This window comes from Carcharodon carcharias, chromosome 20, assembly GCF_017639515.1.
Source record: "Carcharodon carcharias isolate sCarCar2 chromosome 20, sCarCar2.pri, whole genome shotgun sequence".
Taxonomy (NCBI): Eukaryota; Metazoa; Chordata; class Chondrichthyes; order Lamniformes; family Lamnidae; genus Carcharodon; species Carcharodon carcharias.
Window position 1 is genome coordinate 11,283,373 of NC_054486.1, and position 144,179 is coordinate 11,427,551.

At 44.6% G+C, this 144,179-nt stretch overlaps 1 protein-coding gene across 1 annotated transcript; it reads left to right on the top strand.

The window, feature by feature from the left end:
• Positions 1 to 109,778: 109,778 nt before the first annotated feature.
• On the top strand, positions 109,779 to 110,180 carry LOC121292763 (probable peroxisomal membrane protein PEX13). Its single transcript, XM_041215120.1, has one exon. It carries the CDS (start codon positions 109,779 to 109,781, stop codon positions 110,178 to 110,180), a length of 402 nt encoding a protein of 133 aa, XP_041071054.1.
• The last annotated feature ends 33,999 nt before the right edge of the window (positions 110,181 to 144,179 follow it).

Here is a 144,179-nt window from a genome sequence, read left to right on the forward strand (position 1 = left end):
GATACACAAAACTGCCTCCTGATCTGTCTCCTGGAGACACACTGGTGGCAATGGATTAAGTAAAACAACTACACATCACACCAATGAGTACCTTTTGGCTCTTTTCCTTAATGTCTGTCCATAGGCACAATTCAAGAGTCTGATGGAATACTCTCCACTTGCCTGGATGAATCCAGCTCCAACACAACCCAGGACAAAGAAGCCCACTTGATTGGCACCCCATCCACAAACATTCATTCCCCCCACCACCGACATATAGTGGCAGCATCTGTACCAACTATATGATGCACTGCACCAAGCCTCTTTAGACAGCACCCTTCAAACCCATGACCACTACCATCTACAAGGACAAGGGCAGCAAACACATGCAGACACCACTACCTGGAAGTTCCCCTCCAAGCCACTCATCATCCTGACTTGGAAATAGATCGCTGTTCCTTCACTGTCACTGGGTCAAAATCCTCGAACTCCCCTCCCTAACAGCACTGTGGGTGTACCTACACCACATTGACTGCAGCAGTTCAAGAAGGCAGCTCACCACCACCTTCTCAAGGACAATTAGGGATGGGCATTAAATGCTGGCCCTGTCAGTGAAGCCCACATCCCATGAATGAATGGAAAACAAAATCTGAACTTTGGATGATCGTGTAAAATGAACATATACACATTAGCCATCCATTATACACCACACTTGATTTTGCAACCCATTAAATTCAACTGAAGGGAAAATCAGACAGGGACATGATAGACGGCCAATTTCCGATCACTCATTTTATTCTATCGCCCAAAGTTTAAATTAATCCCACAGTGTTTTGCCATCACTCATGCATTTTAGCAGACATGAAACAAAATCCAGCATGTCTGAACGTGCTCTGCTTCTGGTAAATGCTGCAAACATATTTGTTCAGCAATCTATTGCACCACTGGAACATGTCAAAAGAACGCCAAATAAAAATAAGCCATTACAAATGTCATCGCAAAAGTGATAAATTGTCACATCATTCCAAGAAATCCAGGTCACAATTTTCCAACCTCAGGCTCCACCTTCAATGGTTCAAGAGACACACAGAATGTATACACAACCAGAGAATTTGCAATCCACAAGCAGCCTTTCCCAGATTCGGAACAAAAATATTATCAAACCACTGACCTTCACACTGATGGTACATCCTCCTAATGCTCCCATTAATTCACTAACGCTTTTTCAGATTTATCAAGCAGGAGGAAGTCTTAAATAATGTTAACAAATGTTTTAAAACGTTTCTGCCAATTCTACTTCCATCTATCCAGTTCAGAGAACCTTTTCACATTTCTTTGTAAATTCACTGTGGGACGTTTTTTTAATTCTTCAAAAAGGGGCTCAATATTGTATCCATCAAGAAGGAGGGTAGGAGCCCTTGAAAGGAGTGAAACAAATTTTCTGATTTCCTTGCCGTCTGTTAGTGTTAAACATCCCTAAGTCAGGTACAATGTGGTGAAACTTGGAATAAAACTTTCTCCAAGTTGGTTCAACAGTACGCTTAAAATTGTGGCAGGCAAATCATAATGTATAGGCACTGAATGTGTTCACATGTAATCTTTCAGGCTATTAACAAAAAAATAATAATCTAGACTGACACTGCAATGCAGTGGTGAGGGGATGTTACATTGTTTTTTTACATTAAGACACCAAACTGAGGCCCCATCTTTCCTGTAATGTAAACGGAAATGCCCCAATTCAAAGGAGGGCAAGGAAATTCTCCTGCTGCTTTGGCCAACAGCTGGAAATTTCCAGCCCTGTTGGCATTGGACATCATGGCGGGGGGGTGGGGTGGTGGTGGTGGTTGGTGCGGGGAATATGGCGAGGAGGTGAAAAATCGGTTTGACGTTGTCCTGAAACCAGTTTGTGATTGTCTGCTCCACTCCTCAATGGCGGGTCACGTCGGGAACCTAATTTCAACACTTCGGCATCTCATTATAAGCCCTGCTTGCCGGAAGCATTGTCCTGCATCAAATTTACCATCCATGTTGGCGTGACTTCAGACTGGCGCACTTCATGACTGCGTTTAAGAGGCGTGCAGCTGACGAGCTGAACTTCGAGGGGAACCGGGAGGTAAGTGCACACAACCTTGTGCAGCGCTCGCGAGCATCACCCATAGGACATCAAGGGGCACATTCGCAGGGTGGGGGCACAAGCAATTCGCTCCTTTTCGGCTGACTTTCGGTGCGGTGTCGGGGCAAGGGCTCCAGTGTGGGTCAGGCCGGGGGTGGGGGTGGGAGGCAAGGCAGCACAGACTGAAGGAAGTACACAAGCATATGCTGCGGGGGGGGGGGGGGTACGGGGGGGGGTGAGTGACAAGAGGGGGTTGAGGGAAGCGACAAAGCACCTAGAAAAGCTTGTCAAAAGTGAGCATTCTTCCACAGCTGAGACCATTCAGCTGCAGCCTCATTGACTTGCTGGGAGTCAGGCCTCTGAAACGCTTCTGCCCACTCGGGCAGTGCAAAAGCATGAAAGTGCCACCAAATGCTCCAAAACCTTTCACCCTCAGGTGCAGACGGCAAATTAATGTGTGTTTTAGGGGGCAGCAGAACAATAGGCCGAATGGGCAGGTTGTAGAATCCCCTTGTGAAAGGGGCCATGGTTCAGTCACTGGTGGAGGTGCTCACAGCCCCTTGCAATGTCTTCATTCAGGTTTGGACCATTGTCCATTATGGTTCAAGCTAACAGCGCAGCCTTGCAGTGAGGGTTAGGAGATGCCTGTGCCTGAGCTGAGAGCACAGCCTGCATTCCAGTGGCCGAAGCTGCCGCCAATCAGTCGGGTGCAGTGGAGCGGAGGTGGGTGGGGTTTCGGACAGCCAATGAGCACACGGCACACTGGCCATCCAAGTGGCCAGTGAAGGGGCCTTCAGACTTAACCAAGAGAGATCCTTAAGAAAAATATGGTAACCCACACATTTCTGTCTTTGATCCTGCAGGAGGGGAACATCAGGATCATGGAGCCTGGTGATTTAGCGGGATGCCTCATGACTTACAGAGACCAGAGAAGAAGAAGAAGAGAGTGGCAGAGGCACCTGACTTGGCAAAGGGAGGAGCACCTACCTCAAGATGAAGGGGCAGCAGGGCCTGCTGTGTACGCAGCTGAAGATTGACAAGGAGCCGTCTCTGGTCAGTGCTTCGCTAGACCCGGAGTCTATAGACAGTGCTTGTCATTCCTACAGAGGACTGAGAACCAGTGTCGCTGCAGACTGCGCATGTCCAGGGAATTGGACAGTCACATATGCTGCTGAAGGATTTGGTGCCACGAGGTCATAGAGGGCATCCACTACCAGTTCAATTTTTATGCCAGTGGCTCCCTCCAGGTCTCCAACAGGTGACCTGTGCAGGATCTCACAAGTCTCCATGCACAGGTATATCCAGGAGGTCACAAATGCCATCTTTATGAAGGCACAGAACTTTGTGCATTTCACCTGGGATCAGAAAAGCTCAGGAGCAACAGTGCTGGGATTTGCACAGATCTCAGGTTTTCCACAGGTGCAGGATGCCATCAACTGCACTCACGCAACGCTTAGATCTCCATGGCAACAAGCAGTCAACTACATCAACCACAAGGGCTTCCACTCACTGAATATTCAGCTGGTGTGCAACCACCACAAACACATCCTACAGGTCTAGGCACAATTCCCAGGGAGCATCCATGACTCCTACATCCTTAGCAATTATCAGCTCCCTGACATCTTCCAGGGTCCTTAGCAGCTGCAGGGTTGACTCCTTGGGTGCAAGGGCTACCCACAGAGGATGTTGCTGATGACGCCTGTGTGGCGGCCTCAAACTGCAGTAGAGCGACTGTACAACAAGGCTCATGGCGCGACCCAGACTTTAATGGAGCAAACGATAGGCATTTTGTAAATGTTGTTCTGGTGCCTCAACAGATCTGGTGGAGAACTGCAATACGGTCCCCAGAGGGTGTCATGCATCATTGTTGCTTCCTGCGCACTCCACAACCTGACACTGCTACAGGGGGAGGACCTGGTCAAGAAGGAGATGCAGGAGATGCATGTCTCCTCCAATGAGGAGGACATCGAAGGGGATGACAATGATGAGGTCCTCGAAGGTGAGAATGCCGGCGATGAGGCTATCATTCTGGCCAGAAGAGGCAGGAGCACTCATGAGGCCCTTGTAGCAGCAAGATTCGTGGAGAATGATGACAAGATGCAGCGAGGGCAGTCCTGACATCCTCACCTTGCATCTGTGAACGTTTGACTCCTGTATGGCTGATGGCAGCGCATCTACCCTCAGTGCTCCGGCTCATGTCATGGAGACACAGCGGAGGCCCTAATAGTTGCTAGGTTCCAGGATGATGACGACATGCAGTAAGGTCACTCCATAGATCTTCACATAGCCCCTGTGAATACCTGACTCCTGTCTGGCTGATGGAAGCTTGCTTGTGCTCTGTGATTTGGGTCATATCATTGACATGCAGCCGTGAAACTTTAAATGCACCTGATCCTTTGTCAGCCTTCAGCACATCTTCCCTTCAGGAGCTGGAGCACAGCGTCACTGGTCACAGAGGTTGAAGAGATGGGAGGCCAGCCCCACTGTAAAGGTGCTGAGAGCACACAGAGAGAATGATGGAACACTGTGACACCTGCCCACGACACTCTGGCAGCAATGACCAGCTCCATTGAAGTGCAGGCATCAGTAATGTGTCCAGTGAGTGTGAAACCGGACCATCACTTTGCTCTGAAGGTTACACACTGCACAGGGAAGAGGCCCTGGACTGAGACACCTGCCCTTATCTTGTGCAGGAGTCAGGGTTTCACATCTGAGTGACATGAACACTGCTCATCAGAACAAGGAGCCATAGGCAGGGAGACATTCTTGGCAATTTATTGACAGTAGTGAACATTATGTACAAGCAATTTACACCCATGCCAGGCTGTGCAACTACATCTTCTTAACCTTCCTAACCCTGATGCTATGTCTTAGCGCTCCCCCAACAACCACAAGGGAGGTGGAGGCAGCCTGCTGACTGCTACAGCCTGTCTGTGATGACCTTGACTGGCGTCCTCTGGAGGTCAGAGACCTGGAGGACCCCAGCATGCATTCAGGGTCCTGCTGTGTGGCAGTGGCACCCTCCTCGGCCTGTGGAGCTGGAGCTGCTGAGGTCACGGAAAGAGGAGATTCGGATGGGCCAGGCACTCCCAGAGCCACCTGGTTGGATGGCCCTGGGGTGCACACCTGCTGATCCTCTTCCAAGTGGGTGCCCCTGGCTGACTCCTTGAGGAGAAGGGGAAACCGGAATGGGATTGAGCTGCCCTGTACCCCTCTTGCATCAACACTATTGGAGGCTAACTCCAGCGCCAGTGATGGAGTTCAGCCCGCACAGCAGAGTAGGACTGACGTCCTGGACCGAGGGGCAGAAGTTTCACCTTGGCGGGTGGGCGCACGCCCGACCTACTTGATGCGGAATGACGCACGTTGACGTCGGGCGAGGGTCCTGACGTCAATGCCCAGTCACGCGATCGTTTAGTTGGTGGGGCCGCGCGCAAGAATCAGCAGCGACCCTGCTGACAATTAAACGGGCCTGTAAGGCCATGAAAGGATCAATTAGCTTAAATTTTTTGCTGCCATCTAACCTTATGATTGGCGGGGCAGGTGAAAAGGCCAAGCGGCCTTTGCTCTTTTTTTTGGAAACATCATCTCCGGGCGGGATGAGGTTTCCAACATCAAATAAAAGTGAAATAAATTTCACTTATAACATATCCCTGCTCATGTGACAGAGTCACATGAAGGGACATGTTTTATAACATTCTTCTAATTTTTTTTTTTGAAAGCTCTTGCACGAAGCTTGCACTCGCCCCATTGGCCCTCCTCACTGCCAGCACAGGTGGCGCCGAGCACTGCCGCTCGCCTCTCATGCTGGGCAGGCCTTAATGGTCACGTTCTGGCCTCGATCGTGGGCGGCGGTCAGCTTCCTGATCGCCCCCACCCACTGAGCCTGCCCAACAAGGGCTAAATTATGCCCAAGGTGCAGAATTTCTGTCCATGGCAGCCGCCATCCTGCCAGTGTTGACCTCAGTGCGTTGGCATGCCGGTGCTATCACCTCAGACTGAAGGCAAGCAGCTTCCTCCATCGTACCTCGTAATCTGAGGAATGCAGCGGACATCATTTCCTGATGCTCCCGAGCTTGCCTTTGCAGCTCCAGCAACCGAGGTATGACCGAGTCCAGAGGCTCATCATCTCACTCGGGCTCAGCAGATTTGTGGCCTTCCGAGTGCCGGAAACCTGGGAAGTCCCTGCCTCCGCCTGCTGTGGGTCAGACAGTGTGGTGTGCTCACCAGATTGTGACCCTGAGGCTACTCCAGAACTGGGTCCCACCGAGGCGTGTGTCTCTGCACTGGTGGAGGGTGTGGGTGAGCGCTGTGACGGGACTTCAATGAGGATGTCATCACATTCTTCTTCCGTGGTGTCATCGGGTCTTTACTCGAAAACCTGGGTCGTGGACCCCCCTTGGCTGCTTCCCAGATGTGCCTGCGAAAGCAAGGGGAGATAATTAGTGCATGACAGGGGATTGCGGAACAGGGGTACTGACTCACAGCATGGTTGTCTGGTGGATGTTGCACTGCTGGATCTTCAGTTGGTAGAGCAGCGCTGACCTCACCGTCAGAATAGGAACGGTCCAGATCATCGCCGATCAGCTGGATGATTCCATTTTCAAAGTTTGAGAGGACATTGGTTTTGGGTATTCCTCCACCAGTCTGTGACTGCTCCCTTTTGTTGTGTGCCAGCTTGTCCTACATGAATACAGATGGAGAGAGTGTAAGCAGGATGACTGCCAGGCCAGATGAGAAGGATGCCTGGCATGTGTGGGTGGTGAGTGGTGCCATGGACAGGGTGAGGGCACGATCCACAGGGCAGATGACGGTGTGTGTGAGACAGTGAATGGCAAAGTCCCTTGAACTGGCGGTGAGTGAGGTCTCTGAGGATGTTCGATGGGTTTGTGAGTGTGTGATGAGATAAGTGATTTACCCTGGCGAAGCGAAGGAGATCATTCATCCTCTTTGGGCACTGAGTGACTGTCCTCTTTTGCAGGGCGTTGGCGCTGACCAGCGCTGCCACCACCTCCCATGCTGGATTTGTCACCTTGCTTGTGGGTCTTCGCACAGAGCTGGGGTAGAGGACTTCACAGTGGACCCCCTCTGCATCCAGTAGGCACCCGAGGGAGGTGTCACTAAATTTGGAGGCAGCAAGTTTCCTCCCTTTAGCAGCCGTGACTTTGTAGCAGCTTCTGATCCGGTAGAGAGTGCTAGCTCTGTGCAGGGCCGCCCTTTAAATACGGCACCTGGATTACTAAAGGCCTAAGGTGATGGCATGGCGGGTGAATCAGAGGCTGCCGCAAGAGTGACCTGGCGTATTTCCCATGAATGCATTATTAATGAGCTGAGCCGTGCCGGGAATGGGACAACACGGCGTGAAAACCTGCATTGCGGCTGGCGGGTAAAATGTCTTTTTTCCCACCCGCTACCGCACTTAGTGCAAATCTGGGACGACCCCGCCCAACATTTATCCCTCAGCCAACAGCACCAAACATCGATTATTTGGTACTTTTGCTCACTGCTGTTTATGGGACTTTGCTCTGAGCAAATTGGCTGCTTTATTTACCTACCTGACAGTAACCGCTCTTCAAATGTAATTAATTGGCTGGGAAATGTTTTGGAATATGCTGACTGCTGTATGTACATCCAAGTTCTTTATTTATTTATTTTTTAACAGACCTACCAACTAGCTGGGATTAACCTTTTAATTACTGCTTATATAATGAATGTTGGTCAGCTGAGTGAAAGATATCGACTTATCGAGTACCATGCATTTTAAATTCCAACTGGAGGTAATTCTTTTGCTCATAAATATAGCCCAAGACAAGGATAAAATCAGAACATCAAAGGAAAGCTTTGGGCAATTTCAGGGATTAGTAGATAATATTTGTACATGTAATCAGCCTAAAGAAGAAAAGTTCTCTGTAGATATATTTTTTTTAATTGTTGCATTCAAATGTGAGCATTGAAGATCAATGTTGTGTGATTTTCAATGTAATTGGATAGCTTAACAGACAGAGAGATCATTCAGAAATTTATTTCAGTTCCACATTGAACCAAAGAAAATAAAAAGATGAGTTCATTGCTTTCCATTGTACCAATGACCCTGATTTTCAGAATAGATTAGGGCGAGTGCTGTTGAAACATATATTTTGTTCTTGATGAGCGAAAAATGTATTTGTGATAAACGTATAAGACTCTCATGATAGCACTTCCACTTTTATGACTTTTGCTTTGAAAAGCAAATTTAAAACCGCTGCATTTCCACACAAATATGTGCACGTTCAAAAGCATCTGGAAGACACTTAGAACCAGAGACTCTGATGGGCTCCTGCAAATACATTCTTAAGTCTGGCTTCATTAGAGTGGGTTAATACTCCACAGACAGTGCAGTAGCAAATGGTGTGGAAAATGATAGTGGATTTGTATGTTAGCTCCACTTAACCAGATGTCTTCCTGGAAAACCTATTTCTTCCAAACTCCTCTGAAATCTCAAACTGTATCAAAACTCAGTATTGACCAGAATAAACCTCAAACAGATTTGCAATGCTCTAAGGGGATAAATAAGTTTCATTTCCCCTCTGGGTTCCTCTTTCTTCTCTGACATCTCTAGTCGTGCACACCTAGGAACATTAATGCAGTTTTTGCTGGCATTCCCCCCCACCCCCCTCTCTCAGCTACACAGCAATTTCCCCCTAAGATAAAAACAAAATACTGCTGATGCTGGAAATCTGAAATAAAAACAGAAAATGCTGGAAAAATCTGTCAGCATCAGAGCTCAGAAGAAGTCATACAAACTCGAAATGTTAACGCTGTTTCTCTCTCCACAGAAACTGCCAGACCTGTTGAGTTTTACCAGCATTTTCTGTTTTTACATCAGCAATTTTACCCCTTGCCTACTATGACCAGTGTAAGGTGAAAGACGAGAAAAAAGTACAGCAATTTCATAATCTCAGTGGAAAACTTAATAGCTGTTTTGGCTCACACCAAACTACTGGTGTACTTTGTTCAGCGATGAGACATCCATATGCCATAGATAAAAGCAAAAAACTGCGGAAGCTGGAAATCCAAAACCAAAATAAAATTACCTGGAAAAACTCAGCAAGTCTGACAGCATCTGCGGAGAGGAGCACATTTAACGTTTCGAGTCCGTATGACTCTTCAACAGAACTAAGGAAAAATAGAAAAGAGGTGAAATATAAGCTGGTTTATGTGGGAGAGGGTAGAGCTGGATAGAGGGCCAGTGATAGGTGGAGACAGCCAAAAGATGTCACAGACAAAAGGACAAAGAGGTGTTGAAGGTGGTGATATTATCTAAGGAACGTGCTAATTAAGGGTAGAAAGCAGGACGAGTAAGGTACAGATAGCCCTAGTGGGGGTGGGGTGGGGGGAAGGGATCGAAATAGGCTAAAAGGTAGAGATAAAACAATGGATGGAAATACATTTAAAAATAATGGAATAGGTGGGGAAAGAAAAAATCTATATAAATTATTGGAAAAATGGGAGATCGGAAAGGGGGTGGGGATGGAGGAGAGAGTTCATGATCTAAAATTGTTGAACTCAGTATTCAGTCCGTATTCCATGTTTGATTGATCCATGAATCATTCTCTCTAGCAATACAGGAGACTATTTTTCTCTGATAAGGATTTCCTTAGGAAAGCCTTGTAGGCACACAATGGAATTGCGTAATAACTTAGATAGATTCTAACCAGTTGGTTTCTATGGTGCTGGTTGTGGTGAGGGTGAGGCTGGGGGTGGATTTGAACTTGCATTTAGATTTGGAACATTTGCATTCCAGGTAGACTGTATTCTATTGTGGCATTTATCCGAATACCAATAATACTGTGGGTCTCCAAATCTTTGGGGCTTCTTGACAAGGAAAAGATACAAAGCTTTAAAGAAGCGGAACCAAAGGCAGTGTTCCCAAAAATCATTTGAATCTTCGGTTGTCATATGTACCACAAAGCAAGAATTAGCAAACTAAGGGAACTAAAGTCAGGGAAGGTTTCATTCTTCTCTATACAGACTGGTTGAAGTGACCCAGAAGGGCTCCTATAACTCACTGTTCCGTAAATAAATGCTGCCAGCTCCTTCAGAGCAATCAGAAGTGATTCGCTGCTACTAGTCCAGGAACATAAACACTATGTTACCCTACCCCACAACTGTCTCTGCTCACACCCTTGTGGTTCATACCTAACATAAAATGATTCAGCCCAGAATCAGCAGACAACAACTGAAATGTAAGATCCATAAAGCCCTTGTCGATGGACCTTGTGTAAGAAAGTGTTAGCTTAAAAACATATTGTTGGCATTTATAACCCAGAAACATATTGAATATTGCTAAAAGGAGAGGCATGTTGCCAAAGCTAAAACAGAATTACCTGGAAAAACTCAGCAGGTCTGGCAGCATCCCCACCCTCTTTCTGTTTCTTCCCCCTTCCTTTTGTTGTTTCCAATAATTTATATAGATTTTTCTTTTCCCACCTATTTCCATTATTTTTAAATCTTTTATGCCCCCCACCCCCACCAGAGCTATACCTTGAGTGCCCTACCATCCATTCTTAATTAGCACATTCTTTTAGATAATATCACCAACTTCAACACCTCTGTGTTCTTTTGTTCTTTTGTCTGTGACATCTTTTGATTATCTGCTCCTATCACTGCTTGCTTGTCCCTACAACCACACCACCCCCCTCCACTTCTCTCCCCCCACCCAACTGCCCTCCCCCCACCTTAAACCAGCTTATATTTCACCCCTCTCCTTAGATTCACCTAGTTCTGTTGAAGGGTCATGAGGACTCGAAACGTCAACTCTTTTCTTCTCCGCCTATGCTGCCAGACCTGCTGAGTTTTTCCAGGTAATTCTGTTTTTGTTTTGGATTTCCAGCATCCACAGTTTTTTGCTTTTATCTATGTTGCCAAAGCTCTTCATCTTGTGCTTGTCAGGACAAATACAAGAAAGCCAAATTTCAAAAGATTACAGCAATTTATATTACAGAAGAAAAGAGTGCTAATTGGTTGGCAGGTCAACTCTGATTGGCCAAGGCGTTGCCATAGAGAAACCTTCAGAGGATTATAGGCTCTCTAAGTCTTTCAAGTCTTTCGGTAATTCAAGAAAGGTGGAAGATTGGGCATATTCCTTTTATTTGCAGAGATCGGATCCCTGCATATGAATGTATCCTACTTCTAGCAGGTGTAAATGAGCCATGTTACAAGCTTGACTGATTATCTTAAATTGGTTGTTAGTGTAGCTCTTAGTGCACTCAGGATTGTTCAGAAAGTGCTGCCCAATTGTAGAATCAAATCCAACAGTAGACATTGTGTTTTAGGCTTTGCAAAAGCAGGCTGGTTGAGTAGAGTCTAAAGTCTGCCTATTATGTACAGCCGAAGGAACATGTTGTTTGCTTCATTCAATGTAGGACATATGGCCTACATACCTGGCATCACACCAGCACTGAAACTCATACACGTCGTTGCTCAATTGTATAGTAGGCAGAACATCTTTTTAATTAACATCTGCAAGAACTAATATATTGAACAACTATTGAACAGCAAGTGAGTAAACCGTGTCCTGTAACTGGAGGCAGAATGAATCCCAGCTACACAGTTGGCAAGATAGGACACACGGTCAGGAATCTGATTGTTGCAAGCATGTATGCACAGCTGTGTGATTGAAAACAAGGAAAGCGAGTGCAGTATGTGCTGTTGGATTAGGCTGTATCTGGTTCCATCTTCTGATGTGTAAAGGACAGGTACTCAGGCTGTTTAGTGTAAAAGATTCAGAGATGTGCGGAGGATGGGAACAGGCTACATAATATCACGAAGCACACTTTTATCCAGAGCGGAGCAGTTGATATATTTTCTGTTTGATTTTACGAACTATCACTTGTGCACTGTAACGTGTTAAATTTCACGAGGCTTAAATAAGGTATCATTGTATCCAGTTGGAGCTGAGTCAAATTCCCTGAGTCTGACCGATAAACTAAGTTTTTCAAACAGGGCATTAAAGTTTTCCCTTGGGTAAAAGTATATTTGGGAGTACATCAAGTCACTGAAGTGGTTGGGGTGAACTCGTGGCATATTAAAAAAAATAGTTCTATTTATTACATTGAAACAACATGGCAAACCAGTTTCTTCTTCCTACATTACATCACCCCAGCTACTGCATAATGCCGCAGGAGATTCCAGCAAGGATTGTTAGAATGCCTGAAGAAACCTGATCACATCCTGAATAGCTTCTGAATAACAGTGACAAGGGAAGATTGCAGCACTATTCAGCCACCTGCCACACAACTAGAAGTCAGGCAAAGAGTTATGGTGATGGCCTGGACAAATTGGCCACACAATTTTGTCACGGTTACGAATGTCATAAAACAAAAACTTGATTGATTTAGGGCTAGAGTGTCTGAAGTCTTAATCCCTCAGAGGAAAAGACTGAGTGGCTTAGGAATTTTTGCAAAGGAAGTTCTATGTCTGTAAGATTGAAGTTTGTACTGTTCTGCACCATGTGACAGACTAAAAACCCATACCTTAGTCTTTTTTTAAAGAAGACTAAATAAATACAGGAAAACAAGTGTCTGATATCAACTTCATGTACACAGAGGTTGTTATGACTGCAATGTTTTATAAGATTGATATGCTTTAAACTGTCTCTTTAATTTAAGGTAAAATGGAGGAGTGAAGAGAGTCATGTGATCTCTCTTCTCTCTTTTCACTCTCTTCTCCCCTTCCTCCTTTCTTTCCTCTCTCTTCGCTTCCTTTTCTCTCCTATGCCCCTTTTCTTTCTTCCCAGCCTTCTCTCATTTCCCTCTCTTCTCTCCCTTCTCCCTCTCCCTCTTCATGTGGTCTGTTTAAGGTCTGCCTGACACAAGCCTGGGTGACTTGGTTACTTATGGGGTCAGGGAGGCCCAGATTGAGACTTTCTAGATGCAAGGTGTAAAATGTCCATACCAGAAAACAAAGGAAAGAGCTGTTGTGTTAAGTGTGAATAGACTTTCAGTCTCTAAGTTTTTAGGCAGAAAAGAGAGAGAGAGAGGGCGGTCTCACAGAAAGACAAATGGTGGCAATTAGTGCATTCAGAAGCTGCAAGTTCTCTGTGAGCTACTGAAGTAGGATTCAGGAGCGAAGACGGTCTCTCCTTGAAGAGATACATCCTGTGGCAATCTAAGGAATCCATGTGATTTGATCTGGGTGTGCTGGGGAGGGGGGCTTGGGAGAAGAATTGCCAGGATTGGTTTTCAGTTAAGAAGTTCTCTGAAAACTGAGGGAAGCACCTTTTGACAGTCAGTCAATGTGATGAGCCAACGAAATGGGAAGAAGTGAATCTGCTGGAAGCTGGGATTGATGTTGGACTTGTCCTTGTGCAAACTGTTATTCAGCTGAGAGCGGGATGTAAAGAATAACTGTGCTCTATGGTTTTTGGTCATGTTAAAAGTTAAAGGGGTAATATCTTTCCTGTAGTTTAGTATATTAGTTGCCTACTAAAGAGTGTTTAGTGATATCATGTTATTACATTTCTACCTCTCTTCAACTCTGAAGAAGAGTCATACAGACTCAAAATGTTAACTCTGTTTCTCTTTCCACAGATGCTGCCAGACCTGCTGAGTTTTTCCAGCACTTCATGTTTTTGTTTCAGGTTTCCAGCATCAGCAGTATTTTGTTTTTATTTTAGTGTTTAGTCAATGTTGTTTTTAGCTTGTTTGTTATAGTAAAAGTCTTAAAACTTGAAATCTTGTTATGTGAGCCTCTGTGTCAGACACTGGGAATTTAAATCTCTTGCTTCAAGTTACCAGTCTCAATGGGGATTATAACAAGATAAAGTGGAGACTAGGTGAATGTAAACAAAGAAATGGTGGGACACATTTTCAGTTTTATATTAACATTACATTGATGCACGTCTCTGGAGTGAAAATCGGAGGAAGTACACATGGCAATTTTTTAAAAAATTTGGCAGCAGCTCAGTAAGACTGGAGCAGAATCAGACTTTCTTTCTCCGATAAAAGCCCAGAAAATGTTGGAAAAAAAACTCAGCAGGTCTAGCGGAATCTGCGGAGAGAGAAGCAGAGTTAATGTTTTGAGTCCGTGTGACCCCTCTTCAGGGCTTCTTTCTTTCTCCAACGTGCTTTCAGCTTTTCAGGAAAGAAATAAAATGGTGGCTTTTTTTTTTCTCCATGGTTTTCATGGAATTTTAATAACTTATAGTTGCAGCTAAGATAAAAAAAACACAACGCTGCTAACTCTGTCTGATCGAGGTAGCCACCAAAAGACCCGTAAGGATCCGTGCGTATTGAACATACATAATGTTCAACACCTAACAAAAGTAAACACATTGGCATCTTCAATTGATCATCAGTGGATTATCCACTGGGGAGGCTGAAATGCCAGCTGCAGATGATATCAGGCGAGTAATCTAACAGAGCTGCATATTCCATACAAAAAAAGCCAGCATGAATAAATTCGATCACCTAAAAGGGTGGGAGAGAAATTTCCAGTTTTGTTTCCCTCATTCATTTTGGTTTTTTAACAGGTTTTTTTGTTTTTTGCTTGTCTTGGAGATCACATGGTTACTGGGGGGATATTGAGTGTATAACACTTCAAGCATCATCACTGGGGTCCTTCCCTGTCTATCACTTCCTCGTGTTTGTATGACTTGTGTGAAAACTGCTTTTAAAAGTAACGATAGTTATGTGGAATTTAGAAAGCTTAGGCTGCCCACCCCGCCCCGCACCCCCCGGATTTTGGCCACGATGGCGAGGCTCTCCGTCGTGGCGAAAGTCCCGGAAGTGGCCAAAATTTCTGAGACCCGTCCCCGAAGCTGCCATTTCCCACCTTCACAGGGGTGGGACTGGAGTCTGCCCGGAGGGTTTGCGTGTGCGCGATAGGCAGAGGCAGCTGGCTGTTTAAATCGCCAGCTGCTTCCTCTGAAATAGGGATTCGGAAGGCCAGAAGTGTGAAATCCGAAGTGTGCAGATTAGACCTGGTGAGTGAAGGTGTGAACTTGGTGGATTTGTTTGGGTAGCCAGGGAGAGGTAAGGTACCTCTTTGGATATGGTCCCAGGGCCCCTTTGGGAGAGATATGGCATTGTTTGGGATTGTTAAAAGTGAACACAATTGTGCGCTTCTTATGCACAAACTCAATGGAACTGTCCAGCTGTCAAAGAGCTGCCCAGGAGATGTCCAGCTGTCAAAGAGCTGCCCAGGAGATGTCCAGCTGTCAAAGAGCTGCCCAGGAAATGTCCAGCTGTCAAAGCTGTCAAGGAAATGTCCAGCTGTCAAAGAGCTGCCCAGGAAATGTCCAGCTGTCAAAGCTGTCAAGGAAATTTCCAGCTGTCAAAGCTGTCAAGGAAATGTCCAGCTGTCAAAGCTGTCAAGGAAATGTTCAAGGAGACCAGGTGATTTGGCATGGAGGTGGGGTAATGGCAAAGGGTGGTGGGTGAGCAGGCATCGGTCAGCATGAGTTGGCATTAAGTTGGCACAAGGAATGAAGGGGCTATGGGGGGATGGGTAGAGGGGCATGGGCTGGCATAGATTGGCCTAGATGGGTCATAGGGAGTGTGGAGGATGAGGGTAGGGGGCTGTTGGGCTGTTTCTTGTATTATTGCTATTTTTTATTTATTTAAACACAGTGCCAGAGCACAGAGACAGACCTTGCACCCAGCCCAGCAGGCACCCTCCACACTTATTCCGGTGTCGCCTGCCCCAACTCCTATTTCAGCCCACACAGCCCCCCACAACCCCCTTGACCCCAAAACCCCGACCAAAAATCTGACCTGAAGTTGGGTTCACCAAGCTGGGAAATTGCTCTACTCTGTGTATCCGACCTGGGAGTGAAAATCTGGGTCTTAATGCAATTAAGTTATTACCTTTAATAGTCTACAGAGCCATCATCAAAGCAGATAGCACCAGCAGTTCAAACTAATCCTTTTGTCTCCTTAGACCATATTGACACTACAACATAGCTTTCGCATTTTATTGCTGTTTGTCGGTAGAATAAATCTGATCTGGCATCAGGATCTAGTCATGGAACCAAATAGCATGTGATTAGCTGGAGAAGACAGCTACACACAGTTTGAGTATAGCACCTCACAGAGTGTAACTTGGATGTTTTAAAACATTTTACACTTACCTGAATCAACTTAAATGACCTGACAGGGAAGGTACTGCTGCCTACATTCCCGTAACATATAAATTTCAGCAACCAGGAGGGAGTTCTATGTATGAGTATAGCTCATGCACATTGACATTCCAGACTGACAACGTAAATGGCTTATTGCCTGTTTGGACTGATGCCACAGGCACTATCAGAGCTTGGTAACAACAATTTAAATACAGCATTACATAAACTGTTACACTAATCAAGTACTGTTGCACAGAACACCATTATCTTTGCAAGATGTATAACATGTAGCATAGAAACATGCAACTACATCCAATATGGTCAGCAAGCATTAACATTTACTAATCCCTGCGAATTTAGCTTCTGATCATCAAGATTAAAAAGCATTCAATAAACAAGTGTTTGGGGAGTAGGTTATGTGTGTGGTACTTTTCAAAATGGAGAGCAGGCTGGATGACTGATGGACCTGACCTCCAATTTTGCTTGGCAGGAGAAGAATCCTACTTAAATGAAGATTGAATGTACTGAGGAGTGTTCAAAAAAAATGACATTTTAATGAAAAATGTAAAGAAAATCTACCTTATCCTGTTTCAATAGCAACAAAAGAGTTCTAAGGTTTGCAGGCTAAAGATAATGAAATTCTGTCTGTTTCCATTTCCTTTCTGCACATTGAGGCCACAAGTGCATGCTGAGTGTCAAGCATATTTGACAAGCAATCACCTCTGACACAGAACTAATTATGTCCCTGAACTTCCCTAACAGAGGACCTCCTGACAGTAACAAGACTTCTTCAAACCAGTTAATGTGAAATGGCAACTTCCAAAGGCTTTCTCCAGAAGATTTGTGGAATTCAAGATGCTGTAAGACACTAATGTCATTATTATTATCAAAGAAAACATTTTAAAATAGTTGCATGTTATATACACAATGAGATGAAGGCACAGAGACATTATACTTGATCGTTAAGAGCTTGCGGCTGGATCTACTCCCAAGAGAAGTGGTAAGAGTCCCCATCACTCTTAATTCTCACAAGTGAGCTGTGTTCTTGGTTTCTTTGTGCCATGACATTGAGCCTAAGTTCACACCATAAAGAAGCTGGTACCCGGCACAAAGTAATACCCTTTTTAAAACATAAAAGTAGGTCATATTATTGGGAATCTGGCAGGGGTGTTGCTTGGCATTGCTGAGAATATACGTTGTATCTGGCACTCTTAGAAAAGTCACCATTTTTTAAAAAAAGTTGTGAAAAGAAGATTCTCAACGTGAATGAGATTTACTACATACTTAATGAATGACTATTTCCAAATAAGCCCTGTATATATATCCAGCCTCTGGAAGAAACACATCGGGCGGAATTTTCCGAGCTCGCTGGTGGTGGGCGTGATAGGCGGAGTGCGCGGAAAATATGGCGGGACCCACCTCACAATGGCGTGAAGGCAGGTCGTGACCTTCTGCTTAGCCTGCCGACGGTGGGCCGCATTTCTCGCCATCGGTCAGCGGGGAGCTGATTATAATACATTAGCATATAATTAAAAGGCCACCCCCGCCAGGCTATTGGAATCCCACTGGATCGTCCGTCCACGTTGACAAGAAAGCAGGCCAGTATGTTTCACAGCAACATGCAGGTGACGTGCACTTGGCGGCCTTCAGTTTGGGGGATCTGAGGTGAGTGAGCAGCAGCGTCCTCCACAGCTCGCCCGTTGTTTACAGGCCTCAGGGGCACCGGGTGTCAGGGGAAACTGATGCCCGGCCCCACAGGTGACTGCTGAGGGGTCGGGGGTGTCTGGGGGCAAGTGCTGACCAGCTTCGGAGGTGACTGATGAGGAGGGTGGGATCAAGTGCTGCCCTGGTGCTGCTCCCTGCGCACATGTTGGGGGGCAGGGTAAGCGAGGGAGGTGCCCATGCATTAGGGACACCTGTAAAAACTGACCAGGCCTCAGCAACTAAGACAGATCAGGCGCAGCCACAGTGATGTGATTGGGGTCGGGCTCCTAGCCTGCCCGCCCATGCAAGCAACACATAGGCACCAAAGGGCCACCAAGCTCTCCATATCTTACCCCCCCCCCCCAACCCCCACCCCCCCTTGCTCCCCCACCTCCACCCACCCCAGCACAGACATCGAGTTCATCACTACTTTATTGGACTGCAGAGCAGTTGGATTGCACACGTTGTACAATGCTGGCCATGTAGCAGTCACTGTTGGAGGTGCTCACAGCCCCTTGCAATCTCAGCATCCTGGTTTGGACCAGTGTTCCCCATGTCACAGGCTGACAGGGCAGCCATGCAGTGCACTCATATCTGGCCATCCGAGGGGTGACCAGTACTCTCCGGGAAGTGTTAAGGGGCAGTCACACAGGCCAGGAAAGGAGCTAAGTACAGCTATGATAACCACATTTTTCTCTCTTTCATGCTGCAGGAGGACCACGTCAGGATCATGGATCCTGGTGACCTAGCTGTATGCCTCATGGCCTACAGGGACTTTAGAAGATGGAGGAGAGAGAGAGTGAGGGACCTGGCTGCACAAAGGCAGGAGCAGCAACTTCAGGAAGAAGCTCCCGCACACGCTAACCAGGAGTGACAGCGAGCCAAAGCTGGTTGGCGACTAGCGACACCCAGGGTCTATAGACGCCGCCTATCATTCCTGCAGATGACTGAGAACCAGAGTCACTGACAACTGCACATCTCTAGGAACCTGGTGGCTCACATCTGCCACTTACTGCAGGACTTGGCGCCAAGGGGACATGGAGGGCATCCACTGCCAGTGGCTGTGAAAGTGACAGCGATGCTCAATTTCTATGCCAGTGGCTCTTTTCAGGGCTCCACAGGTGACCTCTGTGGGTTATCACAATCTGCCACCCACAAATGTATCTATGAGGTCATGGATGCCATTTTCTCCATGGCACACAACTTTGTGCATTTCACCCAGGACCAGGACAGCCAGGATGCAAGTGCCATTAGATTCGCCCTGATCTTGGGATTCCCACAGGTGTGGGGTGCGATTGGCTGCACTCATCTGATGCTCAGGACTCCATCGCTACACTCAGTGGACTTCAAAAAATGCAAGGGATTCCACTCACTGAATGTGCAGCTGGTGTGCGACCACCAGAAACGCATCTGCAGGTATGCGCACAGTTTCCAGGGAGTGTGCACGACTCCTACATCCTCAGTCCGTCATAGATCCCTGCAGCCTTCCAGGCTCCACAGAGGCTAAAAGTTTGGCTCCTTGGGGACAAGAGCTACCCACAGATGCATCAGTGATGGAATTGAGCCCACGCAGCAGCGCAGGAGCGAAGTCCTGGACCAAGGTCTCCATGGTGGCCACCATCCTACCAGTGTTGGCCTTGGTGCGTTGGCATGCTGGCGCTATCACCTCAGCCTGAAGATAGATGGACTCCTCCATCGTGCCTTGCAATCTGAGCAGTGCAGCGGACATCCCTTCCTGATGTTCCCTGGTTTGCCTTTGCAGCTCCAGCAACTGAGATGTTACCAAGTCCAGAGGCTCCTCATCTGACTCAGACTCAGCAACGTTCTGGCCTCCAGCCGTCCTCTGAGTGCCGGGCACCTGAGAAGTCCCTGCCTCAGCCTGACGTGGATCAGAAAGTGCGATGTGCTCATCAGATTGTGATCCCGAGGCTACTCTAAAGCTGGGTCCCACCGAGGTGTGTGTCTCTGTGCTGGTGGAGGGTGTGGGTGAGGCTGTGACAGGACTTCAGGGAGGGTGCCTTCAGATTCCTCTTCAGAGGTTTCTTCAGAACTTGCTTGGAGGCTCTGGGTCATGGACTCTGTCGGCTGTTTGGCAGATGTGTCTGCAGAAGCAAGGGGAGAGAATTAGTCCATGGCAGTGGCCTGTGAAAGAGGACACATCACTCACGGCATGGTTGTCTGATGGATGTTGCACTTCTGCATCCTCACTTGGTAGAGCAGCGCTGACCTCACCGTCAGCACAGGAATGGTCCAGATCATCATGGATGGCTCTGTTTTCAAATTCTGTGAGAAATTTGAATTTTGGCATCCCTCCACCTGCATGCGACCTTTCCCTCCCGTTGCGAGCCAGCTTGTCCTGCATGGATAGAGATGGGGAGAGTGTATCAGGACGCCTGCCGGGCCAGATGATAAGTATGCCTGGCCTGTGTGGGTGGTGAGTGGTCCCATGGATGGGATGAGGACAACGACGGCGTGTGTGAGAGAGTGAGTGGTGATGTCCCTTGCACTGGCAGTGAGTGAGGGCCCTGTGGATGTGTGATGGGTTTGTGAGTGTGTGAGTTGGGAGTGATGAAATGTGTGACTTACCCCGGAGGAGATCATTCATCCTTTTGTGACACTGGGTGCCTGTCCTCCTCTACAGGGCGTTCGCACTGACCACCACTGCCATCGCCTCCCGAGCCGGGTGGGTGACTTTACTGCCCATCCTGCGGCCAGAGCGGGGGGTACAGCACATCCCGCTGGGCCACCACAGCATCCAGCAGTCGCTCGAGGGACCCGACGGTGAAGCGGGGAGGCTGCAGTCTCTTTTCCTTTGCTGGCCGTGTCTCCCGGGCAGCGGTGGCGATGAGCGCTTTGCTGGCGGCCGCCTTTTAAAGATGGCGGCCGGCGTGATGCAATAGCGGGACGAAGGCGAGCAGGCGAACGGGAGCCTGCCTGCCATGGAAACGGCGTGTTTCACGGGAATGAGTAAATAATGAGGGGGGGGCTCGGGAAGATCTGGTGTGAAAACCCACCATTTTCACCGGCGGGTTGGTCTCTATTTTACCCGCCCACTACCGCACACAGTGCAATTCTGGGAAAATTCAGGCCATCATCTTTCATAGAGAAGTAATTTTTACTTTGAATGTCACGCTCAAAGAATTTTGTGGCTTTCAAAAAGCAAACTTTTGCAAGATTTCTTTGCTCAATTTATGCAGGGAAAAGCTTTGGTGAACGTGTATTGGCACTGAGCCATTGTACTTAGCAATCATGTTGATATGCCTGCTAATTCATTGAATTTGTCAACACATATAAGAAATTATAAAGCCATTACACATGAACCTCTAATTTCAAAAATGTATTCCACATGCAGCCAGTGTATGCCCAATACTCAGTAAGACCAGGAGTGGTGCAGATGCTTTAAATTTCCATGTAAAGCCATTTAACACAGGCAACAAGCAACATGATTCGTTTGTGGCATACGTCACAATTTGCATGAAAATTGATGATTCATTTGACAGAATTGAGCCCTTCATAACTTCTCCACCACAGCCATCCACACTGGAGGTTCTGATGTGGCTCAGTGCATCAAAACAATCTTCTATAAATGAGCTACAAATTAAAAAAGGCATGGTGCCCTTTTCCATTTCGTGCATTTCTCAGAACTAAAATCAGATCACAAGAAAATAAAGGTTTCCAACTGTTTTGTTGGGCTTAATTTGTTCAATAATTAATAACTTTGACCCTTCTGGTCTGTAAAACACAGTTTGATCAAACATTGCTTCATTATGCACTGATTCACAGCTTCATCACGGTCACTTGTATGTATTGCTTTACCGCACTTTGCATTGCTGTAGTGGTGATGAGACCAGTCGCATTTGGCCCCAAGGTCAGGTTAGAAAACTTTCCTGTTCCTATCCCCCTAAGGAGGTTATCACAGTGCAAACACTAAAATAGGCTAATACTGCCATTTGGATACAGAAGTTAAAAAATCGATCCTGGCAACAAACTGAATGCAAAAATCAAGTGCACCTCTATAAATAAAGCACATAATCAATTTTGAATTTCCACTTAACATGTACAAATTTTCTGGAATCGTTTTCCGACCATGAACTTTCCTGTTTCACCGCCATTTTTCAAATGTGCTCAACCACCAGCGTTATGTCAGTTCAGTTTTATTGCCGGTTTGGGCAACATAGCAGCAATGGGGCTCTTCACCAAAGGAGGAAAATAGAGCCATGGGCAGTTTTACTGGGAAATGCCACAAGGAGGTATAAATCAGCCTTGGGTAGTGCACAATGGCCACCAGCAAATTGGCAATTGGTTTTGCCCTCCCATCGATTCTCTTTCCCACCGCAGTCATTTTACCAGGTCAATCAACATTTACTGAGGATATAGGCACAGCCACATTTGAACACAAAGGGCCTGGTCGCAGCCATTCAGAAATCCATTGACTCCGGTGGGACCGGAAAATCCTGCTGGCGGGAGGGGCTGTAAAATTCTTCCCAAAAATCTATTGATAACAAAAATTCTGGAAACTGGTGTATTCAAATGAATTCAGGTTGGATGCAAGTGGCAATGAATTCTAGTCATCAATCTTTGACATCAGTACAGTTTGGAGTGCATTGTGCCATTGATCTATTCAATTTTATAATAGTATTTGTCAGAATTAAGGAATTAAAACCCCACCGACCCATATTACTGTACCAAGTATATTACTTAAACTGGTACAGTTGTCACTCCTGAATTAAATTAACAGTAATGTCATCTTATAATCTCTCAGGGTAAAGTTCTTGAAAATGTGGGTAAATTGTAACGCATACCATAATTACATATTGTTGCAATTTGCAGTGTGTGTGGTGGCTTTTTGCAGTCTGAATATTATGCTCCCTGCTCAGTTATGTGACAAAACATGCATCCGTGTGCAAAAAGCATTTGGGCCTATAACAACCAATTAAGAAATGAAAAGAAATAAAGAATTCACATTAGTAAGAGCACGTTTCACATCCTCAGGATATCGCAAAGTGCTTCACCTTGAATGCCAGTCAGTTAGTTAGTTACTTGCCTGTACCCATGGTCTCAGAAAAACACCAAAACTCAAACCTGGAATAAGGATTTCAGCCAATGCTATCAGCTGGGAAGAGAGAGCTGGGAAGAGGCTCCAACTACAGAAAACAGGAAAGCAAGTAAGCTAGAGGGGGAAATATTGAATGTACTTTTCACTGGAATTTGATTTAGACACAGTTATTATCAAGCACTTTGATTTTTAAACAAGTAAATCCACAACTTCAATTTGTCAGTAAAGTGAGAGATAAAGAGGTGATCTTAAACTCTTGCTCTAAAAGGATGTAATGTCAGTGATACATGCATGTTCCCCAACTGATGGATCCAGAACAGGGGCAGAATATAGTTGGCAAGCTACCCGTCCCTGAATTAGCACTAATAGGCAGCTCACTGAGCCAGAGACAGCAGACCCAGCATTTCCAATCCTACAAGCTCCACAATAATTGTGATAGGCTGTTTCTGGCATGGCCTTCAGAGGTCCCTTTAAGGGCAGCTGCTTAGGCTACTCGCCCTGGTGTGATTATTCTGCCTATTCGCACTTGAAAATTTCAAATAACTTCCCAAAATAAGCACAGGACCTGATTTTGTTCTCTATAATCAAGTAACCTTCTGCCTGCTGGGGCACTCTGCCTTGTGTGTTGGTATCATGATATAAAGGCACCAATCACTCATAAAGGATTGGATAAACATGTTATGGGTTCAGTTATTAAGACTAGGCACATGGGAACAGAGATACATGGATGGAGAGCTTGAAGTCATCAGAGCTGTGCTGTGTTCTGCTCACAGGCAAAAGTGAAACTAAGAATGGATTGCATGACACACTTCCCTTCTAGTGAGGTATTGCTGCTATCCCTTAAAGGCATATTACAACACGCCTGACAATGGCAATTTTGATGATGCAGCTGTGAGTGGGATCGACATTCTCCCATGGAAGGTCTTGTAATTTCTGAGGAGGTTTAATGACTTCATAGAGCCAAAAAAGGTAAATATGTTGCCTGGCACCTGATAGAAACAGTGTATTATTGGATTATTAAATACATAAGAATGTTCTGTATGTGGCTAACAGCTGGGATAGCAGTAGAGTCCGCCATCCTGCTCGACAACTTCAAATCAATGCAGGGCAGCTTGCAGAAATTGGCAACCACAAGAGCCTCTGCAACATTTCCTCCCAACATCCTGAAATTTCTAGGGAAGAAAATCAATTCAGTGTAGTAGCACTGACTGAAGAACTGCCCAGAGACCTGTGTTGACTAGATTGTATTCCATACAGGGCAGCACCTCAGAGAGACCAGCAGGTATGCGGTGGATTGTCTCACAGTTCCATTTACCAGCTGATGGGAGATGGTGGTGTCACTGGACTAGTAAACCAGAGGCCCAGGCTAATACCCTGGGAACATGGGTTCGAATCCCACCACGCAGTAGATGGAATTTAAGGTCAACTTGATTTACAATAAAACCTGGACTTGAAAGCTAGTCTCATTAATGGTGACCATGAAATTATCATCTCATTTTTGTAAAAACCCATTTGGTCCACTAATCCCCTTTAGGGAAGGAAATCTCTTATCCTTACTCAGTCTGGCCCACATCAATGTGATTGATTCTTAACTGCCCTCTGAAATGGCCTAAAAGCCACTCAGTTCAAAAACAATTAGGAATGGGCAACAAATACTGGCAGTGTCAGTGATGCCCACATCCCATAAAAATGATTTTTAAAAAATTCTCATCATTAATGGAGCAGCAGGTGTTCACGCTGTAGAGGTTATTTCCCCCTCACAGCAGAAGGCATCACCTCTGCAAGGCCAGGTTGCTAAGGCAACTAGACAAACTGACGGCCCATCCCATCATCCCATATTAATTCCAGAACCCGGGGGCCGAGAGAGAAAGGTCATTTTCATCCCATTTCATAAACTTCTCATAATGTTTTCAACCGCCTCCTACATCTGAACTACCATCCAGCATGTACAGGAGGTGTTAGAATAGCTACAAGGATAAAAACAAACAGACAATTAACACTTCTGTCATTACAAATACATTCTCTTGAAACGGCAGCTCCGGGATTGAGGCTGTGCCAGATTTTGCCAGGTTTCAGGTCGGACACTTTGGCCAATGGGCAGTTCGGGACAATCTGGGTCAGGTGGGGTTAAGGGTCACTTGGAGTGCGGGAGTAGACCAGCGCACAAGGGTTAAGGTAACAAGTCCAGCCTATGCAATGCCTAGCCAAATTCTCCATGTAAGTTAATATTAATTGAGTAAAGAAATGCCTGGCTCTTGACAACTCTAGTTTTTAGGTAGCAGATTTTCAGAGAGTGTACTTCTAGTTACAGCATATCACTGAAATATTTGATGTAAGGACTGCTCGGTATTTTGTTCTTGTGAATGACATTGGGAATAGGTAATATGCTCATTTTAAAGCTCAAGGTTAGGACGTGATGACTAAATGCGAAAGCCAGGGGAGTGGTGAGTACACTGGAGGAACATTTTTGATGAATAGTGACTTCCAAAAATGATTCTATGCATCTATTTGCAAGAATGCCATCACTGGTGCATTCTCCATGTCAATGCCTCTACCAATCAGGGTCCACTTGCAAGCCACTCAGCACTCTCTTCGCATACAGTATAAATTGTTGTTTTCCTCTTATATTGGTATTCTTATGAAATGTCCTGGCGAGTGCAAGATGAAAAGCTTCAACGTGTCTCTTTTTTCAGCAATACTCAAGTTCTGTACCATCAAATGACTGTTGTATATTTCATATATTTCAGAGCTATGCAGAGATGAAAGGTAGAAAATAATCCTACATGTGCACACAATCCTTGTGGGAAGTGTCAGTTGAAACAGTTACTCATCTGTGTTTTTGTTTTACCTTTGTTTTACCCTCCATTCATAAGAAGGAATTTAATTTTAATTTCAACAGAAGGTGATTCATTTAAAAAGGAATTGGGAGAAATCTACATTTCCAGGAGTTTCTAAGTGTGCAGCAGGTTTATTTATAGTGCTTTAAAATATCCCTGCAATCACAAAATGCCTGCACCCATGCCTACAGCTCAGCTTCTGGTAGATTCTAGTGTTTGTTTACTTTTCTCTGAGTCCATACCCAGACTTAACCAATCAAGCCCAGTGTGCATAGATCAGTTGCCTGACCCTCAATCAAACACAGAAAAATCAAACACTACAATAACATCAGTCCATTCTTGACTGTAAGTATAAGGAGAACAAAATGCTAGCACAATTCACAAAACAGATGGGTGCATGCTGCAAGTATCTAGGCACCCAGATGAGAAGGGGACAGGACAAGGGTGCATCATCATCACATAAAAGGCTACATGTCATTAAAGGAATGTGCAGACCCTTCAGTAAGAGTCAATGAGATTCTGGTTGCCAACGATCAGCAGGTAAATGGACCTCGTGAAAGTAATGAAGTCCCAAGAGACAGCCCATTGAATATCCTCTAGTCTCTCCGAATGCTGCCCTTATAGGTTGCAGTCTGTATAGTTAACATTGACTGATCTAGAAAGTCCCACAGATTTGCAGTCCCTTCATTTAATGCCACCACATTGAATTGACTTTCCCTTTCCTGGCTTGTTCAGTTTGTAACCTGGTCTTCAGTGTCATGCTCGTTTGTAGTACAGCCAGTCTTGTCAAATGGTGTCATAAGGCATGGCTGTAGAGGATATCCCTCATCACCAAGCAGCCACTCTGTACCTTTCTCCTACTGTTGAAATGGAGAATTTCTACAATGGAAGACATCACAGCCAAGTGCAATCTGGGACTATTAAGATCAGAAGCAGGAGTCCTAGCTGTCCCTCTTCCTTGGTAAATGGTCAGTTTTGCTGCTCTTATAGTGATGCCAATTGAGAGCTGCTATCTCAGCACAGGCCAGTGATCAAAGCAGACACTCCCGTAACCTAATTATACAACAGGTATTGCATTAACATACTAACCAACAACAACTTATATTCATATAGCACCTTTAATGTATTGAAATGTCCAAAGGTGCTTCACAGGGATATTATAAAGCAAAGTACATCGCCAAGTCACATAAGGAGATATTAAGTCAGATAACCAAAAGCTTGGTCAAAGAGTTAGATTTTAAGAAGCACTTTAAAGGAGGAAAGTGAGGTAAAGAGTCAGAGAGGTGCAGGGAGGAGCCTAGGGAACAGGAGGCACAACCATCAAGTGTGGATCAATTAAAATTGGGGATGCACAAGAGGCTAGAATCAGAAGAGTGCAGATATCTCAGAGGGTTGTGGTGCTGGAAGAGATGACAGAAATAGGGAGTGACAAGGCCAATGGAGGGATTTGAAGACAAGGATGGGAACTTTAAAATTGAGGTATTGCTTGAGACTGTGAGCCAATGCTGGTTAGAGAGCACAGGAGTGATAGGGGAATGGGGGTATGATTGCAGCTCATTGATTCAATATGTCCTCTATCCAAATATATAAAAGCTGGCTATCATTTCGAGAAGGATGTTTTTATGTCCTGCATGATTTTGAACAATGTTGTAAGAACATTGGAACATAAAAAATAGGAGCAGTAGTAGACTATAATGCCCTTGGAGCCTGCTCTGTCGTTTGGCTGATCTTCTACCTCAATTCTACTTTCTCGTCCTATCCCCATATCCCCCAATTCCCCTTCGTGTTTACTAAAGGAAAACTTGTATTTCTCTTTAACTGGATATAAAAGGTTTGCTATTCACAACCTAAACACATGCAACTTAAAAAGAAAAAAAAAATGAATACCATACATTGGCAAAGTTATGCTGTAAACTTGGTTTTAATTAGGTTGCTTTCCCTATTTCTTTTAATTATTGAAATGGGTTTTCTATGAACTCTTCAGAAAAAGAACATATTTTAATAGATCAATAGTCCCCCAAAGGGAATATTGAAAAGAGTAAAGGATGAGTTTTTGGAATACTTTGGCTCAGATTATGTTCCAGCATTGGCTAAATACCTGCAATTTTTACATTTCCTCTGAGGCAAGCTATTTTGAAAGCATTCTAAGTACTGAATGGTTGTATTCATTGTTGTGAGGTTATTAGAATTATTGGACAGAATAGGATTTATTGATGGTGTCATAAAGATGTGTTTTATGGCAAATAATCCATTGGCTGGAAACCTGAATTGAACTTCTAAAAACAGACTTTTGAAAAACACAGAGACTAAAATGAATTCAACTCACAGTCCAAGATGGCTAATCTCAATTGCATTACTATACGTTCCACTTTCCAGTTCATTGAGTCAGTCTGTCTGCAAAACCATCAAAGACAATGACTTCAGAGGAGTATGAAGGATTCACATCTTCATTCTCATTAGCAAGGCATCCAAGCCTGATTTATTCAACTGTTGGAGATGGGCCACAAAGACTAATTGCTTAGACCATGGGACCCTTTCTAGATTGGCTTCCAGACATGAGCTAGTCAAGTCACATTTGGAATACACGGAGAATGTCTTTTTTTAATTCTCCTGGCGGTTGGGGAAGGAAGATCCTACCCTTTGTCTGTTTTTAAGCACCTGTTTTCTCAACAGAACTGAGAACAAGCAGCTTGGGCAGAAGATCTTCTGCCTCCTTTTTCCAATCCTCCTGGTAAGCTTCGAGCCCTGATAGCTGACTGTGGTCATCCAGTGTCACTCTGCGGCCTATAGGGATTTCTTCAAACAATGCAACTCAGCACTACTATCTGCCAAAGAACAGCCAACTCAGCCATCAAAATCTTTAAGCCAGAAGCATCAAGAACATCAAATTCAGCCTGAAGCCAGTGGAGACATCAAACTACAGACTGTAAACTCTTTTACTTTTTTTATGGACTCTAGTTTGGCAAACCTATCCTCCTACACTCTGTAATCTTTATTTGTGTGTGTGTGTGTGTGTGTGTGTGTGTGTGAGGTTGTTTGTGTCTGTTTGTGTGCAAATGTCAGTGCATAGTTTATTATTTTCCTTAGATTGGTTTAAGTATAATAAATCTGACCTCTTTGTTAAACTCAAGGAAACCTTTTATGATCACAGCTGTAAACAGTTAAGTACTCACTGAACTGGCAAGTATATCCTTTTCAAACAAAAAAAAAACCTATTGTGATCAAGTGAGGAGAGGACAAAGAGTAGAGCCATTCAGCCCCTCCTCACCTGGTCACAACAATGGAAAATAAGTATATGCAGCATTATTCTTTTGGTCAATGTTGTGGTGCAAATGATATACAGCGAAGACTGAAATAAGCGCAGAAAATGCTGGAAAAACTCAGCAGCTCCGGCAGCATCTGTGGAGAAAGGAACAGAGTTAACATTTTGAACCATTAACTCTGTTTCTCTTTTATAGAGATGCTACCAGAACTGGTGAATTTTTCCAGCATTTTCTGCATTTATTTCAGGTTTCCAGCATCCACAGTACTTTGCTTTCATCTACAGTAAAGACTGGGTTGGAGATAGAACCAAGGAAATGTTAGACCAATTATCATATCATATTTGGGTTACATTTTGTTTTAAACATCAGGCAGCCATAAATCAGTAACGGTACCTGGACAAATTCATCCTAAAAGAATTTCTTACATTGAACAGAGCTTTCTTAATGGAATGAAACACTCCTCACCAAAGCCTTTTAAAATTTGCATACAGGGGAAGATGAGCCTGCCCACCCCTGCCCCCAGCCCCAAAGGAATTCTTCGGGATTTTCACATGAAGAGAGAGGGGTCTGTTCAGAAGGGTCATTCTTCCAATATCACATATGGTCAGTCAGCGCCTTTAGAATCGTGCATGGTGCTTAATGCTCTGCTTCTTCTTGGAGATATTTCTTTTGTTCCCTCCGCTAAAGCAAATACTTAGCTACCTGCTTGCCTTTGAACATTAATACAGAATTGCCTCCATCATATAGGGACCTGCATCTCCTCTGCTACCATCCCATTTCTTGTTGGCAAACTGCAGGCATCATGCTGCGCTGATGAAATATAACCTCTCTGTGTGGTGGCACTGAATCAGGCAGTACTGGATATTGATGTGAAGTCATTCTACCCAAACAGATTTTGACAGATTTGTGCTTGTGCCTTGCTATTGCTGCAAAGTGTTACTCTGGCAAATAATGATTTCCTAGAATGTAGAAATGTAGAACTTGGAATTTAGGTCTCAATATTTCCTGTGCTATGTCTGTGCTAATCAGACAAATGGGGCAGGGAAGAATACTCCTGTTCCTGTGCTAAACTATGCGCTTAAATAAAGTGATGCCTAGTTGCTAACCAAGTAACTTGTCCTTAACTTTCGCAGGAGTTTCAGAATTGGCTTTAGAAAATATTTACCAATTTTTTCCCTTTATAAGTTGCCAAGTACTGAGCATTCTCACCCAATCACATGACCCTACAGTGGGCCAATTTTTTCTAAACCAGTTTGTAATAAGCTAACATTTCCTTATTAATTGGTTTGAATGCCCCATTGCTGCCAGTTTGGGTGACGAGGAGCTATTTTTTCATTACTCCTGTTTATTTCCTCTTTTTGGCTGTAAACTTGGAGGAATAAAGTATTGGTAAGCATTTCTAACTCAAAACATTTTCAAAAAGTGAAAATAAAAACACTTAGAAAAAGTCCCTTTTGGGCACATGAAGAAAGTCTTTGCGGTGTTCAGGCCGCACTAATTTGTTGAATAATAAATACTGTTAACATCATTTAGGCCAAGTTTCTAAACATTGGGGTCGGAAGTGGCTTGGCCTGGTTCTTGGTCTATTTTGGTGATGGACATGACATTCGAAACCTAACCTCTGAATCAAAACCAACCTAATCAAGTGTCATCCACTTAGTGTAAAGTTTAAACAGGTTAACTGATGCGACCTAATCCATTCTTGGCACATTTTAAATCTCGAGGATCAGGGTGAGTGATGTTGTCCAGAGAACTAGCAGCGGATTAGATCTGGACCCATGGCCCACTGCCAATGAGTCAGAAAATGGGAACCACTGTAAAATCCCCTTTCTTCCTGAAAAATATGTTATTTTTTTTACATGGTTTGAGGGGAGAGATGAAGCAAAAGATCTACTGGTTCGGGCTGGAAACTTGGGTTGACATTTTCCATGCCCGCTGGCATCAAGCGTGTTCGGTGGCATGAGCAGGCAATATGGCATGGTCAGTTTCATGATGGTGTGAAACCCACCAATGGTGAGCTGTGTTTCCTGCCATTGGATGTCAGGAACCTCATTGTAATACATCAGTGTATCATTGTTAGGCCAGCCTGCTGGAATCATGTTCACCCCCCCCACCCCCCTACAGCCCCACTGCTCAGAGGACATTTAAGAGCCAACCATATTGCCATAAGGAGATTTCCTTCCCTAAAGGGTATTAGTGAACCAGACGGGTTCTTACAAACATTAGACTTTTAATTCCAGATTTTTACTGAATTCAAATTCCACTGTCCACAGGATTTGAACCTGTGTCCCCAAAGCATCACCCTGGGTCTCTGGAATATGGTTTAGCACCAATACCACTAAGCCATCACCTTGTGGGTGACTTGTGGGGCTGGGACAAGGGCCGCCTTGTGGATGAGGCGGTTTGTGGGTTTGGGGGTCTTGCAACTTGTTGAAGGCGGGGGGAGCAAGGCTGCCCTGCCATTGAATATAGCGCACAAGCATTCGGGGTGAGGGGATAGGATGGGCGAGGGAAGTGGCCACGCATTCGGGAAACCTGTATAAAGTGACCATTCCTCTGCAACTGAGACGCAGCCACATTGATATGATTGGAGTCGGGCTTCTAGCCTATCTGCACACTCATGCAATGCAGAGGCACCAAAGTGCCACCAAATGCTCCAAAGCTTCTCACCTCCCTCCCCCCAACTCCCGGCACAGACTGCAATGTCATGAGCATTTTAGTGGGCTGCAGAACAGTTGGATGACTGCACACATTGTGCAATCTCCTCGCTAAAGCTGGTTCTCACAGCCCCTTGCAATGTCATCATCCCGATTTGGACTAGTCTCCCCCATGGTTCAAGCTAACAGTGCAGCCTTGCAGTGCTAGTTAGGAGAATGCCTGTGCCTGAGCTGAGAGCACAGCCTGCAGTCCAATGGGCAAAGCTGCTGCCAATCGGTCAGGAGGATTGGGGCGGAGGAGGGTGGGGTTTCGAGCAGCCCATGCAGCGCACTAATCTCTGGCCATTATAGTGGTGTCCAGCGCTCTCTGGGAAGCATTCAGGGGCCTTCACACTTAACCAGGACAGGTTCTTAGTACGCCCATGCTAACCACGTGTCTCTTTCTTTCATTCTGCAGGAGGAGTACATCAGGATCATGGAACCTGGTGAACTAGCTGTATGCCTGATGACCTACAGAGTGCGAAGATGACAGAGGAGAGAGTGACTGAGGCTCCTGGCTGTGCAGAGGCAGGATCAGCAACCTCAGGAAGAAGTGGCAGCTGGGGCTCCCACATACGCCGCCCAAGATCCACTGTGAACCATCGCTTGATGGCACCCACGGTCTATAGACGCCGCCTTTCATTCGTACAGTTGACCGAGAACCAGTGTCACCAAAGACTGCGTATGCCTAGGAGACTGGTCAGTCATACCTGCCAGCTATTGCAGAATTTGGCGCCACGGGGACATGAAGGGCATCCACTGCCAATGGATGTGAAAGTGATTGCGGTGCTCAATTTCTATGCCGGGGCTACTTTCAGGGTTCCAGAGATGACCTCTGTGGGATCTCACAAGCCTCCTACCACAAATGCATCCTTGAGGTCACGGATGCCATCTTTGCGAGGGCACACAGCTTTGTGCATTACACCCAGTACTAGGACAGTCGGGATGCAAGAGCGATTGGATTTGCCCAGATCACGGGTTTCCCACAGGTTCAGGGTGCGATCAACTGCATTCATATGGCACTCAGATATTCATCACAACACTCAGTGGATTACATCAACCGCAAGGAGTTGCACACACTGAACATGCAGCTAATGTGCGACTACCAGGAACACATCCTGCAGGTATGCACATGGTTTCCAGGGAGTATGCACAATGCCTATATCCTGTTGGTCACAGATCCCTGCAGTCTTCCAGGGTCTACAGAGGCTGCAGGGTTGGCTCTTCAGGGACAAGGGCTACCCACAGAGGCCGTGGTTGATGACACTCACTGCAGCAGATCGAAGCTATAATGAGGCTCATGCAGCAGCTCGCAGCTTGGTGGAGCAGAGCATTGGGATGCTGAAGATGCGGTTCCAGTGCCTGGACCGGTCTGGTGGGGAGCCCTGCAATACAGTCCACAGAGGGTGTCACGCATCGTCGTTGTCTGCTGCGCCGTTTACAAACTGGTGCTGCAACAGGGAGACAAGCTGGCTGAGGAGGAGATGGAGGAGCTGGAGGTCTCCCCCGATGAGGAGGACGCCAATGAGGATGGAGGTGAGGAGGTCCTCGGAGACGACGATGACGGGGATTAGGCTCTCATACTGGCTGGATGAGGCAGTCGCTTGGGAGGCCCTCATAGCTGTTAAATTTATGGAGGATGATGATGACATGCAATGAGGTGACCCTATGGATCCTCAGATTGCACCTGTGAACTTTTGACTCCAGTCTGGCTTATGGCAGCGCCAATACCCTGTGTGAGAATGCTCCTGTCGTGGAGATGCAGTGGAGGGTCTAATAGTTGCTCGATTGCAGGAGGATGATGATGACATGTGTGAGGACACTCCGTAAATCTTCACGTGGTCTCTGAGAATGTCTGACTCCTGCCTGGCCGAGAGCAGTTCACCTGCGCTTCGTGATCAGGGCCAGCTCAGAGATGCATCTGATGCTTTGTCCGCCTTCAGCACCTGAATCCTTCAGGAGTGCAGCATCACTGTTCGCAGATGCTGGTGTGATGGGGACCAGCCCCACCTTAAAGGTGCTGAGAGCACACAGAGAGAATGGGAGAACTCTGTGGTGCCTGCTCACTACATTCTGGCAGCAATGACCAGCACCATCGACGTGCAGGCATCAGTAATGTTTCCAGGGAGTGTGAGGCTGGACCATCACTGTGGTCTGAAGGCTGCACAAAACACAGGGAAGAGGCCGTGGACTGAGACACCTGCCTTTGTCTTTTGCAGAAAGGTTTCACATCTGAGTGACAAGAACACTGCTCATCAGAACAAGGAGCCATAGGAAGGGAGTCATCTTGGGAGTTTATTGACAATAGTGAGCAGTATGTACAATTGATTAACACCCATGCGCAGGCTGTGTAACTAACTCTCCTTAACTTTCCTAACCCTGCTGCTATATCTTGGTGCTCCCCGGACATCCACAGTGGATATGGAGGCAGTCTGCTGAGCGCTACGCCCTGTCTGTGATGACCTTAACAGGCGTCCTCTGGTGGGCCGAAACCTTGAGGGCCCTGGTCTGCTTTCGGGGTCCTGCTGTGTGGTAGTGGCACCCTTCTCGGCCTGTGAAGCTGGAGCTGCAGAGCTGTCAGGAAAAGGGGATTCGGATGGGCTGGTCACTCTCGGAGTTACCTGGATGGATGGGCCCGGAGTGTGCACCTGCTGATCCTCCTCCCTACGGGTGCCCGTGGGCCCCTGGCTGACTCTTTGAGGAGAAGGCATAGCTGGAGTGAGATTGAGCTGCCTGGCACCCCTCTCATGTACACGTTATTGGAGGCCAGCTATGGCATCAGTGATGGAGTTCAGCCCACGTGCCAGTGCAGGAGCAAAGACCTGGACCAAGGTGTCCGTGCCGGCTACCACCCTGCCAGTGTTGACCTTGGTGCGTTGGCATGCCGGCACTATTACCTCAGAGTGAAGAAGGATGGACTCCTCCATTGTGTCTTGCAACCTGAGGAGTGCAGCGGACATCCCTTCCTGATGTCCTGATGCAACTCCAGCAACTGTGACATGACCGAGTCCAGAGGCTCGTCACCTGACTCGGACTCAGGACATTTCTGGCCTCAACCGAGTCCTCCGAGTGCTGGACAGCAGAGAAGTTCCTGCCACCACCTGCTGTGGAGCAGACAATGTGATGTGCTCACCAGATCGTGGTTCCGAGGCTATTCTAAAGCTAGGTCCCATTGAGGTGTGTGTCTCTGCGCTGGTGGAGGGTGTGGGTGAGGCTGTGACGGGACTTCAAGGAGGGACCTTCAGATTCCCCTTCAGAGGTTTCTTTGGGGTTTGATTGGAGGCCCTGGGTCATGGACTCAGTCGGCTGTTTCCCAAGCATTCCTGCCGAAGCAAGGGGGATAATTGGTGCACGGCAGTGGCCTGTGAAAGAGGACACATCACTCACGGCATGGTTGTCTGATGGATGTTGCACTGCTGGATCCTCACTTGCTAGAGCAGCGCCAACCTCACCGTCAGCACAGAAACGGACCAGATTCTGACTGGCCAGTTGGATGGCTCTGTTTTCAAAGTCCGTGAGGACCTTGATTTTGTGCATTCCTCCACTCCAAGCCCTGAAGAAACCTCTGAAGAGGAATCTGAGGGCACCCTCCTTGTGACCCCTCCCTCTTGTTGTGAGTCAGCTTGTCCTACATCAATAGAGATGGAGAGAGTGTAAGCAGGGCACCTGCCAGGCCAGATGGAAGATGTGCCTGGCCTGCGTGGGTGTTGAGGGGTCCCATGGACGGGATGAGGACAATGATGGTGTGTGTGAGAGAGTGAATGGTGATGTCCCTTGTACCGACAGTGTGTGAGGGCCCTGTGGATGTGTGATGGGTTTGTGAGTGTGTGAGTTGAGAGTGATGAGAAGAGTGACTTACCCTGGTGGAGCAGAGGAGATCGTTCATCCTCTTGTGGCTATGAGGGTCGCTGTCCTCGGTTGAAGGGTGTTGGCGCTGACCACCACTGCCACCACCTCCCAAGCCTGGTTAGTCACGCCACTGCCCATCCTGTGGCGTCCCAGTGATGGGTCACTGAATCAGGGGGGCTGCAGTCTTTTTGCCCTTCAGGGCCAGGTCTCCTGTGCAGCAGCTGTGGTCTGGAAGCACCGAGAGGCGTGCGCGCAGCTACACTTTAAATATGGCTCCCGGCTTGATGAAGCGACGAGGTGATGGTGTGGCAGGTGAATGAAAGCCCGCTCGCCATGGAAACGGCGTGTTTCCCAGGAATGCACAAATCATGGGCGAGACAGATGGTGGGAGCTAGTCAACTTGGGCCAGGGGAAGTTGGGGTAGCCGGAGGTTTGGGGCAGAGTTGGGTGGGGTAGTTCAAGGGGGTATTCTGGGGTCAGTGTGTGATGTGGGAATAAGTTATAAGTTACTCAAAAGTTAGACCAGCTTTTAATCTGTCTAACTTTTTCTGGGTAAGCATCCAGCTAAGTAAATCGGAACTGCCCAAAGTCTTTGACTCTAACACAGAGTTGGAGACTTTTTTGATATGTCTCGGGGAACTGGGCTATTGCTCATCAGAAGTTCAAATATCCCTGGCAATTCCCACAGGGTCCTTGCGTTAGAGCCTCCGAGTGGTCCCATGGCTCATCTTCCGGAGCATATCCGGTCTCCGACCATCTGGAGATCGGAAGATCTGGGCCAATATCTTTACAAGTTTGGCACAAGTGTGAACAAGTGATAAAAGAAGTTTTCCCATAAATTTTTTCATTAAAAAAGAAATACCCTGTTAATCAGACTTGTGTGGAAAAGAGTTTTGATCCCTGAAGTCTCTCAAATGAATAAACTTCACTTACATCCAGCAGAGAGCAGCCTGCACTGTGCCTGTGGCAACAACCCACCAGATCATAACCACAAACCAGCAAAACCCTGGCAGCTTGGGCTCTCAATCAAGCATGTGCTGGAACCTTTACGTGCAGTAAACCCACAGAACTGTATTAAGTTAGGTATAATTATGTGGATTAGGCGGATTTTTCACTCTATAACCATTAATGCCACTAATAACTGTGCAGAGAGCAGGATAAAAATTGTTTTCACATGAATCTCCATAGTACATTGTATTTTTATTAACAGATTCAAGCTAAGAATTTGTGATTTGTGATTCTCCTCACATGCCCACACGGGTCCACATCAACCACAGATCGCAGCCCTTGAAGAAAGCTTTTAGCAAAGGAATGGCAGGTCATTTTGACTGACTACCAGTGTAAAATGGGTGATAATGAGCCAGCAGCGTCTTCCATATCTCTCCCAATTTTTATTTACATTAACCAGCTTTCCTACCCTCTCATTCTCATAGAAATGTGGGTATGGCAGAGGATGCTCAGAATCAGCAGAATGGACAGAATGACTAAAGAGCATGTTAGATCAAGGATAGAAGTTCGGGAATCAAAAGGGCTGCTAAGCACAGTTGGAGACATAGCTGAGGATGGAGATACAAACATACGAATTAGGAGCAGGAGTAGGCTCTACAGCCCATTGAGCCTGCTCCGCCACTCAATAAGATAATGGCTGATCTGATTTTGGCCTGAACGCCACTCTCCTGACTACCCCTGATACTCTTAGACTCTTGAATAACAAGAGAGTCAATCTACCTCTGCTTTAAAAATATTCAATGATCCTGCCTCTGCAACTCTCTGGGGAAATGAGTTCCACCATCTCATGACCCTCTGACAGAGATTTTCCATCCGTTGGGCGCAGGGTAATCGGGAACACGACCACCGCCCGCGATCAGCCCCACACCGCCATTTTACATGGGCGGGCCAATTAAGGCCCTCCCGCATAATACGCGAGCAGTACCTTTGCAGATTGGGGGAGGAGGGAGAGTTGGGTCCAGCACTCTTTCGCGCACGCATGCCAAAGAGGCTTCAATCTCCCTGAGGCACGGAGCTGCCTCAGGGAGATTGTAGCGCTTCAGAAATAAATAAATAAATACAATAAAAATTTAATGAAACACGTCCCCCCATGTGACTGTGTCGCCTGAGATGGGACATGATTTTATTTTTCAGTAAAGGTTCTTAATGAATTTGTAAAAGCTTTAGGAAACCTCTTCCCGCTTGTGGGTGAGGTTTCCTAAAAATCGTAAAGGCCGCTTGGCCCTTTGGCCTGTCTGCCAACCATAAGGTTGGACAGACAGTGTTAAATTCAGGTTAAGTACCTGGTTAATGGCCTTAATAGGCCTCAATTGTTGGTGGACGTGCAGCCGACTCCGGTGCCCCCCACCACCCCCCCCACCCCCCCCCCCCCCCACCGAACGAAATATCACGCAGCTTGGCGCTGACCTCGTGACGCAGGCCCGATGCCGTCGCGCGTCATTTAACGCTCCAGCGTGTCGGGTGCATGCCGAGTGGAAAATTCAGCTCCTTATTTTTAAACTGTTTCCCCTAGTTCTAGTCTCTCCCGAAAAGGGGAAACAACCTCTCAGCATCCACCCTGTCAAGCCTGCTCAGGACCTTACGGGCAGAATTTTTAGGCCGTCTCGCGGGAGCGATCGGTGGGACCGGGAGCAGCCGGGGAATGGACCACCACCCGCAGTTGGGCCCCTGACCGCTATTTCACGCCGGTTGGCCAATTAAAAGCCCGCCAGCATGAAGGCCCGTGCTGAAATGCTCAGCGCTGCCGGGAGGAGGGCAGGCGGTGAGGTAAACGTAGGCGTGGGGCTGGGGGGGGTGGGGGGGTGGGGGATGGGAGCACGCTGAATAAAAGCTCCCTGAAGGCGGAGCGACGCCTCGGGGAGCTGAAGAATCGCAAACCAATAAATAAAGATTTTAAAATCAGAACAATAAGCGTCACAATCGGCCACCCGAAAATATACCTTATTAAAAATCTGCCCATAGATTTTTATTTTTGTTTTATTTAATACCGGAAGCCTCATCCCGCCCTTGGATGAGGTTTCATGAAAAATGCAAAGGCCGCCTGGCTGATTCACCCACCCGCCATCTGTAATGTTGGACAGGCAACGGAAATTCTCTGTTAATTGCACCATTAATAGGTTTAATTGCCCTTTTAATTGTCACGGGAGTGCTCCCGAGTTTAGCGCATGCCCGCCGACCAAAACATCTCGCGAGTGTGGAATGATGTCTGGATGCTCACCCGATGTCATCACACGCGGTTTGATGCTGGAGCAGGTCGGGCACGAACCTGCCCCCTCAGTGAAACATTTTGCCCCGCATGTTTCAATAAGATCACCTCTCATTCTCCCAAAATCCAACGGATACAGGCCCAACCTGTCCAACCTTTCCTCATGGAACATCCCCCTCATTCCAGAAGATAAACCCCTAATCCCAGAACTCTGGAAACGAAGACGTAACAGCCTTGTTCTGGCCACAGTTGATGGAGAAATTGAGGGTAAAAGCAGAAGAGGGGAAGAATTCAAAATCAGATGGGTGGGTGACATTGAGATGTGGACTAAGCAAGCCAGTGAGGAAACAAAACAATGGAAACAGCCCCCACTGAGACAATGGTGACAATGAACAGCAAAATCAAAATTAGCCAATGTCTCAATCATACAGATTTTAATAAATTGTTTCATTTCCTGACAGTCACTTTCCACCTCCTCCCTTTAATTACATTCCAAGTGTTGTAGACATCCAGCGAGGATTTTAATTTCTACCAAAAGTTGCTTATCTGAGAGAGTTAAGCCTATAAACAGTAACAGCGGAGATATCAACCTGGAATGTGGCTCCACTGCTAAGCTTATATCTCGGACATTCTGTTCCTGCTTCATCCTCCAACATATAGAGATTGACCTCGCAAAAGGAAATCTGACAACCTTCTTGACAAAGGGCTGACACCCGAGACATGAACTCTTCCCTCCGCAGCTGTTGGCTGACCTGCTGAGTGCTTTTAGAAATTTGCAGTTGTGAAACTGGGTTTGGAAGACCAAAGATGCACAATTGTTGGCCAGGTCGCCTCAGGCTGCTTCCAGTGTGGACCACACAATGTGCCCTGGCTGTGTCAGTGTGGGCGTGCAGTGCATGTGCTCAAAGCATGCAGAACGGGTGGACTGCCTATCAAATAGCCTCGAACGCTGATGTGGCACATGATCTGCCATTTTGGACTAAGCTGGTCCCATTAACCCCTTCCCTTAATCACAAGCGTTCAGAGGAGAGCCAGGCAAGAAATGTTTTGAATCTGAATTTACTGTTTCATGCATTCACAATATTAATAAAGTCATTATTATATGTAAAAGTCAATTATATGTAAAGTAAAAATGCAAAGGATAAGCTCAGGACCTTATGAGCACACAGTAGCAGGTAATACAACACTCGCTATATTATTTGTGGCTGTCTTCTGCAGGCAACCTCAAACACAGATCACATCGAACAAAACCGGCTGGATACTGATCAGTTCCTTCAACCTTTTTAATCTGTACCTTACAGTCACAACGTGCAAATTCAGTTTGTTCAATGTGCACTCAATGAGTCAGCTTTCCCTTCTCTCCTTACACTTCTGAAAGTCATAACTGTGTAGCTATTGTAAAGTTTAATCAGAAAAACACTTCTGATTTGATCTCATATAAGGATTAGACTCTGAACTATCAATAGGCGTGTGACTCCAGCTCACTCTATCAGGGTAACTGTTTTTCACTCCAGGTAGAAAGGTTCCATCTTTAACTGTTCTGAGTTGATTCATATGGGTAAGAGTCTCTGGCAGGAAACTCTCCACAGTTCAACAACTCGTCAGAAGCCTCACCGAGAATGGCCACCAGGTGAGTGGTGCCAAAACATGCTAAGTTTGCTGAGGTGTGCTGTTGGGGAAGGGGGTAAAGGACAGAGTGGAGCTTTATCCTCAACCTCCGGTTGTATTCGACAGGGGGAGTGAGTGAAACTGCTCCGCATGTGGGAAATGGAAACATATTCCATCTTGGGATACAGGCATTGTCATCTTTGGAAAGCACAGAAACAAACCCCATTGTAAAATGTAGTAAAATACCGAAGTGTTAATTTACTAAAATGTTGTTGAGCACGAGGCATTGATGACAAAATGGGTTTGATTCAAACCTACAGTCTGCTCTCCCTGATAGCTCTTTGGGGAATGCATGCTGTCAGACGAAGATCACTTTCAAATAAACACAAATCTAACAAGACTGCAAATTATAAATGGTGGAGACTGTCTTACTGTGCAAAAAAATGTCGCTACAAGTATATTTAATTGCCAAAAATAAATTCATCTTCCCTGATTCAATCCTTGCTCCCAGTACAGGCACGTATAAAAACACCGCAGTCTAGCATTTTCCAAATATGCAGTGTTTCATTTTCTGTCCTTTTTTGGTGTACATTTGGCCAAAATTTGCTGAGAAATTAATGGTGGGCAAATGATGCCTACCGTTATTAATGTGCAAAGCAGCCAGCAACTTACAACAACAACCTGCATTTATCTAGCATTCCAAGCATAGTATAACATTGCAAGGGGCACCACAGGAACATTAGCAAACAAAATTTGACTCCAAGCCTTATAAGAAATTATCAGTGCAGATAGGCAAAAGCATGGTCAAAGAGGTAGGTTTTATGGAGCATCTTAAATGAGGAAGGAGAGGTAAGGAGGTAGAGAGGTTTAGGGAGGGAATTCTAGAGCTACAATTTGCATTGCACTCTGCTGTAAGTTTCACAAAATGATATCTTGCCCTTAACTTCCCAGTGAGTTTCATGTAGTTGCTGCATTTGCACATTAATTGCTCATCAAACTCACCTCAGAACAATAAGTCTAGCAATTAATAGTCTTAAGTACTTTGCTGGCGATGTGAAAATTCTTAGTGACTCTCATCTTCCTCGCTACATAAATTTGAGCTCGAAACTCTGCTGCTCTTATCTGAGCTCACATCAAGTCCCGTTCAACCATCACCCCTGAGCTCCCTAACCTCCAATGGCACCCAGTTCAGCAATGCCTCAATTTTAAAGCTCTCGTTCTTGCTTCAAATCTGTCCACTGTTTCCCACACCCTCACCCCCACCCGCATCTCCTGTCACCTCCTCCAGCCCTACAAGACTTTGAGATCTCTGCATTTCTCCAATTCTGGCACCCTTCCCGATTCCTGGGGGTAGAGTTTTACATTTAGCATGCAGGCACGTGCCTGACACGCTGGAATGTAAAATAACACGAGACAACGTCGGGCGTGTGTCTTGACATCACCACAAAGTTGCGTAATATTTTGTTCGGTGGGCGTGCGGCAGAGTTGGCTATCCGCCTGCCGATAATTGAAAGGCCTATTAAGGCCATTAACCTGAATTTTACGCTGCCGGCCCAGCCTTACAGTAGGTGGGCAGGCAAAAAGGCCAAACGGCCTTTACATTTTTCAGGAAACCTCATCCAAGAGCAGGATGAGGTTTCCTGAAGCTATTACAAATGAAATAAAAACATTCATTTGAACTTAAAAAACATGCCCCATCTCATGTCACATGAGGGGACATGTTTCACTGAGTTTTTCTGCTCTTTATAAATTTTTTGAAAAGACGCTTCCATCGCCCTGAGCCAGCTCCGTGCCTCAGGGAGATTGAATCGCTCTTTCTCCAGCATGTGCAAACTGTGTGCTAGGCCCGGCTCCCCCTACTCCCCCCCCCGCCCGCACAGGGGGCGCTCAGCGCTACGGCTCATGACCCACGCAGGGCGGGCCTTAATTGGCCCACCCACGCGAAATCGCGGTGCGGAGCCAATCGCAGGCGACCAGTCGGCTTCCCGACCACCCCCTCCCACTCCTGCCGAGCCCGCCCGACAAGTGGGAAATCCTGGCCCTGATTTTACTCGCTCCACCATTGGTGGCCATGCCTTCGACTGCCTAGGCCCTAAGCTCTGGGCTGGGACTTTCCATACCCACCGTCATCGGGCATGTTCAATGGCGCAAGTGGACAACGTGGTGGGGTCGGTTTCAAAATGGCTTGAAACCATTTTGCGACCGTCTGCTCCACCCGCCAATGATGGATCGCATTTCCCACCAATAGATGTCGGGAACCTTATTGTAATACATCAACGTATCATTATTAGGCAAGCCTGCCAGACTCATTCTGCTCCCCCGCTGGATCGTCCATCCCACCAATGTGTTTGACAACAGCACATAAACAACATTCACCTGGCGGGCTGCACTTTGCTCGGGACTTCACGGTTTGTTTGCCAACCTTGTTCTAGTCAGCACTCTCAGTCATCAGCGCCAGGCTTCACAGACAGCACCACATCACTGTTAGGGGGGCTCACGGGCAGGTCTCTACCTACCAGACCAGCCGTATGTGGGTGGCTTTTCAATGGCTGTAGGGCAAGGCGTTGCTTGGGGAAGAGGCTGCAGGATGAGAGGCGTACTCGGGAAGGAGGGTATCCCAGGGTGTGTGTGGGGGCACAAGTTGATCTGTGCAAGTGGCCTTAAGATGGTGAGGGTTGAGGAGGCAGCCTCCAGAGGAGATGAGGCCAGATGGTGATGTGAGAGTAGGTGTGAGAGAACGGGTGGTGATGTCCCTTGAGCTGGCAGTGAGTGAAGTGCAGTGGGCTTGTGAGTGGGTGAGTTTAGAGTTGATGAGATGGTTGCCTTACCCTGGCTGCACGGATGAGATCATTCATCCTCTATCTGCACTGGATGGCCAACCTCCTCTGTGCAGCATTGGCACTGATCACCACTGCCACCGCCTGCCTTGCTGGATTCGTGATGCCGCCAGAGTGGTGATAGAGGACATCACAATGGGCCTCCACAGTGTCCAAATGGCATTCCAGTGACGCATCATTAGACCTGGGGGCTGCTGTCTTTTTGACTTTTGTGGACACCTTCCCTGCTGTAGTCGTGGGCTGGAAGCCCTGAGATGTGTGTGCACAGCTGGACTTTAAATATGGCGCCCGGCGTGGTGAAGCGGCGAGGTGATGGGGTGGCGGGAGAATGAGAGCGCACCCACCATGGAAAAGATGTGTTTCCCAGGAATATATAAGTAATGCGGTGGATTTGGGATGATACAGAGTGAAAATCTGCCATTGCCACCCACCCACTACCGGACTTAATGCAAATCTGAGATGGTTCTGACCCTGGACTTCCCTCCTTAAATCTCCCCACCTCTTTCTTCTACTTCACGACACATGATAAAGCCAACACCTTTGACCAAGCTTTTGGTCATCTGTCCCTTTGTGACTTGGTGCCAAATTTTGTTTGGTAATGTTCTTGTGAAGTGCCTTGGGATACTCTACTATTCTACTACGATAAAGCCATTATGTAATAAATGCAAGTTGATATTATTGTTCTTGACTGCCAATCAATCTCTCTTGCCTGGAAAAGTATGGAGTCTCACTTCTTCCATTACCACATTGTTGTTGGAGACGTTACAGAAGTCATTGCTTTTTGTTTCCTTTCTGTCTCTTTTTGTCTCTCTTAATCCAATTTTTCTTTCCTTCTCTTTTCTTCAATTTGATATTCGGTTCACCCACCTGCATTCAGCTTTCTTCTCAATCCTTCTCCAGTTTATTTCTCAATCCTTAAACCTCATTGGTTAAGGCAACAGACTGCTAGCCCCATTGACCAGTAAGGTCCCAGATCTCCCATTGCCCTCCTGCAACATTATCAACTGTGGGCAAAATGATTTTGAGCTGAAGGGCACAGGAATATACCTAACTAATTGGGTATGCCACAAGATGTCTCACTCCAGCAGATCTTGGCCCTATATTCTTGTTCATTCTAGGTGAAGGTGACTGTGTTCACCACCCTGTGGTGTTTGGTTGGGTTCCAGTGGGTATGTAGGTGTTTGCTAGGGCCAGTCTGTGCCCAGAAGGTTCTGCTCCAAATAGGACAGGAGGACAGGACACCACAGATGTGTAAGTTTTGGACAAGTTTCCCCTTCTTACATTTCTCTCTGCCTCTGATATGCGCTTGCTTTCCAAGGAGACCACACTGTTTTTTATCTTGTTGCACCAGGCACAATGATCCTGAGTGAGCTTCTCCCTGGACTCCAAGTTTACATCAAAACTTCTAAGTGTAGCCTTCAGCACTTCCATTGACCACCAATGATGGCACAGCTCAGACTCAAGGTCTTCATAGAAGATTCACTTTGGTAAGTGAGTGTCAGGCATTCTGGCCACCAGCCCAACTCAGTTGTGACTGTCTCAATATGCTGTGGATACTTGGCATGCCAGTTCAGGTGAGTACCGCAGTGTCTGTTATTTTGTCCTTCAGGAGCTTTCAAAGGTAGCTCAAGTAAAAGTGGTTGAGTTTCTTGGCATGACATTAGTGCACAGTCCAAGTCTCACATGTATACAGTGGAGTGGGCAGACTATTGCTCTATAGACCTTCAGTTTAGCAGCAGACTTACTCCTCTTCATTCCCAGTTCAAAGTCTGCCAAAGGCTTTGGCAATTCTTGTTTGTATCTCATCGTCAATACAGACAGCGCAAGGGACTTTGCTGCCAAGATAAGTGAACTTATCCATTGCTGGCAGATTCTGGTCATGGTCCTGTATTACAGTTTTATGTTTGGCCTTATCTCTTTTTTTAAATCTGATAGCTGGATATTATAATAGCAATGCTATCGCCATCCATATGTACCTCAGTAATGCAAAGTAGCTCCAGAGACTTTCCCCCACCAATTTATATGGAAGTCTTTACAATGTGTACCCTCATCCACCAGAAATCAGAAAATGCAATTTTTTCCCTATAATCCATTAATCAATTGCCCTTCTACTTTGGACCCATCTGCCCCCTGGTCTGATAAAATCCCACCGGAATAGTAGCAAGAGTTGGCTTCCAGTTTTCTGTTCTTCTCCTTATCAGCACAAGTGAGTGCTGTCCGAACCATGGCAGAATGCACTACTGCAGCACTGAGGACATCCAACTTTTATACACCAAATCCAGCTTACAGCTCTATCAAATTACATGGTTTAATTATTTGTACATTTATAAATATCAACTGCTTCAACAGAAACAGCTATCTCTGAACGCATCTAGAATGGTGTTCACCGACATTCATGGAACACTAGTCAAACTCTTATCTGAAGTCAAGTTAGATTATTTTCCACAGACACTTTTTGATTCATTAAATAAATATTTATGGCAGCTGTAATGCTGCAAACATTTTTTCCAAAAATAAAGAATTTGACAGGAAACGCAGTGCCAATCTATAGAAAGTCTGCCCTTGGGAAACTATAGCTAGTCTGTTGATTCATTCGAGTGCAAATTTGATCAATTTCCGTTAGAAATGTAAATATTCTGCATGAGTCATTTGAGAAATGACCTGTGGTGAGTGTAGCATGATTAACTGAATCAGATGACTTTGGTACTATAGTTCCCAAGGGTTTCCTTCACTGGGGACTTCTTTGTATCATTTCTGGGGCTTTTGTAGAGATTGTTAGAGATTCGTTGCAATGATTATTGCTATCATTGTTGTATCGAGCAGCTACCAGGATGTTAGAAGGTAAATTTAATGGACTTTGTCTCAGAATTCCTATGTTGCTCAGTTTCAAGGTGCTAACATACAGAAATATAACCGGTTTCCTTCACGGTAAAACTGACTGCTTCCATCACAAAGTTGTGTGGAAACTAACTCAGCTTTATCATTGCTGATGTTATAACTCGGACCAAACTGAAGGACAACTGAAATCCTGGAACTCACTCCCTAAAGGCACCGCACTTACACCACAGCCGTTCAAGTTGGCTCCCCATCACCTTCTCAAGGGCAATTAGGGATGGGCAATAAAAATACTGGCCTAGTCAGCAACGCCCACGTCCTGTTAAAGAGAGAAAAGAAAAATAAGGAAGTATGCTGCAAGGCCACACTACAGAAGGAATGTGGAAAAACCGCAAAAGAAGATGGTCAGGTCCATAAATACTCATCCTGTCCACAGGGCAATCTAGGGCGGCTGACACAAATACACATTAACGAATCAGCAGCTCATTTTGCACTCTGTCCTATTGGAATTTATACACCCTGATGTCTATGCACACCTCCGGTTTTTAAAACCTGGCTTTCTATTGTCACATTTTCTTTGGCTGTCATTTTACTTTTATGATTTCTTATACCCACAGTTAGTAGGAAGAAGTCAGCTAAACTCAAAGGGATGGGAATAGCTATGAGCATGAACTGCCAAGCAGTAACTGACATTTTAACGTGGGCCAATGCAAGGTAACTAAGTTAAAGAAAGGAAATAAAAAAGTGGGAATATAAAACCAAATGGTTCATTGATATACTGCACAATATAGGAGAGGGATTTGGGTGTTGTGGACAGCTCACTGAAAGCAACAGTGAAGTGTGCGACAGGAATAAGGAAAACTAATTGGATCTTGGAATGTATAGCCAGGGGAATGGTAGTACAAATCCCAGGGGTTGATAATGAATCTGCACAAAGCATTGGAAAAGCCAAACCTGCTGAATAGCTTACAATTCTGGTCACCATCATATAGCAAGAATTGAGGCACTAGATACAAACTCAACCGGGGTCAAAAGCTAAAGTTTAGAAGAGGGAAAAATGCACTGCAGGAATTCACCAAGGCTCCTTCGACAGCACCTTCCAAACCCATGACCCTTACCATCTAGAAGGATAAGGGCAGCAGACAGATGGAAGGACCCACCAAGCCACTCGCCATCCTTACTTGGAAATATATTTCCATTCCTTCACTGTCGCTGGGTCAAAATCCTGGAACTCCCTCCCTAACAGCACTGTGGGTGTACCTACACCGCGTGGACTGCAGCAGCTCAAGAAGGCAGCTCACCACCACCTTCTCAAGGGGCAGTTAGGGATGGGCCAATAAATGTTGGTCTAACCAGCAATGCCCACATCCCAGGAATGAAAGGAAACTGCAGAGACTATTCAGATTTAACTATTCTACATAGCAAGTGTTAAAACTGTGGGATGGGTTGTGAAGCAATGGAGGCATTTATTTCAAAAGCAGTTAGGGGAGATTTAGATAGATATTCCAGAAAGTGGATTAAGTTTTGGGAGTGAGTAGATGGATTTCACAGGATTTTCCTCAGGTTTCTATGGTCCAAAGGTGGGAGGGGGGAGGGGGGGGGAACAATAAAAGCAATGATATCACTCCATAACTATCCTGATTTGAATCAAGGCATCGTGCTTTTTAATTGAATGTTAATTTTGTCCTAACAGCAAAGTAGCATTGCTGAATTTTTAAACCCCTTCCACAAAGAAAAGGCAATTGTTGTAATTGTTGTGTGAGGGGTGGCTCGATAACACAAACTGTGCTGTTCTATTTTCCTTTGCTGACACCGTTTTTTTTTTATTCAAACAAATTCAGTGACACGCTTTCTCCCTATTCATATTTTTCGTGGTGGACCTCATCTGAATGCTCGCTGCAATCTCATCAGGAAATTAAGGTCACCAAGGGCACAAAGAAGTCAGAGAATCTTAACTGTTCAGACACGTAAACCAGAGTGCATGCAAACAGTTCAACTTTACTGAGTGGCTGCCAATTGAGTGGGTGGTGGGAAGTCTGAGTGAACTTCTTTCCGAGCGTGTTTGTGAAGAGAGCGTTTGTTCACTTGTGCATTCGATTTTGCTTTGGCTGGTAAACTGGATTTTGAAGGCAAAGCTTAAACTCACTTCTGTGACCCGAAATGCAAGTCCGCTCCGTGGCTCTGACTTTGGCATTTAGCCTGCAGGCGATCAATTCTAATCTCCTCTCCAAAATCCTCCGCTAAACCCTCTCTCACTGTGGAGGACAATAATTACCGGCCCATCGGATTTAACTAAAGGGACACAGTGACCCTGTAAGAAGGACAGATTCAATCCCAGTGATCCACTGTGAAAAATATGCAGGCATCGGCATCCCACCATGAAACGGATGCAGATGCCTGGGGCTGGATTTTCAGCATGGAGTCAGCAAACTGGCGCTGGATCTGTTTCTGTGTCAGAAACCTGCCTCTACTGGGCAAATAGCTGAAGTTCAAATTTTCATGGCAGAGAGTCCTTAATTGATACAGAGACATGTTTGCTGTTCAAATTGAGCCAGTGGGGCAGGCATAAGCAAAAGCATGAGTCTCTTACTCTCCTCCTCACCACAACCTCACCCTTGCACCTTTTTCCTTTCGGATACTCAAGGGGTGTACCCTGGCCAGGCAGTGAGGGGACGCCCCACAAGAGAGTGACGCTAAAGACTCTGCACCATAACCCGATTTCACACTCGCAGCCACCAGGTCAGATACTGACACTTTGTACATCCTAGAGGAGAGTTGAGAGGCAGGAGCTGCACTTGGTGGGACATTGCACTCGACTGTGATGCAGCCAGGGCAGGAGACCAGGACAGACACCAGCCCACTGGAGGGCACAGGTTCTGCTACAGAGAACTCAGATGAGCACAGGGGCAGTCCATAAAGCAAGCCTGCTAGCTATGCAGATCAGAAGGCTTGGCCCATTGGGAAATGTGGTAAAGTGGAGTGCTATGTACCTTTAAGAGAATGTAGTTAGTTGACCATGTGACTGTATTGACCAATTGCTACATAGCGCAGCTTCTTGGGTAACCGTAAGTCTAGAGCTGGAGGTGACTGGAGAAGCAAACATGGTGTTAGTGCCCTGTTCTTAGTTCCAATAAACTACCAGTGTTTGTTCAGTTAATCGGTCTTTGCCTATATTGTTTCAAGCACCAGCTAATGTGTTAAGATCAAGGCCGCAGCTCGCAGACACCGGACAAAGCGAACATGATAACCAAAAACATAAAAGGAAACCTGCCTGAAAACCAGCGTTTGACATTAAACAGAATGGAGGGTTCCAGCACAAACATGGCGCAGAGCTTGGAGTCCAACCTTTCCAGCCTGAAAGTGGTGGCCAACTCCCATTTGCATCCTTGTGAACAAACCATGAAGCGCTATCTGATGGCTGATATCACAATTTCATTACAGCACAAGCAGCAGCCTCCCAATATCTGAGTGCGGCAGTGGAAGATTGGACTGGCTATGGATTATGATGTTCAAAGGAGCTAACAGGGTATCAAAGTGGTCCGACAATCGGTCCTCCAACAGGTTCCACACCAGGGTTACGAGCCTTGTTGTCAGCAGATAGCCCCTGCCTCCCGGCAGCCAACCTCTGGATTGCCATGACGACTCACATGCAACTTGCACAGCGGACTGCTGCAGAATGAAGGCACTGTGACTGTTGGAATGACACTGCACATTGACCTGCAGGATTCATGGCGTATTGTCACACAAGCTGGATGTTGAGGAAGTGGAATCCTTTTCTGTTGCAGTACATCTCAGAGTTGACAGGCACTTCCTGCAAAGTGGCCATGCATGTAGTCAATGGCATTCTGCACCATGGTGTAGTGCTTGGTCCGCCTTCTGCTCCCTGCTGAGAGAGAATGAAATGTTCCTGGTGCTCTCCAACTGTACAACCTCAGTGGCCTCCCTTCTGCAACAGAACCTGGTGAACCAGGAAATGTTACAAATATTGCTTGTTCCGGTGGAAAGAGCCCACTGCATAAAAGTTCCTGGTCATGGTTATCTTCACCCTAATCCAAGGCTGCAGGTCTAGTTGCAAGAGGTTGCAGACTTCAGTGAGGATGTCCTCAGTCAAGCGCAAACATCTGACAACCTCTCCCTCGCAGAGAGTCATGTAGGAGAAGTGCTCCCTGAAAGCCCTGGGAGGACATGGCTTCCTGCTGAGATCTCTTCTCCTCCTCCCTCTTGTAGAAACATGTCTAGCTCTGTGCGGGCTCTGCTTATCCTCCAAGTATCCCTGCGGAATTCCTACTAGTGCACCCAAGTCTGGGAGATCATAAGATCATAAGAATTAGGAGCAGGAGTGGGCCACTCGGCCCATCCAGCCTGCTCCGCCATTCAATAAGATCATGGCTGTTATGACTGTGGCCTTAGCTCCACTTTTACGCCTGTCCCCCAATAACCCTAGACTGCCTTGTCAAACTCTGCCTAGGATATATTCAATGACCCAGCATCCACTGCTCCCTGGGGGAAAGAATTCCAAACACTAAAGGCCAAGAGAAGAAATTCCTCCTCATCTCCATCTTAAATGGGAAACTCTTTTTTTAAACTGTGTCCCCTAGTTCTAGATTCCCTGATGAGGGGAATCATCCTCTCAGCATCTACCCTGTCAATCCCTCTCAGAATCCTATAAGCTTCAATAAAGTCACCTTTCTTTCTTCTAAAAACCAATGGGTATAGACGCAACCTGTTCAACGTTTCCTTGTAATATAACCCCCTTCTTCCCAGGAATCAGCCTAGTGAACCTCTTCTGAACTGCACCCAATGCTTCCAAGAAATTGCAGGAGCCTTAGAGTCAGCACCTGCCACACCACATCCTGTTGATTTTGTTAAAAAAACAACAAAAGAATTGCAGCAACAGTCAAAAGAAATCACCCAGCCACTAACCTGTAAGTAGTTGATGCTCCCTTTAAATAGTATAGGTTAAGGAGCTGGGGTCTCCTTCCTTCTGCTCAATTCAGTTGTATAAGGTTAAGAGAGGGTGTTAACTAGAGCACTAAGTTTCAAAATGGCACCACTGACAAGTCAGATTGATGCTATGATCTTGCTGTACTGCTTACTTCCGGTACACATTAGCTGCCTGCACTAACACCCTCACCAAGATGGCGAGCTGCCTGCACTAATGCCCTCACCAAGGTGGCGAGCTGCATGCATTAACACCCTCACCAAGCTGGTATCCATCGCAAACTGTAGCAAAAGTTTGCACATCCACAATGAGCACTTTTTTGGCCCCTGAGTGGTACCCAGGCATTACCAAGCCCAACTTAACACCCATGTTTCACCATGTTTTTTGCTTTTACTTCATGGGATGTGGGATTCACTGGCTGGGCCAGCATTGTCCACCCATAGTTGCCCTTGAGAAGGTGGTGGTGAGCTGCCTTCTTGAGCCACTGCAGTTCCTGTGGTGTAGTTACACCCTGACTGCTGTTAGGGAGGGAGTTCCAGGATTTTGAACCAGCGACAGTGAAGGATCGGTGAAGGATGGTGAGTGACTTGGAGGGGAATTTGAATGTGGTGGTGTTCCCATGTGTCTGCTGCCCTTGTACTTCTAGATAACACTGGTCGTGTGTTTGGAAGGTGCTGTTGAAGGAGCCTTGATGAGTTCCTGCAATGCACCTTGTACACACTGCTGCCACTGTGCATCAATTGTGGAGGGGGTGAATGTTTGTGGATGTGGTGCCAATCAAACGGGCTGCTTTGTCTTGTGCTATACAAACACCCACTGGCTCAGCATGGAAGAGGCACATGCACCTAATAATGCAGCAATGGAAAAGACAGGGCAAAACATGGAGAGAGAAGATCGTTATGTAGTCAATGCCTGACATTCCCACAGTGGCAATGTTTAGCTGGAAGAGTTCTAAAAGTGTAACTTATTCTACTGGTTGTCACTTGCTACTAGTAATCCCTGATTTCTCCAAGAGCATTCAGTAGGAGGAAAACTGCTGTGTATTTTATTAAATATAAGGCATGACTTTATCACCAGCAACAACCAAATGAAGCCAAAAGTCTGCAGTCCAACTTGATTTTATTGCAACTGATGACTTTTACTAAACAATTCAACCAACGCAAGAAGAAAGAGAAGTTATTTTGAAAGTAGAATCTGAACAAAACAATTTAACTGAGCAGCTGACCAAGACGTTAGTATGTTTATCCAAAGCAGTTGGAATACCATATGTAAATGACAGCCAATTACATCAAATGCAATACTTTGGTGCGATATAAAGAGAACTCCCCATTCTGTCTTTGGATATGTGTCTTCAAGCTTCAGGATGAAAAGGGCATCCAAGGGCATCTTTCATTGCATTCAGACATTTTGAACCCTGGAAATCTGGAAGATCAGGAAGCAGACATCCACACTCTTCCTCACATTTGCCACTTTTCGAAACTTCTAACCAGGGCTGCGGTGGTCGGTAACGTTTTGAAAAATGTTAAGTAAGGTCTAAATACAGGAGAGAGAACAGCAGAAATATTTTTGGAGAGATGTTTTAAGGCCAGAATTTAACACTTCCGCACTGCCAGGTTTTTAGGCACAGAGCGTGAAATTGAAGGGATGTGATTTCCTCTGAGTTCCTGCCCACCCTGACCTCGCGGTCATTTTACGAGGTGGGCAAGGCCTCAGACGGTGTAATAAACCTAGGATGTAGGACTCATTTCTTGTAAGAAATAGAAAACTTTATTTACAGACTCCAGATGAGGCTACACGCTTGTTCTAAGACCAAGGCTAAAAAAAAACTCCACCCCTAAGATTCCCCGCACTTAGGGCTGATTCGTCAATACAGTCACATGATCCCTGTAACAGGAAGAAATGGTTTAGCTTACAATTATTACATGCTTCCCCCTCTTATTTACAAAAACATCTGAACCCATATTATATACAATTATATACAGTTCATGCCATTATAAATTTAGTCTTTGAGGAGGTTTTCGAATTTGGGTAGAGCAATGCAACTTTACAACTGGAGGTCCTTCCACTGGATTGACTTGCACAGGAACTGCAGCTTCAGGGACATCCTCAGACCATGGCAGTTCAGAATTATTTACTTCAACAGAGACATCCGAAATGTCCATTCTTTGTCGATCTGGAACCTCAGAGGTCAAAGTTCCGACTTCAATTTCAGGTGGTTTAACTGGTTGTTGGAGGGTTTCTCGACTTCTGAAATGATCCAAGTGTTCCCTAACAATCCTATTTTCCACCTTGACTTGATAAGATAAAGCTCCTGTTTCAGAGACAATTGTACCAGTGACTCACCTAGGTCCAGTTGCAAAATTTTGTACAAAAACTGTCTCCCACAGTAAACTCTTGACATTTACTGTCAACGTCATGATTTACTTTCTGACTACCCTGGTTTCTCTCCAACTTCCCCTCTAAATTAGAGAATACTAGATCCAACTTGTATGAAGCCAGCACTTTGTTAATAATTCTGAAGGTGTTAAACCAGTGGTCGTATGAGGAATTTTGCAATAGCTGAACAGGAATCTTGAAATTCATGTTTCTAACATTCCCTTTTAGTTTCTTCATCCCTGTTTTAAAGGTTTGTACTGCTTTTTCTGATAACCCATTGGACGAGGGATGATACGGTGCTGTTCTGACGTGTTTAATCCTGTTTAAGTTCATGAACCTTTGGAATTCAGTGCTAGTGAAAGTCATACCATTGTCTGACACAATAACTTCAGATAAATCATGAACACTGAAACTCTGGCGCAGTGTTTCAATGGTTGCAGACAAAGTAGGTGATCTCACTTCAAACACATCCATCCATTTGGAATGTACGTTGATAATCACAAGAAACATGGTACCTAAAAATAGACCTACATTGTCTATATGTAGTCCAGCCCGGGTGGACCAGACCACTCCCATGGATGCAATGGAGCTGAAACGGGCAACTCCTTCTGTTGCTGGCACTGGAGACAGTGTTTCACCATTTTTTCTATATCACTGTCAATACCTGGCCACCAGATATAACTCTGTGAGCATCTTCATTTTCAAAATACCAGGATGCATACTATGAAGTTCTTCCAATATTGGTTGTCTTCCTTGCACAGGGATAACGACTCTTGCTCCCCAGAACAAGACACCATCTTGACAACTCAGTTCAGATCTATGTACAAAGAATGGTTTTAATTCTTCAGGGAATTGTACATTTGACCATATTTGTAATACTTGTTCATGGACTCTTGCTAAAATTGGATCCCACTTTGTCCAATTCATTATCTGTCTCGTGCAGACTGATGAGGACTCCAGGAAATTCAATGCAAGTACTACCTCTTGAGGTACTGGAACATGTGTGATACTATATAGCAAAGGGCATCTGCATTTGCTATATGCACACCCGGACGGTGCATAATAGGGTACTCGTATGCCGACAAAATTAAAGCCCATGTTTTTCAACTTGCGCGTATCCTTTCTCGGGGGTTCTGGATACATATCCTATCGGCTTTTCAGATTTGGTTCCTGTTTTTTCTTCTTGCGTTTGCCACAGAGTTTTGTCTCATCCTTCATTCTGATTTCACAGTTGGCCAAATTTCTCTCTGGTGAAATCTTAACTTGCTTCAGTTCGGGGGTTGAGTTACCCGTTCGCACCTTGGAAAGTTCCATGACTTTTCTTTCTAACGCCTCTTTTGTCTCAATCATCTGATGCCTCAGTTCTTCTGTCTCTCTTTTGTTTATTTTTGGCTTCTTCTTGGAACATCAAATACTGTTGGGCTTTTTTCTTGCAGCTGTTTCTTCAGTTGGTTCACAGTGGCACTGCGTTCGTTTAGCTTCTTTTCATGATTTTCCAGTGCAGCCAACTCATCTTGGAATACTCTGTCATACCTTTCCAGCAACTCTGGAATTCCACCTGTCCTGACCTGAAAAATTTCTCTAACCAGTTTAGTTTGATTTCTTTCAACCAACCACGGCCCAGGAAGCTAGGTCCTTCGCCTGTTACTACAATTATTGGCAGCTGAGCTGTCTGTTGCCAGTATGATACAGGTACAGAGGCGATGCCTTTTGCCTGCATTGCTTCTCCTGTAACAAAAACAAAACTAGCTGGAAAAGCTCAGCAGGTCTGACACTATCTGTGGAGCTAACGTTTCGAGTCCGTATGACTCTTCATCAGAACTACTCTTCAGATTTGCTGAGTTTTTCCAGCTATTTTTGTTTTTGTTTCAGATTTCCAGCATCCACAGTATTTTGCTTTTACCTTTTTGCTTCTCCTATATAGGTTTCCAACTGAGCAGCGGTTTTCTCCAAATTCAATGGCTGGGTACCTTCTCTGAGGTACTTAAAGACTTGTTCTTCCACCACTGCGGTCGATGCTCCTGTGTCACCCTCCATGACCAGAGGCATTCCATTCACTTGAAGGGTAACAGTGGTTGGTTCAGTTTTCCTGGCCTTCAGATTGTGTAGGGAATAAAAGCCAGCCTCAGTAAGTTGTGGTTCATCCATATTGTGCACTTCATTTAACTTGACCTGCTGTCGGAATGGCTGCCTTGATCAAGTTCTGCACTGTTTAGCAACAGGCCCTTTTTTGTAGCAGCAGTGCATTCTGCCTCTTGAAATCTTCAGACTTCAGGTGCATGATTTCTCCCACAACGGTAACACTTTAACTTTGGGTGTTACTGGTGAGCTACTTCCAGCATTTCTTTTTGTTTTTCTAGCAGGACGGAGCGTGTCCCACTTTGCGGTAGCCTCCCTGATCTTCACGCCAAACCCGGCAGCAGGTTCCTGCCCTAGCTGAGGAATGGTGCCATGTTGCACACTCTGCAGAGCCAGCGAGACCCTCTCAGCACTCTCCATTGCTAGCGCTATCTCCATGGTGCGCTTCAGGTCTATCTCAACTTCTGCAAGCAAATGGTGCTGAATGGCCCCATCGTTTATGCCGCAAACCAAACGATCTTGCAACGTGTCGTTTGAAGTTTCACTGAAGTCACGGTGCTCCATTAACTGTTTTAACTGTGCGATGCATGTTGCGATTGACTCCCTGGGGTGGGGGTGGTTGGGGGGGGTGGGGGGGGGGGGGGGGCGGCGGGGGGGTGGGGGTGCTTTACTTGAGAGTTAAACCTGAATCTTTGCATGATCATAGAAGGTTTAAGCTGAAAATGTCCTTTCACGAGGTCCACCAACTCGGTAAAGCGTTCGGAGCCGTCAGGCTATGGGTTAGGTTAAACTCAGCAGGTCTGACAGCATCTGCCAACTCCAGCATGATGCCACCACCAAACACATCTTCCCTTCACCTACCCCCCCCCCAACACCCCCCCCACCCCCAGCAGCATTCCACAGGGATCATTCCCTCCGGGACACCCTGGTCCACTCCTCCATCACCCGCTACACCTCAACCCCCTCCCACAGCACCTTCCCACGTAACCACAGAAGGTGCAACACCTGCCCCTTTACTTCCCCTCTCCTCACCGTCCAAGGGCGCAAACACTCCTTTCAAGTGAAGCAGCATTTCACTTGCACTTCCCTCAACTTAGTCTACTGCATTCGCTGCTCCCAATGCGGTTTCCTCTACATTGGAGAGACCAAACGCAGACTGGGTGACCGCTTTGCGGAACACCTTCGGCGTGTCCGTAAGCATGACCCAGACCTCCCTGTCACTTGCCATTTCTGCTCTCATGCCCACATGTCTGTCCTTGGCTTGCTGCATTGTTCCAGTGAAGCTCAACACAAACTGGAGGAACAGAACCTCATCTTCTAACTAGGCACTTTACAGTCTTCCGGACTGAATATTGAGTTCAACAATATTAGATCATGAACTCTCTCCTCCATTCCCACCCCCTTTCCAATCCCCTTCCTTTTTTCCAATAAATTATATTGATTTTTCTTTTCCCACCTATTTCCATTATTTTTAAATGTATTTCCATCCATTGCTTTATCTCTGCCTTTTAGCCTATTTTTGATCCCTTCACCCCACCCCCACTAGTGCTATCTGTACCTTTATTATCACATTCCTTAGATAATATCACCACCTTCAGCAACTCTTTGTCCTTTTGTCTTTGACATCATTTGGCTATCTCCACCTATCACTGGCCTTCTATCCAGCTCCACCTGTCCCACCCCCCCTTAAACTAGCTTATATTTCACCTCTTTTCTATTTTTCCTTAGTTCTGTTGAAGAGTCATACAGACTCGAAACGTTAACTGTGTTCCTCTCCACAGATGCTGTCAGACATGCTGAGTTTTTCCAGGTATTTTTGTTTTTGTTTTGGATTTCCAGCATCCGCAGTTTTTTTGCTTTTATCTATGGATTAGGTTATATGTTTTGCTCCCACAGACACTTAGGAGAAATGCCCTCTGTTTCTCCTCTGCCGCTATTTCATTAGCTACGAAGCAGAAACCTCATCACTCAATGTATTGACTCCAGTCCTCGACAGATGAGTCGTACGAGTCAATTCTACCAAAGAGAGGCATCATGGTGAGTATATTGCTTTTCTTTCTTTCTTACCTTAAAATATCAGAACACTGACAGTGGTGAGGTGAGGTGCTGCGTCAGCACTGTTTATCTTGGTGCCAATTGTAATAAACTTGGGATACAGGACTAGTTTCTTGTAAGAGTGGGGGTAGAGAGAGAGGCAGGGGGCGAGAGAGGGAGGGGGAGAGAGAGGGGGAGGGGGGGAGAGAGAGAGGTGGGGAGAGAGAGGGGGGAGAGAGATGGGGGAGAGAGGTGGGGGGGGGGGTGGGGAGAGAGAGAGGGATTATGCCCTCTAGTCCTAGACTCTCCCACGAGGGTAAACAACCTCTCAGCATCTACCCTGTGAAGCCCCCTAAGCTTTCAGATCTCCCTTCCCACCCTGGCCTCTTCCTGAGACCCTGATCGCCTCTTCCCCGCCCTGGGACACCTTCAGCTTACCTGGGCCTCTAGTGCCTGGACTTAAGCTCCTACATCCTCTTGCACTTCTTCTTCTGTCCACCGCAGTGCTGTTGCTGCGGGAGCTGGAGAGCTACCGGTCGATCTGGTTGGCCACAGCTCTCTTACGGCGGGACTTCCTCCTGAGTGAGGAGGAATTCGAGTGTGAAATGGCTGCGGGGCACATGGAGTTGGCAGGGATGTGTTCTCCACCAACTCTTCGATGGTGGGAAGCGAGACCCTGCCATCCAAAAAATTCAGGCCCATGAGATGCAGCGGAAATAGTTTAAGGATCCAATCACTTTGTGGCCCTTAGTACAAAAACGAACATTTTAGAGACAGTTTGTTCCAATTAGCCTATCATTATAGATCGAAACCAACCTGCAACTGAAAATTATGACTTTTATTTCCACTTAATGTATTGAATGGAACTTGTAGGTATATAATATGGTTTTGCTCAGATGGAAGGGTCACCGTTCTCTGAATGTGAAGTTGGCGTGCCTCACACTCCACATCGTGTTACCAAATGTCCCCTCGCTTTGGCAGCAGTCATGATGTTTTCATTCTGTAGAATAGGCACAACCAGCTCAAGGCATTCAGTTTTAATTTAAAGGGCATAGTACAGGAGGAAGAAGGGAGTGGATGCCACATTCATCTTAACCCTTCAATCAAATCGTCAGAAAACTTGAATGGTATTTTTATTATGATATTAGATGTGACAAGTTAATCACCTCAGCACATCGTGTCCAATCTGCATGATGTAAATCCCTTCCTGGATCTGATAAAAGCAAAATACTGCGGATGCTGGAAATCTGAATCAAAAACAAAAAATGCTAGAAAAGCTCAGCAGGTCTGACAGCGTCTGTGGAGAGAAAGACAGAGTTAACGTTTCGAGTCCGTATGACTCTTCTTCAGATCTGATGGGAAGTAGAAATACAATGAAATATATATTGTTGGGGGTGGGACAGGTGAAGTTAGGTAGAAGGCCAGTGATAGGTGGAGGCAAAGGAGAGATTGCGAAAGATGTCATAAACAAAAGACCATAAGACATAGGAGCAGAAATTAGGCCATTCAGCCCATCGAGTCTGCTCTGCCATTCAATCATGGCTGATAAGTTTCTCAACCCCATTCTCCCGCCTTCTCCCCGTAACCTTTGATCCCCTTACCAATCAAGAACCTATCTATCTTGGTTTTAAATACACTCAGTGACCTGGCCTCCAATGCCTTCTGTGACAATGAATTCCATAGATTCACCACTCTCTGACTAAAGAAGTTTCTCCTCATCTCTGTTCTAAAAGGTCTTCCCTTACTCTGAGTCTGTGCCCTCGGGTCCTAGTCTCTCCCACTAATGGAAACATCTTCCTCATGTCCACTCTATCCAGGCCTTTCAGTATTCTGTAAGTTTCAGTCAGATCCCCCCTCATCCTTCTAAATTCCATTGAGTATAGACCCAGAGTCCTCAAACATTCCTCATATGTTAAGCCTTTCATTCCTGGGATCATTCTCGTGAACCTCTTCTGGACCCTCTCCAGGGCCAGGACATCCTTCCTGAGGTACAGGGCCCAAAATTGCTCACAATATTCTAAGTGTGGTCTGACCAGAGCCTTATAAAGCCTCAGCAGCACATCCCTGCTTTTATATTCTAGTCCTCTCGAAATAAATGCCAACATTGCATTTGCCTTCCTAACTACTGAATCAACTCAAAGGTCAAAGGGATGTTAATAATGGTGGTTCTGGCTAAAGGAGGTGCGAATGGTGACATTAAGAGTGGAAAGCAGAATGTGATAATGGCAGGCCCAGGGTTAGCGCTCTGGAAAGCGACAGATGGGGTGGGGGGTAAGGGGACGGTGGTGGAAAAAAGATCGAAAGGCTAAAAGCTGGTGATAACACAATGAATAAAATGGAAATAAAAATAATAATAATGAAAATAAGTGAGGAATAAATAAATACATAAATAAAACTTTAAAAATAAAAATGAATAAGAAAAAAGGGAGGGGATAAGAAAGGGGGTGGGGATGGAGGAGAGAGTTCATGATCTGAAGTTATTGAACTCAATGTTAAGTCCAGAAGGCTGTAAAGTGCCCAGTCGGAAGATGAGGTGCTGTTCCTCCAGTTTGCGTTGAGCTTCACTGGAACAATGCAGCAGGTCAAGGACGGACATGTGGGCATGAGAGCAGGGTGGAGTGTTGAAATGGCAAGCGACAGGGAGGTCTGGGTCATGCTTGCAGATAGACTGCAGGTGTTCCACAAAGCGGTCACCCAGTCTATGTTTGGTCTCTCCAGTGCAGAGGAAACCGCATTGGGAGCAATGAATGCAGTAGACCAAATTGAGGGAGGTGCAAGTGAAGCGCTGAAAGGAGTGTTTGGACCCTTGGACAGTGAGGAGGTAAAGGGGAAGGTGTTGCACCTTCTGTGATTGCATGAGAAGGTGCCATGGGAGGGGTTGAGATGTTGGGGGTGATGGAGGAGTGGACCAGGGTGTCCCGGAGGGAATGGTTCCTATGGAATGCTGACAGCGGGCTGAAGGGAAGATGTGTTTGGTGGTGGCATCATGCTGGAGCTGCGGAATGGTGGAGAATGGTCCTTTGAATGCAGAGGCTGGTGGGTGAAAAGTGAGGACAAGGGAGATCCTATCATGGCTCTGGGAGGGAGAGGAAGGTGTGAGGGCAGACGGCGGGAGATGAGCCGGACATGGTTGAGGGCCCTGTCAACCACTGTGGGTGGGAAACCTCAGTTAAGGAAGAAGGAAGACATGTCAGAGGAACTGTTTTGGAAAGTGGCATCATCAGAACAGATGTGATGGAGGCACAGGAACTGAGAGAATGGGATGGAGTCCTTACAGGAAGTGGGGTGTGAGGAGCTGTAGTCGAGGTAGCTGTGTGAGTCGGTAGGCTTGTAATGGATATTGGTGGGCAGTCTATCACCAGAGATTGAGACAGAGAGGTCAAGGAAGGGAAGAGAAGTGTCAGAAATGGACCATGTGAAAGTGATCGAGGGGTGGAAACTGGAAGCAAAATTGCTAAAATTTTTCCAGGTCCAGACAAGAGCATGAAGTGGCACTAAAACAGACATCGACGTACTGGAGAAAGAATTGTGGGAGGGGGCCAGAGTAGGACTGGAACAAGGGATGTTCCACATACCCCATAACTGGGGCCCATGCGGGTACCGATAGCCACACCTTTTATTTGGAGGAAGTGAGACGAGTTTAAGGAGAAATTGTTCAGTGAGAGAACAAGTTCAGCCAGATGGAGGAGAGTGGTGGTGGATGGGGATTGTTCGGGTCTCTGTTCGAGGAAGAAGCGGAGAGCCCTCAGACCATCCCGGTGGGGGATGGAGGTGTAGAGGGATTGGATGTCTGTGGTGAAGAGGAGGTGGTTGGGGCCAGGGAACTGGAAATTGTGGACATGATGTAGGGCATCAGGGGAATCGTGGATGTAGGTGGGAAGAGACTGGACAAGGGGAGAGAGAACAGAGTCAAAATAGAAAGAAATGAGTTCCGTGGGGCAGGAACAGGCTAACACAAATTGTCTACTGGGACAGACCTGTTTGTGGATTTGGGGGAGGAGATAGAAGCAGGCTATCCGATGTTGGGGGGCTATGAGGTTAGAAGCTGTGGAGGGAAGATCTCCAGAGGAGATAGTCAGTGACAGTCCTGGAAACAATGGTTTGATGTTTGGTGGTGGGGTCATGGTCGGGACGGGGGGGGAGGTGGGGGCTAGGAGGAAGTGTCTGAGAGTTGGTGTTCAGCCTCCATGAGGTAGAGGTCAGTACGCCAGACAACAACAGCACCACCCTTGTCGGCAGGTTTGATAACAAAGTCAGGGTTGGACCTGAGAGAACAGAGTGCAGCAAGTTCAGAAGGTTAACGTGGGTGAGAGGAGCAGAGAAACTGAGATGTCCAATGTCAGGCCGACAGCCTCCCTGGATCTGATTTTGTTATGTGTCAGGGGGCAACTGTAGATCTGGTTAACTCTGCATTCTAACTTGTGAATGTAACAAAGAGAATTCCTGTGTCTGGTGGAGAATTAAAAGGCAGGGTAAGGGAATTTTCAAGGATTCACTGTCAATTCTGCTTAAGCCTTCTAGACTGATGCAGAATGCAAAGATTTTGCTGCAGTACCTCTTGTGGTCCTGCTTCATTAGGGAGGAAAGCGTTTCTGGTAATTGAGTATGGTGCGGAGAATTAAGACTGTGCTACTTCCCTGATGTTTTGTGTGGCGAGATGGGTTGCTGTTTGCTCTGTTACCCTATTGATGGGGAACACATCCAGGGCTCCAGACAGTGGCTGTGGACTGATTGGGAGGAGATGGGGTGGACTGAGGAAGGTTTTTACAACCGAGGTCTAGTTGTGCAGTGATGAGTATGCATCAGTTCTTCCCATTCACACACCGCAGAATTCATACATTATCCATTCATAGACAGTCATTTGGGTTTGAGGATGACTTGCTTCTACTCCGGTTCGATGGGTTCTGAGGTGGCTGATCAGTCCAACGTGCGATCTGCAGACTCTGCCACACGTGGGGGGGGAGGTGCTTCACGGGTTGGGTGATGTGTTGTTTGAAGATTTATACACATTCTCCAGTGGCACAGGAGTATTTGCGCATGATCACACAGTCAAACTCAACTAACATGCAGCCTGAAGACAACCATCAGCAAGGCTTCCATGGGCACCTTCAGGAATTACAGCTGCACCTTTCCAGTTCAAATATCTCTTTTGCAAATAAAGCTAACAGGGAGAAACCCTATTTAGAAAAAGTGCAATCCAGATGCCCATTACACAGGTGAAGTCTTATCCTACTGGCTGCTTTGAAATCAGCTTGGGTGGACAGCTGAGTTTTGCGCTGTCCCAGTTGGCCGAATTCAATAACATATGTTACTGAAGAATTGTGCATGGATACGTGCTTTTAAACCAACAGACTTTCGTGTCTCACCTCCAAATGGTGATTTGGAGAAAGAATCCTTGTGAGGGTTGTTTTTTTTAACACAGTGTCCAGATCAGATAGGGACAAGCACTATGTTGGGCAATCTCAACTTCAACAGAAGAAAGCGGTACAGTATCAACAACTGTGCTTTTAAACCTACCTCTCACTCACCCAGCTCCACATTGACACCAGATGACTGAGAATCTGTGTATTCTCCCTGTGCAAAATATCAAATCTCCAAGGGGTTTGGCCTTGGATTCAAATAAACATTTTTCCTCATAGCTAGGAGATTTTGCAAAACTCTAGAAGTTCTGAAGTTAACAGGAGGAAACACTTTGTTTTCTCCTTTGCAGAGTTTCAAGGTGAGAAAAACGTCATTCTGACTTTCTAAACCTGCATCAGCCGGAATGAGTGTCAAATTCAGCGCCAACAGCATTGAGTCACAACAGGTTTTGTAATGTAGTTGTTTGAAATCTTCAAAAAGAAACTCTTTCATAAGAAGATCAATTCTTTGAAATGCTTAAAAATGAATGCAAACACATTCCTGGCACAATTGTTTATATTATAAACAGACAGACTTGGCAATATCATCATTCCCAAAAATGATCCCAGTTCAATGTGCCTTTCAGCCTTGGCTCAAGTCAGTCAATTTGTGAGGTCAATTCTCCCTTCTTTGTAAGGAGGACAGTACATGCCACTGGCATATGCCACTATATACACGCTGGCATACTTGACTTTGGACCACGTTGTTGAAGTATACAGATCATTGAAATATCGTCAAACCAATTCATAATCATGTCTTTCAAGAACATTTGCATCTTCTCAGAAAGTAAAATATGTTGGGTGGCAGATTGGTATGAGAAGGTTCACCATGGCAACAGCGGTGGAGTTAAACAGCACAAAAACAAAAATACCTGGAAAAACTCAGCAGGGTCTGGCAGCATCTGCGGAGAGGAATACAGTTAACGTTTCGAGTCCGAATGACCCTTCAACAGAACAGTTAAGCAGCAGTTGGGTGCAGAAACACAGTTACGCTATGTGGGAAGATTAGAACAAAAGAACACTATCAAGCATAGTTCTAAACATTTAGAACAATTAGTGTTCTCACCCAAGCAGAGATAAGGAAAGCAGATATAGTTGTTTCAAGTCTTGACTGAATATCATATAAATGTTGGCCGTTATTGGGAGGGGGATTGAGCATTAAAGTAGGGAAGTCTTGCTATAACTGTACAGCACATTGGTAAGACCATACCTAGAGAACTGTGTAGTTTTGGTCACTTTACTTAAGGAGGGATATAGTTGCATTGGAGGCAGTCCAAAAAAGATTCACTAGGCTGATTCCTGGGATGAAGTGGTCATCTTATGAGGAAAGGATGAACAGGTTGAACCTATACTCACTGGAGTTTAGAGGTGATCTGATTGAAACATGTGAGATTCTGAGAGGATGATTCCCCTCATGGAGAATCTAGGGAGCACTGTTTTAAAAAAATGACCCTGCCCTCCTGCCGGTGGGATCTTTCAGTTCCACCAAAGTCAATGGAGTTTTGAATGGCTCACCACATTTACCCAGGACCCACTGCCCCAGGGCCAGAAAATCCCTGCCAGGGTGTCTCATTTAAGTTCAGGATGAGGAAGAATTTCTTCTCTCGGAGGATCGTTAGGCTTTGGAATTCTTTTCCAGCGAGCAGTGGAGGCTGGGTCATTGAATATATTCAACTTTGAGTAGATGGATTTTTTTTTATTGACAGGGGAGTTAAAGGTTATGGGGGACAGGTAGGAAAGTGTTGAGGCCACATCAGATCAGCCATGATCTTATCAAATGGCGGATCAGGCTTGAGGGGCTGAATGGCCTACTCCTGCTCCTTTTTCTTACCTTCTTAAATAAACCAAATCAAGGCTCTGAACTCTGGAAATGCTCCTCTAAACTCCTTTGCCTCTCTGCTCTTCTTTCCTCCTTCAAAACATTCTTTGAAACCTACCCTTTTTAGCCAAGCTTTTGACCACCTTTCCTATCTCATCATGTGGCTTTGCTGTCAAATTTTGTTTGATTCCATCCCGGGAATCCATTTGGGGCATTTTAATGCGTTAAAGGCAGTATATAAATCCAAGTTGTTGTTGTAACAAAATGGACCTAATTCAGATAACAGTCCGAGAGAAATGAATCATTGCGTTGCTTAGTTTATTTATCTGCTGACCTTTGTAAGCTTTAATTCTATCTACCAATACCTAAGCCAGCTCTTAGAAAAAAAACAGTTAAGGGAGATAGACTTTCCTTCGATAAGGGTGTATTTCGCATCTCCATCATTCTGTTCCAAAAAAAATTCCTCTGGAGCCTCATCTCACCCAAGAACATTTAATTTGGTGCTCACGTCCAGTAATCCTGTGCTCTCAGTGCACAGAATCCGAAGGCCTGCTTATATTCTACATAACCCATTCCTCTCTCACCAAGCCCTGGACCCTGTCCTCTCTCAACATACATTCTCCAAAGAAAACAACTTCAGTTTGGTGAGACCCTCATCATGACTCGCACACCCAAGTCCTTGAACATTCTTCATCATTCTTGGAATTTTCCGTTGCACTGATGTCCTTTGAAGGCAGAGTGCCCAAAATTATTCACAGCGTTCTCAATGAATAGATACCTTACATGGAGCAAATGGCTTAGAGAAATATTTAAAATAGCTACTTTGTTTACAAACTGGAGTAAAATCCTGCTGCAGGGGGGGAACATATTTTCAACATTGCTGCATTTTCAATTTCAAAGGGGCTTATTTGCAGCCTCAATTTGTGAATAGTCATGGAAAAAACAACCGTGCTTTAGTATTATCCAGTTATTTCTTCATTAAATCATTCTCCCACTTAAAGCAGTTTTCTGGATTGACCACTAGTTCCATATAGTTGAGTGGCACTGAATAAACTGCTCTCGTCCACATATTTCTCTGTATCCCCCAATGCAGCCAATAGTATGAACAATAACATTCCACTTTTCCATAGTGAATGCACATTAGTAATTATTGCATTAACTTCACTAGCAATGAATAGCTCACTCCAGAAGAATATTGGTGTTTTTGCAGCCTATTAAGTGTCTTATTAATAGGTTTTTCTTTAAATTATTTAGTTTCTGATGAACTGTAGCTTACACCGCATTTATAGAAGTTGAATGGCTAATTGTGAAAATGCCTGCAAAATGCCATAACTCTCCATTAAGTGAAAATATTTTTTATCTAAACAAAGTCACACAAATCAAAAGGCAAATATTTTGTGGTTAGGTGGCGAGTTGTCTAAAAATTCTATTACTGGCAAGAACTGCAATGCGCTCGGTTTATACTGCAGGGTAGTCCTGACCAGATGAGGTAAATTTGCACATCTTTGTTTACTTTCGATAAAGTTTTAAATTCTAAGGAAAAATTGTAATGGATTCATTGCACAGGATACTTTAATTGGAATCAGTCTCATAAATCAGATTGTATTCAATGTCATCAAAATGGTTTGCAGGACCATCATGTTAAAAAGGCCTTTAGTTTCTCAAGGTTTCAGTTTAGCCTGTTGTCTCCAGAGTGGATTGTACATCCAGTCATGTTTTATGTGGGATAGATTTCATTCTGATTGCTCGAGAGAGAGAGAAAGAAACAGAGAGAGAGAGAGAGAGCAAGTCATATTAAGTTATTTATCTTAATATAGAGTCATAGCATCACATGGAACAGGGGGAGGCCATTCAGCCCGTTATGACTGTGCTGGCACTGATGAAGTTAGCAATTAGACCCACTGCCCTGCTGTTTCCCTATATGGCAATGCATCAGCAGGGTGTGTGCTTGCTTTCCTTGACATGGACTTTAAGCACCCTAATGGCAGAGTGAATCAACATGTCAACTTGGAAACAAGGAGGAGAAAGTTGTCAAAATACAAGAATGACCTGACAAGTAGAAATGAGGTTGTAGATAATGCCTGTGGGTGTCTTTTGAGGACAAATGTTTACAGAAGATAAAAATTGCAATAGTTGTCTGTTTTACTTCCTGTTCTTCGACATTTTACAACTACTTCATTGAGTTCTCTGTCTACATAAGGAAAGCTAGTAGATTACAGGTACCAAGCAGACTTGATGCAATGAACCCTGAGCTCTCTTAAAGCAACATTGCTAATATGTTAGACATTATGGCCTTGTGAGCACTCCCACACCCAACCTTACCATCAGCTGGGCACAGATGGTGTGTGGGGGATTAAAATGTGAAATCTACGGAACCTGACCCAAACATGCTGTGCAGTCACCTACAGTGCAATAGTGAGCTCAATTTAAAATTAACCGCTGAACATCAAGCCATTGTTCCCAGGACTGTTACAGACCTCATCTCCTCTGGAGATCTTCCTTCCACAGCTTCCAACCTCATAGTCTCCCAACCTCGGACGGCCCGCTTCTACCTCCTACCCAAAATCCACAAACAGGACTGTCCCAGCAGACCGATCGTGTCAGCCTGTTCCTGCCCAACGGAACTCATTTCTTGCTATCTTGACTCCATTCTCTCTCCCCTTGTCCAGTGCCTTCCCACCTACATCCACGATTCCTCTGACAACCTATGTCAAATCAACAATTTCCAATTCCCTGGCCCCAACTGTCTCCTCTTCACCATGGACGTCCAATCCCTCTACACCTCCATCCCCCACCAGGATGGTCTGAGGGCTCTCCGTTTCTTCCTCGAACAGAGGCCCGAACAATCCCCATCCACCACTAATCTCCTCTGTCTGGCTAAACTTGTTCTCACACTGAATAATTTCTCCTTAAACTCCTCTCACTTCCTCCAAATAAAAGGTGTGGCTATGGGTACCCGCATGGGCCCCAGCTATGCCTGTCTCTTTATGGGGTATGTGGAACATTCCTTGTTCCAGTCCCACTCCGGCCCCCTCCCACAACTCTTTCTCCAGTACATCGATGATTACTTTGGTGCTGTTTCATGCTCTCGTCTGGACCTGGAAAAATTTATTAATTTTGCTTCCAATTTCCACCCTTCCATCATTTTCACATGGTCCATCTCTGACACTTCTCTTCCCTTTCTTGACCTCTCTGTCTCAATTTCTGATGATAGACTGTCCACCAATATTCATTACAAGCCTACCGACTCCCACAGCTACCTCGACTACAGCTCCTCACACCCCGCTTCCTGTAGGGACTCCATCCCATTCTCTCAGTTCCTTCACCTCCGTTGCATCTGTTCTGATGATGCCACTTTCAAAAACAGTTCCTCTGACACGTCTTCCTTCTTCCTTAACTGAGGTTTTTCACCCACAGTGGTTGACAGGGCCCTCAACCGTGTCCGGCCCATCTCCCGCACATCCGCTCTCACACCTTTCTCTCCCTCCCAGAACCATGATAGGATCCCCCTTGTCCTCACTTATTATCCCACCAGCCTCCGCATTCAAAGAATTATCCACCGCCATTTCCGCCAACTCCGGCATGATGCCACCACCAAACACATCTTCTCTTCACCCCGCCAGTGACATTCCGTAGGGATCGTTCCCTCCGGGACACCCTGGTCCACTCCTCCATCACCCCCTACACCTCACCCCCTCCCACGGCACCTTCCCATGCAATCGCAGAATGTGCAACACCTACCCCTTTACTTCCTCTCTCCTCACCGTCCAAGGGCGCAAACACTCCTTTTAAGTGAAGCAGCATTTCACTTGCACTTCCCTCAATTTAGTCTACTGCATTCGCTGTTCCCAATGCGGTTTCCTCTACACTGGAGAGACCAAACGCAGTCTAGGTGACCGCTTTGCAGAACACCTTCGATCTGTCTGCAAGAATGACCCAGACCTCCCTGTCGCTTGCCATTTCAACACTCCACCCTGCTCTCATGCCCACATGTCCGTCCTTGGCCTGCTGCATTGTTATAGTGAAGCTCAACGCAAACTGGAGGAACAGCACCTCATCTTCCGACTAGGCACTTTACAGCCTTCCGGACTGAATATTGAGTTCAACAATTTTAGATCATGAATTCTTTCCTCTCCCTTTCTGATCCCCCTTTTTTTCCCAATAATTTATATAGATTTTAATTTTCCCACCTATTTCCATTATTTTTAAATATATTTCCATCCATTGTTTTATCTCTACCTTTTAGCCTATTTTGATCCCTTCCCTTCACCCCACCCCACCCCCACTAGGGCTATCTGTACCTTGCTTGTCCTGCTTTCTACCTTTAATTAGCACATTCCTTAGATAATATCACCACCTTCAACACCTCTTTGCCCTTTGTCTGTGACATCTTTTGGTTATCTCCACCTATCACTGGCCCTCTATCCAGCTCTACCCCCACCCACCCCCCCCTTAAACCAGCTTATATTTCACCTCTTCTATTTGTACTTAGTTCTGTTGAAGAGTCATACAGACTCGAAATGTTAACTGCGTTCCTCTCCACAGATGCTGCCAGACCTGCTGAGTTTTTCCGGGTATTTTTATTTTTGTTTAAAATTATCTGACTTCCCGAGTCAGGGAGCTTGACAATGAAGTGGAGGTGAGATAACGTGGCACTTTACTGAGGTGGTTAAAGGTCAGGAGAATCTGATCTCAATAAAGTTTCAGTGCTCACAGCTGCTTCCATCTGTGTGCTGTTGGTGTACAATCACATCTATTGCTTGAGTCGGGGGTTCAAATCCCACTTCAGGATTGAACACACAAATCAGGGCTGGCACTTTAGTGCCATACTGAGGGGGTGCTGTACTCTCAGAGGGGCTGTCTTTTGGCTGAGAAATTAAACCAAGCTCCCATCTGCCTGCTCATGTAAAAGATCCCATGGCACCGTTTTGAAGAGCAGGGGAGTTATTCTCTGGTTTCCTGACCAACATTTATCCCTCAATCAACATCACAAAAACAGATTACCTGGTCTTTATCACATTGCTGTTTGTGGGAGTTTGCTAAGTGCAAATTGGGCTGTTGTGTTTCTTACATTACAGCAGGTACAATGTGATTGACTCTTAACTGCTCCTAAGTGCAATTAGGGATGGTCAGCAAAGTCTGGTCTTGCCAGGGATGCCAACATCTCATAAAAGAATAAAGGGGGAAATAAACTACACTTCAAGGCCAGGATTTTCTGTTCGTCTGTTCCCTGAGGGGAATGAGCTGCCTCAGGGAGCTAAAGAATTGGAGAAACAGAAAAAAAAGAGTTTAAAGATGATATAAGCATGTCCCCACATGTGACTCAGCCACAAGAAGGGAGGTATGTTTGAAATGAAGTTGAAAACATTTTTCCGTTTTTTTATTTGCCGTTGGAAACCTCGTGGATGAAGTTTCGTAAAAGATGCAAAGGCCTCCTGGCCCCAACCAAATGGTTAAGCGGGCAGTGAAAAATGCAAATTAATTATCTGCTTGAGGACCTTAATAGGCCTCTTAATTGTCAGCAGGCGCGCTGCCAACTACCGCATGTGCCCGCTGACTGAAAGATCGTGAGGGAGCACGATGACATCAGGACGCTCACCCTACGTCATCGCACGTGATTTTGCGCCTGATTGGGTCTGGCACGCGTGCACCCAACTAAATCCTGCCCCAGAAGTACTTGATTATCTGTAAAGCACTTTGGGATATTTGGCGGTCATTAAAGCTGCAATATGAATGCAAGTCTTTCTTTCTGTTTTGCAGGAAAAGGCCCATTCTGTTCTGAGCCAGACTCTCTGGGAATTATCATTATTTTTCATATTGCAATAGTTCAACATCTTCAACATTTTCAGGGCTGGAATCAGCCTTAAAGGAAGGCAGCCACATGAGAAAAGATAACTAAAAGATAATGACCAATGATAGCCCTGAGGAATCCCATCGATGAGAATCAGGAACACTACAACATGAGCAATATGGCAATCTGCTGTGTCATCAAACCAGCCATCGGTTTGCTGAAGTGTTTCGGATGTCTGAGCAAGTTTGAAGGTATCCTTCACCAGCGGGTGGTGTCCAGGAGAATCATGCTATATTGTATTCTGCACAACATAGTGCTGAGATGAAAGCTAGATGAGCAGGAGGAAGAAACCGGTCAGGACCCCTCTTCTGATGAAGATGCCCATGTTAGGACCAACTGATCATCTTGCAATTCAAAAAGCCAGAGATGCACTAATAGATCCAAATATCCATTAGACACTTACACTGGATCAAAGTCACTGTAACACAAGCAGTCCTGTAAACATTATTCTATCGGTTCAACATCCGCCAATCAGTATCAGTCAATTATTGTCTCTATACAAATGAAAAGCAGAATTGATCATTCAAGAAGAGGAACATGAGAAAGTGAGACAAAGTGACACCTTTATTTCACATGTCCTGGCATTGCATCTTTTTTGGATTAAAGAAAAGCATGGGGAACAATAGTTCCCTGGTGCATTCTTCATTGCAATATTTTGAGCAATCATTATCGACTTGCTAACCAATCAGCACCCTTTTCTCATGCAGCATAAATTGTTGCTTCCTTTGAAATTTGGTAATCTTGTGTGTCTGTCCTGATGAGTGCAAGATGAAAAGCTTTGACAGCTTGTCTCTTTTTCCAGCAATAACAGATTTAAAGAGAACTAACAAATCAGCAGTATTATTAAATATCAAAAAACACTCATGTGCATATCCTTGGTGAACTGCTCTTTTCCTGACTCTGGAATTTCCATGTGATGCAATCCCTGTGTCTTCAGCACAGGTAGCGACAAGCTGCTCTGATCCCTGCTCTAATTTTGGAGGTACTCATGTCTGATCATCTCCGGGTTTTACAACAGGCAAGGGCCTCACCAATGGCTTCAAATTTCATGTACCTCACTATCACTTGAAGTCAAACATTCCCAAGCATCTCATGATTTTGGCTGTGAACTATTATACCCTGCACCTCCCCCTCCACTGTGCTGTTACCTCATTAATATCTGGGCCTGTTAATGCATAGAAACTGTCATGGAAACTTGAGGATGGCTTAACCACACAAGAATTATGAATGGGTCATTCTGCCCCTCGAGCCTGCTCCGCCATTTGACAAGATCATGGCTGATCTGATTGTGGCCTCAACTCTACTTCCTATCCACCCCCTATAATCTTTGGCTCCCTTGTCAATCAAGAATCTATCTAATTTAGCCTTAAAAATATTGAATGACCCAGCCTCCTCTGTTCTCTGAGGAAGAGAGTCCCGGAGACTAACAACCCTCTGAGAGAAAAAAAATTCCCTTCATATCCACCTTAAATGGGAGACCCCTTATTTTTAAAATGTGTCCCCTAGTTCTAGACTATCCTATAAGAGGAAACATCCTCACAGCATTTACCCTGTCAAGTCCTCTCAAGATCTTATATGTTTCAATAAGATCACTCCTCATTCTTCTAAACTCCAATAGATACAGGTCCAACCTGTCCTCATCCTAAGAATTGGTCAAGAGAATCTTCTCTGAACTACTTCCAATTCAGCTATATGCTTCCTTAAGTAAGGAGACCAAAACTGTACACAATGGTCTCACCATTGTCCTGTACAGCTGTAGCAATGCTTCTATAATTTTATACTCGATTCCCCTTGTCATAAATATCAACATTCAATTTGTCTTCCTGGGACACCCAGATCCCTCTGTACTGTAGCATTCTGCAGCCCTCTCCATTTAAATAATATACTGATTTTCTATTCTTCCTGCCAAAGTGGACAAGTTTCACATTATCCTACATTATCCTCCATCTGCCAAAATTTTGCCCACTCACTTAACCTATCTATGTCCCTTTGCAGACTCTTTATGTCCTCCTCACAACTTACTCTCCTATCTATCTTTGTATCATCCACAAATTTAGCAACAACACAAATGGTCCCTTCATCCAAGTGATTGATATAGATTGCAAATGATTAAAGCCCAAGCACTGATCCCTGTGGTGCTCCATTAGTGACAGCTTGCCAACCAGAAAATGACCCATTTATTCCTACTCTCTGATCCCTGTTAGCGAACCATTGGAAAGAAATCTTTTGTTTCATGTCCAATTGAATGAAGCCAGTCCTTGATACCCCAGTACCTATTACCTAAAGTTTTGGCAAAACTCCAAATGCAAACACCCTTTAGTTCTGCATTAAATAATTTCACTCATAGGTAAATATCAGATGAATCATGCATTCTAAAATGACTAGAAAATTAATTCTTGCTGAAGGGAACAGGCATTAACAGAATCAAGAGGACACTGAGCTGACCAAGCTCAACTGTAATGATTCAGCAGCAATGATTCATTGCTATAATTGTCTGGCTTCAGCAGTCTAGGTGAAACCATTTCAGGTGCTGGTTCTTCATCTGTCTTCCCCCTTCAGAAATTTTCATGACGAGCATGTCCACAGCATTTCATAATATCCTCTGAACCGTCCATTTCATAAAACATTGGAACTCTTCAATGTGAGTCTAAATGGAATACTTCTTGTTGCAATTGAAAAAAACCTTTTTCTCTACATTGTGAACGTACTAAGTCACAATTGTAATAACTGATCACTTCAATGGAGGTGTAAACAACAAGCAAACACACACATCTGGAACTTATAAACCAATAGGATATTACAATCCTGAAGGAGCAAAACACCTGACACTGCTGAAACCCTTGAATGTCTGCATTTGTCCTGCCACACTGTGGAGCAAAGGTTGATGGGACTGATTAAATGTCTATGGAGCCAGTTAACGGTCTACAAGACTGGTTAATGGTCTACAGTTCTGGTTAATGGTCAACAGGGCTGGTTTAGCAACCAAAATTGAAGTTATCTTTCCGATACTGCTCTGGTTATTGGGTTAAAAAAAGGTTATTTCAGCAACTGCTTACTGAGATAGATATCTACGGGCCCTGTATATCTATGATATACCAATATCATTGGTAGCATCTACCTAATGATACCCGGACCGAGTTTATAGGCCCCTATGCCAAGACTCTCCAACCTGTGAAATAATTTCTCTCCATCCATCCTAACTGTTCCTTTTAATGCTTTGAAAACGTTGATCAGATCACTTCTTAACCTTCAAAAGTCTACGGAATACAACCATAGCTTGTGCAATCGCTGCTCATAATTTAATCCTTGGAATCTGGGTATAATTGTGGTAAATCTAAGCAGCACTCCCTGTAAGGCCAACACATCCTTCCTAATGTGTGGTGTCCCTAACTGCACAGAGTACTCCAGGTGTGGTATAATCAGACAGAGCTTTGTACAGATGTGGCATAACTCCTACCCCCTTGTATTTTAATCCTGTAGATGCAAAGGCCTGTACTCTATTAGCCTTTCTGATTATATTCTGTACCTATGACATTGCAGGGATCCATGCACATAGATCATTAAATCTCTTTGGATCTTCACTGTATCTAGCTTTTCACCAACTCTGTCCCATCCTTTCTAGATTCAAAATGGATGACCTCATATTTTCCTACACTGAAACCCATTTGCCACTGTTTTGCCAATTCACTTAATCTATTAATATCTCTTTATGCCTCCCCCTATATAGCTTTACATTGCCATCTATCTTTGCATCATCTAAGTCATAATAAATATGATGAGTACTTGAGACCCCAACACAGATCCTTGAGGATACCGGGAGTTAAATCTTGCCAATTAGAGTATCTGCCCATTCTCCCTACAATCTGTCGCCTGTCGTTCACTCAATTTCTTAACCAGGCCGATAATTTGCCTTCAATTCCATGAGCTTCAACTTTAGCTAACTGTCTCTTAAGAGGGATTTCATCAAATGTGTTTTGAAAGTCCATATAAGTAACATCTTTAAACAGTCCCCTGTCAACTACTTTCATAACCACTTCAAAAAATGCACTCAGGCTCACTGGAGATGAGATGCGCTTTACAAATTCATGTAGTCTCTCTCTAATCAGTTGATCCCTCTGATCTAGGATTCCTTTTGCACTCCAAGGAAAGAGCGCCTTCATCTAACAAGACAATTCTCATCTTTCTCGACAATTAGGAATTAGTTCCTTAAATTGTCTTCACAGATATTGGCATGTTTCAAAACTTTGCTAACTTCGTCAATCACCAAGGAAACCAGGTATTCTCCCAGTCTTTGTTAAAGAAGAGTTTTAGCCCCAAATATCATCTTGAATCATGGCGTTGTGAGGTAAGCCTCTTAAATCCAGGCTGAAATTAGAGTTGGAAATAAGAATGCATTCATGCAAAACTGTTTACCCTGGAGCAGCTTCCCCCTCCCACCCCATTCTCATTCAGAAGTCTAAAGTATCCAAATAAATTTATTCATATCAAAAGACAAAGACACACACTTAGAATTATAAGTGCCATCTTTTAAATCTAAAAACACAGGATTTTTGAAACCACCAGCTAGTCGTTCAATGACGCTGTGCTTGACACATATTTCTTGAACAGTTTTACCAAATGTTTGTTTGGGAGGCAACATATAGGAGACAATGTCTGTCATAAAATATTGTAAGCTCTTTAGTAGCCATGGAAACCCAAGGGCATGTTTAAGAAGCATGACTACTGCAGTCAGTGACTAGGTTCCAAGAAAGAAACTTACTAAAGGAATTCTGTGGTTGAGGTAACAGCCAAGAATCCAATGACTTTCAGAGCTACGTTAAGCATGAGTGCAAACAAACACACCATCTTTTGTCAATGGCTAATATTATTATTGAAAGTGAATCTCAAAACCTTATCAATAATTTGGGGAGGGTTTCCTTAAAGTATTGCTGAGTGAATCCCTAGCAGAGATGGACCAACTAACTGAAAGACAAGACAGAAAATACTTTAAGGGCTCAATTTTCACTGTAACAGAATTCCAAAGCCCTTGGAAGAGCTCTAGTCGGTCAACTTGAAAATTCTGGTTACCCCGAACACAGGAGAGTTAATTCAATCACGTGTGTTCTTTTATTTCAATGGAATGCCTGCCAACAAGCCAACCTAATTAACAGATTTGGCTCCCTGTTGGGGAAGGAAAGCTTCAGAAGAGGGTCCAGCTCAGAGGTAAGTAAGTCTATGTTCCTGCTGTAGAGATTCTGAGGAAGGGTAGCCGTGGGTACAGCATGTTTTGTGGGGTCAGGGTGGATAGTGGGTGTGGGAGACGATGTGAGGGTGTCAAATCATAGGGGGAAGGGTCACAGTATGATCAGACACAGGGCGTTCTGATTGTGTGGGAGATTCAATCAAGAGGGTGGGGTTTTTGGGAGGGGTGGTGGTGGAGGGGGAAGTGCTCCTGCTCCTTCTGGCCCACAATCAGTGAGGGATAAGCATTACTTACTAAACCATTCAGCTTCCGCCTCCCTTTAGCTGTCGGATTTCCACAGGGATACCCGACCCACAGTTATTAAATTCAAATGGCTCTCAAAATTTGAGAAAGGAATCCATGGATTATAATCATGGACACACCTCTGCTGAGCAAGTTACTTGGATGACGCAAGTCAACCGGAAGCAGTTGTGTTCATGGCAGGTTTAGGTTGGGAATCTTTACCGATTCAGCTCTCCGCACCACCAGCCCCAGCTGCCAACCCGCCTTCCGACTCTCACCCACCTGTTGTGCGGGGTGGTTAAAATTCAGTAATAAAGTCATTAGCAAGATTCTAATATTCATGTTTACAATTTTGCTACAAAAAGCAAATGGGGGCATTCTCCTCTTCTATAAAAATCCTCAGGCAATGCAATTTTTAAGCGACGACAAAAAAAGGTTTTTCCTGATGTCGGCCCTGAGAGCATCAATAATAGCAAAAAAAATGATACAAGTACAGCTTTAAAAGCTACCCAGTAATGTGATGTACGCACACTGATAAGAGAATAAAAGAGAAAGATTTTTCTCGTTTTTATATTTACTATGGCCGGGATTTTCGTGCCCCATCGTGGGTGAGGCGGTGCCCCAGCCAGAAGCTCAGTGACTCGCGGGGGGACTGGAAGATCCCGGCGGCAGGCAAATGCGGAAAATCCCACCGACTGCCTTTTACAACTTTAGGTCATCCCAAAGTGTTTTACAGCCAGCGAAGTAGTTTTTAAGTGTCGTTCTTGTTGCAATCTTGTTGTAAACTTTGTCACCCCTTCTAATTTTTCCCTTCGAGCTTCATATATTTGTGACACTCTTCAGGATGTTTTTTGTATCAGACGCTCTATATAGTAGCAGGTCACAATTAGACCGTAATTCCTCGTGTAACATTGTGGAAGGGTTCCTGAAAAGTGCAATTTTAAATGAACCAAGGTTAAGCAAATCAGATTTTCCCATTACAACCAATGCAAAAGCTGATGGCAGGTTCTATAAGACTTTACTCATTAAAAAAATACATGAAAACATTATGCCCTATAATTGACCTGCTGTTTATATCTAAATTCTGATATTTGTAAATTAAATGGCTTTTAAAAATAAAATAAATTTTAATTTATGAACCAAATATGCTAACTCTTTCTACTTACCTCCCCCTCACTAACTCTCCTGCTCCTCCCATTCCCCCTGAACTCTCACAGTAAGCGAGGGCTGGGAGAAGGGCTGTGAGAGGGAAGAGGCAAGTAAGGGGAGCATTGAGCAGGAGGACCGGGATGGGAAGTGACGGGCGGAGGCTTGAGGAGCAGGAGAGTGACGGTGAGCAGTAGGGTTGGGAGCAGAACTGGCCTCTCAGAAATGACACAGATCACACACGCTACAGCAGCTTGACACAAAGTAACGCTAAAACAGAAATCCCAATTCTAAATGCACATACCAGCTCTATTATGTCTGTGACATTAAAGTGGAACAACTTAAAATGAGGCGATTTAAAACAGGGACTTACTGTAATAGGTTACCACGCTATACACAACCAATGATTAAAACTGTTTCCTGATCAAAACAGTGGGGTATATTGCCTGATAATAACACCGACTCAAGTCTTATGGGGTAGACAGAAGCCCTGCAGGTGATTATAAAGCATGGAGTATAATCTGGAAAAATGTGAGATTGTCCATTTTGGCAGAATAAATAAAAAAGAATGTTATCTAAATGGTGAGAGGTACAGAGCTCTGAGACGCAGAGGGATCTGGGTGTCCCTTGTGCATTAACTGCAAAAGGTTAGAATGCAGGTGCAGCAAGTGATTAGCAAAGCTAATAGGATATTATCGTTTGTTGCAAGGGGAATTGAATACAAAACTAGGGGGCTTATCCTTCAATTATACAGGGCATTGGTGTGACCACATCTGGAATATGATGTATAGCATTGGTCTCCTTATTTAAGGAAAGTTGGAAGTGTAAGATGAGACTTGATTAAAACATAGAAGATCCTGAGGGGTCTTGAGAGGGTGGATGTGGAAAGGTTGTTTCCTCTCAAGGGAGATTCTAGAACTAGGGATCACCATTTAAAAATAAGGGGTCGCCCATTTAAGACAGAGATGAGGAATTTTTTTCTCTCAGAGAGCCATGAGACTTTGGAACTCTCTTCCCCAAAAGGCAGTTGAGGCTGAGTCATTGAATATCTTTGAGGCAGAGGTAGATAGATTCTCGCTGAGCAAGGGAGTGAAAGGTTATCAGGGTTAGGCAGGAATGCAGCGTTGAGGTTAAAATCAGATCAGCCGTGATCTTATTGAATGGCGGAGCAGGCTTGAGGGGCTGAGTGGCCTACTCCTGCTCCTAATTCATATTTTCGCATATTTGTATAGTTTGTGCTGGAGATTGTTAAGCATGATGATGGGTTCTATGTGTGAGACAACCAGCTAATCACAAAGGAAAAAAAAGAGGACATAGACACACTGACATTCTGCTACTCAAAAATTATGCCACAGAAAGCACATGGGATAAAACAGGTACAGGCCTTTCATCCAGCGAAAAACAGAGATACTGAAAGGCACTGTCTAGATTCAAATTCTTCTTTCTTTTTATTCCCTGTGTAATATATGTACTTAACCAATGATGCACAAGTTTCCTTTTCTCCCTCAGGATGTGGATGGTGATGGCAAGGCTAAAATTAAAGGCAAAATACTGCGAATGCTGGAAATCTGAAACAAAAACAAAAATACCTGGAAAAACTTCGCAGGTCTGACAGCATCTGTGGAGAGGAAGACAGAGTTAGCGTTTTGAGTCTGTTTGACTCTTCTTCAGAGCTAAAGGGAAGTAGAAATGTTGTTGGTTGTCTTTTGAACAGCTGCAGTACCTGTGCTACTTTCACTCTGTCTCAGATTTATAGGGGAGATGGAAATTGGGCAGTTCAGTTGCTATCTTACACTATCACACAGCCCAGAGCTACATCTATATACGCGGATCAGAAATCAGCAAACTTAATAATTAGGGAATCATGAGGAATCCATTCAATACAGAATTATTGTTTATTCCGGTGCATTTGAAAGTACGAAAACCTATAAAGAAGTGATGTTTTGGCAGCAAGCGGTTAAAATTGTTCACCAGGCGCAGAATTGAATGTCTACCATGATTTTTGTTCACCATTACTTTTCTCACATGAGGACTATGGGTTTGAAGCTTTGACTCATTCCAGTTTGACAGAAAGCCGGGGTGTAAGAAGAAAACAAGTGGAACAAGTTGGAAGAAATCTGTGCGTATTGCAGGGCGAAGGAATTAATTTCTGCAGTTGTGGTGGTACATCCCAAAAAGCTCCCCTCTATCTTAGGATAATCGTAGCTGCGGCTAACCACAGCTCCATACTTCTTTAGGCAACAATTGTGCTTTTCTTCCCACCTGATGATCTGGCAGGAATTTGTTTTGTATAGCCAATAAACCCTTACCACAACATCTCACACAATCCATTTTATTTTACAACAGGAGGAGACTTGCTGCTTGTGCAAACACATCCTAAGATATTTGGAGAGACTTTTATTTGTTTCAGTTTGAATTTGTTTTTCCACCCATTATCGTCAGTAGTTTTGTCATGCAGGCAACTTCCACAAAGAACTAGCTTCTGGCAAATACAAAATGCTCTTCAAATCCAAATATCAGCATTTGTCAGTTTTCATCAGATCCCTGCCTTCCTTCACCCAGAAAAGATGTTCTTTATATTCCGCGTAAGGTATGACATATCAACCTTCAATAATCCAACAACTCACAAAACTGCACATGCTCCCTCAACAGCCAAGGTCACAATGATAGACCTCATAACAAAAAGCTGACTTTGTAAGTAAAGGGGCTTAGCAACATTGGATAATATGTTGTATTCTTATTGTTTATGATAATTGTTTGCTTTGGAGTATTGTACTTAATAGCAGCCATAGTAACCAAACTGGCCAAAAGTTAAATGTCGCCGGACAGATATTGGGCAACCAAGCGTAAACACGCAGTGCTCAAAGGGAAAGGACATTGTTGTAAAGAACACTTCAGAAAGGTAAAAATGTTTCTGATTGGCCATCACTAACTTTTTACTTTTATGTTTTCAGTTGGATCTGGTTCTGAATTCGCAAGATACCTTTCCAAATAAATCAGCAAGTGTTGAAAATGAGTAGACATTTCCAGTCAATAATGGCATTCCCTAGTGTAAAATAAGGATCGTATACAAAACAAAGGAATCAGCACAGCTGCACACTTTCTGTTGGCTTTTTTATCTTGCTGTGGTTCCAGGTCAATTAATAACCCTTTTGGCTCCGGGCCTTTTCATATAGACATTCGTGTTACAAACCTGTACAAAAGCTGACTATGGGTGATATTCTATGGAAATAGAATCCTTTTTACTGAATAATCAGTTACAGAGCACAATATGTCAAAGCTTTTCATCTTGCACTCATCAGGACCCTTCGCAAGAATACCAATATGAGGGGAAAACTACAATTTATACTGTAGTGAGGAGAGTGCTGATTGGACTAGCCATTTAATAGTATCAACTGTTACTTTTCCCTTAGATTGGTATTCTTGCAAAGTGTCCTGATGATTGCAAGACAAAAAGCTTCGATATATCTCTTTTTCAGCAATACTCAAGTGCCCTGTTACTAAACGACTATTATGATGAAAGAAGAACATGCCTAATGAATTTGGGAGGTTTTCTGGAATAAAATATCTATCATCTTGGATTATGGTGTGAGTGTGTTAGGTGGATGACATCATGAGAGTCTCTTACATAGATTTTGCTCTGCAGAAAGTCATGAAGAAAAATTAAGTTAAATGTCAAAAGTACTTCAGCAAGTGTGAAGCAGAGATATGATAAATTGTGTTCTGAATGAATGGCTCAAACAGAATAAGCTTGTGTTTAATTCAGCAAGTCATCACTCAACATGTATATCCTACCATTAACCCCCATAGCAAGCAGCAAATTCCCTCTCTGTCATCATAAGGACTAAGTGAGCAGATTCTGTTTGTGGTCAGGGCAGCAGAGGCAAAGTTAATACTCCCAAAAAAAAAGTTGGGCATCTGATCTCTGACGTGTTAATGGGAGAGAACTCTTGATTTTAAAAGCTAAAAGGTTGAGGAGGTTTTGGATTCCTCCCTAGTCAGTTTCAAGAAAATTGAGTGCATTTGGCCCCTTTTGCAGTTAAGTCTGTTCATAACTGCGTTGGACTACCAATTTCTCGCTAGTTACATCAAAACTCTTCTTGTAGAGAAAAAGCTTTTAACGCCAAAACATCTGTCACCAGGATCATAATTTCCATCAAGGCCATACTCCTCTTTTCTCTATAATAAAGACATTGTAATTGTAATTCTTGGCTGTCACAGGTTAGAGCATTGGATACTCAATCACAGGGGCATGTGTTTGAACTGAAGCCTTGACTGATGTTAAAGGCCAGTCAAAGATCCTTGCTAGCTGTTGGCTGGGTTGCTGGATGGAACGCTTTATGATGATGACACGGAGCGAGAGAGAGAGAGAGAGAGAAAGAGAGGGAAAAGTGGCACCCACCCCCACTTATAACAGGGCGACTAAAAACCAAAATTCACATCGGGGTTGCTCCCACCTTGCTGTCTGTCAACGGAAAAGTGGTGGCCAGGATCCAAATGCAGAAAACAAGAAAGTGGATCGTAGAAAGTTCTCTGTTATACCTGCGCTTATAAGGTGTTAAATCAACATTTTTGCTTTAATAGTACCTCACATTACTGCTATTCCAAACTCAAAAAGTTGTTAAAAATTAATTTAAACATAAATAGAAGGTAATGGAAGACGGCAAAAGTGTAATGCTGTAACAGGCTTCATTGGTATAACCTTTGCACAAAGATTGGTTTTTATTTGATCTGATAAGGGTACACAACACCGACTCCAGCAACTGCTGCAACAAACTCAAATTGGATATTCAGAATTTTAATCAGTGCCGGTTACCCAAAAGCAATATGTTTTTTCACCTATAGAGCATCTAGTAATAAATACGTTGGCATTCCCCTGGAAGTTTATCCCAAGGGACAGGCCTATTCCATCTGAGTGGACTATAAAACTGCTGCTCCAGTGGCTGATGGGTATGAATGAGAGTTCATCGATAAGGGACCAGTGGGAAAAACCAATCCAGATCAGTAAACAAATTCAGCCACAGAAACTATCCTTAAAAAGGAAAATAAAACTTTGAAGGCTAGGAATCAGAAACAGAAAATGCTGTTAATAGGGAGTAGAAGTGGGGGGGGCAAAAACACTGGTGTCTGTTGATGTGCTGGTTTCCCGATGCTGTTCCTGGTGCCGGCAAGTTTAACCAGGGTAGGGAAAGGGAAGCCCCGAGATCCCACCCAATCCATTAACCGCTGCAATTAAGGTTGTTAAAGAGCTCATTGAGAGCGCGTTGAGGGGCACATTCAGATTTTGACATGGGTGTATGTGCTGCATAATGGTTCTGGGACAGACTGGGTGACTGAAGGAGGACACACAGCGGGGAGCCAGTCAAGGCTGGCAGAAGGACTTGGCTGGGCCCCACGAAAGGATGAACAGCACATTGGCACACAGGTGGCATCAGGTCAGCGCAGGTTGCAGGGAAAGTAGCCAGAGAGTGCTCTGGCAGTGCAGGGGGAGGGAGGGAAGGTGGTGTGGGAACAAGCCCTACTGATATTGCAGTACCATAAGAGGAGGGGGCAAGGATGCCAAACACAATAGAGGGAGTTGAGGGGGAAGGGTTATCTAAGCACAAGCAAACCAGCGGCTGGCAAAGGAGACACAACTTTCAGAGTTTGGGTCAAGCGGGTTTGAGGAACCACATCCTCCTCAGGAAGGGTATGAGGAGGGCAATAGTGAGGAATGAGAGACAGGAAGGCAAAGGAGGCCATACCCTCAGCATAGGACCTAGCACTAAAGATGGAGATACCCAGAGATGTTGGAAAACCAGTACTGTAGCTTGGTTTCAGTTTTCTCAATATTGACCGGGATTTTCCAACCCCGCCATGGTGAGACCCACCATGGGGGATGCGGTGGGCCAGCCAAAACTCCATTGACTTTCAGCAGGGCCTGAGGATCCAGGCGGTGGGCGGGGGTTGGAAAATCCCTGCCGTTGTATTTTCTTTACACTTATATTTCCACACACACAAAAAAGATGCAGATCCACATACACAGGCACCCACACATATACAATGGTAGAGACAGATACATGCCAAACTTATAAACATCAGAACCTCCAACTTAGATGCTGATGCACAAAATTATATAATGATTTCATGGCATTCCCTCCAGTAAAACACTGTCCAAGTATCTCACATGCTGCATGGAAATACATTTGCCTCACCCAGAACACTAACTTCGCAGCTCAAACATGGAGAGTATTCTCACTTTATCTCCTCTGGCAGAATTATTTTTTCTTTATTAAGGAACCGAGTCATGCGCACACAGAGTGAGCTAAGTTTTAAGCATGAGCAGAGGCCCCCCTGAGATATACGTGGAACCATTTCCAGACCCTGTAGATGGAGTGTACACTCTCAAGTTATGCTTCTCGGGGTTGCCTTTTCAATTAAATGCCACTTTCCTCTCTTACATTACAGTAGTTGCTCATATAGAAAGCTAAGCTACGTCAATGAATCTAATGGGTGCGTTTACAACATAAAAAAGTCCCAAAAAACTTCACCAAGGTATAATCAAAGAAGTAAGTACCATGCCAAAAAAAAAAGAGATAATAGCAGGGGTTTTGGTAAGTAGCTGAGTTTTAAGAAGAATTTTAAAAGCAAGTAAAAGAGCTGGAGAAGTTAGGAACTTAAAACAAACTGAAGTAGCCTGCAACAAGAAGTGAGACTGCTCGGCCTGGATTTTTGCCAAGTTGGGTTGACTGGGGAGCCCTTTCAAAATGGCGGACAGGACCCAGGCCTGGAAGTCCTCCATTTCCATTTTTGCCAGCAGGGGGAAGGGGGTGGCACATGAATTGCACAGATGGGAAATCCAAACTCAGCAGGGCCATTTTGTTTGACTGATAGGGGCAAACAGACCCCATTTATGTTGCTCCTATGGCCTTAAGCCACAGTGTGGGAACCACAATTTTATGGAGAAGATGTAACTGCTTGTGAAGGACGGGTTTAAGGTCTGCTAAGTGTCATGGTTTGAAGTGATTTAAAATCCCCGCCTTTTAATATGGAAAAAAGTCTACAGCTATCACTTAGGCTAAAAAAAGATGGCTGCTGCAGGAGTGCATGGGCTATCTGATGGAGCTTAAAAATACAGAAGTGATCTGTTTCTGTACTTCAATAGACCTCATTGTTTAGATTTCACAAGATTTGTTATTACAGCTGTGCCCATTATGAATGATTGGCTGAGTTTTAAAATGTCCAGAACCACTTGTCTCAGCAGGGTGCCTATGTTCAGATTTTTGTTGACAGTTTGAAAGGCTATTAAAGGATTATCTGCCTTTGATGTGGTGAGTGAGATTCTTGTTTTTGTTTGTTTTTCCAACATTTGAGGGAATTTACATTTATGGAATGCGTTATATGAATGTGAGGCTTTTTCAGTAGGATGTGTGTTTAAGTGAAAGCTCCATTAGATTGTTAGAACTTTATTTTTTTAACCTCCATTTCAAAGACATGGCTCCTGAGGTCTGCCCAATGTGGAAACTGGGTGAGTGGCTATGAGGGATACGAAGGGGGGAATGGAAGGGGTATGTGGGCATGACAGAGCGTGGAAGAGCCATGGGAAATTTGAGAGAGCATGGAGGGGGAATGGTGATGGCAGGAGGGGGCATAGTGGTATAAGGGCCATGGGAGCATAGGGAACATAGGGGGAATAGGGACATGGGGGTGGGTAGGGGGGGAGGTGTGGGGGGAAGGGGCAGTGATGGCTTGAGGGTCAATATTCATTATTAAAATGGTTGATATCCCGGTAAATGGAGGCAGGCATTCCAGCTTGCAGCCTTGTCATCTGGACACCTCTATTGCTGCCTCAGGCCTGCCTATGGAGGCATCAGAGTCACTCAATCCCACTCCTGCCTCCCCATGGAGAGAATACATCGGGTTGGGGCATATTTAAAGGGCACAGGTCTGCCGGGTCACGAACTTCTCCAACTTGCCTTCCTTGCCTCCCCCAAAGAAAATCCAGACCTCAATTTCTGTGGAATTATCTGCTTTATGATCTGTTGAAAGAAAAATGAGCAATCCAGCTCCACCGAGGCTCAAAGCACAAGCTTCACACTTTGGGGAAACATTTCCAGGAGTTTTTAACATCCAGGAAGTTGTACCTTGACTGTAGGACACTAAAATCATGTAAGGTCATTCCTCTACACCTGGAGACAAAGCTCACGGGGTAAGCATTTGCTTTAGTTGTTCCACAACCCCACTGAACAGAACCCTAAATTCTAGCACCATGGAATAACACCAGCTGATTAAAATAGGACCTCCAGCCTTACACTATCGGTTGCTTTTAACCATCCACTCAATAATTAAACAATCACCATCAGTAATCTTTAGATCCTCTTTCAAAGTCCTCATGGCCAAATCAAATCCACATTTCATAAGCGCTGCAAAGATTATCGTGCCTCTTTACTTCCCTGGAAACCAATCTCAATGGCAACACAGTAAAAGGTTATTGGAGCACTACCATCTTCTACTGACAGGTAAAGACCCTATGAGCAGCAAACCTCTTCTTTAAGTGTGCCACCTTCCTCAGAGCCCTAGTATGAAGCAGCTCCAGGACTCTTCGAGCACCACAGCATTGGTACCCCGTTTTACAAAAAATGGGCCAAGGTGCGCTAAGCTAACCCTTCTCGTCATAAAAGATCAGGAAAATGTAACCTGGTACACCAGTTCCAACCATTCCCCCAAAGCAGCCATGGAGCAACCCCAGACCTTCCCCCTAGGCCTCCTGCTAAAGAGAAAATCCAACCCTTGAACTGTGCAACCCACTCGCTTATTCTTCCCGTCATACCCATCCCCCACTGAAAGAAGCCCCCTCCTTCCCTAGGCCTGTGAAAATGATTGGGGCTGCCCACCTCCCAACCCTAAACAATGGGCAGAATTTTGCCCTTGGCAGGTGGGCTTGACGGGGGCAAGCGGGAAGCTGCCCGCTGCCCGCTGCCCGCGATCAGCGCCGGACTGCGATTTCATGCTGGTGGGCTGATTAAGGCCCTCCCAGCATGAAATGAGAACGGCAGCGCTGGGGGCTTCCTGTGCGGGACTTGGGGGGGGGGGCGCATGGGCGGTGGGGTGTGGGGTGGGGGGGTCGGGGGGGTGCGGGTCAGGAGGGGGGTGAGTGGGCCCGAGCACGAACATTGCCCATGCGTGTGAGTAGGTGTTGCACAATCTCCCTGAGAGGCACAGAGCTGTCTCCGGGAGATGAAGAGCTCAAAACATTAGAAATAAAGATTTTTGAAAACGTTATAAAACATGTCCCTGCTCCTGTGACTCTGTCACATGAGCAGGGACATGTTATTAATGAAAAATTAAAGTTTTTATTTTGTTATTTTTATTTGCTTTTGGAAACCTCATCTCGCCCGTGGATGAGTTTTCCAAAAAGAGAAATGGCCGCTTGGCCTCTTTGCCTACCCGCCAACCGTTGGGTTGGATGGGCAGCAAAAAATTTAAGTCAATTGATTGATTAATGACCTTAACAAGTCTTTTAATTGTCGGTGGGCGCACTGCCAGCTCAGGCTCGTGCCCGCTGACCGAACTATCGCCCCACTGCGCGTTGATGTCAGCATGCGTTTCCATCATATTTTGTGTGTATGTGGAGCTTTCCCCCCAACCCCTTAGCTGTCTAGACTTTTTCCAAAATCAGAATTCTTCTCTTTTGTTGAAGAAAACTGGAAGAAATCAGCTAGATAAGAAGACTTATAGCCAGCTGGAGCTTTTGGATCACGTTTCTCATGCTGGGTAATACAGTGAAGTTGAAAAAGCTCGTGAGTCTGTGGGCTGAATTTGGAGTTGGCAGTGGGGGTCTCAGCCGCCAGTTGGCGAACCAGAGTGTGTGACTTCCAGTGGGAATGGCCTGTTGGAATTAAATGCCCAACAGGCACTTAACTGGCCAACGTCAGGCCTCCCCTGGGATTTAGGACCCCAGGGTTGGGAACCCCGCACCCCCCACCTCACCACCCCATCAAAGGCCGGCTCCTCTACATTGCCCACCAGCATCACCGTGGATGCTGTTGGTCACGCACCCACCAGAAGCCTATGATCAATGAGGGACCCAGGTCACAGGTAAGTGAGGTCGAGATAGGGGTCGTGGAGGGGGGTGTTCTGTGGATAGGGAGGAAGGGGGTTGGAAAAAAGAGCAGTGCTTAGATCAAAGCATCAACCATCACCACAGACCCCCCCACTTCCTGATGCCAGGTCCCTCGGTGAGGCACAGAGTGCCTTTGAACATTGGACCCACCTCCTGCTTTTCGAGCTCCCATCATGGTGACTCCCCAGCCTGCTGCTACCAGCAACAGCAGAACGAGGCCCTCAATTGGGCATTAATTGCCCACCAAGGACCTCAATTAAAATCTGGGTGGGACGGCCACCCAATGTGTCTCCTACTGTGAGCCTTCAGCCCCGGGTGTTATCAGGTGGAGGCAGAAAGTAATGGGGTCCCCACTAAGCTCCGGCCTGACCAATTAAATGCCCCTCCACCTCCAAAATCACCGTAGTGTTGGGGGGGGGTCATTAAATTCTGCCCTAAGTGTCAACTGCAAGATCAATCCTCCCATGTTCACATAAAGCATGGGGAGTGTACTTTCAGTTGAAATTATTCATCTAATGTCTGTGCACAAAGAAACATCTAACACATACACCGTACTGTTTGAAAAATAAGGGGGCTGATTTTGGTCTCAGTACCCAGTGGTTGACAGGAACAGCAGTAGTGGGCACACAATCACCAGGACATAGTGACTGCCCCATTTTTACTGACACCCAACCACCAAAGTTTGGGGGGAGTCCAGAATATAGACCAATACTATGGGGCCCTCATTATTCAATGCAAATTAAAAACTATAAGCCTCCGTAAAGATCACCCACCGACCCCTGAAAAGAGCCAGAGGCATAGAAGCGGATGGTAGCTGTGACCTTCAACGCCACTGGCATGGGGTCTCCACCCACACAGTTGGCACAGATTTCAGGGCCTATCATCTGAGAAATGAAGATCACTTGAGAGACAGAGCCTCCTTCGGCACTGCACCTCAGACATATTGAGGTCTGTAAACCCTGGCAGCAGGATAGTGGCTTCTTCTGTGGCCCCTTCCACCTTGGACTTCCTTTTGGCCCTGCGCCCCTTGTGCCTGTGCCTGAACTCCCAAAGGTGGCTCCCCTGGAGGCTGAATGTGCACTCCTGGCCTCGTTCCCCTTCTGGCCCTCCCTTCCTCCTCAGAGGAGGTGCCTCCAGTGGAGAGTTCAGCTCCCATTCTCAGGCTAAGGGGAGGCTTCCTGAAACCAGCAAGGCCCCTAAAATGATGTTTACTCCAGAGTCCGGACCTGAAGCCTGTTGTTCCTGTCCAAGCAGCTGTGGAGAGTTTTGAAGTATTCCTGCTCACACAGGCAAGTATCAGTAACTTTAAGCATTAAATATCTGACAGATAACACTCATGACCCCACTTACCCCTCTTATCCCACCCGTGGGTGAGGTTTATAAAAATGTGGCTTACCAGCCTGCCTGTTGCACCCGTGCGATGACTTGAAGATTGTACAGGCCCTGAAAAATCGCCGTCAATTGGTCCCTCAAGTGGGCCGTTAATTAATGGCGGGTGCGCATCAGAAATCATTGCACACCCGCCCACCGAAATATCGCGTGGTGCGCGGTGACATCGGGACACTCGTCCAACGTCACCGCGCGTTTTATTACGCGTTGGCGTGCGAGGCCCGCCCACACACGCCAATGAGAAAATTCGGGCCATGTTTTGTGAATGCAGAGGGGGTAATATTCAAACACAAGACCATTAGTATAGGCTAAACTACTGACCAGGTTTAACTACCACACAAATTGATTCACCATAGGAGAAACATAGGCACCATAACATTGGGGATTCTGGGGAGGAGGCGCAGGGAGGTGTATTATCCTGCCAGGCGGGTGTGTTTCAGTGTGTGCTGCAGGTTAATACAACAGGATTCTCCACCTCACTGCGTTTTTTCCTGCCTTCAAACACCTCAAGCTTTCCTCTGTGACAATCCCATTGCCCCTAGACCTAGTAAATGCTCAATATCCACTCTGTTTCCACGCCCTAATTGTAAAACAGCTGCAGCATTTTTCCAGTCAACTAGTAATAAATAAATGCAAGATATTGCTGTTGTTGAACCGAGAGGCAAAGAACAAATATTGCTGCATACAGTCAGTCACGTGAACTACCACATGGAAACTTCAGGCTTCATTGTTTTTACAAAAGGATTGCTGAAGAAAGAGACATATTCTCATCTGGTATAAATTGTTTACATTTGGTATTATTTGGTATTATTGCATATTGCAAATTGTCCTGATGAGTGCAAGATGAAAAGCCTCGACAAAAAGTCTCTATTTCAGCTATCGTCAAGTTCTCTGCTACCAAACGACCATTTGTTTTTACGATAGTTATTACAGGGTCCAGAGGTCGATACTTAATCTTCTGATTAATTCAGTCAACCAAAATGTCCTAGTCTTCACTACTTAGAAATTCTCAGACCTAAGCAACTTTCAAATTACTTTGTTCTGATTTAAGTAGGAATTGTAAAGTTGCTTTGGTATTTACCAGACTTTGTAGCATATGTCAGCTGATCTATTAAGAGAATTGGCAAAAGAAATGGCTTCAACATCAAGCCAAAGGGTTACTTCAAAATATTTAATGACATTAAGTTGAGGTTTTAATTACACCATGCATTGGTAGGGTATTAAAACCAAATTGCTTTCAATCCTATTATCAAGCTTAAATAATATGTGACTGTTGAGAAACTAGCTAAGGAGTTGAAGAAGATATTTCTAAAGATGGTCCTGGGGGAGGATTTTTCCTTTGTCGGGCGAGCTCGGCAGGGTGGGCAGGAAGCCGGCTGCTGCCCTCAATCGGGGCCGGACCGCGATTTCACGCTGGGCGGGCCAATTAAGGCCCGCCCCCAGTGTGAAACACACACGGAAGTGCTGATCTGGGCCGCTCGTCAACATGTAAAATGGTTTGGCGGGCGTGCACTTGAGTCGGCTGCGCACCCACCGAACTGTCAAAGGCCTATTAATGCGATTTAAGTATCAATTTAAACACTTAACGGAGCTGCCCGGGTTGGGAGGGGGCAGGCAAAGAGCCCAGGCGACCTTCACATTTATCATGAAACCTCATCCACGGACGGGATGAGGTTTCATGAAGGTATTTCAAGTTTTATGAAAATTTTTAATAACATTCATAGACATGTCCCAGCTCATGTGACACTGTCACATGAGGAAACATGTCTTAATTTTTTTCTTTATTAAAATTTTCAGAACTTCAACTAATCTCCCTGAGGCAGCTGTTTGTCTCAGGGAGATTTCTGTGCTCTTTTGCACGCATGCATGAAAGAGCACACTCCCCGACTCAGGCAACCCCTCCCCCTGATCCCTGCCCGCACAGGGAGCGCTCAGGCCTTCCGAGCATGCATCACGCTGGGTGGGCCTTAATTGGCCCGCCCACATAAAATAGCGGTGGCCAGCCAATCAGGGGAATTGATCGGGGGCACGCCCATTGCCCCGCGCAACCCCCCCCAATGGGGAGAATGTTCTCCTCATGAATTCTTGGCTTGAGGGGTAGAGTACAAAAGGTACACTAAACCTTTAGAAATTACTCTTTTTCCAGATTTGGCTCCACCCTTGAAAACGCTCTCAGCCTTTTAGCTGTCTTGCCTACTTGGGCCTGTCCGGTTCTCTCTTATCAAATTCATGGCGTCTGCTGAAAGATGCCCATTTCCACCAACCTCTTGGCCAAATATGCCCTGTGTCTTGGGAAGTCAATAGTTTGGAAATACTATAGCTGTCTGTGTGGTTGCTGGTTTCTGTTGGGTTATATATAGTGCAATCTGTTTTGTTACAGGGCTCAGTAACTTCCTTAATGCAATGATAGACAACAAAGCTACCCACTCCCAAAGCGGGGGCACCAAAGGTTCACTTGGCTTAAAAATTGAATGCAGTATTGACCTCAGTACAACCAAAAATATGGTGCTTACTGTCCTTGTAGATATTTACTATTAATGGTACACCTCAATTGCAACTGTCCTATGGAGCCTTAGCCCCTTTCTCTGTCATGCTGTTAGGGTTGCCAACTGTGATTAAGTGTGTTCAGGGAGGTTTCATCACATGACTTGACTCCACACTCCATCCATTAGCCGGCCATCACATCCATCCTTGTGATGTACTGCCTTGCTACGCCAATTGGAAAGCAAAAAGACTCATTACCCATTTGGATGAGGATTGACTGCTAACCAAACAGTCTTTCTCTTCCCCCGCGCCCCTCCAACCACCACTACCTCCTCTGCCATTTTCAATATTTTTATATCTGGTGAGGAGAAATGTTCAAAGATATTTTTAAAATATTTTTTTATGTCCCCATGGGTTTTTTGCTCCAGGGTTGCACACAGCAGTGTCCTGGAGATTGATCTTCAATTCCTGGAGACTCCAGGTTAACCCTACTTGCGCAACTGAGCAAAAACTATCACACAGATTAATTGTTTGATGAGTCTCCCATGTTTTCTGTCCTCTTGAACCTCTTTCTCCCCCACTACCATCGCCCAATATGTCCACCAATAACTGCCCAGTTAGAAATTCTTAGACTATTCACTGTTGCTCATAAAAAAATTTATCACTAACTCTAGGTCTCTTAGAGTCATATACTGACCTCTTAATGTGCCTCCACACAAGAATGATGCACAAATTTTCCTTAATTATCTTTAACAATGTCTTGATAAGTTAAATTCACATTTTCCCAATTCTTTACAAGTGTCTTAATCTTGTTTTTGAAGGGTTGGAATACTTAGATCAGTGGTAAACATGGATGACAGGACAATTTCATTTCTTTCAGCTTCTCCCATTTTACCTGGGGTCACCACAATGCTGTTTGATCACCCTTCTCTATCTCCCCCCATTAATCACCCATTCCTCTTCCAATCCCGCTGCGCTTAAGTCTCTCACCACCACATCTTTCCATCTGGTCTGAGGCCTTCCTCTTCTCCTTCTTCCTGGCAGTCCCATCTCCATCACTCACCTCACCACATTTCCTCTCTCCCTCCGCAACAGATGACCACACCATTTCAATCTCTTCTCAGCTACTTTCTTGAATGCTCCCACAATCTTCACAGACCAACTGATGTGCTGGCTCCTGATTTTGTCCTTTCTCATTACTCCACACGTCCATCTCAGGATCCACAGGTCACTATTATCCAGCCATTGTTGGTCTCTTCTTAATGTTGGCAAGTTTCTGCACTATATGACAAGGCCGGTCTCATAACTATCTTGTAGATTCTTCCTTTCTGATTTAACTACACTTTTCTATCACACAACACTGCATTTCTTAATTTCCATTCTCATCAGCCAGTAGTTTCCACCACTGACCCCAGTTACTTCAAGCTTCTCACTTTCTCCAAATCTTCACCCATAATCTTTATACCTTCACTCTGATCCTCTTCCCCAGGCTCAAACTGACAGCCCAGAAATTAGGTCTTTGGTCTACTGATTGCCACAACCCTGTCTTTCAGTGCTTTCTCCAGTTCTCCAGATACTTGGTCGTGTTCTCATCATCCCCACCACATAGCTCAATGTCACCTGAAAACATCATTGACCATGATACTTATTGTCTCGTTTGCTGAGTTAGAATGTCAATGATAATCAGAAAGATGAAGGGGCTCAGTGTTGCTTCTTGGTGTAATCCAGCCTTGGCTTCAAAATCTCACTATTCCCCAGACTGCTTCCTACTCTTGTGTGGTACCCCTTGTACATGCCCTGTATTAGCTGCACGTACTTCCCAGGGACTTGATTATGGTTGGTCCACTAATCCTCTTTCCTGATGCTCCATCAGCCTTCACTGAATCCACCTTTTTGCTAGAATTCAAAGAGGAGATGGAGAAGCTTCCCCAAAGCTTAGTGAGACCTGTCACCCAGGGTAAAACTAAATCATGGACATGTTAGGTTCAAGGGTCATTTCCAATCAGCTCTAAGGTAGATAACCTCATCCAAGCACCGGTTGATGAATTATAACTGTGATCAGTAAACTCAGATTAGAGAAGGAGAAAAGATCACCCTTAACTCCTAATCATATTAAATAACACTGACTGGCAAACCTGTTTGGGCATTGATTTAGAGTAGGATACAAACCCCTGTGGGTGAGTTGCCTGCAAGCTGCAATTGTCTATGCATTAAAAATAGCATTTTGATTAAATACAGGAGGGCTCCTGGGACTATGGAAATAAATATCTGCAGGAGAGAAAGAGGAGGGCAAACTGGAAGAAAACTGACCAAACATTGGCCAAGAAAATTGGTAAAGCAAGGTTGATAGTGGAAGTGAAAGAACACAAAACGAAGCAATACTTACAAATGTTCTGTTGCCTCGGCAACCTTGAAAATAAACGCGCAAAATTGTTCAGTTTAAACTGCATTCTTTTCAAGAAAAAACAGCCCTCTATTAGTGGTCCAAAAAATATTTCCTTCCACGAAAATATCTTGAACTGTTCAAAAAGATCTCCAAATACCCTAAAACCTCAGCGCACTGTTTCAGTTGGCTGCACTAGGACTGTGTCCCACCTTTCGCTGAATTTCACAATCAGTTGACCCTCGCTATCCTTAACTGGGATCTTTAAAAAGTTTGCTATTTTTATTGGAATGAAACATTGGCAGGCTCATCTGCTGCAACAACATACCCTAACAACACAATTATATAAGTTGCTTTTAATTTATATAATTAGTGCTTTAGGTACAGTTTGTGTACCTGAAATAAAGAAGCATTTTTAAAACTGCCTGATATGTAACATTAATTACTTGAAATTTTGGTTTGTAAACATCAGCCTGCAAAATGATATTTCAGGAACGCATATTGTACCTAAATCGCTAATTATCTAAATTAACTGCAACTTATATAATTGTAGGGTATGTTGCTGCAGCAGGTAAGCCTGCCAATGTTTCATTCCAATAAAAATAACAAACTTTTAAAGGTCCCAGTTAAAGATTGGAATGGTATTAAGTGGCCGGCACATGATGATTGATCCCATGCAAACTGTGGGTGGAATTTTATGGCCCACCCCACCTCCACCAGCAGGATTTTCCAGTCCTGCCGAAGTCAATGGACCTTTGAACGGCTCAACTCATTTTACAGCCCCACCCCCACCATGACAGGGCTGTAAAATTCCACCGTCTGTTGAGTTCCAGGTCATGTGCAAGGTCTGATATTTTACTGTACTGAAAGTGATGGGGAGACAGGATGCTGGTTAGTTTCGGGATGAAGGATGCATTGAACCAGTCAGCATGCAAAGCAGCCCCTAGAGTTACTCAAAATAATATGCTGTGGAAGGATTTCAAATGATTAGGATTGACTTCAGTCAGTTTTTACTGTTTAGACTTATGGCTGAACCTGGTGCAACATACAGGTTTGGGATATTTTGAAGGCCTTTTAAGTTTTTACAATTCAAATGAAATGTGCAAGAGGAAGAGTGAGCCTCAGTATTAAAAAGCAGAGAAAATCTGGGAAATAAAAACACGTCATGATATACAGAGGCATTAAAGTGTGGAGAGACAGGGGCTACATACATATCACAGTATTTCAGTGACACTAATTATAAAAGCAGTACATATTTTCAATGACTTAGTATTTAATTTTTTGAGTCAAGAGATATGGGGGGGTTTACTGTAAGCCCTATCAGTCCCTGGGGGCTGATTAGCTCAGATGACAGGTGAGTAATACCAACACTGTGGGTTCAATTCCCATAGTGACTGAGATCATCCATGCAGGCTCCCACTTTCTCAACTTCACCTGAGGTGTGGTAACTCTCAGGTTAAACTCACCACCAATTATCTTTCTCTCTACAATGAGAGAGCAGCCTATGGTCCTCAGTGACCTCCACATCAGTCCCTATGTGTGTCCTGTCTCCCTCTGCATCTATGACCCAAGTGCATATCCAACATGACCATGTCAGGTGGAGCAGTCAGGTAGTCCAGTGCTAATCACATGGGGATGTATGATTTGCCTCCCAGTATCAGGCTTTTGTCAAGTGCCGTCCCAATGAGAGTCCATTAGAGATTGAGCGCATATGAATCATGGACCTAAACCAGAAGTTTAACCTTTCAAAACCTTAGCGTATTTCGGTAAACTATATTGCATGATTACCTTTAAGAATGCATATTGCATTTTTTTACATATATGAATTATTTCCATCCCTATATTTTGCTCTTGCAAGCCATTGACAGGCAAATATTGTCCTCCACTCAATATGGCTAGGTTTGTATCACCATACTGATCTAGGATTATCTAAATGACAACTGGATAAGCAAACTGATTTTCCTGCCTCTGACTTGCCAACAGGCTCAAAAGCCTGGCCATTCATGCTCAAATATTTAGCTTTGGAAGTTGATTTCCTATCCTTTTCAGTTCCGGACCAGTTGCAAATCACAATCATGAATACATTATCCCGGTACTTTTATGACTGCTCTATTTTGTTTGAAAGTTGTATTGACTCTCCTCACTATTTAGAGTATACAACAGACATGAAGGTCCCATTTGTGTTCTATTGTTTATGGTAATTTTGCTATTTGTGTACATAATTAGGCAAGCGCTGGAAACAAAAGCTCTCAGCATCTCAAAATTGGGCAATCATTTATCTGTCATCGTAATAAAATGGAATTTTTGAAATGCAAAAGACACATAATTCTAGACATTTTGATATGAATAAATACATGCAGTAAAAGATGTAATTTCAGGGTTATTATAAAAATAACTGCAGTTATTCTGGCACCTCTTGGGATTGCTAATATCGGCAAAAAGCTTATAGGATTGTAATAAAATAGCTTGAATTAATAGTCCCAAAGGCTGCTTGCAGCATGGAGTACATGGACTTGCACAATCCCAAATTTTTAAAGGCTCATGGATATGGAGGTTATGATGCAGTCAGGTAGACAATATGGATCACACAGCCCAAGTGAATGCTTCACTTATCAGATTACATAGCAGTTGCTATTAGTAAAGGGAGATTAACTTGCAGTGATGCTTCCTGTTAATGGACCCTTGCTGACTCGTGGATTTGAAATAAGAATCTCACTGTTTTATTTTTGCATTTTTTCCGGACACGAGCTGCAGATATAACTTTAGGGTCAATTTAGAACAAAGTTAACTGCTGCACATGATGAGCTGGACTTCAATGTCATCTTTGGAGCTGAAATTCTTGTCTGCAGTTGCACAAAATGAGCAAAAGCGCATCTGCAGCCCATTTTACAATCCACGTACGACAAATTTCATTGCCTTTAAGCACAAAGTCAACATTTCATTTCTAAAAATAAAGGAATCTGAAGACAAACATCCAGTCGGAGAAAAGGAGAGTAGTCACAAGATCCCAGATAATTATTTAAATGTGGAACACAAGCATAATTTATGAATCTGGTGCCCTTTCTCATCTCTCATAAGTGTCTATCCATTTAAAGGTTACTTCCCAACATTTTCAAGTGATTTAAATTCTCTCAGCCCAATTTCAGGACAATATCATACTTACCTTGAGGACCATGCAGTATGCCTATTCAAAACCAGTATTAAATAAAATGATTGCAGGAGAGTCCAGAGTTTGAATTACACTCTGGAAGAGCTGAGTGAAATGACTTTTGGCAGTCTTTGCTTGGTTCCATAGCAGAAAGAATTCCAAACATTGCACTAACTCTGGTTCTAATTAACCTGGGGAACCTGAGTGGTAAATGCAGCCTCAATCTCCATCCCCCATAGCCAGCTCTATCATTCAAATGTAAAACGAATAGCATGCACTAAACTGTCCTCTAAGATCTTACAATATCACTGGAAAGGGACCTTCCTCATCCAACACAGGGTAAAACAATGTATAATAGGAGTGATGTCTATACCTGTTAACATCAACAACCAACATTCAGCTAAAATCCTCTGGCTTGAGGAAGTACTTTGTCATCTGCAAAAGACAGTGGACATGGTTATTTAGCCATCTGATCTAAAGGAAGAGAGAACAAAAATACTGTACTAAGCAAAGGGTTCTTAATAAAACATATCTTCCTGGAGCAGTCTAGAAACTCTGGAGGAGCAAAAAGATTTGGTTATCTGAGTAGACAAATGATTAAAAGCTAGTGCACAAGTATAAAGACAATCAAAGAGACACATGCAATGTCAGCCTTTATCTCAAGGAAACTGTGATATAAAGATTGGAAGTTATGCTTCAGCTATGGAGATCCTTGATTAGACTTCATCTGGAGAATTGCATTAAGTTTCAAGCATAGTGCCTCAGGAAGAATATATTAGGGAGATTGAAGGTGATGTGGAATGCCAATGCCATTGTTAAATGCTGATGTACAGAACCTTATACACTTGCCTAATACAAGCAGCTACCAAGCTTTTGGGGGCAAAATGGTGCTACTATCCAATATAGAGAAAAAGTGATTGTGCCATTAGTGCCTACTTTGAACTTAATTGGAAGACTTCCACTGGTCCTCAGCTAGCCCAATCTTCCTGAGATCAAAACAGTTCCACCTTGTTACTTTTAATGGTCAGTGGATCATAGTAGAGTAGATGTGTCTGGCACATTATACAAATTGAGGTAATGTGTAATTTAGATTGTAAATAGGACAAGTAGAACACAATTAATAACAGATTTTGTAAAACTTTTGTTTTCTTATGGATCTTATGGTTTCAAAATAATTCTAGTTTTGCTTTAATTTTGAAGACAACAGAAAGGTAAACTTAAATGCAAGATATTTTCGAATTTCCTGCTCTTTATATTATCATAAACATAAAGCCTCGTGCATCACCTTGGCAGGTTGGTTTGCCATCTGTATCACAAACCTGCCAAATTGGAGTCTGCAAAATTTGCCATTAGGCTAAAGAAAAAAGGATAGCACCGAGGTATGTAAATAACAATAACTGACTCTGCAGTGAAGCTGTTAATGGTGTGTTAACATCTTTGGAGAAGTACTGAACAAAGATCAGACCAGGAATGAAACTGAGGGTTGCATGTAAAAACAAAACAAATGATTAAGTACTTATTAAGAGATTATATGGGTTCATCTGTATTCTAATAATATATTTCTGGTAATTCAGGGATTAAACCTATACACAGTCCTCTAGATGGGTCTAACCAGCGTTTTATGTAATGCCCATATAATATCTTTTAACTTGCACTCTGTCCTTCAGCACCAATTTAGTGCCTCAAAGGGACAAGTCACTATCCCCAGTATACTCTGCTTTTCTCTTTGTATGACTGTTCCAAAAAGTACTTAATCATTCGTTTTTTTACATGCAACCCTCAGTTTCATTCCTGGTCTGATCTTTGTTCAGTACTTCTCCAAAGATGTTAACACACCATTATTGCTTCACTGCAGAGTCAATTATTGCTATTTACACACACACACGTCGATAAATGCAACTGACGCCTGGAAAAGCAGATTATGTGTTAATAAATTCTTCACTCATTATTTACTCAGCCTCTGATCTCAATCCAGGGTAAATGTAACTGTCCTCATAATCCTGAAGCCTCACATCTTAAAGTCAGGGTGCCCAAATCACACACAATATTATAAGTATGAATTAATACGAGGAGAATAACTTGTTCCGCTTTATGATCAGGTTCATTTGAGAAAAACACCTTTCTTTGTTTGGACATGTTGACAATTACATTATACCAATTGGAAACAGAATTATCTCCTTTAATTTGTCATCTTTGCTTCCAAATTTTATTTTTCGCTTCTGCATTTATTCACACTCACTAGAGAATGTGCATACTTTCACAATGCTGTTAGAGTAGTTGCTTTTAATACGTCCTACTGACTTCAGAGTACATTGTTCAGTAACATTTCCAAAAAACGTAAATACCAAAAATTTGGCACTGGCTCCCTTGCTACTTGTTTGTTAAGTTGTGTTAAATTCTCCCAGGAACTGACATATTTTATCAATCATCAAACTACCTGACTCAACAATAGTTCAGTATAATAAGTTACTTTATTATGAACTCACATTGCCTCAAATAGAGAGCAGTTTCAAAACTTTTCTGATTTCTCTTGAATGAAACTACAACGTTTGAACTGAATTATGGACCATTATTTCCTAGTGGTTGACTCCTAATCAATATTGGATTAAGACTACACAAGTTTATTAAAAAGGTGCTTTCTTTAATATTTAAACACTGTAATCTATAGCAAATGTACAGATCTCGCACCACTTAACTGCAGTCAAAAAATATGTACTGCCTAACAAACCTCTGTCAAAATACAGTGGGAACACACAATTTAGTGTGGGTGGTAGAACTCAGGGGGCTCCTTTAACAGCATTGGGCCAGATATACATTGACGACCGCAGTGTTGGGAAATTGGTACAGTGTCACTCTCCAAAACCCAGCACTGCAAGATAAAGAGGATTTTCATACAAGAGGCATTTGGCTTATTCCTTAAAAAGGCTATGTTCTAAAAGTCAAAGCATATACCCAGAATATCTTGCAGTTCCTTTCAACCTTATTTTCAAATCAGCATTTTCCTCGCAGCACATTAAGCACTTTCATATATGTTTGGATCCATTTATGTGATGCTTCCATAATACACAACCAAGGCAGATTTTGGTCCCACCATCTGGGTAGAACTTGGGTAGAATTTCCTACTGAGAAAAGGATGCAATTGGTCGTTAGTCTGTGGAATTCTCTACCTTGGGGAGCAGTGGAGGCTGGGTCATTGAATACATTCAAGATTGAGTTAGACAGATTTTTGATCAACAAGGGGGTCAAGGGTTATGGAGGGCAGGCAGGAGAGTGGGGTTAAGGCCACAACCAGGTCAGCCATGATCTGATCAAATGGCGGAACAGGCTTAATGGGCCGAATGGCCTAGCCCTGCTCCTATTTCTTATGCTTTTGCGTTCAGATATTGTGAAATAGAACATCAAACAATTGTGTTTGCTGAAATCTTCAGAGATGAAAACAAATTCTAGTTTTTGGCTGAAAATAAATTGAAAAGAAAGTGATGCAAGAGACAGACTGAACTCTGGAGAATTTCTAGGGCATTTGTCTTTTTAGATGAAAATGAAATCATGGATGGATCCAATAACCTTAACTAAGTAAAGACATTTTGCTCCTCACTCTTGGAGTGAACCTAGTTTCAAGGGGAAAAAAACCCCGAAAATATTACTTAGAAGAAATAAAGTCCCATCAATGACCCAGAAGCAGTGCCATCATTCATAGACATGTGTAGATCAGAAGATTGTAGTCTAAAATCACCAGTGCTAAAAGTTATCCTTCTTGTTGCTGTGTTTCTTTCTTGAGTTTACAGTGTGTCAGGAAGATATAATAATTTTCATAATGTTATTGGAATTTATTGTAAGGTAGAGTAATAGTGGGGTTTGTGTGTGTTTGTGTGTGTGTGTGTGTGTGTGTGTGTGTGTGTGTGTGTGCGGAACTTCATTGAATTAAAGACTGAAGGCTTTGATGCAACAGGAGCTAAGCTAGGCTTGAAATGTTAAGTAGGCAAACATAGATGTAAAGGGAACATTTGCATTTTTAAATAAACCAGACTAGCTTGGGGTCAAAAAAGAGGGGTGAAATGTTTCACCCAGCCAGGAGAAATTAAGAGACAGTGTGTATATTTTTCCCAAAGATTATTGGTAAAATTGGTACTTTGATGGATTTTTATTATTAGAAAGGTAAAAGTCCAAAGACATCATGAAACAATGGGAATTTGCATTCAAAGGGGAAAATATGTATAAAGGAGAGAATGCTGTGTGCAAGGTAAGGAATTATAAGATCTAACAAGTGTGAAAAGCTTCCAGCATCTAAGCCTTAAGCTGCTGTCTACAAGGAACTGAAGCTGAGAAAAACTCACTTTGAATTTGACTGTTCAGAGTATTGTGTCTCTCACTGTTGCCTTAAAGGAGGTGTAACTGGGGTTTAGATTAATTAAGGGATTTATAAGTTATCATCGTAGTAATTTGTAGATCTATGTATGTGCTTAAAATAATTTCTTCTCTTAATAAAGGTTTAATTTAGTTTTGTAAGAAACCTATAAGACTTGGTGGCCTTCTTTTTACTGAATTCAAAGCCCACATCTCGAAATAAATACAAATTGCAAATAGTTGTGGCAGCTGCTTCAAATTTGCCTCTGGGATTTGGGCAGCTTGGCATTTACCATCCGCCTCCATAACACAGTGTGATTAATATCTTCCAACCCATGAGTTAATGAAGCATTGCAAACATCATCACCTGGTCACTGAATATAGCCACTTACTTTAATAGTTTGTCCACAAGATAATTGTTTGAAAATGGCAGAAAGTTAAAGTTTTCCATCAGGTTCACAAACCATTGATGTCTTAAATTTCTTTGCCATGTGAAGATTTGCTTGACATGCTGACTGAAATGGCAACTGTGATTACACCTCACAAGAAATTCACTCGTTGTAAAGTATTTTAGAGTGTCTGGAGGATTCCAGGCATGGAAATATCCTGAAAAATACTTACCCCTCACTTCACTTAATAAAAAAGCACAGATCATCTGGTCACTAGGTCATTGTTGTATGTGGGAGCTTGCTGTGCTCCAATTGACTGCCAACGTTTCTACATTGGAACAGTGATTTCACTTGGAAAGCATCGCATTGGCCATAAAGTACTTTGGGATGTCCTGAGGTTGCAAAACAAGCTATCTGAATGCAAGTCTTTCTTTTTTATATGTTGATGCAAGATATCCTTTAAAAGCATGGCTAACCTTGATCTAAAAATCGCTCCTCAAAGATCTTGGTGGGAAATATAACTCCAGAATGGGGAGGTTAAAAATTAAATCAAATATGGGCAGCCTGACCCCAACGCATCTCCAACCTGCCCACTTCCAGTTTTGACAGAAGCGGGTCAGCAGAAAAGCAACTACCCTCTTCTCAGGAGGAGGGTTGCTTATTAAGATATTTTAGTGAGGCTTCGAGACTCCATTTTAAGTAAGTTTTTATTTTTAACAGCCAAGAGCCAGGATTCCTGTGCTTCAGGAAACCTGGCAACTGAAGGGAAGAGTGAAGGCTTGGATCCAGAAAGTGCCTTTACAGCACAGCGTGTGGGCTAAGAGGAACTGGAACCTTCCCCTGGCCCATCAAGCTCCTCTGTTTGCACCCTGGGATCAGGCTCACACGATAGGATGAACCCAGATGTTTGATGCCCCCTAGCTGACCATCAGGTAAGAAACCTGTTGAAAAGGTAAAACAGCAAATTCATCATAACACTTCCAAAAATGCTCTAGAGCACTTTCAAATGCTTTGCAAGAACAGTAGCTTAAGCTAAGCAGGGTGCTTAGCCCTTTAAGTATTTCTGGTGTGGGGCCAATTTATAGCACTTAATCTTCTGCGAGTGGCATATAAACTCATTGATTGGACCTGAGTGTCCAAATTTGGTAAATGGGCATCGCATCAGCTGCTTGGACAGTGTGACATCACGATTGGATACACTAAGTTGCTTCTGGCACTCATAGGGGACTCCCATGTGAATGCCCTTCTCAAGATGGTGCCTGTTTGAATGCCCTTCTCAAGATGGTGCCTGTGTGAATGCCCTTTTCAAGATGATGCCTGTGTGAATGCCCTATTCAAGATGGTGCACTGCAAGGACCATGGCAAAAGCAATTGGCAGTACAGCACATGCTCCCCAGTTGGGTGTTTGACTACAAAATGGCTGCCTCCAATGGCCCATTCATGTTTTTTCATGTTTGTGTAAGAGCTCAATATTTGGATCTGGTATTAGCAATGCCTTCTGATAGACTCAGCAGCAAAGAATTGCTGAAACCTAGCAAGCATCCCTCAACAGTACTGCTGATCCAACTTTCACACCCCAAGTGTCTTTCAGGAACGCATCAAAGGAAATCCAGTGTATAAACTGTCACAGTTTGACTGCTGCATTTTAATTCTCGCTTAGCGGTGTTGAAGGGAAACTGATTAGCTCAGCTGGCCAGCACATGGTTCAGAAATTCGCCAACAGTGTGGGGTTCGATCCTCCTTCCAGCCGAGGTAGACTTGGGGCCTGCCTCCTCACCCTGTCCTGTTGTAAAATCATAGCATCAGCTATGGCTCGGTGACTCTCGAATAATCTAGGATGTTATTGGGGAAGAAGAGAAGGTGCTAAAAGTTAAGGTACATTGAACTGTGCAAGCATTTGAGGCTCATGTAATGCTCCAACCCAATGAATGTCCTTGAGACCTCATTGTCCCCAATGGACAAGAGACAGATTATCTATTTCATAAAAAGAAACTAATCAAGCTGGAAGATATATTGTTGGACTGCTTTCATGCCCTTGTGTGATCCAACATCTGCCAACAATCTTTGAATATATTTACAATCTGTAGTTTTACCCTGTACAAACTCAGTCTATATTTTCTGCTCCAGGCCAATGGAGGGTGCATTGATAATATTAATTTGATTCCAGAGCACATTGCCAAACAGGCTAATGTTTAGCTCTGAGCTATGCATCCCAAGACGTGGTCTCAACGTACAGTTCTCAAGGTTGTGCTTCGCTTGAGGGGTTGGTTACAACCATTGGCACAGATTCAGTGTTTTGAAAAGCCTGAACTCCATCTCCCCTCATTTTTTTCCAGAGAGGTATTGCTTCCACCAGTCGAAACAGAGAAAAATGTTTTGTCTTGCATGGGTTGTCGGCATTATCATTGAAACCATAAGCATTAATCATAGTTTTGCTAGCTGAAATTTGCAGAACTAATATAAAGAGAACATATACTCTAATATTTCAAAATCTGAGCTTGCATGTCAACACATAACAATGTTTGGAACAGTTTACATGCTGACAGGGGGTGCACAGTTTGCAATAGGCAGTTTTTAAGTTCATTTAATATCCCTGATGTTTTATTATTTCATTAATTGTTTCATTATTTCCTAAACCAGAGCCCACAGAAATAATTGACTGAAAGAAAACTTTCATTTTTTCTCATGTTTGTGTAAGACTTCAATGTCTGGACCCAGTATTAGCAATGCCTTTGGATAGTCACAGTGGCACTGAATCATTGAAACTGGGGCCAATCTAAAGAATCTTGCAAAACATTCAAATGCCTACAGCAAGATCCAGTTAGGACAGAGAAGTATATAGTTCAAAAGCAAAATATTGCAGATGTTGGGAATCTGAAATAAAAATACTGTTCCCACCAGTGGATCGATCAAGAATGAGAGGGCACAGATTTAAGATTTAAGGTAATTGGCAAAAAACTTTTTTCACACAGTGAGTGGTTAGGATCTGCAATACGCAGGATGATGGAGGCAGATTCATTTGAAGTATTAAAGGTGGAATTGGATTATTATCTGAAAAGGAAGAATGTGCAGGGCTCAAGGAGAAGTCAGAAGAATGGAAAGGGTGAACTGCTTCTTCAGAGAGCCAGCACAGACCTGACGGGCCAAATAGCCTCCTTCTGTGCAGTAGCCACTCTGGGAGATTCTGTGCAAACAGATGGTGCTGGAAATACTGAACAGGTCAGGCAGGATCTGTGAAGAGATAAACAGAGTTAGTGTTTCAGCTAATGACCTTTCATCAGAACTGAACAAAGGTTGGAGATGTAACAGTCTTTAATCAATTCCAGAGGCAGGAAAAGAGGAGAGAAAGGAAAGGACAAAGGGGAAAGTCTGTGATAGAGTTTCAAATGACAAACAGGATGATGGTGCAAGATGGAAGGGGGTGGTAATGGGACAGGTAAAGAAACAAAGGATGGGTATCACATCACACCCAAGAACTGCGTGAGGTTTGGGTGAAGGAGATGGGGGTTTGGTGAGAGAACAGGATTAATACTTCAACTCCTGGAAAAAATATTAATCTGATATTAGAGACAGAAAAGTGGTGTTGGATCAATGCTTTTCTAGCTAACATCAAACTGATTGAAGGGTTTGTATTTTATTTTAGATTATATGTATATGTACACTGACTGTATCTTCACCAAATCAGCGCTTGTGAATTGTGAAATTGTTTAGCAACATCTCCAAATCTAGAAGTAAACCTGGTGTACGTTGAAGGTTATGAAAAGCAAAAACTGGACAGGGATCTAGTACTTTTTTCAGTTCACCCTGGTTCTTTGGGCAGAACTTCATCAAGTTAAATGCAACCTCTTCCCTTGTGTTAACCAGGCAACCCTGATAATTCAGGGTCTGAAGAAGCAGTTCACCCTTTCCATTCATCTGACTTCTCCTTGAGCCCTGCACATTCTTCCTTTTCAGATAATAACCCAATTCCGCCTTTAATACCTCAATTGAATCTGCCTCCACCATCAGGAAAAACAGACATGGGATCAAGGTTACATCGTTATAATTTGATACTTTGTAACTAATAATGCTAACGTAGACTATGCCCTTCCCTGGATCAGCTACTTAACCCTTGTGGTTTCGAGGTCTTCTCTGGATAACAATGACGCAAAGTACATTTGTGTTGCAAGCAACATTTTTATTAACCTAAATCCCTTAGCAAATAAATCAATGTCACTGTAACAAAACTGATACAAATACCTGCTAATGTATATTCACAATCCGGTTGTTTGGTTTCTCGAGAGACAGACAAACTCGGAAGGTCGAACCATCCTGTTCTGTAACTCACATTAATAGCTGACCAGGCTATCCTCCTCTTTTCAGACTGCAGCCACTGGGTCTCCTGCCCATCCAGCTCTTATATCTTTCTGTCGAGCCTGCATACTACATTTGCACTGAGGCCGCTTTCTCATTAGCAGAGCGCTTTTAGCCTCAAGTTACCCCACCGTGAGATGATGGGCCTTTGGGGTCATCAGAACTGCCTGCATCCTGATTGCAGCATTCAAAACGTGCTGGGCTGGTCCTTTGTCTGTCCACAACCTAACCCTCTTCCTGTCAGCTCTCGGACCACCAAGCAACCATTTTGTGTTATACTAAAAGCACATCATTCAATCTCTAAGGGTAGGATCTTCTGGTTGGCGAGCAGGGCCCACTCACTGATGTGTAAAATGACGTAGGATGGCATCAGGTGGAACTCCCGACGTCACACCACCTCATTTCCATTTTCAGGTCAGCGGGGGCTCAGCCGAGTCAGCTGTGCGCCCACCGACCTATCAACGGCCCATTGAGGCCATTGAGAAACTAGTTAAAGTCATTAATGGACCTGCCCGTCTAACCTTAAGGTTAACGTGCAGGCCAGGAGCCCAGCTGGGCTTCAGAAAAAGCGTCAAACCCCATCCACGGGCGGGATGAGGCTTCATGAGGGTATTTAAATTTTTAATAAAGGTTTCAATAAAAGCGATGGACATGTCCCAACTCGTGTGACATTGTCACATGAGGGGAAGTGTCAGGGAAATTTTCCTATCATTTGTATGATAATTTTTAATTCAGAGCCAATCTCCCTGAGGCAGCACATTGCCTCAGAGAGAGCAGTGCACTCTTTCATGTGCATGCGCGACAGAGCACACTCCCGGCGGAGGGAATCCTCCCCGCCCGCACAGGGAGCGCCTAGTGCTTCCTGGCAGACGTCACGCTGGGTGAGCCTTAATTGGCCCGCCCGCGTAAAATGGTGGCATGCCCCCAATTGGGGGCGCTGATCGGAGGTCTGTCCAACCGTGCCCACTCCCGAACTTCTCCCCTAATGGGGGGAAAATTTTCCCCTAATACTATATTTGATATGACTTCTATAAAGAAAATAAGTACATAAATCGCTTCAAAAATGTGGATCATGGAATACTGGCCTTTATTTCAAAGGGAATGGAATATAAAAATAGGGAAGCCTTGCTAAAACTATACAAGGCACTAGGTAGACCACACCTCGAATATTGTGAGCAATTTTGGTCCCTGTTTCTAATGAAAGATACACTGGCATTGGAGGCAGTCCAGAGACGGATCACTCGGTTGATACTGGGTATGGAGGGATTTTCTGATGAGGAGAGGTTGAGTAGGTTGGGCTTGTACTCACTGGAGCTTAGAAGAATGAGAGGCGACCTTACTGAAGTATATAGAAATTCTTAGGGGATTGACAGGGTAGATGCTGAAAGGTTGTTTTCCCATGTGAGAGATTCTAGGACCAGAGGGCATAATCTCAGAGTAAGGGGGTGCCCATTTAAAACAGAGATGAGGAGGAATTTCTTCTCTCAGAAGGTAGTCAATCTGTGGAATCCTTTACTACAGAGGGCTGTAGAGGCTGGGTCATTAAGTATTCAAGGCTAAGATAGATGATTTTTAATCAGTAGGGGATTCAAGGGTTATGGGGACAAGGCTGGAAAGTGGAGTTGAGAATCATCAGATCAGCCATGATCTCAGTGAATGGCAGAGCAGACTCGATGGGCCTTATGACCTACTTCTGCTCCAACGTCTTTTGGCCTTATGGCCTTATGGATTAAAACAAACTACAGAAGGATCAATATCAAAATATCAACATCTGTAATAGCAAATGCTGGGCAAATTCCATTCTGACAATTTCATCGCAATCTTATTCTATCTCTATTTTCCAAAAGTCAGTGGTTAAGATACAGATGTTATTCTCTTAATTTACTGACAAATAAACCACACTATCTGTTATTTACCCAGACCAATGACTAAATTAAATTAAAAGTCTTAATGGACTTCATGTGTCCTGCATTCAATAAGGTTTAACTAACATAATCACAAAGATAAATATTTATTTCTGTAGAAAATTCTCTAGAAAACATGCAGATTAGTCTGAAAGCTTGGTCGATGATGTAGGTTTTAGAGGTCGTCATTTAGAAGAGGAAAGAGTGGTAGAGAGTTGGAGAGGTTTAGGAAGGGGATTCCAGAGCTTAGGCTTAGGCTTTAGGCTGAGCGCACAACTGTCAACGGTGTAACTATTAAAATCGAACATGCCCAAGAGGCCAGAATTGGAGAAGCCCAGATACCTTGGAGGGCTGTGGGGCTGGAGGTGATTACAGAGTTAGAGAAGGGTGAGGCCATGGAGGGATTTGAAAGCAAGGATGAGAATTTTAAAACTGTGGCCTTGCTTAACGGGGGTGACCGGGTACGAGTGATGGGTGAACAGGACTTGGTGCGGCTTAGGACTCGGGCAGCAGAGTTTTGGATGACCTCAGGTTTATGGGGAGTGGACCATAGGAGGCCAGTCAGGGATGTATGACAGCAGTCAAATCTAGAGGCAGCAAAGGCAGGGGTGAGGGTTTCAGCAGCGAACGAGCTGAGGAAGGGGTGGAGTCGGGAGGCATAATGGAGGTAGAATAGGTAGTCTTAGTGACGGAGGGAATATGAGGAAGCTCATTCCGGGCCCTAAGATCATAGCTCTTCATAGATTTCACAGAGATTTCAATTAATGGTCAAATCTTAAATTGAATTCAAAAGGCTTATAGGGCATTTGGATTCCTGGTTTACTCATTATGAAGGTAGAAACGTATCTCTAAAACTAACAAGAATAGCATGTTCCAGATATTTGTACTGAGTCCCGCGAGGAAAGGAGAAATTGCCTGTACCCAGGCTTGATGTCTTCCAGATGAAGTGGCTATTCCAAGTCTGGAGATTGACTTTGTTTGTCAGATATACAATGACAACATGTGATACAGATTGAACAAACAACAGCTCGAGTACAGGTTACCCAGGTCAGACTCTCTACCAAGATCCACATTACTTAAAAGAATTTGTAATAACTTGGTCTTGCCAAACCTCCAGTCCTCCCAGAAAAGCAAGAAACCTTGGGAAGAGACAGAATTATTAGTGCCATCAGGTAGACAGGATTTAGATGCAGAAAGAATCCTTTGAAATGTAAGATTTCTTGAGGCAATGTATTGAAGTGAATTGCCAGGGTTATTTAAGTTTCCTCAAAAAGCCGTTATGGAAATATTAACTTTATAGACTAGTGCACTGAAGCTATTAGTTTACATTTACTTAATTCTTATCTCTCCTGTTGTGATTGAATTATGGGTTTGAAAGAACTCTAATCAAACTGGCAGTTCTGGCTCACAGTAAGACTGTGAATGAATAATGTCTGAGTGCTGGTCTACTATGTATTTTCTTCTCAGTTGCCAATCAATTAGCTATGGTAGATTACCTTCCAATCGGGGAATGTGAACCATTTCTCACCTTTCCGAAGCAGTATAATTGCACCAAATTGGTTATGAGGTTATTATGTGCAAAACAGAGTTCTCTCCTGCACCAAAGGTCATCTGTCCAAATACTTTTCAGTGTAGTGCAAGCTATTTAGATCTTTGATGAAGGCAGCAGCTGCTGAGTCAAATATTTAACAGCATTAAGTGTGAATGCTAAGCAAAACCGAAACTGAAAGGTACAGAAAGGTTGCCCAATTTCTTACCCAGGGTTGCCAACCCTCCAGGATTGACCTGGAGTCTCCAGGAATTGAAAATCAGTCTCTGGGACACTGCTCTGTGCAACACTGGAAAAAGAATCCTCCGGACATTAAAATATATAGTCTTTTTTTCATTTTCTTTGAACATTTCTCTTTACCAGATAAAAAAATATTGAAAGCGGGGTGGGGGAAGGCTGTTGGGCTGACAGTCAAGCATCATCCAAGTGGCTAATGAGTTTTTTGCTTTCCAGTTGATGTAGGAAGGCAGTACGTCACAAGGATGGATGTGTTGGCTGACTAATGGCTGGAGTGTGGGGGCAAGTCATGTGATGAAATCTCCAGGAAAACATTTAATCACAGTCGACAACCCTATTCTTACTGCTATGAGAATTGGGACAGATTCCTGCAGTGGTATCAATGCTGATTCCTACGGTTGTATCTATGGTGATTCCTATGGCGGTATCTATGGTGATTCCTATGGTGGTATCTATGGTGATTCCTATGGCGGTATCTATGGTGATTCCTATGGTGGTATCAATGCTGATTCCTATGGTGGTATCTATGGTGATTCCTATGGCGGTATCTATGGTGATTCCTATGGTGGTATCAATGCTGATTCCTATGGTGGTATCTATGGTGATTCTTATGATGGTATCTATGGTGATTCCTATGGTGGTATCTATGGTGACTCCTACAGTTGTATCTATGGTGATCCCTATGGTGGTATCTAACTATGGTGTGATCCTTCTGTCTGAAAAATAACATATTTATTGCAAATATTAATTTTTTACTTCTGTGCTTCAAACAGAGGAGGATAGGCAGTCAGTAGCCTTCAAACAGGCTGCATATTGAGAGAGCATTGGAGGTGCTGCTGAGCAAGGGAGACTGGGCAGGTGTGGCTGGAATCTGTGGTAAGGTTGCTCCAATGTTCACTGATACCTCCCTGGAGGTTCTCCTACAGGTGGTGAGGGAAAGGAGATAGGTGCTCTGTTGGGAGATGGAGGTCAGCAAGCCTTGTGAAGAAGGCAAGGTTGGACATGGCCAAGGTCAGCAGCCCTGGGACACTTGCACAAACATGGGTGCAGTGCAGGAAGCCTTTCAATGACCTGGTACGGGCTGGTGAGGTGAAAGACATTCATAATAGCAAGCTTTCAACCTGTATGTCATAAATGGCAGTCATGAGATATGAACTGAGGTGGCTAACCTATATGTCATGCATGACCAGTGTTCACAGTGAGACACAGACTCGACTCACTCTGGAAGCTCATGGCCAGTCAGAGCTGATCACTGCGTTGCCAACACTGAAGTGCCACTTGCCGTGGGCATCCTAGTGGCACAATGCTGGACATGGAAAGTCGGATAGGCTGACAAGCGCAGCTGGACAATGAGACAAGAATGACATATTGTATATGTGTGTTCACAGGAGAAGTGCACTCACAATGAGCAGAGAAGCATAGGAGACGTTGTGCCAATGATAAAAGTAGCGATGTCAGTGGAGGAAGAGACAATGGAGACAGGATGGATTGCAGCAGGGCAGCCTTGTACAGAGGGTGAGGCAGGTGTAAACCCATTGAGATTGAGTAACATCGTGGATGGGGCATCAAACCTTCTGTGTAAGGAGGAATCGCCCCAGATTTACATTCAGGGAGAATTTTTTCCCCATCAGGGGGGTTGGGCAGGAGCAGGAGCGGGCGTGCAGCTGATCGCCACCCACGATCGGCTGCAAGCCGCCATTTTACGTGGGCGAGCCAATTAAGGCCCACGCAGCCGGAAGTGTTGAGTTGGGGCCTGTGATCTTTAGCTCATGCGTGCGAAAGAGTGCAGAAATATCCCTGAGGCACGGAGCTGCCTCAGTGAGATTAGTTTGCATTTAAAAAATTTTAATAAAGGGAAAAAAAAAATTTATGACATGTGCCTTCATGTGACACTGTCACATGAGCTGGGACATGTCAATGAATTTTATGAAAAAATCTTATTAAACTTTAAAAGCCTTCATGAAGCCTCATCCTGCCAGTCGATGAGGTTTCATGATAAATTTGAAGGCCGCCTGGGCTTTTAGCCTGCCCGTCAAACTTAAGGCTGGACGGGCAGCTCCGTTAATTATCTTAATTGGTTTTCAAATGGCCTTAACAGGCCTTTGACCATTCGGTGGGCACACAGCCGACTCTGGTGCGTGCCTGCCGAACTGAGGATCTGAATGAGGCGCGGTGATGTCATGACATGCGTCTGACCTCACCGCGCGTCATTTTACACCTTGACGAGCAGGGCCCACCCCCGCTCGCCAACCTGAAGTTTCTGGCCTAAGTGCGGTAGTGGGCGTGATTAAAGATGTTTTACCCACCAGCCACAATGGCAGATTTTCACCTCTTCCCACCTCATAAATGAAGCAGCCATGGGAAACATACTGGCTCGCTGGAAGCGATTTGTCCAGCAAGCCATTACCTTGCTGCTTCCTCAAGCAGGCGCCATATTTAAAACTCAGCTGTGTATACAGCTCTCAATGCTTACAGACCAGCACTGCTCCAGTGAAGACATGGCCCCCAAAAGCCAAGAAGAGTGCAACCCCCTGATCCAGTGACACATCCCTGGGACACCTTCTGGACACCTGCTGGATGTCCTCCAAACCCCTCTGGCCACAAGTGATCCAGCAATGTCACCACTCTGGCTTGGGAGGTGGTGATCAATGCCAATGCTGCACACAAGAGTTCGGCCATCCAGTGCAGAAAAAGGGAGAATGATCTCATCCGTGCTGCCAGGGTATGGCAACCATCTCAATACTCTAAACTCACACACTCACAAGCCCATCGCACATTCCCTGGAATCTCACTCACTGCCAGCTCAAGGGACATCACCATTCACTCTCCCACACACACCCCCACATCTCCATCTGGAGTCTGCCTCCTCATCTGTCCATGGTTCCACTCAGCACATATGCACGCCGAGCATCATTTTCATTTGGCCTGGCATGCGCCTCGCTTATAGTCTCTCCATCTGTCATTATCGAAGACAAGATCGCGCACAATCGACGGGAGAGGACCCAGACCGGGGATGGAGTTCCGGATATCAAGGTCCTCACTCCGTTTGAGAGTCGCGTGTTGGAGCTGGCCAGAGAGGACATCCATGAGGTCAGCAGCAAGAGCCCCCGTGAGGATTCTGCACCACGTGATCCTTCCTCTCAACGCTACTCTGAGTCCACTTCTGTATTCAACGTGGCTGTGGAGCATGAATAATCTCCACTTTCTGTCCTAGGCACATCTGACTCGTCCCTCTCGGGCAACTTTGACCCCGAACCCAGTGCTGAGAGCACCTTGGATGAGGACCCTGAGAGAGCATCATTGAAGGCCTGTGTTCACCCACACCCTCCGCCAGCGCAGGGACACACACCTCAGTGGTATCTAGATGGAGAGTAGCCTCGAGATCACAATCTGGTGAGCACAGCACACAATCTGTCCCACAGCAGGCAGAGGCAGGGACATCCTTGAGCTCTGGCACTCGGAGGGCTGCTGGAGGCAAGGAATCTGCTGAGTCCGAGTCAGATGATGAGCCTCTGGACTCGGTTCTCAACAGTTGTTGGAGCTGCAAAAAATATCACAGGACCATCAGGAAGGGATGCACTCCTCAGATTGCAAGGGGCAATGGAGGGGTCCATCCACCTTCAGTCTGAGGTAATAATGCCGGCATGCCGATGCACTGAGGTCAACACTGGCAGGATGGCAGTCACCATGCAGTCCTTGGTCCAGGACATCAGCCCTGCACTGTTGCGAGGGCTGAACTCCATCATGGATGTCATAGTTGGCCTCCAATAGTGTCAACTCACTCCAGCTTCTCCTTCTCCTCAAGGGGTTAGCCAGGGGTCCTTGGGCATCCATAGGGAGGAGGATCAGCAAGATATCTTCCTGTTCACAGTGCACAAGCGAGCTGCCCTCAGCCAGACAGGAGTCAGACATTCACAGAAGTAATGTGAAGATCTATGGGGTATCCTTGCTGCATCTTGTTATTATCCTCCACAAATCATGTGACTATGAGGGCCTCCCGAGCACACCTGCCTCATCTGGCCAGTGCAATGGCTTCATCACCGGGATCCTCCTCTTCAAGGACCTTATCACGGTCACCCTCTTCAACACCCTCCTCATCGGAGGAGACATGCAGCACCTCCACCTCCTCCGCAGCCTGTTTCATAGGCCTGACTCCAAGCACATCAATGGAGCTGCTACTGAACAGTCTCAGCTGCAGAAGAATGCTCACTCTATACAAGCTTTACCCTCATCACAAGCCCTCCGAACACCCAGCATGTGCTTGTGCCTTCCCTTCAGTCTGTGCTGCCTTGCCCCTGCCCCCACCCACACTGGAGCCCTTGCCCCTGCACTGCACTGACAGCCAGCCAGGATAAAGCAACTTGCCTGGGCACTGCGCCTCCCTGCCCCACCCCAAATACTCGGTGCCTCGGTCCTTGATGTCCTATGGGTGATGCTCATGGGTGCTGCACAAGTTTGTGTGCACTCACCTCTGAACTCCCCTCAGAGTTCAGCTCGCCAGGGGCACACCTTTTAAAGGCAGTCGTAACTCACGCCATTCGGAAGTCACCCCAACATGGGAGGTGAGTTTGGCGTGGGGGTGAGGGTCCTGGCATGCTGCCACAATGGTGAGATTCCTGGGGCAGAATTTTACGACAGCGGTATTTTACCTTCCCACCGTCGTCAATGGGGTTTACAATGTCCCGCCGCATTTTACAGCCCCGCCCCCCACTGAAACGGGGCCATAAAATTCTGCCCCTGATGTCGGACGGCGGGAAACGCGGCCCGCCATTGATGGGCAGTGCGGACGATTGCAAACTGGTTTCACGATGCCGTAAAACTGGTTTTTGGCCTTCCCGCCATTTTGTTTTCCCACGCCTGCTGCCAACAGATGATTCCAGCCGTAGTCTTTGGAGACTCTGGTGTTCTGACATCTCCATGAAGCAGAGCCTCTGGCTGTATTCCCTCACACCTTCAACGAACATTAGCCTACATTATTGGTCTAACGCTACCTCCTTGTCCACATCCCCCTATGAGGCTCGTGCTCCTCTGGTTGCTGCAGCCATATGTCACGTGATTGAATCCATCTTTCACTCCCACTCTCCTCCTTACTGGAGGAGTGAAACTCTGAGTGCAGAGCACCCATTGAGAATGGCAGCCCTCAAGGCTCAGACCCCTCGTGCTGCCTGCACTATCTGAAGTGGACCTGGGAGACACCCTTCCAATAATTGCCCTCTGACTGGGACTCACAACGTACAATCCTTCCAACATTTCAACCCTCCGAGCCTGCTTCACCATTCAATAAGATCATGGCTGATCTAAATGTAACCTCAAACCCCCATTCCTACCAACCCTCAATAACCTTTCACTCCTTTATCAGTCAAGAATCTATCTAGCTCTGCCTTCAAAATATTCAAAGATTCTGCTTCCACTGCCTTTTGAGGAAGAGAGTTCCAAAGACTCACAACCCTCTGAGAGAAAACATTTCTCCTCATTTCTGTCTTAAATGGGCGACCCCTTATTTTTAAACAGTGACCCCTAGTTCTAGATTCTCCCACAAGAGGAAACATCCTCTCCACATTCACCCTGTCAAGACCCTTCAGGATCTTAATCAAGTCGTCTCTTACTCTTCTAAACTCCAGCGGATACAAGTCTCCTTTGAGTAGGTGAGCTGCTGACATAAAAACAAAAAACTGCGGATGCTGGAAATCCAAAACAAAAACAGAAACACCTGGAAAAACTCAGCAGGTCTGGCAGCATCGGCGGAGAAGAACAAAGTTGACGTTTCGAGTCCTCATGACCCTTCAACAGAACTAAATAAAAATAGGAGAGGGTTGAAATATAAGCTGGTTTAAGGTGGGGGGGTGTGGGGGGAGAAGTTGGGGGGGGAGGTTTGTAGGGACAAGCAAGCAGTGATAGGAGCAGATAACCAAAAGATGTCACAGACAAAAGAACAAAGAGGTGTTGAAGGTGGTGATATTATCTAAACGAATGTGCTAATTAAGAATGGATGGCAGGGCACTCAAGGTACAGCTCTAGTGGGGGTGGGGTGAAATAAGACTAAAAGGACATAAAAGGTATAGATTTAAAAATAATGGTAATAGGTGGGAAAAGAAAAATCTATATAAATTATTGGAAAAAACAAAAAGGAGCAGGAAGAAACGGAAAGGGGGTGGGGATGGAGGAGGGAGTTCAAGATCTAAAGTTGTTAAAGAGCTGCTGACATTCCATGCAACCTGTGCCCTTAGGGAAAATTTTTAAAACCCACTTCTAAATCACTGTCAATTGTCTGCTTAGCAGCCTCAATTGTCTTCCTGTCACCTTCCAGTGCATTCTCCAGCCTCCTGCCTGAGCACCCCATGGAAAGTTATCCGGCAGTGGAAAGATATTGGGGTTCCACTCCAACATGTTCACCCACCATTTTAACAGCCCCACCCACCTCCAAGCCTGTCACCATTTTTAAATGTTCATTCGTGGGATGAGGCTAGCCCATCCTTAACTGCTCTTCAGAAATGAGTGGCTTGCTAGGCCATGTCAGAGGGTGTTTAAAAGTCAATCACTCTTCTTACAGCATCAGGCCAGGTAAGGACAGCAAATTTCCTTCCCTAAAGGGGGCATCAGTGAACCAGGTGGGTTTTTATGACAATTGATAAGTTGTTTCATGGTCATAATATACTTTTGATTCCAGATTTTTCATTGAACTCAAATTTAACCAACAACAAGGTGGGTTTTGAACCCTGGTTCTCAGAGCATTACACTAACTCACTAGGTCACTAATAACACCATTACACCACTGCCTCCCTGGTAAAATTCCACTCATTAACTCTGCTTCTCTCTCTACAGTTCTTCCCTGACCTGTGTTTTCTGTTTTTATTTTGGATTTCCAACATCTGCAGTATGTTGCTTTCAAATTATTTTGCTATTGAAGGTTTTATAACAAGGAAAAGGAGGAAAATCTCACCAGAGTGACCAATAAAGGACATTGCACAGGCTGACATAGGAGTCGGCCTAAATTCACTACGATATATCAAAACCGGTCTTTGAAAAGCTTGCTGGCCTTTGTAAAAATGCACGTTTCATTTTTATGTAGCCCGTCTTTAAATGGAAAACAGAATGCCGAATACTTTGTAAATTGTGGCTTGGCACTCAATTATCTCAAATACTTCCTGAGGTCAGTAAACCTCCAGTCTGCAATAGCCTTTGGATATGAACCAGCTAACTGTCTCAACAAATAATGATACATTTATCAGCTGCTGAAAGAAGAAAACCTTTCTTGAAGTTCACAGAATTTTTTATTTTGCAGAAGCAAACAGCATTGTGTTTTGCTGATTAGCGGCGCAGTGATAATGTTGTTGGGCTAGCAATCCAGAGACCCCCGGCTGATGCTCTGGGGGGACTGGGGTCCTAAGTCCCACCACAGCAATTGGTGGAATTTGAATTCAGTTAAATCCGGAATTGACAGCTAGTCTTAGTACTGCGATGAATAGTAAAACTATCACTGATTGTTATAAACGCCCATTTGGTTTGCTAATGCCCTTTGGAAATCTAGTCTGGCTTACATATGACTCCAGACCCATAGCAATATGGTTGACTCTTAGCTACCCTCTGAAATGAACTTGCAAGCTGCTCAGTCCAAGGACAATTGGGGGTGGGTAACAAATGCTGGCCTTAACAGGGGCACCCACATGTGTGAAAGAATAAATGAAAAAAAAAAGCTTCTCCTTGCAAACCTAGTAGGAGGCTCAATTGTACCAAACTGCTAAGAATGGCCAAATAGACTGCAGCGATTCAAGGAAATGCCTTCTCAAAGGCAATTAGGGATGAGCAAATGCTGGCCTTGCCAGCAATGTCCACATCCCATGAAAGAATAAAAAGAACTGAAAGTCCTTCACAGTGAGAGGTTCACAGAATTTTTTTCAAACCGTCCTCCACACGAATCAAGAACATTATTAAAATTGACCGTGCTTTTCAACTTAGATTTTTTTTTAAGAAATGGTTCTGATGGTGAAAGTCATTCCTAAATTTACAGGAGAAAAATAAAATATTCTTCATCTGCTGGAAGAAAATAGATTAACTTTCCTCTCCACAGGATCACAGGGTTAGATTCATCCAGTGAGTTCTATTTGCTCTGGGATGATTTCCCGTGTCTATTTATTCCCGGTTTATGAGAGGCTGGAGGAAGTTAATCAGTGCCATGCGCTGTCAGCATGCCTGTGTTTTTGGAGAGGAAAAATAAATTAGCTCACAATATTTGTTTCAGTCGCTTATTAAAACTTCTCTCACTTGGGACGACATTGATTCATCAGCTGCGAGTCAGGATGAACAAATAGTCAATTAGTACATGGCAGCTGGGGGAGCCAAGAGGAACTGCACATGTATACAAATAGAGACCAATTGTCTGCAAGGACTACCAGTCAATTGTGCAATGCTGTCCACATTTAATTTATAGGATGTATATTTGGCTCCTGTTTGTCAGCCATGGCTTGTTGGTAACATCTGAGTCAGGCTGTTGTGGGATGAAATCCCAATGCAATGACTTGACCACAAAACCCAGACTGACATCTGGTTGGCCTTTGGCTGAGATGTTAAACCAAGGTGCCGTCTCCCATCTCAGGTGGATGTAAAAGATGGTGCCACTTTGAAGAAGAGTAGGGAAGTTGTCTTTGGTGTGCCGGACAACAATTATCCCTCAGCCAACATCACTAAAGCAGATGATTTGGTCATTGGTTCACTGAGGTTTCTGGGTCCTTGCAGTATCAGATCAGCCAGCTGCATCCCTTACATTAAAACAGTGACCAAGTACCTCATTGGCTGTAAAGCACTTTGGGATATCTCAGGGTCAGGAAAATTACAATATAAATACAAGTCTTTGTTTTTTCTCTTTCTGCAAACCGAGCAGAAATTTATACTGTTTTGTTTGCTGGATCAATATCTGAAAAAGATCTTAAACACCTTAGAGGTTTTTAAAAGGAGAAATTAAATCTTTCCGCGCCAAATATCCTTTTACAGCTTTTGAAAATGTGCCAAGGTTTTGTATGCGATTATCGATGTACAAGCACCACCTGCCAAAATGTGACAGTACATAGAGTGCAAAATTATAGCAAGTTTACTTTACTGTGGATAAGATCTCACTGCTACTAAACCCCTTCACACAAGCTTGATTGATGTCCTATGAAGTTGAAAAATCAAAGCAGCATTTCCCTTTCTTCTCCAAAATCCTGATGTGTTGTCACTTCCCAAATTTATGTCCATCTTTCCAAGAACCCCATGTTTAAACCCCTCCAATCAGGTATCAGTTCTGCCATAGCATTGAAACAGTCCTTATCGAAGTCAAAAATGCCATCTTATGTGAGTGTGACTAGGGGAAACTATTCCTCCTCATCTTTCTCAACCTGCCTGCTGTCTTTGGCATGGGTGACCTTCCCCCAATACCTCTGGTCCATTGTCTAGCTGGGTGGGACTGCTCTCACTTGGTTCCATTCTTATCATCTAATCAGAGCCAGAGAATCACTTGCAATGGCTTCTCTTCCTGCTCCGGCACTGACACTTCTGATCTACCCCAAGGATTTAACCTTTGCTCCCTTTTATTTCTCATCCACACACTGCCACTTGGCAACACCAGAAAATACTTCTGTTTTTATAAGTATGCTGACAACCCCCAGCCCCTTTGGTCCCTCTCACAAACTCCGTACCCTAGGCACCAGCTCCATCCCTCCCCCCGATCACTGCCTGAGGCTGAGCCACATCATTTGAAACCTTGGTATTCTATTTAATCCTGAGATAAGCTCCTGACCACATATTGGCTCCATCACCAAGAACCCTACTTCAATCTCTGTACCATCACCTGTTTCCATCCCTGTCTCTGTTCAGCTGTTGCTGAAGCCCTGATCCACACCTTTATTACCTGTGGACTGGACTATTCCAATGCTCTCTTGGTCATCCTCCCATCTTCCATCCTCCATAAACCCATTTGAAACTCTGCTGTCTGTATCTTAACTTAAACCACGTTCCATTCAACCATCACCCTGCGTTTGCTGAGCTACGTTAAGTCCTGGTTGGGCAGAGCCTCAATCTTAAAATTCTGTAAACTACTGAGATCTCTGTTCTCCTCCAATTCTGACCTCTTGCGCAACCCAATTTCAATTATTCCAATGGTGACTGTGCCTTCAGTCGCCTGGGCCCTAAGCTCTGGAATACCTGACCTTCCTTTACATTCAAAAACAGAAACAGAAATACCTGGAAAAACTCAGCAGGTCTGGCAGCATCGGCGGAGAAGAGCACAGTTGACGTTTCGAGTCTTCATGACCCTTCAACAGAACTAAGTAAAAATAGGAGAGGGGTGAAATATAAGTTGGTTTAAGGGGGGTGGGGGGGTGGGGGCTGGAGAAGGGGGGGTGGTTGTTGGGACAAGTAGCCAGTAATAGGAGGAGATAACCAAAAGATGTCACAGACAGAAGAACAAAGAGGTGTTGAAGGTGGTGATATTATCTAAAAGAATGTGCTAATTAAGAGTGGATAGCAGGACAAGCAAGGTACAGATAGCTCTAGTGGGGTGGGGTGAAATAAGACTACAACCCCTCTTTGTTCTTTTGTCTGTGACATCTTTTGGTTATCTCGTCCTATCACTGCTTGCTTGTCCCAACAACCACCACCCCCCCACCTTCTCTTCCTCCCCCCCACCCTTAAACTAGCTTATATTTCACCCCTCTCCTATTTTTACTTAGTTCTGTTGAAGGGTCATGAGGACTGGAAACATCAACTGTACTCTTCTCCGCTGATGCTGCCAGACCTGCTGAGTTTTTCCAGGTATTTCTGTTTCTGTTTCTATTTTGGATTTCCAGCATCTGCAGTTTTTTGTTTTTATCTTCCTTTACATTTCTCTACCTCATGGTCCAAACATTTGGCAATCTGTCCGAACATCTGATGTATCTCAGTGCCAAATTTTGTTTAATGACATGTTATAAATACATTTTACTTCATATTACCACATATGTTGTTGTTGTATGATACCTCCACCTACTGAGATGCATGAAGGCCAGGTTTTCCCATCTTACATTAGCACACAGCTCAAGAGTCTTGAATTTTGCACTGGTACAAAGCTCACTTTGCAGGGATTACCAGAATTGAAAAGGAGTCTTGTGCCAGAATCAAAAATCAAACAGTTGGAATGGTTATATATAATGCATGGATGTGCTGTGTTGGAGAGAGAAAGGGTATCATTGAGCTTCAGGAAATACCGAGCACTCATGTGTTTGCCACAAATTGCACCAGGATTGATTTTAAGAAGAGGGGCAAAACCCTCTCGAAGAAGTGGACCAACAATGCCACACAGTGAAAGTGAGAACCAACCAGGAGTATATCTTGACTTTGTTTATCACACAAAACTATGATCATGAGTCAGCTGCCCATTTAACCTCTCAATGACCTCATTGGAACTAAAAGTCTGGAGTGATGTAAAGCAGGCTGCCAACTCACCATCAGCCATTTTACACCATCACATTAAGACAGGATCTATCCCACTGACTGTGAGCTCAGCAACAACAGCAGGCAATGGGCACGCTTCCAAAGTGCCCTCTTGTACATACAGATAATGCATCATGTTTAGGTCAGCATTAAAACAATTACCTCAAGTACCTTTGTAGCCATGGTAACTCGGAAAAACTGTATCTTTACTATATTTAAGTGTTTACATCCATCAGGTATATTCCATCAACTCCTTCAGATTAAATCTTGCCTGGAACAATTGATGCTAGGAATTTAATCAGAGTAAAACTATCCTAATGTAAACATGTGTATGAGAGGACTCCCTAACCCCATTTGGCACAAATACAAAGGTTCAAATTTCTTGCAGAAAGCTTGAGCTATACCTCCAGGATATACCAAAAGCATGGATAGGAGTTTAAGGACGGCTGTGGTTTTGGATGCTAGCCCCGCTTAGAGCAATGAGTGGTTTTACATTTTGTTTCCTGTTCCAGTAATTTATGTAACAAAATTCCTAGGCTCGAAGTTATGATATTAAATGTACAGAGCTGAGCATATTTCCACTGATGAAAATTGATGAAAGGTGCAGAAAAGATGCATAATAAAGATTAAATATTTTTGCCTTGTTTCAATTTGGTAGGGGTCCTTTTTTTAAAATTGCATCACAAGAAATGAAAACCATTGCAGTCAGAATCCTCTCCCAGCTAAGGGCCTGAGCCACACAATATCCTGACTGCACTAATGAAGATATGCACTCCAGAACCAGTCACACCTCAATCGAAGCTGCTCCAGTACAGCTACAACATTAGCATCCTCCCAATCCAGTGGAAAATTCTCCAGGTAAGTCCTATTCACAAAAAGCAGGATAAATCTAATCCAGCTCATTTCTTCTCCATGAGCCTACTCTCAATCATCAGCAAAGTGATGGAAGAGGTCGTCAACAGTACTATCAAGCAGCACTTACTCACCAATAACCTGCTTACATGCTCTAAGAGCAGACTCCACTAATAGTCTACCCAGATCTGCGAGCAATTGGTTGGTGCAGAAACTCTGAATTCAACAAAAATCTGTCAGCACCTGCACTCCCTATAGGCTTTTGAAACTTGGAAAGAGGGAGGGGTCCTTCTTGCTTCTTCAGGTGTGAGAAGCCAAGAGAAGGCACCCACTACAGTGTGGAGCCATTAAATGACAATGTTTTTGACAACATGATCTGCCTGGCTCTTTCTGGCAGATGTTAAGCGTGCACATGCTAACCTGTTTACTAAGAAGGCACCCAGAATGGTTTGTGTGCATGCCACATACAGCAATTGGAATCCTAACCGACTCAACGCCCAATTAAAATGACAAAATTACACCCCTTTAGCCGCTGACTTGAACTCCGATCCTGCATAACTAGTCAGCAGTATGATGGAATACTCTCCATTGGCTGGATGAGTACAGCTCCAACAACACTCAAGAAAATTGAGATCATCCAGGCAAAGCAGCCCATTTGAATGGCACCCCATCCACCACCTTAAACATTTACTCCCTCCACCACCAGCACATAGTGGCAGAAGTATGTATCATGCACAAGATGCACCAAAGCAACTTTCCAAGCCTCCTTTGACACCACCTTCCAAACCCACGACCTCCACCACCTGGAAGAACAAGGGAAGCAGACGCATGGGAAAACCACCACCTGCAAGTTCCCCTTCACTTCGACTGGGTCAAAATCCTGGAGCTCCCTTCCTAACAGCACTGTGAGTGTACCTACACCAGACGGAGTGCAGTGGTTCTGGAAGGCATCTCACCACCACCTTCTCCAGGTCAATTAGGGATGGGCAAGAAATGCTGGCCTAGCCAGCAAAGCCCACATCCATTAAAGAATTAAAAAGTCATATATCAACACATCCTAAGTTGGAACTATATCATCATTCCTTCTTAGCTCTGGGTCAAAATCCCGAAACTTCCTCCCTAATAGCAGAGTCCAGCGCCTCACCACACAGACTACAGTGGTTCAAGGCAGCAGCTCATCAGCACCCTTTCAAGTGCGATTATGAATGGACAATAATTACTGCTCTTGCCAGTGATGGGCACATCCCATAACTTAATAAGAAAAAGCTTTGTACAATGCAAAAATTGAGGACAATCTGGTTCCCATTTCCTAATAGAAAGGCTCAAGGATGGGGAGGGAAACAAATGCATACTGTGAAATTCGATCAATAATGCGTGATTAGTAGTAAACTTTGAATTTGTCTGACAGTTACTTAAATCTTAAGAAACTTGGTAACTAGTTTTGTGAGTTTCTGCATGAGCTGAAGGTTTTCTACAAGCTGAGTAGAATTACTTTTCATTGAGTAAGATACATTCAGACTTCAGAGAGATAATTTAAACCCATTTAGCTGCTGCAGTTAAAAAGCCTACAAAATGAAAAACACTTCATGTTCCAAAATTAATTGCGAACTGATAGCTTTGCATATAGATTATGATTGGTTATTATTTGTTTGAGGAAATGGTAAGCTTAACTAATAATTTAACATGTATATTTGCTTGCTCAATAAATTCACTTGCTAATTAAAACCATTAGGTCTGATGTTGTGATATACCACCGCTTTCTTGAAGGTGAATGAAAATTCCTGTGAAAGCATTGAAAGGATTCAGTAGCTAGTAGAAAGATTTTCTGTACATCGCCTATGGTTTACTAACAGAGACTTACCTAGCTATAGGAGCTAGTGACGAATGGGGAGAGCTAAACCTCAGCTTTAAAAGATACAGAAGCTTGAGTATTGCTAAAAAAAGAAACGTGTTGAAGCTTTTCATCTTTCACTCATCAGGACACTCGCAAGCATATCAATATATGGGGAAAACAACAATTTATACTGTATGTGAAGAGAATGCTGATTGATTGTTGTTTTCCCCTTATATTGGTATCCTTGCAAGTGTTCTGATGAGTGCAAGATGAAAAGCGTTGACAGTATATCTCTTTTTTCAGCAATACTCAGGTTCTGTACTACCAAATGACTAGATGCAGAAGCTGAAGTGCCTAGAGTAAAAGAAATGGAAAACTCCCAAAACGTAACTCCAGATCTTTAAAATACGAACACAGGAAAGAAAACGATTATTTATTTTGGATTGCAGGCGCAGAGCTGAATGATGCAAGAATTAAATAACATTCTCAGGAAAAAGAATCAGAGAATAGAAGAGATTTCCCCTCACTCCCAATACACAGTGGATAATAAGAAACCAACTCCCTGCAAAAGTGCTGAATGCATTGATTAATCTTCCAAAATAAACATGGTAGGCAAAGTTCTTTTGTGCAAAAACCAATTGTAATCTAATTCTTTACAAACAGATTTATGACACTTCTATGCATAAATTACCGAAGACATCTTCCCCCTGGTTAACAATGGGACCAACAGATTTAAGGATAATTATAGGCATGTGACCAAATACTCTATGGAATAGAATGGGTTCCGTGCGTGCTTGGACCAGTCATAGTTTATCCAGAGAAAGAAATCTTCCACCTTTAATTTAGAGCATTTTTAAATGTAGACTGACTTTGAAACATCTGCGGGGGCCTTGAAACTTTGAAAGACTTTCTCACAAGAGATAAAATCATGCTTGGGGAGATTCGCATGATTTATTGAAGGAATGGGCCAGAAGGGTCAAACAACTTTTGCTTCTTTCATTTCCTATGCATTTAGGGTTAAAAATTTGGACAACGTTTAAGCAGCTGCAGTTTTAAAACAAGAAGCACATTGCTCAGTGTTACACGTTCATTGACAATTTGGCTCGAAATGAGCTAGTTTAATCTCACAGGACTTTATTGTTCTCTGTTCCAGAATTCCAAAAAAAAACTTGCTGGAATCCCATCTGAAGTGTGCTAAGCTAATAGTATACAGTCCAGAGCTAGTCTGTACTGAATATGGATATGTTAAAAAAGGAAAAAAAACAGTCCGAGAGGCTCCACTCAACTTTTGCCCAGCGTCCTTTCCTCTCACTTGATCCCGTGGAGATGGACTAATTTAAAGGATTGATTACACTTCCACCCCAGGCTGCCCTATTCAACTCTGGCACTGATACTTCAAAATCCTCCCCCTTCTATAAACTAACGATACATTTTACCCGACGTAAATACCCCACTCGGCTGAAGAAACGAAGAATGCTGCACAAGTTCCTTACCAAATCAGCTTTCTTTCTGAAATTCCCAATCGTGTTTCTTCATCCACTTTCGCATGGTTTTGCTGGGTCCATTAACACTTTGCAGTGGTGAAACACCACTCCTTCAACGACATATTTTTAAACATATAAAGCAAGCAGAGGCAAAACATAGCCCTGGGTTTCCTGACATTCCTAATTCCTTGATGGAATCTCAGATTTTTTTGGGTCAAAATCCTGGAACTCCCTCCCTAACAGCACTGTGGATGTACCTAAGTCACCAAGGCTGGAACCGCTCAGGTAGACGGCTCACCACCACCATCAACAGCAGTTCAGGGTGGGCAATAAACGCTGGCCTTGCCAGCAATGCCCACATCCCATGAGCAAATAAATACGAGAAAAGATAGCTCATCATCAGCTAGCTATTCCTTCACTGTCGCTGGGTCAAAATCCTGGAACTCCCTCCCTAACAGCACTGTGGGTGTACCTACACCACACGGGACTGCAGCCAGCGGTTCAAGAAGGCAGCTCACCACCACCTTCTCAAGGGCGATTAGGAATGCTGACCTAGCTAGTGATGCCCACATCCCGTCAATGAATTTTTTTTTAAAATTGTCCCGTAACTTATTTCAGTGCCACAATTCTAACACGCTCCTCGGGTCATCTTCAGGTTTGAACCAGGGCTGAAAATACGACCACATACCAGAATCACCTCACCCAACTGCGTCACAGAACCATTACAAATCATGGCAGCCAAACCTGCACAATCGGAACCTCCATCTTTTAAAGGCGTACAGACACAGCCATTACTTTTGAGAAACAGCTTTTAACGATGTTTTACAGTTGCATTGGGCAGGTTCCAAGCCGGCTCGAATTCTTAACTGAAAATGGTTTCCAAAAAATCTGCAGCCAGCCTCCTTCATGCTGCAAACTGCTGTCGTTGGTGATGCTTTTAGAAACACAAGAGTTCAACTTGCGAACGCGTCGTTGGATGCAACTGCACAGGGTCACAAACATTGTACATGTTACAAATTCTGAAAGGGCATTTTACCCAGAGGGCAACACCCTTTCTGTAAATCTCAAAAAATGCTGGGTCCATTTAGTCTTTTTAATCAATAAAATTCAATATCATAAATGTGAAGCAAGTAATATTGTAGCCACTAGGAAGGCCACGATCATGATTGTTGACATTTATTGGTATTTTGGTATTTACTAAAGTGGAATTCTCCCTCCTTAAATTATTCACATTTTATTGTACCTTTCATGCCAGTTAAAATCCCTGCTGTAACTCTTAGTCCTGACAATCTAATTTTAATGATGAAAATAAATAAATCTCTTGTTAGTTATTTTATGTCATCTTTGGAATTCAGGTTGAGTTAACCAGAAACACAGGTCAGGCATTGTGATATCTGTCCTTTCGATCTCCAGCCTTACTTTAGAGAAAATTTGCACACGCTGTCTGTGCCCATAGAAATTTCAGGGTCACTGAGATTAATATGCAAGGCTCCACAGAAGAAAACAATACCAGTTTCATGGAATGACTGCGATGTCTTTGCTGAGGGATTCTTGCATGGCAAGATTAAAGCAAGTTTGAGAACGCCAGGGGCAGGACTGCAGGCACTCTATGTACTGTTACTTCTCTGCTCCTAAGGAGATTTCATGAAACCTCTTGCCTGCAGGAATTAATATGAATAATTTTGCGGCTCCCGCAACGCCCTAACAATTGAAAGCAGAACAAATTAAACAACCTCCACAAAACTCTAGCATGTCTCAAGATAAATTAAGCTAGTTATGTGAGGTGGATTTCAACAACACTGAGCAAATAGAATCAAAGAATTGTTACAGCACAGAAGAAGGATATTCAGCCCGTCATGTCTGTGCAGGCTCTCCAAATGAGCAATGCACCTGGTGCCATTCCCCCACCTTCTCCCTGTAACCCTGCACATTCTTCCTTTTTGGATACCCTTTTGAGTACTTCGATTGAACCTGCCTCCACCACATTCTCAGGCAGCGCATTCCAGATCTAAACCGTTCACTGCATGAAAAGGTCTCTTTAATGGAGAAGAAAAATTTGGTACATGTATTCAAAATCATCAGGGGTCTTGTCAGAGTGGTTAGGGAAAAGCTGTTCCCACTGTTCAAGGGATTGAAAATGAGTGGGCACAGATTTAAGGTCATCAACAAACGAAGCAATGGAGATGTTTTTAAATTTTTCTTTCATAGGATATGGGCATCACTGGCTAGGCCAGCATTTATTGTCCATTTCTAATTGCCCTTGAGAAGCTGGTGGTGAGCTACCTTCTTGAACCACTGCAGTCTGTGTGTTGTAGGAACACCCAGAGTGCTCTAAGGGAGGGAGTTCCAAGATTTTGATCCAGCGACAGTAAAGGAACGGTGATGTATTTCCAAGTCAGGATGTTGTGTGGCTTAGAAAGGAACTTGCAAGTAGTGGTTTTCCCATGCATCTGCTGCCCTTGTACTTCTAGATGTTTGAGGTCATGGATTTGGAATCTGCTATTGCTTGGGGAGTTGCTACAGTAGATGGTACACACTGCTGCCACTGTGCATCGGCAGTGGAGGGAGTGAATGTTCAAGGTGGTGCCAATCAAGTGTGCTGCTTTGTCCTGGGTGGTGTCAAGCTTCTTGATCTCAAATACCTCTGTCAAACCTTTCTCCTCTAGTAGTTTCTGTGTTACCTCTTTATTTTCCTCGAACCCCAAGCTTATGAGAAGTAGGGCCAGGCCTACTAGAAGAGAAGAATTTGAGAGAAGAAACCCAAAGCTTTAGTTGTTTATGAAAATGAAATGCAACTTTTAGACAGATGCATGATTAATGATTTCAGTGCAGTTTAAAGCAGTTTTCATCATTGAGAAATACATTTCCAGGTACAGGATCTGTTTCTTCAGTTCTGTCATTGCCTTTGGGTTTCTATCATGCATCGTCCCATCCACAACATCCTTTCCCTGTTCATCACCATTCCCAGCTGCACTCTGATACAGACACAAACAATTGTTAACACTTTGAGTCCATATGACTCTTCTTCAGAGCTCTTGTTCTTTTCTTTCCGCAGATGCTGCCAGACCTGCTGAGTTTTTCCAGCATTTTCTGTTTTTGTTTCACATTCCCAGCATCCGCAGTAATTTGCTTTTACAAATGATTGTTTGTTGCTTTGGCTTTACATTCTTTAAGGGAAAGCAGCTTGCTTGTTCTTTCTGTGCCCCCCTCTTACCTCCAACAAGATGCCAATAGTCCTCTGGGTCACTAAACTGTCATCAAATCTACAACTACAGGGGAACCTGAATTGCAGCTGTCTATCATGGAGGTATGAGGGAAAGCCAGAGTATCTAAGTCAACATTCTCCTCCAAGAGAATTCTGCTCCTCATCTTCAAATAGACCAGGAAAGATCCCAAGGCACAAATTCCACAGTTAAAGTGTTCAGATTTCATTAAAGGCTGGTGGAATTAATGGAATTAATGTCAAATTAGACACCTGGATTGAAAATTGCCTGCCAATTACAGCGGTGTCGTTCAGACAGACCAATTACATGGGCAATGTCATTGCTCGGAGTGATAAACGTGAGTTGTAAGGTGTGCTAAGTAATTAAGTTATACTCAACTGTTCCTGCACTTCCCTTGAGAAAACTGGGTGGAATGGGAAAAATGCTATGCAGTTCCACATTAAATTTGTGTACATCCAATTATCTGACTGTGATGGTGTCTTGGTTACATTACTGAACTAGTAATCCAGAGGCCCGGCTTAAAATCTCAGAGAATATGAATTCAAATCTCACCCAGCAGTTTGAGAATTTAAACATTGGTAAAAATGAGGCCATGAAGCTGTGGTACTGTCGTAAAAACCCAACTAGTTCATAACAGTTACTTAGTCGTCCTTTCCTGGTTTGGCCCGTATATGACTCCAGTCAATGCGGTTGACTCTTAAGTTCCCCTGGAACTGGTCCAGCAAGCCACTCAGGGCCCACATCATCTTCCCGAGGGCAACGCAGAAGGGTCAACAAATGCAAAGTTCAAGAATGAGTAAGAATAATCAGCCATGCTCTACTCACAGGCATTCTAAGGATGCTCCTGCTTCAACTTAGAAGTCTTGACATTTAGTACTGGAGAGTAGATAGCATGCTGCTCAATGTGGAATAACCAGGCAGCGCTAACTCTCTTGTATGTGAAGCATTGCAAATGCTTGTTATAAACAGGACGGTACTTAAAGTGCTGGTGGGCAGAATGAGTTGAATGCAACTTCAGTTAGTTGTCTCTCCACTCAACAGGTACTCATCTTTTCTGAACTCAGTTGGTTCAGGAGAGACATGGGGGACTCAGGGTTCAATCATTCCTGAGCTCCAGTTGGAAGATGCAATGAAAGATTTCATCTCTCTGCTGCAAATAGAGCATAGCTTGGAAAATTACTGAATCTAAATAGGAGCAACCATACAGTACATAAGGGCTGTGATTATGGTTAGGGCAGTGAGATTATGACAGCAAAGTTGGTGGTGATCAATAAGGCTGAATTGTTCTATAATTTTGAGTGAGGGACTGAAAGTCAATAAGGTCTCACATTCATGAAAAGGTTGCAAACATTTTGTAAATTTCCCAAATTCATAACATCCAAACACAAGTTGTGCCAGGATGCATGGAGTTTATAAACATAGTTTCATAAAGATGGGCCTGCCTTTAAATATTGGAAGCCTTCTAACTACCTGTTAGGCCTTCACGAACTCCTGCAGGACATCTCTGCAAGAGTTCCTCAGCGTAGTGTCCTTGGTCCAAACATCTTCAGTTGCTTCATCAATGACCTTCTTTTCATCATAAGGTCAGGAGTGAGGATGTTCGCTGATGATTGCACAATGTTCAGCACCATTCATGACTCCTCAGATAGTGAAGTAGTCCATGTCCAAATGCAACAAGACCTGGAAAATATCCAGGCTTGGGCTGACAAGTGGCAAGTAACATTTGCACCACACAAGTGCCAGGCAATGGTTATCTCCAACAAGAGAGAGTCTAACCATCACCCCTTGATGTTCAATGGCAGTACCATTGCTGAATTCCCCCACTATCAACATCCTGGGAGTTACCATTGATGAGAAACTGAACTGGACGAGTCATATAAATACTGTGGCTACAAGAGCAGGTCAGAGGCTAGGAATCCTGCAGCAATTAACTCACCTCCTGATTCCCCAAAGCCTGTCCACCATCTACAAGGCACAAGTCAGGAGTGTGATGGAATACTTTCCACTTGCCTGGATGAGTACAACTCCAACAACAAGAAGCTTGACACCATCCAGGACAAAGCAGCCGCTTTGATTGTCACCCCATCCACAAACATCCAGTCCCTCCACCACCGATGCACAGTGGCAGCAGTGTGTATACCATCTGCAAAATGAACTGCAGGAACTCACCAAGGCTCCTTAGGCAGCACATTCCAAACCCACGACCACTACCATCATACACAGGGGAACACCACCACCTGGAAGCTCACCGCCAAGCTGCTCACCATCCTGACTTGGAAATATAGCTCCTTTCCTTCACTGTCGCTGGGTCAAAATCCTGGAACTCCCTCCCTAACAGCACTGTGAGTGGACCTACACCACATGGACTGCAGCGGTTCAAGAAGGCAGCTCACCACCACCTTCTCAAGGGCAATTAGGGATGGGCAATAAAGGCTGGCCCAGCCAGCGATGTTTACATCCCATGAATGAATTTTAAAAGGTTAACGTAATAAGGCGGCAGTTGTCTCCACATTTGTGGAGTTTTGATAATTCTCAGCTGTGTTGCACAATGAATTGTCCATAATCACATTTCCTGAAAACAATGGACAACAAAACATGTGTCACCTGCTAATACCAGAACATCTGCAATTGTTGAAATCAGCGTATTGATATAATAACTGATTATTCCTCATTCTTCCAGTATTTGCATGTCATCATCAATAGGAATGCTAAACATACCCTCAGTGAGATGTAATATTGTGATATATTGTGAAACTTGAGCCAGACTCATCGCTAAGAAATACCAGAGGTCCAGAATGAGTCAGGGGCTCCTCTAGGCTCAGTGTGGAGTCACTTATATTTATATGAGATTGGCAAAGAGTTACTAGCTGAAGAGAGCTAGAAACCCTGAATTCAATAATGTGTAAAAACAAACAGGAATTTTAAAAAGTCACATTAAATTGTCCTAATCTAAGTCACTGTTCATTTTTAGACATTGAATCCTTAAATCATGGATTCGATGGGATTCATGCTGAAGCAATTCTACCATATCTTATGCTTAGTTTAGTGCTTTCTCTAATTGCCTGAGTGTTATGTGATTGTCTCACAAAATAATTTCTCTCAATGTGCATTCTCCACTTCTCGTGTACAAATCAACATTGTGAAGCCTCTTTTGCTCTTAATTTTTATATTATTCTTGGATTCCTAATAAAGCAGCAACTGATCAATAGAAACAAAAACTATCACACAGTTCCGGCCCCTCCTGCACCTTCAATTTTAATCTATGCACCGTCGGTGATTGTATCTTAAGGTCTGAGATTCCCTCCCTAAACCTCTCCACCTCTCTACTCATTTAAGATGCCTGTGAAGCCTACCTCTTTTACCAAGCATTTAGTCACTAACCCCATATATCTCCTTATATGGTTCAGTGTCAGATTTTGTTTGAAAATTCTCCCTATAGCACCTTAAGATGTAAAGCCTTCATGTAAATATTATTTGTTACTGTTGTTACACATTCAACAACACAATCTCTACTTAGGGAAAGACAAAATTATATGCATATAATTTATAATTAGATATATTGGGTGGAATAATACAGGGCAGGAGGTATTGGGCAGATGGCAACACCCACCGCCACTCCCCCCCCCCCTCCCCCCCACCAACACCCAAGAGTCCACGTCAGTGTGGAGCCAACATGCTCCAAGCCGACCCGCCCTGCAGCCGTGAACCAGGGTGGGGGTGGGGGGGTGGGCTGATTAAGGAGGGCTGAGTGGGACTTCCCCCCCAAGTCCCGCCCTCTGGAGCTGCTGGCCAATCCAATTGCTCTGGCAGCACCAGGAAAGTGTCAAAAATAAAAACAAAAAATAAAAACAAAAAACTGCGGATGCTGGAAATCCGAAACTAAAACAGAATTACCTGGAAAAACTCGACAGGTCTGGCAGCATCGGCGGAGAAGAGTACAGTTGACGTTTCGAATTTGAGGACTCAAAACGTCAACTCTTTTCTTCTCCGCTGATGCTGCCAGACCTGCTGAGTTTTTCCAGGTAATTGCAGGAAAGTGTCATTTGGGACTGCCAGAACTACGGGAAAAGTGGAAGATCAAAGCTCATGGATTCCCATGGCAGGGGTCTTGGGCCAGGAGGGTTTGGGTTGAGGGACAGGCAATGAGGGGGTGGATTAAAGGGAAGGGGTGGGTAGGAAGGAAGAGGGGGTTTGACCTAAGGGCCAAGGACACCCCTGAAGGGGGACCCTTCCCCTTCTTTCCTGCCCTTTTAACATATAAGTTTAAAAAGCAGGCTTCCTGTTCCCTCTCTGTTGCCCACACCAAATGTTTTAAGGTGTGAGCAGTGTATTATCAGGGTCAACTGGCTTGACAAAAACCCTAATTGACCCTTAACTATTTGTTTAAATATGATGGACGGGCTGTGGATTCTGGAGTCTGCCCACCCAACCAACCCCACCCCCCCCCCACCAAAATGTTATGTGGGAGATCTCAGGGGTGGGTGGGAAGGTGGTGAAATGGGCATCTCACCACATTTTATGTGCACCCCCCCACCCCCCCACCCCTCACCATGGGAAACACAACCACCGAGGGCACGTAACATTCAGCCCATTGTAACCGTGTGCTTAATGCCAATAACCATAAAGCTTAAATGACCTCATTTCCTGACATCAGTAAGGCCTGACATAGTCATAAAACCAACGGCCAGGATTCTCTGGCCTTGTCATGGCGTGACCCACCGCAGGAGATCCGGCAGCCCAGCTAAAAGCCCCACGGTGGGCGGGGCCAGAAAACCCTGCCCAACGTGAGGTAAACTCCGATTAAAAATTTACAATATGCAAAAGCACCACTTTCATGAAAGAAAGTAAGAAAGGATAAACTTGGATTGGTACAAGCGATGTTCATGGCCCCAGGACCTTCTAAAGCACTTAAAATGTCCAAGCAGGCAGGCAGTCTTAACTCCACAGGTACATCAATGTTTTCCTCCTCCTCAGATCTAAAGCGCCTCTTTGAGCAAGCAGTGCCACCAATTCCATTAATTAAAATTCTCTGGAGCAGGTTCCAATCCATTCCGTGCTGAGTGCTTTGGCATGCATTGTCTGCTTCCCTAGTGGAACTTCCTCTCCTCACTCATACTTTTCAAAAGGAGGAGAAAATCTCACTCCGTGTATCACTAACAGTAAGACAAAGGTCAAAACATGTCACCCGGGAATCAGCTGAAAGAAAGTAAACCTACACCATTTTCTCACGTTCATGATCCAGCCAATCATTAGTCAGATAACTGAAAGTGAGAGTTGGCAAGCAATCACGTCAAGAGGAGATTTATTAGCTCCCCACACGGATGAGTCACTCTTGCCTCCCATGGTCCTAATACCCCCATGTTGTTACAAATTGCGTTTTCTGATACAAAATCTGGATGACACATTATTCTCTCAAGCTCAACGTTGGGAGCATGAATCCATTGCCTTTGGTCACTGCATCAGATTCTACTTCTTTGACAATGATCCCATCATATACCTCTCTGGTCACCCTCTCAGGGTGAATCAGGTTGTTTTTAATCTTCACATTATTTTTGAACCAGAGTTGAGTTTTGAACCTCACATTGCTTGTTTCTACTGTTGCACATTTCTAGCCCTCACTCCTCTCCCCCCGGGAATCCTTACCACCTAAAGACCTGACTGCTCCAATTACCACCTCCATGATCTTGTGTCCTTTCATCTCCAACTAGTCCAAAACTCTGCTGCTCATATTCTCTCCTCTACCAAGTCTATTTGTCCACCATCTGCCTCTCACTGACCTCCACTGGTTCCTCAACCCTCAACATTTTGAAACTAAACTCCTTATCCTGGTCTAAAAATCTCTCCCTGGCCTTTCCTGCTCTCTCACTCTTAGTTCATCCAGCTGTATAACCCCTAGACTCAGGTTCTACCCTCCCTTTCATCTCCAGCTCACTTTGCCACAGTATTCGTGGTAGAGTCTTGGCTTGCATCAGTCCAGCTGCCTGGAATTCTCTCCTCTGATCTCACGCCATCCCTATTTTCACTGTCAAAAAGCTTCTCAAATCCCAAAGCTAGGCTAAAAGCAAAACACTGCAGATGCTGGAAACCTGAAATAAAAACAGAAAATGCTGGAAAAACTCAGCAAGCCTGACAGCATCTGTGGAGAGAAAGACAGAATTAACATGTCAAGTCCAAATGACCCTTCTCCAGAGCTGGTGTAAGAGGATGAAAATGAGTCCTTTGCTGAGTACAGAACATTCAGCATCAGAGAGGGGAAGGTCAGAGAGTATGGTGAATACATGGCAAGGGCTGGGATTAGAAGAAGGGATGGGTTCAGGGGGATGGGAAGGGGTGGAGGGTCCTGGATGGGCATTGGTATCAGTAAGTTGATGGAGCTTGTGTTCCTCAACACCTGGAAGGGAGAGAAAAAGCTTCTTGTTAGGCGTCAGATGAGACGAAGAATAAAATGGAACTGGGGCCAAGAACAACTTTGAGATAAGTTGAGTCAGTGCTGCTGGAGAGAGAGGTCGAGTGTGTTCATATGACAGCGCATGGCACTGAGTGTGGATCTCAGAATGCAGCGAGAGCTGCAGTCTGAGGAACCATTGTACGTCCCAGACATATCTGTAACCCTGGGTGGATTCGGAACATGAGGGATGGAGCTTCAGTTGGAATCCATGGGGGGGTATGCCGGAGATGGGGCCAGTCGCTGAGGAAGAAAATATGGCCGTGAAAGCAAATTTTGGCAAATGCCTTGTCAAACACAGGAGGGAAATGGAAAGCAATGAAGGTGAACAGGGTGAAAGAGACAAATGGAAATCCTGTTGGAGAGCAGAGCAGTGCTTCTTCAAAGTAGGCATTCCTGGAAGAGAAGTGGCCGTGAATTAAACACTAAGAGAAAAGCAAAATACTGCAGATGCTGGAAATCTGAAATAAAAACAGAAAATGCTGGAAAAGCTCAGCAGGTCCGACAGCATCTGTGGAGAGAGAAACTGAGTTAATGTTTCAAGTCTGAATGACTCTTCTTCAGAACTCTGAAGAAGTCATTCAGACTCAAAATGTAAACTCTGTTTCTCTCTCCCTAAAACCAGGCTTTCTGCTCACTTCTTAATTTTTCTCCCCCTGGCTTAGGCATTAATTCTCAATCCCTCTCTGTAGTTTGGGGCATTTTCTGTCTTGAAGCTGTGGTACAAATTCAGGTCATTCTTAATATCCAGACATCACAATTTGTTTATTTTCCAGTTTTAAATCCATTCACCCGATTTCACTCCAGATTTGCTTGTGAGCCAGCAAAATGATACTTTTGTCTTGGGGACAATGTCAGGAAGCTATAACAATGTTATTGGAATTTATTGTAAAATAGTGGTATCTGTGCTTATACTTGTGTGTGTTTGTGTGTGTGTGAGAGACTTAATTGTATTAAAGGCAGCAGGTCTGAAGGCTTGGAATGTTTTAGAAGATGAGTTGGTTTGAAATGTTAAGTTGGTAAACATGGGAGAAGTTTAGAATATAAGGCGTAAAAGGACATTTGCATTTTAAATAAACCTGATCAGATTGTTTTCAAAGGAGGGGTGAAATGTGTCACCTAGCCAGGTAAAGTTCAGAAATAGTGTGTTTATTTTTCCCAAAGGTTACTGGTAAAATTGACACTATGATAAACTTTTACGATCAGGGAGGTAAAGTCCAAAGACTTAGGGCAGAAATTTTCACTCAGAGGGTGGGCACGTGCCCGACCCACTCAAGCGTGAAGTGATATGTGTTGATGTCGGCTGAGCCTACCGACGTCAATGTACAGTTGCGCGATAGTTCGGTCAGCGGGCGCACTGCCGACTACAGTGCGCCTGCCGACAATTTAAAGGCCTGTCAAGGCCGTTAAGTAATCAATCAAATTAAAATTTTCACTGCCCGTCCAACATAACGAGTGAAGAGGCCAAGCGGCCTTTGCATTTTTTTGGAAACCTCATCCACGGGCGAGATGAGGTTTCCAGAAGCAAATAAAAATAAAATCAATATTTTAATTTTTCCTTAATAACATGTCCCTGCTCATGTGACAGAGTCACATGAGGGGACACGTTTCATTACATTTTTATTAAAAAAATTTTTTTTTCCTATCTCTTCATCTCCCTGAGGCGGCTCTGTGCCTCAGGGGAATTATGAAGCGCTCACTCAAGCGCATGCACGACGCGTGTGCTCAGCCTGCTTGCCTCCTCCTCCTCCCCCATCCGCATCGGCAGGGCTCAGTGCTGCTGCTCATGTTTCATGCTGGGTGGGCCTTACTTGGCCCGCCAGCATGAAATCACAGTCCAGCGCTGATCGCAGGCTGCGGGCGGCTTCCTGACCACCCCAGCTGAGCACCTGCGCCAAGGGCAAAATTCTGCCCACAGTGAAACAATGGGAATCTGCATTCAAACCGGAAAATGTGCATAAAAGGGAGAAGGCTGTCTGTAAAGGCAGGAATTCTAAGATCTAACAAATGTGAAACACCTTCAGCATCTAAGCCTCAAGCTGCTGTCGACAGAGAACTGAAGTTAAGGAAACTCACTTTGAATTCAACTGGTTTAGGGTATCATATTTCTTTGCCTGAATCTTTTAAAATCTAAGTATCTTACTGTTGCCTTAATAAAAGTGTAACTGGGAGTTAGATTAGGGGATTTAGAAGTTATCATAGTAGTAATTTGTAGATCTATGTATGTATTTAAAATAATTTCTTCTATTAATAAAGATTTAATTTAGCTTTGTAAGAAAGCAAAAGACTTGTGCTGTTATTACTACTGAATTCAAGACATGCATCTCGAAATTTATACAAATTGCAAAACAGTTGTAGCAGTTGTTTCAAGTTTCCTTTGGGATTTGAGCAGCTTAGCAGTTACCATCAGCAGTGCCATAACAACTGTGCCTGAAATTGAGCAGAATGAAACACAGGCAGTAATTAGCATTAAACTGTTCCCCCATCCCACCCCCGACATTCCACCCCTCAGAAATCAACTTTCAAATTCATTTCTGAGAAAATATATTGTCCCAGTCCACCTAAACTGGGGCTACACCCAAAATCGCTTCATGTCCACGCCAAAGCAACAGTATAATCTGATCTAATACCTTAGAATTTGTTCCGGTGCAGTGCAAAAAACCAAGAAACAAGCTCCAGTTGAAGCTGGTTGCAGTATAGCTTTAGCCAGGCACATGGTACAAATGGCCATGGAGTGTGGTGGGTCTCCTTGGAACTTGTAGAACTCTTTATATTGCATCTTTTTGATGCTTTGAGAGCGGTCCACTGTCCACTGTTCAGCCATCTGGGGAACACATGTGCAAAGCCCCCTTTGCTGTTGACCGAACTGCAGCTGGGGAGATGCACAACCAGTGTAACTCCAGTTCACTGGCTACACATTGCTCTCCAGATATTACACCAGTAGCTACGGCACAATGAAATCAATGCATTCTTCCAACTAGACTTTCTGGTTTTTACAAGCTTGGGGGAAGAAATTTGGTGCATGCAGCATATGTCAATGATATACTTGAAGAACTCTGTGAGGGCCATGCAGGCAACAGCCTGAGTCTCTGCCGGCCTCTGGAGAATTGAGCTATGGCTGAGCCATGTGACACAAACAAACTTCTCTCCCTTGAAGTCTGGTCAATTGCTTTAATACAACACGCCAGATTTATGGCAGTTGTGAATCACTTTTAATGTATTTGGTTTCAGCCTCCAGGAGAAGTGTTTACACTGTTTCAGAAGGACAACAGCTCAAGAAGCATTGTCCTTTTCCTTACTTGTGGCCACATTAATTGTTTGACTCGCACTACAGTCCTTCCTGCTGATACATGGAGAAACTTTTTATTATAGGCAGGCCTGTTGTACAAAATAACTTCTCCATGCTTTCACAAAGCACTACACTTTATCTCCTTTCTCCCAAACAAGCAACACGTAAGATGCCTTCAACATGTGTTCAATAATGCAAAATCAGCCATGTTATGTAATGTTCATTGAGAGATGTGTTGACTAGAACTCAAAACCATTGAAACTAAAATGCTGAGCTAGCTTTTTCAGTGTGCAAGTCACATGGAATAAGAACATTACTGGACAAATTCCAGCTGAATGTTCCAGTTGAAACCAATTTGACTGACACCTTGGAAGTTCTCCTGATTTGTTTTACTTAAGGGCTTAAATGGTGTGCATAGTACAGTTTATTGAAAAAAATTGGAAATAAAAATGCTACTGTGATTTCACAAAGAGCAAAATCAGGAATGTTTCCAGGGAAACTTCTGAAATGGTGGACTGAGTAACTTGACTATGTCAGCTGAGGACATATATTCTAAAAGCACTGAAAAATGTTGATACTCGGAAAAATTTTAATTCCAAGTGATGGAAATTGTCCTAAAATTCTGGGTGGAAAAATATCCCTCCTGTGACTTGAAAAGGGCTTGAAAGATTTCCTGCCTACCACATGTGTGCGACGAAAATGTCGGAGGTGCAAAAATGTTTTGGAGATTTTGCACCAAGCGCATGAGTTTTGCAAAGACAGCCCTCTCCCATTCTGTTGATGCTGAAGCTGAACACAGTTGCAGTGCAACATAACATCAGCGTGAAAGCCTTTGAACATAGTCAACCAGTTTAAGATACAGGGAATTTTGCCCAGGATTCAGCAAGCTCTTCAAGAACTCCTCTGTCGCTTTCAATTACACGAACTATAAAAAATAAATGAAAAACATTTCAGCAAATAAGTGAAATAACCCACATGGTAACAACTTATTGAAAAAAATGCTGCTTTGGGAGCAGTATTGTATACAACATATTTCAGAAGGAACTATTGGCGCTTTGCAGTTTTAAAAAAATTAAATGGAAACAGGCTGTTTAGCCCTATAAAAACAAAAAAACTGCGGATGCTGGAAATCCAAAACAAAAACAGAATTACCTGGAAAATCTCAGCAGGTCTGGCAGCATCGGCGGAGAAGAAAAGAGTTGACATTTCGAGTCCTCATGACCCTTCGACAGAACTTGAGTTCGAGTCCAAGAAAGAGTTGAAATGTAAGCTGGTTTAAGGTGTGTGGGGGGGGCGGAGAGAGAGAGAGAGAGAGAGAAGTGGAGGGGGGGTGTGGTTGTAGGGACAAACAAGCAGTGATAGAAGCAGATCATCAAAAGATGTCAACAACAATAGAACAAAAGAACACATAGGTGTTAAAGTTGGTGATATTATCCAAACGAATGTGCTAATTAAGAATGGATGGTAGGGCACTCAAGGTATAGCTCTAGTGGGGGTGGGGAGAGCATAAAAGATTTTAAGATATTTAAAAATAATGGAAATAGGTGGCAAAAAAAAAATCTATATAATTTATTGGAAAAAAAAGGAAGGGGGAAACAGAAAGGGGGTGGGGATGAGGGAGGGAGCTCACGACCTAAAGTTGTTGAATTCAATATTCAGTCCGGAAGGCTGTAAAGTCCCTAGTCGGAAGATGAGGTGTTGTTCCTCCAGTTTGCGTTGGGCTTCACTGGAACAATGCAGCAAGCCAAGGACAGACATGTGGGCAAGAGAGCAGGGTGGAGTGTTAAAATGGCAAGCAACAGGGAGGTTTGGGTCATTGTTGCGGACAGACCGCAGGTGTTCTGCAAAGCGGTCGCCCAGTTTACGTTTGGTCTCTCCAATGTAGAGGAGACCACATTGGGAGCAACGAATGCAGTAGACTAAATTGGGGGAAATGCAAGTGAAATGCTGCTTCACTTGAAAGGAGTGTTTGGGCCCTTGGACGGTGAGGAGAGAGGAAGTGAAGGGGCAGGTGTTGCATCTTTTGCGTGGGCATGGGGTGGTGCCATAGGAGGGGGTTGAGGAGTAGGGGGTGATGGAGGAGTGGACCAGGGAGTCCCGGAGGAAGCGATCCCTATGGAATGCCAATAGGGGGGGTGAAGGGAAGATGTTTTTGGTGGTGGCATCATGCTGGAGTTGGCGGAAATGGCGGAGGATGATCCTTTGAATGCGGAGGCTGGTGGGGTGATAAGTGAGGACAAGGGGGACCCTATCATGTTTCTGGGAGGGAGGAGAAGGCGTGAGAGCGGATGCGCGGGAGATGGGCCGGACACGGTTGAGGGCCCTGTCAACGACCGTGGGTGGAAAACCTCGGTTAAGGAAGAAGGAGGACATGTCAGAGGAACTGTTTTTGAAGGTGGCATCATCGGAACAGATGTGACGGAGGTGAAGGAACTGAGAGAATGGGATGGAGTCCTTACAGGAAGCGGGGTGTGAGGAGCTGTAGTCGAGGTAGCTGTGGGAGTCGGTGGGTTTGTAATGGATATTGGTGGACAGTCTATCACCAGAGATTGAGACAGAGAGGTCAAGGAAGGGAAGGGAAGTGTCAGAGATGGACCACGTGAAAATGATGGAGGGGTGGAGATTGGAAGCAAAATTAATAAATTTTTCCAAGTCCCGACGAGAGCATGAAGCGGCACCGAAGTAATCATCGATGTACCGGAGAAAGAGTTGTGGAAGGGGGCCGGAGTAGGACTGCAACAAGGAATGTTCCACATACCCCATAAAGAGACAGGCATAGCTGGGGCCCATGCGGGTACCCATAGCCACACCTTTTATTTGGAGGAAGTGAGAGGAGTTGAAGGAGAAGTTGTTCAGTGTGAGAACAAGTTCAGCCAGACGGAGGAGAGTAGTGGTGGATGGGGATTGTTCGGGCCTCTGTTCGAGGAAGAAGCTAAGGGCCCTCAGACCATCCTGGTGGGGGATGGAGGTGTAGAGGGATTGGATGTCCATGGTGAAGAGGAAGCGGTTGGGGCCAGGGAACTGGAAATTGTTGATGTGACGTAAGGTGTCAGAGGAATCACGGATGTAGGTTGGAAGGGACTGGACAAGGGGAGAGAGAAGGGAGTCAAGATAACGAGAAATGAGTTCTGTGGAGCAGGAGCAAGCTGAGACGATCGGTCTACCGGGGCAGTTCTGTTTGTGGATTTTGGGTAGGAGATAGAAGCGGGCCATCCAAGGTTGGGCGACTATCAGGTGGGAAGCTGTGGGAGGGAGATCCCCAGAGGAGATGAGGTCAGTGACAGTCCTGGAAACAATGGCTTGATATTTAGTGGTGGGGTCTTGGTCCAGGGAGAGGTAGGAGGAAGTGTCTGCGAGTTGACGCTCAGCCTCTGCGAGGTAGAGGTCAGTGCGCCAGACAACAACAGCACCATCCTTGTCAGCGGGTTTGATGACAATGTCAGGGTTGGACCTGAGAGAATGGAATGCAGTAAGTTCAGAGAGAGACAGGTTAGAATGGGTGAGAGGAGCAGAGAAATTGAGACGACTAATGTCGCGCCGACAGTTCTCAATGAAAAGATCAAGAGAAGGTAAGAATCCAGAGGGAGGGGTCCAGGTGGAGGGAGAATATTGGAGATGGGTAAAAGGATCCGTTGAACTGGGAGAGGACTCCTGCCCAAAGAAGTGAGCCCGGAGACGAAGACGGCGGAAGAAGAGTTCAGCATCATGCCGAGCCCGAAATTCATTGAGGTGAGGGCGTAAGGGTATGAAACTAAGTCCTTTGCTGAGCACTGAACGTTCAGCATCGGAGAGGAGAAGGTCGGGGGTTTAGCGAATACACGGCTGGGGCTGGGATTGGAAGATGGGGTGGGGACGGAGGGACGGGCAGGGGTGGAGGGTCCTAGATGGGTGTTGGTGTCGATGAGTTGTTGGAGCTTGCGTTCCTTAGCACTTGAGAGAAAGAGAAAAAGTTTCTTGTTGAGGTATCGTTTGTTTAGCCCTATAGTTAATCCTCCACATGAGCGATAGACTTAATCTCATGTGCCACCTCTGTTCCCATATCCTTTTATTCTCCTTTCCTTCAGCTATCTTTCGAATTTACTTTTAATGTCGACAAACTCTGGCGATTCATTCCAATCCCCTGTGTAAAAAGGTTTCTCCTGCTTCTGTCCTGAATCTCTCACTTCTCTTTCAGGCCCCTCAGTCATGAGAAAAGGTCTGTTTTTATCTACTTTTGTCCCACCTCTTCGTAATGCTTTAAACATTCTTATCAAATCAGGCCTAGCCCCATCTATTCAACAGAAATAACTCCCCGGCCTGGATTTTTCGGATGGCGGGATTTTGTTTCATGCCGTCCGAAGAGTCAACAGGGAACACAGCCCCACCTACTCCGACTACCCCACATCCAATGGACGCTCCAACAAGCATTAACTGGCTGCAGGCAGGACTTCTGCCCCTCCCTCATGAGGAAGTCCCGCCTTAGAGAGCTGTCAGCCAAACTGATTGGCCAGCAGCTCTGCAGCCCCTGGAGTGACAGAAAAGGAAGTTCAAGAAGACATCGGAAACTAAGTCCAGGAACCGAAGGCCCAGGTAAGTTCAGGGGGTCCCAGCAGGGCGGGAAGGGTAGGAAAGGTCTGAGGGGGATGCGAGGAGGGGCGATCGGGGTCTCGGGGGAGGCCGGAGGCGAGGGTGGTCCAGAGGCCACCGGACCTTAAGGGGCTGGAGGCGCCACACTTCAGAAGGGGGCTTCTGATGGAGGGCCCATTCCCCTTCCCACCTGGGATGTAACTTTGGTGTATTTTGGGTTTCCCCCCACGGAGGTTCAATCTTCCCGCCAGCCTAAAAATCGAGGCTGTGTGGGAAACGGCCCTTAAGTGGCCATTAACTGGTCACCTGAGGGTCTCACTTGGGGCAAGGGTGGTCTTCCTGTCTGAGGCCTTGCCAATCCCAGCATAAAATCGCTGTGTGGTTGTGGCAGGCAGGAGCCCAGCGAGAATCCTGTCCCTTCAATTTCACACTATCTCCCAAGCCTAAAAGCCTGTTGGTATGAGGGCATAAAATTCTGGCCCCAATTTTTTCATATGTGTATATCTCCACCCCAGTGAATCTGCACTGTACCCTCTACCCCTCAACATCCTTCCTTCAGTGTACAGCTCAAAACTACACAGTACGCTAACCATGAGGTCTGGTGAAGACTTTATAAATGTTTATCATTAAAGATCCGCTTTTATCTTCTTGCCACAATTCCCTGTATCCCATTTGTTTTCTCCTACTCACCTTATCCTTTATGCTGCTTTAAAGGCCTTTTGAACTTTGAACCTTCCCTCTCTTCCACATCACTCAACTTCCCCTCCAATCCATGCATAATTTGTATTTTCATGTCACACTGATGTACCACCTCACACTCACTGGATACCACCCTACAGGTTTTTGCCTAACTGCGCTATCTTATCAATATCCCCTACCAGATTCCTTTGGTTTTAGGTTTATTCACTTTGTTTCTATTTTAGTATTCACTGCAAATTTGGACAGCACTTTCTTTAAATCTACATTCAAACCGCTGATCTACACTGAACAGATACATGACCTTGTGACATACTGTTATTGATTTCTTACTGCCCTTAATTCCTATTCTATTTCTTCTCTTCTAACCTGTTTTTAGATCTAATTTGTGCCCCTCTTCCTAATTCAATGCTTCCCCTGCCTTCAGGTACCATACCCATGTCCATGTCCATTGGGTTGGTCTGTGATTATGTGTACTGCAGTCTCCTTCAGCAGTATGGTGGACCAGGAAACTCTCCCGCTATTACCACCTGCCATCAGGCATATTAGAAGGAGCTACAGGCTGATAATCAACTTTCTTGACCACATTATGAACACACCATCTGTGGCCATCAAATCCTATAGTGGGATTTGAACCTGGAGCTTCTGGCCCAGAAGTGGGGATGCAACCCACTGTGACGCAAGACCTCCTCTCCTAACCCAACTACCCTTAATGTTTCCTAACAGTCTCCTGTGTGCGACCTTGTCAGTAGCTTTCTAAAAGTCCATGAGTATCGCATTCTCCACATCCACCACATCTGTCACTTCCTCAGCTCTAGTAGGTTTGCGCAGAATGATCTTCCTTTCTGAAATGTGCAATAGAT

Bases quoted from the DNA above. Each gene is read 5' to 3' on its own strand.
- LOC121292763 (XM_041215120.1), top strand. From the start codon at position 109,779: ATGAAATCTCCAGGAAAACATTTAATCACAGTCGACAACCCTATTCTT.